Source organism: Capricornis sumatraensis, chromosome 8 (genome assembly GCF_032405125.1).
Source record: "Capricornis sumatraensis isolate serow.1 chromosome 8, serow.2, whole genome shotgun sequence".
NCBI lineage: Eukaryota > Metazoa > Chordata > Mammalia > Artiodactyla > Bovidae > Capricornis > Capricornis sumatraensis.
In genome coordinates this window covers 105,147,723-105,284,143 of record NC_091076.1, presented here as the reverse complement: position 1 = coordinate 105,284,143, position 136,421 = coordinate 105,147,723, and the positions used below count along the sequence as shown (strand labels likewise).

At 51.5% G+C, this 136,421-nt stretch overlaps 8 protein-coding genes and 2 pseudogenes across 18 annotated transcripts; 3 read left to right on the top strand and 7 right to left on the bottom strand.

The window, feature by feature from the left end:
• Positions 1-14,202: 14,202 nt before the first annotated feature.
• On the bottom strand, positions 14,203-18,549 carry TRIM47 (tripartite motif containing 47). The gene is made up of 6 exons (XM_068978185.1): positions 17,854-18,549; positions 16,769-16,864; positions 16,244-16,474; positions 15,885-16,083; positions 15,366-15,440; positions 14,203-15,098 (listed from the first exon to the last, which is right to left on the bottom strand). The coding sequence occupies exons 1-6, from the start codon at positions 18,547-18,549 to the stop codon at positions 14,458-14,460; spliced, it is 1,938 nt and encodes a 645-aa protein (XP_068834286.1). The 3' UTR covers positions 14,203-14,457.
• Positions 18,550-22,856: 4,307 nt separating this feature from the next.
• On the bottom strand, positions 22,857-23,111 carry LOC138084569 (small ribosomal subunit protein eS27-like; annotated as a pseudogene).
• A 1,782-nt stretch (positions 23,112-24,893) lies between these two features.
• TRIM65 (tripartite motif containing 65) lies at positions 24,894-29,718 on the bottom strand. Of its 2 annotated transcripts, XM_068978094.1 has the most exons (6): positions 29,317-29,718; positions 28,216-28,311; positions 27,743-27,976; positions 27,487-27,658; positions 27,282-27,347; positions 24,894-26,727 (listed from the first exon to the last, which is right to left on the bottom strand). In XM_068978094.1, exons 1-6 carry the CDS (start codon positions 29,716-29,718, stop codon positions 26,153-26,155), a joined length of 1,545 nt encoding a protein of 514 aa, XP_068834195.1. In that variant the 3' UTR covers positions 24,894-26,152. The 2 variants fall into 2 exon arrangements, with proteins under 2 accessions (XP_068834195.1, XP_068834196.1); XM_068978095.1 differs by lacking the exon at positions 27,282-27,347.
• A 1,523-nt stretch (positions 29,719-31,241) lies between these two features.
• MRPL38 (mitochondrial ribosomal protein L38) lies at positions 31,242-35,734 on the bottom strand. 2 transcript variants are annotated; one of them, XM_068976949.1, is made up of 9 exons: positions 35,610-35,734; positions 35,293-35,475; positions 34,236-34,370; positions 33,948-34,156; positions 33,391-33,463; positions 33,177-33,222; positions 32,125-32,283; positions 31,759-31,895; positions 31,242-31,548 (listed from the first exon to the last, which is right to left on the bottom strand). In XM_068976949.1, the coding sequence occupies exons 1-9, from the start codon at positions 35,674-35,676 to the stop codon at positions 31,412-31,414; spliced, it is 1,146 nt and encodes a 381-aa protein (XP_068833050.1). In that variant the 5' UTR covers positions 35,677-35,734; the 3' UTR covers positions 31,242-31,411. The 2 variants fall into 2 exon arrangements, with proteins under 2 accessions (XP_068833050.1, XP_068833051.1); XM_068976950.1 differs by having other exon boundaries at positions 35,296-35,475.
• Positions 35,735-41,494: 5,760 nt separating this feature from the next.
• On the bottom strand, positions 41,495-62,021 carry FBF1 (Fas binding factor 1). The gene is made up of 29 exons (XM_068977520.1): positions 61,967-62,021; positions 60,799-60,905; positions 59,720-59,747; positions 59,075-59,116; positions 57,494-57,587; positions 56,806-56,866; positions 56,205-56,255; positions 55,455-55,596; positions 53,822-53,941; positions 53,376-53,514; positions 53,125-53,258; positions 52,322-52,421; positions 50,678-51,127; positions 49,594-49,692; positions 49,203-49,291; positions 48,981-49,039; positions 48,049-48,204; positions 47,819-47,919; positions 47,487-47,693; positions 46,659-46,766; positions 46,434-46,573; positions 46,223-46,341; positions 45,198-45,320; positions 44,928-45,113; positions 44,332-44,508; positions 44,108-44,245; positions 43,888-44,005; positions 42,618-42,727; positions 41,495-42,072 (listed from the first exon to the last, which is right to left on the bottom strand). Exons 1-29 carry the CDS (start codon positions 62,019-62,021, stop codon positions 41,989-41,991), a joined length of 3,537 nt encoding a protein of 1,178 aa, XP_068833621.1. The 3' UTR covers positions 41,495-41,988.
• A 1,091-nt stretch (positions 62,022-63,112) lies between these two features.
• Positions 63,113-86,698, bottom strand: ACOX1 (acyl-CoA oxidase 1). 2 transcript variants are annotated; one of them, XM_068976153.1, is made up of 14 exons: positions 86,551-86,698; positions 86,125-86,284; positions 82,081-82,241; positions 73,285-73,392; positions 71,856-71,975; positions 71,598-71,713; positions 71,023-71,192; positions 69,894-70,056; positions 69,155-69,345; positions 68,708-68,887; positions 68,469-68,574; positions 68,197-68,340; positions 67,840-68,046; positions 63,113-66,980 (listed from the first exon to the last, which is right to left on the bottom strand). In XM_068976153.1, the coding sequence occupies exons 1-14, from the start codon at positions 86,657-86,659 to the stop codon at positions 66,933-66,935; spliced, it is 1,983 nt and encodes a 660-aa protein (XP_068832254.1). In that variant the 5' UTR covers positions 86,660-86,698; the 3' UTR covers positions 63,113-66,932. The 2 variants fall into 2 exon arrangements, with proteins under 2 accessions (XP_068832254.1, XP_068832256.1); XM_068976155.1 differs by lacking the exon at positions 82,081-82,241 and adding an exon at positions 75,663-75,823.
• Positions 86,699-86,858: 160 nt separating this feature from the next.
• Positions 86,859-110,168, top strand: TEN1 (TEN1 subunit of CST complex). 4 transcript variants are annotated; one of them, XM_068978717.1, is made up of 4 exons: positions 86,859-86,975; positions 97,733-97,829; positions 101,395-101,552; positions 109,825-110,168. In XM_068978717.1, exons 2-4 carry the CDS (start codon positions 97,738-97,740, stop codon positions 109,944-109,946), a joined length of 372 nt encoding a protein of 123 aa, XP_068834818.1. In that variant the 5' UTR covers positions 86,859-86,975; positions 97,733-97,737; the 3' UTR covers positions 109,947-110,168. The 4 variants fall into 4 exon arrangements, with proteins under 4 accessions (XP_068834818.1, XP_068834819.1, XP_068834820.1 ...); XM_068978718.1 differs by having other exon boundaries at positions 86,867-86,992; XM_068978719.1 differs by having other exon boundaries at positions 86,896-86,995.
• On the top strand, positions 95,098-95,878 carry LOC138084456 (ribosome biogenesis protein NSA2 homolog pseudogene; annotated as a pseudogene).
• A 754-nt stretch (positions 110,169-110,922) lies between the features above and the next one.
• On the top strand, positions 110,923-114,026 carry CDK3 (cyclin dependent kinase 3). 4 transcript variants are annotated; one of them, XM_068977380.1, is made up of 7 exons: positions 110,923-111,038; positions 111,366-111,443; positions 111,524-111,644; positions 111,779-111,949; positions 112,033-112,134; positions 112,407-112,610; positions 113,852-114,026. In XM_068977380.1, the coding sequence occupies exons 1-7, from the start codon at positions 110,923-110,925 to the stop codon at positions 113,975-113,977; spliced, it is 918 nt and encodes a 305-aa protein (XP_068833481.1). In that variant the 3' UTR covers positions 113,978-114,026. The 4 variants fall into 4 exon arrangements, with proteins under 4 accessions (XP_068833481.1, XP_068833484.1, XP_068833482.1 ...); XM_068977383.1 differs by lacking the exon at positions 111,779-111,949; XM_068977381.1 differs by lacking the exon at positions 112,033-112,134.
• A 1,366-nt stretch (positions 114,027-115,392) lies between these two features.
• On the bottom strand, positions 115,393-133,048 carry EVPL (envoplakin). 2 transcript variants are annotated; one of them, XM_068978686.1, is made up of 22 exons: positions 132,951-133,048; positions 130,538-130,637; positions 129,790-129,944; positions 129,548-129,674; positions 128,426-128,551; positions 128,190-128,228; positions 127,927-128,088; positions 127,733-127,840; positions 127,489-127,584; positions 126,081-126,206; positions 125,093-125,239; positions 124,609-124,763; positions 124,314-124,443; positions 123,885-124,091; positions 122,473-122,651; positions 122,246-122,384; positions 121,918-122,111; positions 121,416-121,566; positions 120,176-120,259; positions 119,939-120,049; positions 119,742-119,834; positions 115,393-118,833 (listed from the first exon to the last, which is right to left on the bottom strand). In XM_068978686.1, the coding sequence occupies exons 1-22, from the start codon at positions 133,046-133,048 to the stop codon at positions 115,393-115,395; spliced, it is 6,168 nt and encodes a 2,055-aa protein (XP_068834787.1). The 2 variants fall into 2 exon arrangements, with proteins under 2 accessions (XP_068834787.1, XP_068834788.1); XM_068978687.1 differs by having other exon boundaries at positions 123,885-124,057; positions 124,346-124,443.
• Positions 133,049-136,421: the final 3,373 nt, after the last annotated feature.

Sequence of the window (136,421 nt, the reverse complement as noted above, 5' to 3'; positions counted from 1 at the left end):
CTCCGAGGCGGGTCTTTCCGGGTAATTGTGAGAGTGGGAGTTGGGGCGGGGCAAGGGGCGTGGTGGTGTCTCACTACCCCCGGGGCGGTGCTGGTGCATCTTCGATTTTAAGGGATCAGAGTTTGATTTGAAGCACACTGCTAGTTTCCTGACACGTGGTGGCCAACTTTGTGATCCACCTGCTTGACTTTCGTTTTGAGTGAGATTTCTTAGGTTAAGGGTAAAAAACTGGAAAATATTATGAAGCAGGTAACAGTTTCTATAAGGTCTTGCGCAAAACCAGGATGGACGTTTCAGGACAAGAGCGATGAAGCAGTACATCAGGGGACATGATAAAATCTGCCCTTGTAGGTTAAGTTAAATTCCATACATATGGGATTTTCCCGGCGGTCCAGTGGTTAAGACTCCCTGCTTCCACTGCAGGGGGCAAAGTTTCCATCCTTGGTCAGGGAGTTAGTGAAAGTCTCCTAGTCGTGACTGACTCTGCAACTCCATGGACTGTATAACCCGCCAGGCTCCTCTATCTGTGGAATTTTCCAGGCAAGAATACTGGGATCTTCTGGACCTAGGGATCAAACCCAGGTCCTCCTGCATTGCAAGCAGTTCTTTACTGTTTGAGCCACCAGGTGGTAAAGGCAGGGCACAGCCTATCTCCCTGGCACAGCCAAAATAAAAATAAAAATCCACACGTGCAATCTATGCAGTTGTTGAAAAGAATGCAGTCAAATTCTGTGTGCTGAAATGAAAAGATGGCTAAGGTTTGTCTGAACAAATGGTGTATAAATATACTTACATTTGTCTAAAAATAAGGTATTAAGTCTCTTGAAGGATGGACTTCTGTGGTGGCTCAGATGGTGAAGCATCTGCCTACAATGCAAGAGACATGGGTTCGATCCCTGGGTCGGGAAGATCCTCTGGAGAAGGAAATGGCAACCCACTCCAGTATTCTTGCCTGGAAAATCCCATGGATGGAGGAGTGTGGTAGGCTACAGTCCATGGGGTCGCAAAGATTCGGACACGACTGAGCGACTTCACTTTCATGCTCATTTCTACTGTTTGTTTACTGTGCGCATTTTATTTATTTTTTGGCTATGTAGCATGCAGGATCTCAGTGCCCCCACCAGGGATCTAACCCGTGTCCCCTGCAGTAGAAGCGCAGTGTCTTAACCAGTGAACCACAAGGGAGGTCCCTGCTGTGCGCATTTTAAATGTTAATAATACATTTCAAAAAGAAAGGGAAAAAAAGAGAAAACTCACCCAATAATGGGTGTGCAAGAACAGCTGCTGTAAGTACCATAAGAGGGAAGGTGGGCCAACAGTGCACAACCCCGACTGGTGGCAGAGAGAGTCTCGTTTTGTGGAGCCTGAAGCCTTTCCTGTGTTGGAGGCCCTGTGTAAGAACTAAAACACAGGATTATAAACACACCATGCTGTGGCCACACTGAGGCCTCATGACAGGAGGGGAAATGTGATGAAGAGGAAGTCTGAGTGGAACAAGATAGCAGGCTTAACCCATTCTGGCTTAAGTGTCCAACTTTTGCAAGTTTCATAAAACACGTGACCATGTGAACGCATTGTTAGGGCTGCTCCCAGGCGGTGGACAGGGAGGTCCTTTCCAGGACCACACTAAGGAACTCAAGGGCAGTTCGTTGTTGAACATGTCAGGGGTGGAGGTGGAGATAAATTAGAAGTTTGGGATTAACATATACTACTACTGTATGGCTTCCCAGATGGCTCAGTGGTAAAGAATCCGCCTGCCAAGCAGGAGACACAAGTTCGAGCCCTCGGTCAGGAAGATCCCCCGGAGTAGGAAATGGCAGCACACTCTAGTATTCTTGCCTGGGAAATCTGATGAACAGAGTCGCCTCGGGGGTGACAGTCCATGGGGTCGCAAAGAGTCAGACACCACTTGGCGACTAAACAGCAAACAGCAGCAAACAGAAAGGCCCTACTGTATCACAGGGAGCTATACTCAGTATGTTGCAATAACCTGTAATGGAAAAGAATCTGAAAAAGAATATATGGGGGTGTGTGTATAACTGAATCAGTTTGCTGTGCACTTGAAACTAACACATTATAAATTAACTATACCTCAAGAATAGAGTAAATAAAAACTGCTTAAGCATTTTGTCATGAATGCTATTTTTCCCCAGAAGGAGACTGTGAAGTGTATCACCTAAAAAGGAAAAAAGAAAGAGTCACGGATCAGGACTGAGACAATTTTAATTTTATATTGTGATGTCCTCTGAGGTTTTCTGTAATATGTTGTCTTTTAAAATCTGCTAATCCTTGTGCCCTAAATTGATTTCGTAATCCTCACTTTGAAAACTCCTATTCCAAAAGGAAGGATGAGGGTGGTGTGGGTGGGGGAAGCAGAGGAGAGGACAGGAGTGTGCTGGAGTTGATGTGAGTAATACCCCACCAGGTTCCCTACCCCACCCCGCCCGAGATGGGACCTGCATCCGCCCAACTCCTGGAGCTGAAACTGTCCCATATTTGCAGTTCCCCGATCAGTTTACTAAAGGGTGTGTCAGTGAGATTTAGGTCATTCTCATCCTCTTGGTGAGGAGGAGAGTTTTGTTTCTCTTAGTATTTTTATTTATCTATGTATGGTTGCCCTGGGTCTTCGTTTCTGCACTCGGGCTTTCTCTAGTTGCCGTGAGTGGGGGGCTACTCTGGTGTGCACAGGCTTGCTGCGGTGGGCTGGTTTTGGAGCACCGGTTCCAGGTGCACAGGCTGGCTGTGGCACAGGGGCTCATTAGTCGTGGCTCTCGGACTATGGAGTGTAGACTCAGTAGTTGTGGGCTTTAGTGTGGACTCTTCCTGGACTAGGGATTGAACCTGTGTCCCCTGCATCGGCAGATGGATGCTTATTCCCTGTACCACTGAGCACGGCCGAGAGTTTTTCTTTAGATGTCACATCTTTGTTTCACTTTTCAAGGACTAGGAGACTCAAAAGACTGAGGGACTTTTTCCCTTTTCTCAACCAAGAGGGCAGGCAAGCCTTCCTGTTCCTTAATAGTGGTTCCCAGCTCTGGCTGATCACAGAAGTTGTCACATACCCTGAAGGTACAAAGCCCCAGGCTTTTGCCTGGAGCCTACTATCTGTGACTGGGGCTGCAGGGGCTAGAGATTGGAGATGACAGAATGACTGGACCTAGAGAGGGAAGGGGTGTTTTCCAAAGCCCTGAACTGGAACAGAGTTTGGGGAATTTTCCAGTGGTACCCCTCCAACCTGCCCCCTTATCTGTCCTGCTCCCAAATAGCAATCCCAAGAGGTAGGTTGTGGTCAATGGGGATCCTGAAGTGTGCTTTGGGGGCTTGTGTGAAATTGTCCAGCTATCTGAACAGAGAATTCAGTATAAAGAATTAAGATAGGTATAAAGCTAGGCATGTTGCTTTAAAGGTAGATCGCTAGGTAACAGAAAAGGTGAAAATAAATAATTCTAAGGTGTCCCAGAGGGACCTGAACCTAGGACTGGAGGAGCCAAAGGGCAAAGTTGGAATAATTATAATAAAACATAGGAGCTTGAAGGAAATGCCCCTGGGGACTAAAACCTAATTCTTTGAGAGGGGTACATGCTCGCTGGTGGCGGTGTTTCTGAACAGGGCTCAGGGTAGCTAGTTCTGCAAGGGATGGAGAAACTGGCAAACTGCATTTAGCTGCTGATAAGGAACTGCAGCTGCGCCCCCCTGGTGGCTCAGTGGTGAAAATCTGCCTGCCAATGCAGGAGACACCGGTTTCATCCCTGGGTCCCAAAGATCCCCTGGAGAAGGGAATGGCAAGCCACTCCAGTATTCTTGCCCGGGGAATCCCATGGACGGAGGAGCCTGGTGCAATCCATGGGGTGGCAAGAGTCTGACACCACTAAACGGCTAAACAAAGGAACTGCAGCTTCGGGGTGAGGAAGCCTTCCAGTGATGAGGAAACAGCCAGCAGCTGGGAAGCAGTCGGCCGGCCCCCTTCTCCGGGCTCTGCAGGCCCTCTAGCGCCCCCTGTTGGCAAAATCCGACAGGGAGCAGCAGGTACTGGAGAATTGCAGCGTCTTAGCAGAGTCGGGCGGGAGAAGGCAATGGCACCCCACTCCAGTACTCTTGCCTGGAAAATCCCATGGACGGAGGAGCCTGGTAGGCTGCAGTCCATGGGGTCGCTAAGAGTCGAGCATGACTGAGCAACTTCACTTTCACTTTCACTTTCATGCATTGGAGAAGGAAATGGCAACCCACTCCAGCGTTCTTGCCTGGAAAATCCCAGGGACAGGGGAGCCTGGTGGGCTGCCGTCTATGGAGTCGCACAGAGTTGGACACGACTGAAGCGACTTAGCAGCAGCAGCAGCAGCAGCCCCTGTATCAACATTCAGAAAACGAAGATCATGGCATCCGGTCCCATCACTTCATGGTAAATAGATGGGGAAACAATGGAAACAATGACAGACTTTATTTTCTTGAGCTCCAAAATCACTGCAGATGGCGACTGCAGCTGTGAAATTAAAAGATGCTTGCTCCTTGGAAGAAAAGCTATGACCAACCTAGACAGCGTATTAAAGAGCAGAGACATAACTATGCCAACAAAGATTCGTCTAGTCAAAGCTATGGTTTTTCCAGTAGTCATGTATGGATGTGAGAGTTGGACCATAAAGAAGAGTTGATGCTTTTGAACTGTGGTGTTGGAGAAGACTCTTGAAAGTCCCTTGGACTGCAAGGAGATCAAACCAGTCAATCTTAAAGAAATCAACTCTGAATATTCATTGGAAGGACTGATGCTGAAGCTGAAGCTCCAATACTTTGGCCACCTGATTTGAGGAGCCAACTCATTAGAAAAGACGCTGATGCTGGGAAAGACTGAAGGCAAGAGGAGAAGGGGACAACAGAGGATGAGATGGTTGGATGGCATCACCGACTCGATGCACATGAGTTTGAGTAAACTCCGGGAGATGGTGAAGGACAGGGAAGCCTGGCGTGCTGCAGTCCATGGGGCTGCGGAGTCAGACACGACGGAGCGACTGAACAATAACAACAACAAGCCCCTGTCCCACAGAGCCCCGTTTACAGGGTGGGTGTTGTGAGTTGAACTGTGTCCCCTCTCAAATGCATGTGTCAAAATCCTAACCCCTAGTGCCTCAAATCGTGACCTTATTTGGAAGGAGGGCTGTGGTAGATATAATTAGTTCAGATGAGGTCATTAGAGTGGGCCCTAGTCCAACATGACTAGTGTCCTTATAAAAAGGGGAATTTGGGCACAGCTATGCACACAGGGAGAATGTCATGTGAAGACAAAGGCAGAGTGCTACAAGGACTGCCAAACATTGTCAGTAAGCCCTCAGAAGCTATGGGAAAGGCCTGGAACACATTCTGCCTGAGAAGGGACCGACCCTGCCAACACCTTGATCTCAGACTCTGGCCTCCCCAGAGCTGGGGGACAATGCCTTTCTGTTGTTTAAGCCACCTAGTCTGTGTTACTTCGTTAGTCTGCTAAACCCAAGCAGACTCACACAGTGGGGCTGGGGCAGAAAGACAACAGTTGGTCACAATCTCCAAATCCTTGGGGGAGAGGAGGCTCACCATACAAGGACCCCTGGCGCTCAGACCACGGGCATCTCAGCTGCTGCCCCATTGGAGACGTTTTCCTATCTCATGTGTATGCTCTTTTCTTAGTGACTGAGCCGTGTCTAACTCTTTGCAACCTTTTGGACTGTAGCCCATCAGGCTCCTCTGTCCATGAGATTTCCCAGGCAAGAATACTGGAGTGGGTTGCCATTTCCGCCTCCAGGGGTTAAGGGACCTAACCTGCATCTCGTGCATTGCAGATGGATTCTTTACTCACTAAGCCATCCAGGAAGCCCCCTTCTATCCCATGGCACTGTATAGTGTAAGTAAGTGTTAGTCACTCAGTCATGCCCAACTCTTTGAGGCCCCATGGACTGCAGCCCACCAGGCTCCTCTGTCCATAAGATTTTCCAGGCAAGGATTCTGGAGTGGGTTGCCATTTCCTTCTCCAATGGCACTGTATAAACCCAGACTATCATTCTACTGAGGGGAAGACCCCCCAAACCCGCAAAAAAAAAAAAAATTCCTGAGATTGAATTTCTTACCCTCTTGGTGAAGGGCAGCTCATAATCAAATTTTATTATTTAGGAAAAATACCAAAATTGACGTTTCTTGTACCTGAGCATTACGGAAACTTTTCATACTCCATACACTGCATTTTTTTTCCTTCACTCAGCCAGTCATCTTCTTGAGAAAGAAAACTCTTGGTAAGCCTCGACTTTCCGCCATCTGCTGTTGGTTGGTTGGGCTTCGAAGCTGGAGTGGTAGACACCACGTGGGATGCCAGTGATGGGAAGTGAGCTGTTTCAGGGCATGTCATTTTGACCGCGGGTATTTCAGTAACACAGATTCCTTGCTCCTCCATCAGGAAGCCCAGCCAGGGCTTGTCTGGGGCTGTTTCTGGTTACTATGGAGATGAGCTCCACCCGGCGGTTCCCCATCCAGACCTCCCTGCTCTGTGGAGTTCAGTATCCCCAGGCACAGCTGCAAGGCCGATTCTGAGCTATTCCTGCTGTGGGAGTGTTTACACAACACTCCGGCTCTCAAGTTCCCCTCTGTGCCTCCCATATCCCAGAAAGCCAAAAGACCCAGGCATCACCTCTGACGTTTTCTCCACCCCAGCACCGAGGAGTCATGCCTGGAGGGACCCTTCTATAGAAGGAAGCTCAGGGAGGTGTCTGGAGGGGCTCCTGTGGCTCTGGGCCCCTTCCTGCTATTTCTGGGTCTTCCTTCCAAGAGGGTGGGGGGCAGGGAGGCTCCTCTCCATCTCCCTGGAAAGATGCATGATCTCTCTCATCCCTTTTTTTTCCTTCTTTAAAACCATTTTTCACTTAAATAATAGGGTGGGTTGGGATTTTTTTTGGCCATCCCGCAAGGCATGGGGGGTCTTAGCTCCCCAACCAGGGATCTAACCCAAGCCGCCTGTAGTGGAAGCATGGAGCTCTAACCACTGGATCACCAGGGAATTCCCTATAGAGTGATTTAAACTTTCAAATTTGACTGTATTGTTTACCCATGTGAAACCCTGCCATGGGCTGCCCATTCCTCCTAATTAAAATCCAGAATCCTTACCAGGCTCTGCCCTACCAGGCCTGGCTGACACTTCACACCACCACTTGTCTTCCTTAAAACACTTTGGTCCCTGGGTGCTTGGCCCAGTCCTGAGCCCACACCCATCCTCTCTGTCTTGCTCACTTCTTGCCCTGCAGGCCTCAGCTGTCCCTTCAGGGAGGTCTTCCCTGAAAATGCCTGTCCGCCAGCCCCACTAGGGCCCCTTCTCATGACTGCTGTCTAATTTCCTTTTTTTAAAAAAATGTCTGTCCCTGGAAAATTTGTGTTTCGTTTTGTTTTGTAATATAGCAGAGGGAAAACTTTTCTTCAGCGTGAAAATACACTGGCTACATCACATAAAAGTTACCACCATTAAGTGGGCAGTTTGGTGGCATTAAGCATGATCCCGTTATTGTGAGACTATCCCCAAGATCCTTCTCCAGAACTCATGCACCACCTCAAGTGGGAATTCTGACTCCAGTAAACACTAGCTCCTCAATCCCCCCGCCCCCCAGCCCCTGCGACCACCCCCCACTACTTTCTGTTTCTATTAATTTGCCTATTCTCAGCGCCTTGTGTAAGTGGAAACACACAAGATTTGTCCTTTCACATTTGGCTTATTTCACTTAGCATAATGTCTTCAGAGTTTATTCATGTGATAGAATGTGTCAGAATCTCAGTCTTTTTTAAGGCTGTTGTATATTCAGATCACGCTGTGTTTATCCATTCGTCCATTGATGAACACTTGGGTTGTTCCCACCCTTAGGCTGTTGTGAATTATGTTGCTATGGACATGGATTTATAAGCATCTGTTTGAGTCTCTGCTTTTAGTTCTTTTGGGTGTATCCCAGGGGTGGAGTCCCTGTCCTTTTCTTGTGCAGTACTTATTACAGCTACGACTATCATGGGGCCGGTGGTGTGGCTCAGGCATCTTTGTTGGGATTACTCACTACAGTATCCCCAGCTCTGAGTACTGTACATTGCACTGAATACATATTGTTGAGTGAGTGAGGGAAAGTGTCCCATCTTAGTGGGTGGAGCAACATGGAGCGTCCTGACACATGTAGTCTGGGCTAATCTTAGCTCCCAAAGAACAAATTCATGGAGTTCCCCTGCTGCTGCTGCTGCTGCTGCTGCTGCTGCTGCTGCTGCTAAGTCACTTCAGTCGTGTCCGACTCTGTGCAACCCCAGAGACGGCAGCCCACCAGGCTCCCCTGTCCCTGGGATTCTCCAGGCAAGAACACTGGAGTGGGTTGCCATTTCCTTCTCCAATGCATGAAAGTGAAAAGTGAAAGTGAAGTCGCTCAGTCGTGCCCGACTCTTAGTGACCCCATGGACTGCAGCCTACCAGGCTCCTCCGCCCATGGGATTTTCCAGGCAAGAGTGCTGGAGTGGGGTGCCATTGCCTTCTCCTGGAGTTCCCCAAGGACTGACAAAATTTCCAAGAGTATCAATTTTATTTATTTTTGAAATGTAAGTATACACGTTTTAATTTATTTTTAAGAATATATTCATATTTTAGAATCAGGACATGTACATGTATGACTGAGCAGCATGGCTGACACAGCCCACATCCTCACCAGTGAGCTTCCAAGAACCATTTACTGAGCTGCCAGCGGTACTGGTGAAGAAAGACGGAGAATAAATAATAGTGCTTTGGGGAGCATCGTAGTGATCAATGGGGTAGGGAAAGAGGGAGCCTCATTGTGCACATAACAGCAGCAACAACTCCCCAGTACTGCATTCAAGAGAATAATAATAATACCAGTAACATGTATTGAAGGCTCACTCTGTGCCAGACTTGTGCCAATCACTTTGCCTAAATAGCTCATTTCATCCTCAAAAAAACACTATGCACTTTTCTCTGAATTTCTCCCACCTGATTTTTTGCCTCCTCCAACCCACTCTCCTCTGGCAACTACCTGTTTGTTCTCTGTATCTGTGTTTGAATTCTACTACTATTATTTTTCTCTTTTCCCCTTCTCTGCCCTACTGAATAAGATGACAACCTGGTAGCCACTGTAGTTTGGGGAGAGACATCATTTTGAATTTGTCACTGGCAGTGGTTTCCAGTATTGTTTCTTTTACTGTTCACTTTGGGCTTCCCTGGTGGCTCAGAGGTTAAAGTATCTGCCTGCAATGTGGGAGACCTGGGTTCGATCCCTGGGTCGGGAGGATACCCTGGAGAAGGAAATGGCAACCCACTCCAGGATTCTTGCCTGGAGAATCCCATGGATGGAGGAGCCTGCGCAAAGAGTCAGACACAACTGAGCAACTTCACTTCACTATTATTTTTAAAACCCAGTACCAATCATTAGCAATCTAGATTCACAGATTTTTATTTCACTTATTTGTTATTCTTTCAGCTTCCCCAAGCAGCTTGTGGGATCCTAATTCCCTGACCAGGGATCAAACCCGTGCCCCTCTACTGGAAGCGAGCAGGCTTAATCACTGGACCGCCAGGGAAGTTCTTGTGCTTCTATTATTATCCCAATTTTACTAGTGAGGAAATCGAGGCACAGAAGGGGCTAAGTACCTGCCTAAATGGCTAGGAAATGGCCAGAGTGGAATTTTTAGCCCAGACTTTCTGATTCCGGAACTCAAACACAAAACCATTCTTCTCCAAGGCTGAAGCAGAGAAGTGCTACTCTTTACGTTATAGCCAATCAGAGATATGACAGAGTAAAATTAAAAACTGAGTGTCATTTACAGACAAAGCGCCCAGGACCTCAAAGACTACCTCCTACCTGTCTCCGTGCTTGGGCTGTGAGCGCCTCCCCGGCCAGTTCGCTGAGGATACTGGGAAGCAGATTGAGGCTTGCACCCAGGTGGGGCCCGTGAGGACCTCTCAGGACCTCCTGTAGTTCTTAGGCATCTCCTAGAAGACATGATGGTGCAGAAAAAGAGTGACCTCGTATTCTAGATTTTGAACATTGGCATCAAATGTTGAGTGTGTTGCAGCAAAAATGGAAATGAAGTGTTTCCTCTCCCGAGAACAAGGAAAGTAAAGAGAACTGTGAATAGTTAAGAGAAGGAACGTAAATGGGCCTGAAAGGCTTCATCACTCCTAGTTATATTTTACCTGTCACTAATCTATAGTGTCTGTTAGATCTGTCCTTCACAAAGCTAACCTATCGCCCCCTGATGCTATGCTTATTGCATCCTGAACCTGGTGTTAGCTCTCTCTTGAAGCAAATCACCCCTTATCACTGTTTGCCTTTTAGAAAGAAGGTCAAAGGCAGATGACCCAGAGACAAATAAACCCAGTTACTAGACTTTTTTGAAAAAACGCAAGATGAAGAAAAACACAAGACCTTCATTACTTTGAGCTTTATCATTTACCCTAAAACCATGAAATCCAGGCTACATAACATCTCTCAATTCTCCTAGGAGAGGGGTACAGTCCTTGAGGTGCTAGCCTGCTGTGTCTTACCCCATGCATGGCAGTGGAATCAAGCCATCTTCCTTTCATTGTTGTTATTATTAATTAATTTATTTATTGGCTGTGCAGGGTGTTCGTTGCTGCGCGGGCTTTTCTCGAGTTGCAGACAGCAGGGGCTCCTCTCTGGTTGCGGCGCGCGGGCTTCTCATTGCCGTGGCTTGTCCTGTTGAGGAGTACAAGCTCTAGTCCATGCAGGCTTCAGAAGTTGCACACGGCCTCAGCAGTTGTGGCTCCTGGGCTCTAGAGCACAGTCTCAATAGTTGTGGGCTTAGTTGCTCCACAGCATGCGGAATATTCCCGGATCAGGGATCAAACCCACGTCTCCTGCCTTGCAGGCGGCTTCTTTACCACTGAGCCACCAGGGAAGCCTGTAAGCCATCTTTCTGTTTCCTCCAAATTCTGTCTCCATGTTTCTATTTGGCATCGCTGGACAGGGAACGCAGATCTGGGGGAGAGGTATGGGGCTGAATGGGACACACACCCGGCAGCTAAATGCTGTCTTCTTCCCAGGGGAGAAAACCCAGCAACAGCAGAGACAACTGCAAGCCTCTGCCCCTCCCAGTTCAGCCCCATCTTCCTGGCCAGGCCTTCATTTTCAGCCACAGTCTCAGTCCAGCCTCACCCTGTGCCTGGGAAGTGAAGAAAGGCACTTCTGTGAGTTCCTTGAGTGGGCTGGAGGAGGAGGAGAGGGAGGAGGATGTGTCTACCCCTTGCCTCCTGGAATCGGGGGTGGGGGGATGGTGGGAGCAGGGAGGGGTGGAGGACCTAGCTGCCAAGAGGGAAGAGATGCTTGAGTCCATTGATCAGCCTGTTGTTTGGAATTCCGGGGCTCATTTTCCCACAGAAACAAAGCTCAAGTGGTGGTTGGCTCCCCGCCTGGCCCAAAGGAGCCAGACTCGGCTAATAGCAACGCAGCCTCCGACGACCCTTCACACTCTTCCCACACTGCCAATGTCTGTTATTGGCTCGGCTCCCACGGGAGCTTCGGAAACCACAGGGCCTCAGGCCGCTCTGGAAGAAAGGACTCTGGTGGCTGTGGAAACTGGGGTCTGGGCTGGGAGCAGCTCTTCCACAGGCGACAGCAGTGGGGAGCAGCCTGTGTGTATGTGTGTGAGTGTGTGTAGACATTTCTAAGCACATCCCTCAGTTTCTTCATCTGCAAATGGTGGTGGTAAAAGAAGGCTTGGACTAGATCAATGGTTTTCTAACCTTTGTCTTTTTAACAGCTTCTCTTTTTTGCAAGTCATCTTGCATAAAATCTGTTCTGATTATAAAGCGTTGGCAGGGCTGATGAGGGGCTGGCCCCCTGGTATCCCTTCCCACCCCGCCAGCCCTGCCTCAGTGTCCCTCCTCAGAACTCCAAATGTCCTCAGAGCATGTTTGAAAAGTCACTAGGCTGGATCCACACACACAACTACACCCAGGCAGACACGCAGACCTATACACTAATGCACAAGCAACATTCAAGCACAGACACAGACACCTAAACACACACATAGGCAAAGCGATACACCCAGAAACACATAGACACTCACATACACCACATCTCTCCAGCTCTAGTAGGATCCTACAATCAGAGAGGAAGTGCAGGGTTGCCCCTAATACTCTAGACTGGGGATGACAATGAAACTTGGGGTCAGCCTCAGCCAAATTTTTGTGAGCTGTGCGGCCCTGGGTGAGCCGGTTCCCTGCTCTGAGCTGTAAATGTTAACACTGGGATCCGAGATTAAGGTGTACAAGGTTCTGTGAGTCTCGAAGCTGGCAGTCACTCTGGTAACTTTCCAGGCGGCTCAGTGGTAAAGAATCTGCCTGCCAATTCAGGAGATGCATGTTCGATCCCTAGGTCAGGAAGATCCCCTGGAGGAGGAAATGGTAACCCATTCCAGTATTCTTGCCTCGGAAATCCTAGGGACAGAGGAGCCTGGTGGGCTACAGTCCATGTGGTCGCAAAGACAGAACAACAACAAAGTCACTCTGCAAGTGGCAGGGATACTGTGGCTGCAGACTTGACTAGTCAGGCCTGAATTGCAGGAAGGAAGCACCAGTCCTGTGCAGGCGCCTCGTCCATCTAACTCACTTTCGGTGCCATGCAGGGACCCTACAGAAGAATCAGGGGCCTGAGTGTTCTCTGTAAGAGGAGCGGGACGGGGCGTGCCAGGATAGGGGTGGGCGGGGCTCTGTGAAAGGTGGGAGGGTTCCGGAGGTGAGGGGACTCCCCATTGGTCCACGTTGCCACAGCAACGTGGAGGCACAGCCTCCCCCATCCGCCCAGCCCCAGTGAGCTGGGGCCCTTGGCTGTCAAGGAAACGGTGCCGAGAACACAGAGCCCCAGGAGCCAGCAGGCCCCGCCCGGAAAAACAACATCCTGGCTATGGGGCACCAGCAGGCTCTGTGGGAGGGGCTATTTTTAGCTGGTGAGGCAGCCAGGGCAGGACTTGTATGGCCTTGCTGTCTGGCTGTATAACTCAGCCATTGTCCCGCCTGACCTTAGGCCCCGGGCTCAGAGGCCTCTGTCTGCCCCTGCTCTCCAGGCTGGCCCTCCCTGGGGTGCACCTGAGTTACCGAGAACCCCCCCACCCCGGGGGGCGGAGGCTGACCTGGGAACACACCCTGTAGCCTCTGGAGCAAGTTCTCTGCCTTGAAATCAGCATGCAGGCGTCCCAAGCTGGGATGGGGTGGGGTGGGGGTGGTCCTAGGGCTGCAGGGGGCCCTGGACCTTCCTGGGAGAGAGGCAGAGGCTCTACTGGGGCACAGAGCCCAGGGTCTCCCCAGCGTGGAGGCTGAGCCCAGTTCCAGCCGCCCAGCTGCTGCAGAGATGTCAGGCAGCCTCCGAAGGAAGACAGGTCCTTTTAGGGAAGACATTCCCAGCTCCAGCCACACCCTGGGGTCGGTTCAGCTGCAGCCCTCAAGAGCTGAGAAGGTGTGCGTATGAAAACAGTTCTAGTCTCAGACTTTGTTGCCCACGCCCAGGAGTCCTGCCCGGCTCTTGCGGAGTGTGAGGTCTGCGTTGAATCTTGGGCAGACACCCTTCGGCAGGTTCCAGAACTAGGCTATAGCAACAGGGATGAAAATATCTGGTGGGCACCAGACCATCCAAAGCAGACACGCGGGCAGCCAGAATGACTGTGGGGGTGGACCCCTCTGGGAGAAGCCACCTCTGGCTCTCCCTGTTCAGAACTTGGGAGTAGGGGGTGTGCAAAGGGTAGGCACCTGGTTTCAGCCTCTTTTTCCTGGGTCAGGGCTCTCCCGCCCAGTAGGAATCCTGGGACAAGGGCCTTGCTCCCTTCTGTCTTTCAAGACCAGCTCAGGAAAGATGGGAAGTATGGGGAATTCTTGGTGGATGCAGAGAAGAGTGCTTCCCAGGTGGCTCAGTGGTAAAGAATCCACCTGCCAATACAGGAGACGTGAGTTCGATCCCTGGGTCAGGAATATTCCCGGGAGGAGGAAACGGTAACCTGCTCCAATATTCTTGCCTGGAAGATCCCAAGGACAGAGGAGCCTGGAGAGCTACAGTCCATGAGGTCACAAAGAGTTGGGACACAACTGAGCAAGCACACACGCAGGAGAGAAGGGTAGAAAAGGGAGTCGTTCAGAGACCAAACATTTATTGAGCACTTACTATGTGCCAGGCACTGTCCCAGGAACCTGGGAGAGGAGGGGTCAGGGCAGCCTGGAACTGTCCAAGCTGCGGTTCCTTCTCCCAGAAACAAGGCCTGCAGGGGGACAGGGTCTGGGGGGCCTCCTCCCTGAGAGGTGGAAGGCCTTGGGTACAGAAGGTGGAGGCCTCTAGGAATGAGAAGGCTGGGGAATGTGTGGGGGTCCGAGGCTGTTGCCTTCTCTGGTTCAAACCAGGGGTGCAGAGAAGCAAGCTTCCCAGGAGCTGGGTCAGCAGCGGGAGGCGGCCCCGGGCCCCTGCATCACCTCCTCTTGAGCGCGGATATGCAGGACTTCTTGAGGGGCCCTATCTGCAGATGGGCGTCTACACTCTCCAGGAAGAAGGCGGGCTTGAGTCTGCGCGTGAAGAGCCCCGCAAAGTGGCTGTCCAGGCGGCTCTGGAAGGGGTCAACCGGGGAGGCCGGCGTGCCACTCCAGCGCGCCCGGGAGGCCCTCAGCCTCCGTAGGAGGCTCATCTTGCCGTCCCGCACGGTGTAGAAGGCCAGGGCTCGGTCAGCATATTCCAGGCAGATCCCCACGGTGGGTGAGAAGGGGTGCGGCAGGGGTGCCTCCTGCCCGTGGAACCAGACGGAGAAACTGCGTCCGTTCCACTGCAGGCAGCAGGAGTGGGCGTTGCGGCCCAGTCGGCCCCGGTCGTAGGGCTCTTGTGGGGAGAAGTCTTCGGCCATGACCCCCACGCTGACCCAGCCCTCAATGATCTCCACCTCCCAGTAATAGGTGCCCCGGTCCAGGGCGCCCTCGCCCAGCACCTGCTCGCAGTGGGTGAAGCGGGTGGGCGACTCGGGGTAGTTAATAGGACACAGCACCCTCTTCACGCCCTTGGTTCCAAACAGCTGCAGGAACTTGTCGGCCGTGTCACTGTCCAAGTCCACTATGTAGGCAACTGCCCCCACAGACCGGAGAGAAATGCAGGGCTCAGGTCCAAGGTCAGGCAGGGCAGCCTTTCCCCGAGGGGCCCACCTCCCCCAAACACCTCTCCCGTCCTTTGTAATGGGCATGATTCAGCCATCATGGGGAGCCCCCCGTGAGGTGACCTAGTTCACCCTCTGAACCAGGGACAGGAATCCCGGCCCATGGGCACTTAGGGCCCAGCCCAGCAGCCTTGGGAGAGCCCAGGTAAGCATCCTGGCAAGCCCAAGTGTCAACTTACACTTGAGGAAATAATCCCTAGGAGCCTCACTCTCCAGGTTGTTGGTGCTGTCGGGGTCCTGGGACTCAGCGTCTGCTGCCGAAGAGGAGACAGTTGGTGAGGGCCTCCTTAGCTGCCTGTGGCTGGGCTGTGCAAGGCAACCCATCTCTGAACCTGTGATTGAAATCCTCCTCCTCCATCCTCTCAGCACCCCAGGCCACCTGGGGACAGGCACATGCCCAAATACGGTACCCTGTGCTCATACGCATGCTGGTCCTTGTTCTACGTCCCATGTCCTCCCTGGGCTTCATCCTCTCTGAAGCTAGAGGGTGTGCCAGGACAGGCCCTCTCTGCCCCCCGGGCTGCGGCCAAAGGGGCTGACTCGTGATTACAGGGTGGTGGCTCGAGTCCCTGGCAGGATTTGGGGTCCCACCCTGTTCTAGGCACAGTTTCCATCCTCCACTCCTGAGCGGGCAGCCGGGCCTGGGGCCCTGTGCAGGGAGCCTGGGGAAGGGTGAGTCACTTGCAGGGGGCGCCCACCTTCCGTGCCTGGCTTCTGCAGCCCGTCTTCATCACTGCCCAGCCCCCGAAGCTGCTCCCACTGGCTGGAACAGGCCGAGGCCAGGACGGCCTGCACCGCGCGCACAGCCTGGGAGGACTTGGTGAAGCTGAGCTCCCTCGGGGGTCCGGGCCCGGGGCCGCACCCCTCCTCCAGGGCCAGCCTGAGTGCCAGGAGTTCCTGTGCCAGACAGATGCCCATTAAGGCTAAGCTGGCCGCAGCAGCTCCTCCGGGCATGAGACAGACAGCCTGCCAGGAGGCCGGCACAGCCACGAAGGCGGCCCCCCGCGGCCTCCTCCTGCGGCTTCGGTGCCCGCTGCACCCGCAGAGCCGCCCTCACCTGCAGGAAGCTGACCGAGTCGGCTTCGGGGACCTGACTGAGGTTGTGGCGGGCCCTGCTGAGTCGGCTCCGCTGCTCCTCCTGCCGCCGCAGGTCACCTTGAGAGCGGCCCAGCATGGTCGCCTCCCCCTCATCGATGAAGCCCAGCACCTCCGTCTGAAACCCCTGCAGGACGGCCGCAGCCTCGGCAAACAGCCGGCTCACCCTCTCCCGCTCTGCCACGGCTGCGCTCTGCACAGGACAGTGGGGGGCGGGCAGTGAGGACAGAGAACACCCCGAAGACGTTTTGGCCACCTTCTCGGACCCCTGTCTTCCCACCATGTCTTATTGAGGGTGGGGGGTGGACAGAGGCACCAGCCCGAACTGCCCTGGGTCTGTGCCAGGTCAGGGGGGAGACAGGCTCAGTGGAGCCAGGCCATGCCCTGGGCACGGGCTTCTCTGGAGTGGACGGTGCCATGCTGAAAGCTCACAGCGGCGGGAGCCTGGGGCAGGGGTGGACGGGGGCTGAGTTGGACGGGATCTGACCTTGATGAGGGCCACCGTGCGCCGGGACTGAGCGATGCCCGCACCCAGCTCGTCCATGCGGTCCTCCACAGCGCTCAGGACTTTGGGCTGCTCGGCCTGTGGACGACACCCTCAAGGAGAAAGGGGTCTAGAAGTAGGGTCCCGGGCCTCACCGAGGGGGAGGTGGGGGTGACCAGGAGTGGTATCTGGGTCCAGGTGGACTGGGAGTGGTGATGATATACCGGAGGGGCCTCAAGCCCAGGCTGGTGCCCTTTCGGAATGTCTGGGAGAGGGCAGGCTGGTGGGCCGTGGGCTGCCTGCCTCCCCCTCTTTGACTGGTGAGCAAGTCCAGGGCCCTCGGGTCCACCATGTTGCTCATTGTGATTTGAGAACTTCCCTCGGCGGGAAAGAAGCAGAAAGTGAGGAGGGGCCCTGCGCAAGTTCTGGGAATCATTGTCCCCCAAGAGTCTGTGTCCCCAATCCAAGCCTGAAAAATGGGGATTCCGGGCAAATCCCCTGGCTCTTATGAGTCACCACTTCAGGCAGGAGAGACGGAAAATCCCAAGGCCAGAGGCGCCAAGACCAGGCCTGGGGCCAAAGGAAACGGGGCGGAGGTAACGGCCGGACAGCTAGTACACGCGCCCACCACCAGCCCCCGGACAGCCAGACAGGGCGCTCTGTGTGCTCAGCCCACCCTCCGCCGCACTCCTGTCGTCTGCCACACCCATCCAGTCCCTCAGCCCAGGCAGATCTGAGCGGGACCGGCAGGAGCCCGGCCAAGGCACCGGCCGCCCCCCCGGGGACCCTGCGGACCCCACCAGGCTCCTTTAACCACCCCCCACCCCATGGGCTCCGCCCCAGCCTCAGTCTTCCAGCCCGATTTTTGCATCCTTTTCGAGTTCTCACTGGGTCTCTCCAACCCCCATTCTCATCCCGAGAGGAATGTCCCACAGCGAGCGGATGACGGTCAGGGCTGGAAGGCACCGCAGAGATCCTCAGGTTAGAGAGGGGAATTAAGGATGGCAAAGCAATGAGGGGTCCTCGGCCGGCGCGCGAGGCGCATCACCCGCCCCCACCCGCCCGCCGCGCCCGCGCCCGCGCCCTACCTCCTGGAGCGCGCGCTCCTGCTCCAGTGGCACGAGCTCGTGGCCCCGGTGCTCCTGGGCGGCGCAGGCCTCGCACAGGCACACGCGCTCGGCGCGGCAGTAGCGCTCGAGCGGCCGCAGGTGGCGCGGGCACAGGCTCTCCTCCAGTCGGCGCAGCGGCGGCACCAGGCGGTGTCCGCGCAGCGCGGGGCTGCGCTCGTGCGGGCCCAGGTGCGCGGGGCAGAAGGACGCGAGGCAGGAGAGGCAGGAGAGCGCGGCGGGCAGGGCGGCGCCTTCAGGGCACGCATCGCAGCGCACCGGCTCCTCACCGGGCGGCCATGACTCGGGCGCGCTGGGAGCCGACGGCTCCGGGGCGCTGGGCGGCGCACTGGGTGTTGCCGTCTCGGGGGCCGGGGCCGGGGCCGGGGCCGGCGGGGTAGAGGCCGGGCCGGGGCCGGGCCCCGGGCCCGAGCCCTGGCGGAGCTGCAGCAGCTCGGACAGCGTGTGGTTCTTGCGGAGCTGGAGGCCGTCGGGGAAGGGTTCCTGGCACAGCGGGCAGCGCTCCGTGCCTCCGGGGCCGCCGGCGCCGCCCGCTCCGCGGTGCGGCCAGAGCGCGCCCAGGCAGAAGAGGCAGAAGTTGTGGCCGCAGGGCAGTGTCACCGGCTCCCGGAGCAGCTCCAGGCAGATGGGGCAGCTGAAGGGCCCACTCCCGTCCATGGCTCCGCGGCCACGGCGCACCGCCTGCGCCGCTCGCGCCTGGGAGGGACCCGGACCATTCGCGACGCGGCGCCGCCCCCTGGGACAGAGGCCAAGGGTCCGGCCCCCGCCCGCCCCCGGCTCGGACCGCCCCCCGAGCGCAAAAGGCCGGCCAGTACCCGGCCCCGTCCCGGACAGCGTGGGGGTGGCCTCTGGGCCCCAGTCTGACCCCCTAGGGGCTCCTGGAGGAAAGGGCAGAGGGCATATGTTTTTGCCTCTTAGTGACTCTATTTACCTTCGGTGGGGAACTTGGGCTTCTCTAAACTTAAAATGGGAAGTTGATGTCCTCCAAGTCCACTGTCCCACAAATTCAGTTCCAGTCCATGGACACTCACGTGATGTGCCAGGGGCTCGGGCTGTGGGTTCCCCAGATGGAGGTGTTCGCTGAGACTAGTGTAATTAGCACTTGAAATGGTGCATTTTAGTATATGTAAACTATACCTCCATAATGTTAAAAAAGAACAGGATGGCAACAGAATAACTAAAGCAGCACTGGGTTGTAACCCTAAGTGTAAAACAAACTTCCATGAGTTCATGCTGTTATAAATAAATCTCTGGATAAATAAATAAATGGAGAATAGACAGATTTCCCACTCAGAGGAATTCTCAGCAGCTTTGGCACATTCTCCAAGATGGAGAGTGGCTTCCCACTCCGCACGTGTGGAGGGTGCCGAGTGACTTCCTTCCAAAGGGAGCAGAAGAGTAACTTGACAGGGTACAGTGATGAAAACCAGCCCAGCCAGGTGATCAAGGTCAACAACAACAGTGATGTCATGTTCGGCAGTAAATACCGTTGATATGATGTGGTCTTCCTACCCACAGCCCCACTCTAATTATGATTAAAACTTTAGACAAATCCCAATGGAGACGCAGTCTACATAGCGCCTGATCAGAACCCCTTGAAACTTTCAAGGTTGTCAAGCAGTTTCCCTGAAAGTTTACTTTCCGTCTGAAAAATTGTCACAGCCAAGAGAAGTCCATGGAGACATGATAACTAAATGTCCTGTGTATTCTGGACGTGTTCCTGAGAGAAAAAGGATGTTAGGGGGAAACAGGAAATTCAAATAAGTTATGGAATATAGTTCATACGAATGTATCAATATTGGCTCTTTCATTGTGACAAATGTACCGTAGTCATGATATGAGCAAAAGGACAAATTGGGAGGGAGGTATAGGGGGATTCTGAGTGATCTTTGCAATTTTTCTGTAAACTTGTAACTATTTTAAAAGTTCAGAAAACAGGTTCCCCTTGTGGCTCAGTGGTAAAGAATCCGCTGCCAGTATAGGAGACACGGTTCGATCCCTGATCCTGGAAGATCCCACACACCACGGAGCAACTAAGCTCCTGTGCCACAACTATGGAGCCTGTGCTCCAGAGCCCAGGAGCCGCGATGACCGAGCCACAATTCCTGAAGCCCGAGCCTCCTGGAGCCTGTGGACCGCAACTAGGGAGTGGTCCCCGCTCACTGCAACTAGGAAGAAGCCCGAGCAGCAATGAAGACTCAGCACAGCCAAAAATAGATAAATAGGATTAAATTTTAAAAATTCATTAAAAAAAAAAATAGTTGAGGCAATGCTTCCTACACTCAGGCCTGCAGACCTCCTGCTGATGAGAGGCCAAAGTGGAAGGAATACACAGATGGAGAGGGTTGATCCACATAGAGGTGGGGATTAGCCTTTCTTATTCCTCCAGGGCCCTTCTCAGAGCCTAATGTAGTCTCAGACGTCTTTCCAGAGTAATGTTTTTATTTTTATATATTTATTTTTCTATGTGTTGGCCGCACCATGCTGCCTGTGGGATTGTAGTTCCTGACCAGGGATCGAACCCATGCCCCCTGCAGGGAAAGTATGGAGTCTTAACCACTGGACCACTAGGGAAGTCCCCAGAGTAATGCTTTTAAATGCACAAAATAAAATGCACAGGGTTCCATGGCAATCAATTACATTGAAATACAGGTACAAAATATAAAGAAAACAAATTTGTGATAAAGTTATATCTGTGTTTCTTTAACACAAGAACAAATAACAAGATCTGGTGGAGGCCTAAGAATTACTGCGTTTTTGAGACAGTGATGGATGTAAGCATATTTCAAGTTCTCTGTCATTTCTGTAATACACTATGAAAAATCTGTCATTTTTATTGGTGACAAGTCACAGCTATGGCTAATATCACTGTGGTGTGTTTTTCCTCCATTTGTAATGAAAAGTAATGCTAGATTACCATTAGAGGACATTGAAAATAAAGAGAATTTCTACCTCTTAAAACCCTGGATTAAACATGTCTAATTTAGGGGGAATTCCCTGGTGGTCCAGGGGTTAAGACTTGATGCTTTCACTGCTGTAGCTCCGATTCAATCCCTGATTGGCAAGCTAAGACCCCACAAGCCATGCTGCTGCTGCTGCTAAGTCACTTCAGTCGTGTCCGACTCTGTGCGACCCCATAGATGGCAGCCCACCAGGCTCCGCCGTCCCTGGGATTTTCCAGGCAAGAACACTGGAGTGGGTTGCCATTTCCTTCTCCAATGCATGAAAGTGAAAAGTGAAAGTGAAGTCGCTCAGTCGTGCCCGACTCTTAGTGACCCCATGGACTGCAGCCTACCAGGCTCCTCCATCCATGGGATTTTCCAGGCAAGAGTACTGGAGTGGGTTGCCATTGCCTTCTCCGGGAAAACAGCTATACTCCAATAAAAATATAAAATCTGATTTAAAAATGTGCTGTGCAGAGCCTCTTGGAAGGAGAGACGAAAACTAAGATCTACTAAATATTAGAAGAGGGGTGGGATCCACTCCTGAGGAATTTGTGGGACGTGGGTGGGGGTGAAGTCATGGTGGCCTTCGTGGAGGAAGTGTCATTTGAGTTGGGCTTTCACAGACTGCTAGGGCTTGGAGACGTGCAGAAACTAGGGTGGGAAAAGACCTTCTGGGCAGAGCAGTGGGTGGACCAGCCTGGGCGTGCCTGGTTTGGCAGAGAGGCATCTAATGAGTTCCGTAAGTAGTTTCCACAAGGAGCACTTGATCTTGATTGCCCCTTGTCTGCCAAGATGAGGGATGGTTCAGAGGCTCAGACATCAGAGGCTTGGCAGCCAGGCTGCCTGGGCTTGCTGAGACCACAGACCCGCTTGGCTCTGGAAGGGACAGGAGGTGCCACTCGGGTTTGGGGGTACATACAAGGGACAAATTCCACCCTCCACTCCTCACCTCACAGCCTGTTCAGGAAGGTGTACTCCTCCAGGAATGCCTGGAGATGTGATTTCTCAGGGTGGTGGCGTTTTGATATCTCATCTCCATTATGGGAGCTTTTAAAGTTGCCCAGTATATTAATTATTCTTTTAGTGGCTGTGCGGTTGCTGTGCAGGCTTTTCTCTAGTTGCGGCAGGCGGGGGCTACTCTCTTGCTGTGGAGCACGGGCTCTAGAGTTCCTGGGCTTCAGTAGTTGCGGCTCTCGGGCTTAATTGCCCCGCGGTTATGTGGGATCTTCCTGGATCAGGGATCAAACTCGTGTCTTCTGCATTGGCAGCTGGATTCTTTACCACTGAGCCACCAAGGAAGCCCTATATTCATTATTCTTGAAATGAATGGGCTCTTAAGTAACTGACACTCTGCTCACGGCGGCATCTCACTCTGTCCTCTCCAGGACTCTCATGGAGGGGAAAGGGAATTCCAACAGGTTACAAATCTTGCCAGAGGCCACACATCTAGTCTTGCAGAGGAGGCAGAACTTAAACCCAGAACGTGCACCCTGAAAATAATCCTAAACCTCATAAATGACCCTGTCTGGCTGCAGTATTGCTTAAAAAAAAAAAAAAGTCAACCAGAAACAAAAACAAACTGTAAAAGCAGTGGAACAAACAATAGTACTTAGCAAGCCAAGCTTAGCTTTGCTTGAATCTCTGGAAAAAGGAAATGGGAACCAAGCCATATCCCACAACAGCACTTCTTCTTTATGCTACTGATGTACTTTTAAAACATGTGTATTTATTTCAAAATAATATATTTAGAGTATCTGAATAAAAAATTTAGTGAGGCCTATAATAAAAGCTGCAGTCCTGTATCCCACCTTTTTCAGATTCTTGCTTCCATGGACAGCTAGGTTCAACCCTTCTGTCTCTTCTAGCGCTTACCTCCATATGCCTAAAGCACACGGGTGTGAGCTTGAACATCTGGATGTTTGCGCTCGTATTTCTGGAGATTTTGATTTTTTTTTTTTTTTTGATATCCAAAATGTGTTTATTGGGATGTTTTCCCATTCGTTCTGATGCAGGGTACTTTCAGTGTTGCTTCTGTCTGAAGGAGCATCCTCCTGGAAGCCTTGCTTTTCCTCCTGCAGGCTGTCAGAGGACAGTAGAGCAACCAGAGCGCAAAACTACTGTCTGTGTGTGGCTAGAGTCGTTGGTGATTTTATAGCATCCTGGGCATCTCACACCCATGAAATAGGAACTGGGGCTCTGCACAAAGTGCTTATGCTGGGGTTTCCTCTTCTCCTCTTCTTGAGGGGGACAAAGGAGATCCGTTGCAAGAGGCATGTTCTCATGGCGAGGTCGTCACGATCAGGAAGCAAGATTTTGATTCCTTATCATTTCTCCTTTATGTTGAATTCCCCATTGCTTGGATCCCGGGGCTCCCCTTCCCTTCATTGATTTATTTCTTTATTTTTGAAAATTACATCCTCTGGGAGTTTCCTGATAATGGATGCGGAAGTGTCTGCAAATGTCTTTGTTCAGGCTTCACCCATGATTGACAGTTTGGCTGGGTATGGAATTCTGAATAGAAATGCTTTCCTCCCTCAGAGTCTCAAAGACCTGGCTCCATTGTCTTCTAGTTTCCAGCCCTGCGTTACTTGAAGACACATTTCCTGGTCACCACGCTGCTCCTTTCCGTTCCTCCCTCCACAGGCAGGATAGCCTCTGATTCTCTTTACCCCTCCCCTCTCTGGCCTCCAATCCACCAGCTCCAGAGGTCCCTGTCTTTTAAATCTCTCCCGCCCTTCCCTTCTCTTGTTCTGTTCCTATCCCCACCCTCATGATTCTGCCTCACAGATGCCCAGAAACTGTGAGGAGTGGACCAGAGATGCTGGAAACACTCCTAGCCTCATCAGATGTGTCCCCTTTACAGATGTTATGCCCCAGAGTCCACGTTTCTTTCTCCCTCTGCACCAAGGCATTTTTCCTGGTGAGGAGGTGGAGAGTTGTTAGAATCAGCAGGGCTGAGAGAATTTAATCTGAAGTAACTGTCCAGGAGAGTTAATTCTCACCGTCACACTGACATGGGAAGCAGTGTTCCATAGCACTCTATGGAGTTCATAAAAATATGAACTCCCCTGGGGGTCCAGTGGTTAAGACTCTGAGCTCACAATGCAGGGAAGTGGGTTCAACCCCTGGTCAGGGAACTAGGGTCCCTCATGCCACATGGCATGGCACTCGCCCTCCCCCCCAAAAAAGGCAGTAGTGTCATGTAAACAAAAGTTAATGGTCACAGTATAGAATATTCCCACAGGACAATGTGGAAAGGACCAACAACCCAATAAAAAAGTAAATCCATAGATTAAATGACCCAAGACTCTTTGCACTATGGAAGCAGAGAAGGGGCTGTTCTTATTCTCTCTGTCCCTTTTTCTGTGGGCTTGGCTAGCTGGACATTTGTGTAGGGGCTCTGGGATCGGGAGGGATGGGTAGAATCTGTCCGCTGGGGTAGCCAGCGATAATGGCTACCTAGCCAACCCAATCCTGTATCTACCCTGCCGGGGCTTTCAACTCCTGCTGTTAACCCAGCTGTCAGACTGTCGCACAGTCACACTGTCACACTGACTGTCCAGGGCTAGAACCATCTTACCCTGTTTGGGGAGCTCCCCACCTTAGTTATCTTTCTGGAAGCTCCTTGCCCAGGTTGCACCAGTCAGAGGCCTGGCCCCGCCCTTAAACCGAGAACTAACAAGTGCAGCCACAAGGTGGGGTCTGCAACTGCCGCACCACCAGGGACCAGTGACATTGTGGGGAGGGAAATCTATCTTATAGAAATATAAAAATATTTAGTAATTTTTGGAGTGTGTTTTTACATGTTCAGTTCAGTTCAGTCGCTCAGTCGTGTCCGACTCTTTGCGACCCCATGAACTGCAGGACACCAGGCCTCCCTGTCCATCACCAACTCCCAGAGTTCATTCAAACTCGCGTCCATTGAGTCAGTGATGCCATCCTTTTCTAAAAAAGCTTTTACTGTCAAATACTTACACACAAGTATATAAAAATGCATGTACAGTATAAAAAATTAGAAAGCAGACACCCTTGGGACCACTACCCTGATCAAGAAGTACTTTCTTGTACAAAATTACTGCTCCCCAATGACCCGGCACCCTCACCTCCAGAAACACAAGATCACAAGATAAAACATGTACAGGGACCTGCATGGAAACGTGTTCTGAATGGCAAAATCCAAAACAGAAGGAGCGGGAGCTGTGCTGGCACCTACACTTGATGCCCACGCCCCGGGTAGGGACGAGGTGAGAATGATGGCGGCTGAGGCTCTGCCGTGACGATTGGCTGGCAGCCTGGGGAGCAGGACTCAGCTGGCCTGACGCAAGGTTTCTTCATTTCGGTCCCTTGTATAAGAATAAAATCTTCAAGTCTCCACTGTGTCTCTGTTGAGCGATTTCTCTTTAGGGAATGTAGCCCACATACAGGACAATAAATATGGCCAAAACTTCCGGCTCAAAAGTCGTCATCTTAAGACTTCCCTGGCGCAGTGGTTAAGACTCCGACTTTCCACTGTAGGGGGCAAGGGTTTGATCCCTGGTTGGGGGAACTAAGATCCCACATGCTGCAGGGTGTGGATCCCAAAAAGTGCCCCCTAAAAGTCATCACGGCCATATTTTTATAGCCCCCAAATAAAATATTTTGAAGTCCAATAATGGATAAACAAATTCTGATTAAATTGGCTTTGTCATTAGGAGACCATTTATGTTGCAGTCATTCACGGAGAAAATTTGAACAATGTGGAAAATGCTTATGTTAAATAAAAGATGCAGAAAAACACAAATGTTTATAGAATATGAGCACAGGATGTGCAAAGTAAAAGAGAAGAAGAAAATATACCAAAATGTGAAGGAAAATAGAAAAGAGATGAGGAGGGAGAAGGTAAAAATCAACCTTCTCAAGATTGCCTCTAGGAATCTTCTGTTCTGAGGTCTACACTGTCTCGGTAGGAGGTAAACTGCTGTTGCCCCGTGAGTGACTCTGTCCCGCTGCGGTATGTCCTGTACTGCACGTGTGCTCCTGCAGGAGCTGGGCACCACGCTGGTCTCTGAGGTCCAGGCAGCCCTAGAACTGGGTTCCCATCTTCCTCCCTTGAGCCTCACCCCCTTCAGAGATGAGGGGAAGGTGAACTCCAGTTTGGAGGCTTCCTCCCGCCTCTCTCCAAGTGGCCCAGCCAGCTTCTGAGTCGGTCTTCCAGCCAACAACTGGTCCCATTAGAGCTGTGGCCTCAGGTCCCCAGGGGAGCAGCTGAGGCGGTTCTGGGGCCCACAGGAATGGTGGCACCTGGCCACCAGGTTGGCACTCGTCCCCTGCCTTCCTCAGCTGAGCCCCAAAGCCTCTTCCTGGAATCCTGGAGGGAGGGTGGCCTCAGGCCGATGGCACAAGGTCAGGGTCCGACCCTCGAGGAGCCAGAAAATGGGGTAGAGGGGCTGGGTGAAGATGGCATGGAAGGTGTGCAGGGGTTGGGTCTTGGGTTCCAGGCTATAGAAGGTGAGGCAGCCAGAGGCCAGGTCCAAATCCACGCCCAGGAGCTGCCCTGACACGACTGGGAGACGCTGGGCCTTCCCGTCGTGCCAGGCCTGGGTGCAGTCCTCCTGAATGCAGAGCCCCCAGGAGCTGGGCCCACGGCCGATGTTGTCCGTGTGGGGCCCCTGCCTGCGCCTCGTCAGTTCTGAGTAGGCGACGCCCAGCGTCACTGAGTGGCTGGACGCACGCACCTCCCAGTAGTGCCGCCCGGTCTGGAAGCTCTGGGCACACTGCACCTGCCAGAGCTCAAAGCTGCCGGGCCTGTCTGGGCCCCGGGGCTTTAGAAGGTGCTTTACCCGCTGGTCCTGCTGAGACAGGTAGAGGTGGCGGTTGGCGCTGACAGGGTCGAAGGTCAGGTTGCGATAATCTGTTGGGCAGAGGCAGATGGAAGGTGAGTGAGCAAGGGTGCCTGCGCCTAGCCGTCACTCTGTTCTCATAGGGGACAGACAAAAACTGAACTTCCATTGATGGACCCCCAGAAATCTGCAGGTCACTGGAAGCTGAGCAAACGTGGACATCCTCTCAGCATCTGATCTTCCATGCGATCCCTGAGGTGGAACCTTCCATCAGCCTCATTTCACAGATGAGAAAACAGGCTCAGAAAGCTAACTTCATAGTGAGTGGAAGAATCTTAATCAATCCCAGGTTCGTGCACCCAGAATCTCCTTAAACACTACACTCGCAGCATGTGTAGGAGGTGTACATGGGGAGGGGGGGCCAGGCCAGCCCTAGGGAGGGGCGTGAGACATGTTTCCTGGACAGAATAGTCAGGAAACAGTAGGTGCCCCCCGACACATGCAGAGAGACACACACATATGCTCAGGTGCACACATGAACACACACGTACCCATGTGTGCATACAATGCACTCACACACATATGCTCACACAGGTGCAGACACACGTGCTCTAGGCCTTCTTACTCTGCCAGAGTCTCCTCCTCAGTGGACACACTGGGTTCAGGACTGGTGCCAGGGGACCTGGGGACTCTACAGAGCAAAGCAGGGTTTTAGGGGAGTCATCAGGAGGAGCACTCATGGGGGGCCAGGCAACTGACTCGTTTCCCACCCCCAGTGGGAGGGACAGCTGGGCCCAGAGGGGCAGGCAGAGGTCTGGGATCAGTCTTACCCACGGAGCCCAAGTCAGCAGCTTGGGCTGGTACTCCAGGGTGAGCCCCCTCTTCCAGGAGGAGGGCACACAGCTGGCTCAGTGACTCCTTCAGGCCGCCCAGCTGCTCTTCGTCCCATTGTGGGAGAGTCAGTGGCCCGAGAGGGCCTGGGGGCACCAGTTGTTGTGATTCCTGAGCGCAGGGGACAGCTGCAGTAAGTCTGGGCACAGGGGCAGGCACACCGGCCCCCCGGCCCGCCTTCCTGAGGCCTGGTACCTGGAGGAAGGTCCGGTCATCCAGATGCTCCAGGAGGCGGCGAATCCTGCGATCACAGAGAGACATGGCCTCCAGGTGGCTCTGCAGGCGTTGTTTCTCCTGCTGGGCCTGCTCCTGGGCCTGGGTCTTAGCCACATCAATGTCCCTCAGAGCCCTGGCCCGCCGCCTCTCCAGAGCCTGCAGCAGGTGGCTGAACTTGTCAGAGATCACGGAGGTCAGGGTGCAGGCTGAGTTCTGGGTGGGCACAGGAGGAGCTGAGGACAGCCAGGGCCCTGGGCTGCCCACTGGGCTGAGGGGTGGGGAGCCAAGGTCTCTCTGTCCCCCACCCCCCGGCCCTTTATTTCCTGCTGCCGGGAGGCATTTTCAAAGTAGCTCATGCCTACTGTCCAGTGTCCCAGGGGCTGGCTGGTGGCCGCCTGAAGGACGCAGCACAAGGACATGGTGGGGGGTTGGGGGGGGGACAGGCCTGATACCTGGATCTGGCTGCTTCGCTGCTGCAGCTCCTGTAGCTGCTTCTGGGCCTGGGTGGCCTGCTGCTGGGTGACCTCCAGCGTGGCTCTCAGCTGGGCCTGTGGGCCCACCGGGGGACGAATGACAAGAGGGGGCCAGGACTGGCTGTGAAGTACCCCCTCAGCCAGTCGGCAAGCACCTGCAGATGCTCAGCCTCCCTGTGTGCCACCCGGGTGAGGCCCGCACACAGGGCATCAGTCTTGGTTCTGAGCCCTGGGGGAACTGGGTCAGGGTCCCAGGGAGGCCTGGACAAAGCCCCTGCCCTGCCGGGAGCAGAGTGGTCCCCAGAAACCTCGGGCTGAATACGAGCGACACGGCTATAACCTTAGGACTGCAGGATGGCACCCTTGCTAGGACTTGGGGTCCTGCACCCGGTCAAGAGCCTGTCTTGCTTCTGCTCCTCCCAGTGACACCCGGAAGTGAGGGACCCATGTTATCCCCACTTCACAGAAGAGGAAGCAGGTCAGGGAAGTTCATAACTTGGCCAGGTCACTGGATCTTCCCAAGAGCAATGCTTGCATCTCCGTCCGAGCCTCAGAGCCTCCAGCACAGTACAACATGCTGGAGGTAGGAAGGGACAGGGCAGAGTTTCCTAGTTCACCCTGACTTTCCCCAAGGGCGCACAGTCCTACACTCCCACCCCAGCATCACTGCACGCCTACCCCCCCCCTCCCCACCCCGCTAGCCAAGTTCTAGCTCTTTCAGTGCTTCTGCCTTCCAGCTGCACCACCTAGTCCTCCCTGCAAAATTCCACACTCCCTGCACTGTATTCAGCCCCCAAGGCAGTAACCTCTTGTCCTGACTCTGCGTCCTCAGCAGCCGCGGGGACTGTCTGTCCTCCAGCACTAGGCTCTGGGATCCTTGACCTCCTCACTCCATCCCGGCTACTCACTCCCGTATCCTCACCCTGGACCTGGCACCGGCCCTGACATCTCTATTCCAAGCATTCCTTTCCTGACCGCCACCTCTCTCAACCCGGAATCAAAACAGGGCCAAGCCCGCGGCTGAAGCTGCCCCGCTCCCCGCCCGGGCGCAGAGAGCTGTGCGGGTCCCCGGCGAGTCACCTCGCGCGCCCGGCGCTCGGCGTCCAGCAGCACCCGCTCGTGGAGGCGACACTCGCGCACGGTACACACGCAGCACACGCAGAGGCCCTCGGTGCGGCAGAAGAGCTCGAGCGGCCTGCCGTGCCGGGGGCAGCGCGCGCCGAGGCCGGGATCGGGGCCGGGGCCGGGGCCGGGCGTGGCGCGGAGCTCCTCCACCACCCCGCTCAGAGCCACGTTGCGACGCAGCTCGGCGCAGTCCGGGAAGGGCTCGCGGCACTCGGGGCACACCTTCTTGCGGCGGCCCCACCAGTCCCGGATGCAGGCCCCACAGAAGTTGTGGCCGCAGAGCAGCGTCACCGGCCCCTTGTAGAGCTCCAGGCAGATGGAGCAGGTCAGCTTGTCCTCCAGCTGCTGCGCGGCCATGGCGGCGGCGGGCGGCCCCGGGCGCGCGGAAGGCCGGGGCCTCTTAAAGGGACCGCGGGCGCTGGTGTGTGGGTGGAGCGGGCGGAGCGAGGACCCGCCGGGATGACAACCTTTTTTCCCCTCCGACCAGACCAGCCACCACTCCCAGCGCCTGCCCGCTGCAGCACGCCCGTTCCGCCCAGCGCCGATGGCTCCGGCTCAGAAGCGCCCCTGCCTGCCTTCTACTGCCCAGCCTGGGAGATGGGGTCCAGCTCTCTCTGGTCCCACCCTGGGACCTCATCCCGCTTCCCGAGATCCTCAGTCCAACAGCTCTCGTGCAGGGGATCTGGCCCCAGGTTCTGGAGACTAGAGCCTTGGGAAAGCCATTGGGCTTCCAAGCCTCCTCCTGGCCAAGGGCCACCATCAGAACCTCTTCTGAGGCCCTCATCTGAAAATCTAATACAAGTAACACTGACAAGACGTTATCTACCTCCCAGGGGGTTTGGCCATTAAATGAATCAGGACAGCAGGTGGGAGTGCCTGGAAAGGAGCACAGGGCACACAGCTGGTGCTCATTAAATGCCCTCCTGACCCATGGGGCTCTGCTGCACTTTTTGCCTTGAGCTGAGTTTCAGCACTTGCCAGACTAGGGTGTCTCCCTGCTCTAGGCTATGCCTAATTTTGGTTCTTTTTAAAGTAAACAGTGAGATGGAAATGTCTGATTACCAAGAGACAGAGACCAGAAAATAGTGATTCCTTCCTACCCCCTTTAATGGAAACTCAAAGCAGTCTTCAACTGCACTCAGAATGCTGTGCTGGGGAGAGTTCCTTGTTTGTAGGTCCAAACTGTTCTGGAACCCCACTTCTTAAAGAGTTGGTTCCCCTGAAGCTGAGCAAGAGGGGGTCTTGACCACTAACCCACCATCCCTGGGGCAGTGTGCTGGGCCAGTGCGAGAGGCAGAGTTAACTTTCTCCTTTTCTGACCCAGCTGGTTTAATTTTGAAGCAGGACATCCTCTCACTTTGATGCAGCAAACCTCATATTGTCTTGTTTTGTAATGTGTATAGTTTTTCTTTCTGATCTCGACTGGCTCCTAGGCAGTCTTCTCCTTTAGAGAAGAGAGATGCACTAACCACCCAGCAAGCATGCAGGAGCTTCCACGGCTCTGAGCAGGGCAGTGTGCCCAGAGACCTCTGAGACCTGCCTGTGCCCCACCTGACAAACCTTCAAAGCATCTGAAGGCTGGGAGCATGAGAAAAGCCAGTGAGGGGACAATGCCCAGGGCTGGCAAATTTGTTTCAAGAGGCCTGTGGGAACAGCCAGGGCCCACCACCTGCGTTTCTTCTGTACCCGTCTTCAGCCCCTGGATCACAGGGCCTCTGACAGCCTCAGGAAGCAGAGGTGAGGGGGCACCTCCGGGGGTGGGAGGCAACCCTCTTCCTGCCAATAAAACAACAGATTTCTGCCAGGGGGCGCCCAGAACACAAACCCAGACCAGCTACAGCAAAAATCTTTATTGGAAACTCTACCCCCAGCCTTCTTCCCCCCCCAATCCCTGAGCCTGCTTGGAGGGTGGCAGAGGGGTGGCCTCAGGCAGGAGAACCCCAATGCTTGGCCCCTCGGCGCTGTGTCTCTATTGCCCCGGCCTGCAGAGCCTGGCAGGGAGGCCTGAGAAGCCCCGTTCACTCTCTGAGATGGGGGGCACTCCGGTCAATCAGTAGATGCCATAGGTGGGTTCGTGACTGTCCCTGTACCGGTCCAGGTAGCGCAGAGGCTGCCGGTGGGGGAAGCACTTCTGCTTAGGGTGATAAGGGGGCGGGCGCACAAACTCAAACACAGGCTCTCGCATGTCTGCAGAAGAGTGAAGGAGAGACACAGGTGTGGACTGCTGCTGGCCTGAGCCCATCCGTCTGTCTGCTCCAGGGAACTGCCCAGCCAGCCCACCCCAGGAATGGCACGCCTGCTGCTGGCCCTCTCCTGCAGGCGCTTCTCCTGACATGTCAGGGGAGGTCTGTGTGCTCGGACCAGCCGCCCCCTCCTCCTTGCCCACTCTGCCCTTACCCAGGAGCTGGTGGAAGACGTGGGTGACTGAGTCATCCCAGCGGCACTGGAAGAAGGCCAGGCCAGCTGGGGTCATGGCGTCTTGGTGTTTCTTGTAGAAATCAAAAGTGTGGAAGGTCCGCTGGGCAAGCTGGTAGCTGTAGGAGGGGAGCATTTCAGAGTGTGGGGGGGGACCAGAGCCCCATACCCCACCTCTGGTCCCACAGGCAGTGCTGAGAAGCCCCTTTGGGTCTGCCTAGCACAGCACAGCCAACCTTCTGCTCGCCTCAAGGCCCACGTGGTGAGAAAGGAGACTCGAGGAGGACTGACCATTACCGGGACGCTGGCCTGAGCCCGGGGGAGCTGGGGTGGGGAGGCGCAGATTACCAGGGTGAGGGCCGGGTGTCCCCGGAGAAGTCGATTGGCTCGTCCTGCTTGAAGAGAACGAAGGCAAAGCGGTGGAAGCCAGAGCCTCGGGCAGGGAAGGGGGGGAGGTAGGGACACGTCTCCTGTCCTTCAGCCACCCTGTCGCCCGGGATGTTGGTGCTGGACAGAGAACAAGCATCTGTTAATTGCCACTCGCCGCAGGCGGCAGCAGGGACATCCCCACCCAACGTCCTAGAGACTGCTACAACTCTCCAGGAGGACCCCAAGATGATCTCCACTACACAGTCAGGTAGGAAGAAGAACTCTGTACGCCCTCAGATGGAGAGCAGACGTGTCGGGGGTGGGGAAAGTAGGGGCTAGGAGGCCAACAAGAGCCCCAGCAACTGTCAGGATGAGAGCAAGCTCGAGCAGCTGGTTTCCCGGTGCCGGGGGGCTGGTGGGGCGGCAGGGCCGCTCAGGTGGGAGAGCCACGCCACCTGGGACCGGTTCTCATCTGATGTCCTGAAGGCTCTGGGTTTGTCAGGGAGTGTCTGCCCAGCCTGGCACTGGGATGGCCACTGGATCCCCCCCTTCCCCTGCCCCAGGTACAACTCGCCAGAGGGCCTGCTGCACAGGGTGGTAACTGCAGTTGAGTAAATGTGCCTGACCTCTGCCTCTCGGCCTGGTGCTCAAACAAAAGGCAGCCCACAGGCGCCAGAGGCTTCTCATGGTCTCCCTTCCCATATGCTTGTCACTGAGCCCCTCAGAGTGGCTAAGGCACGAAGGGACACGACCCTAGTCCCACAGGCGAGGAAATGAGTTCAGAGAGACAGAGGGGCATGCGGGAGGGACTGAAACCCACCGCCTGCCTTCCCTCTGTATCCTGGATCAGCCCCTGGATCACCCGTCAGGGCCCTTGACACCCTCAGGAAGCAGAGGTGAGGGATCACCTCCAGGGCTGGAAGGTGGTGGTTAATCCATGGTGGAGCCAAGACTCAAGTTCAAGTGCAGCTCTTTCGGGGATGCTGGAACCTCCTCAAACGCTGAGCCACACCCTGATCCCAGGTACTTACACCAGCCAGTGCACATACTCCGCGTCCGCTTCCAGCAGGTGTCCATCTACACACAAACACACCCTGCTGACTTCGGGCACTGCCACCCCCTCCCTCCTCCTCCCCTGGAAGGAGCTGGGGCTGGAGCTTTCCACCTGGCCCCTCCCTCAGCTCCCCAGGGCGGCCCCAGGGAGGTGAGGGAGGCAGACATCCGCATGAGCCCCCTGACCCTTACCCAAGTTGGTGAGCAGCAGCGTCCACATGGAGCCCTCATCTGCCTCATAGGTCACCTCCGGGGGCTGGGCAGCCTGGTGGGGAAAGAACGAGGGCGCTGTCACCCCATCAGGGACAGACAAGCTGTTCTAAATAGACCTTTATTCTGGAGGGCAAGAGCCTTGGAGAAAGGAGAGCCCATTCTGGACCAAGTGCCCTGGACAGCCCCTTGAGAGGCAAGTGAGCAAAGACTTATCCAAAGAGCCCTACAGAGCTGCCTATCCAGAGATCTGAACCACAAGAAGGCCAATGGCTAGGGGCTGGGAGGGCACTCTGATGGAGCTGCTTGTATTTTACATTCCCTCCTTTGTGATTACTTTATCATGGTGGTGCTTACTGGGAAATCAAAGAGACAGAGAACAAGAAAACCCCAGGTGAGCCCACACAGACGCTGTGCTTGTGCCCTTGACCACCATAAAAACCGCCTCTGTAACTGCTTTCAAAAAGGAGCTGTCTCTGGCCCCATGGTAGGATGTGTCTGTGCACAAAGGGCAGGGAGGGGCACAGGCCAACAGTTACCTCAGCTGGAGTGACTTCATTGCCATAGTACACAGGTACCAAGTGGTCCTCGCCTGTGGCATAGGCCACATGCAGGGGGACTCGGGGCACGAAGGTGGCCCCACGGAAGAGGTCCCGATAGAGGCCATAGTATTTGGCCAGACGCTGCTTGTGGTAGGGGCCACAGGTTCTCTCCCACTCGGCTCGCATGGCTTCCAAGGGGATGCTCGCTGGAAAGGAATGATGCCAGTGGGGATGCGGGGTGGGGGCAGGGACACACCCAGGACCCCCTCCCTCGGGAAGGCTTACCTGTGCGGAGGCGGGTGGCCCGCTCCTCCTCCACACTGGCCCGCAGCTCCCGCAGGACCCGTTTCCGTTCCAGCAACTGTTGGGTCCGGCAGACCTTAGGTGGAGGCAAGCCAATGTCAACCGTGTCTTTGGGACCTGCGGACGGAAGATGTGGAGAAAGTGGAATCAGGGCTTCGCTAAGCTCCCTGTCCATACTTTTCCTTTCACTGGGCAAACTCTGCTACTAAAGCTTAGCCTTTAATTCACAAAACTAAAACATACTGTGTTGTCAGCTTCACAGATGTGGACTTGTTCCAGTCACTAAGTAAACTGGATGCAATGTGAGATTCTATTTTCTAATCCCTAAACAAGGTTACATCTGTCTGTGTGCATGCGTGCTAGGTCACTTCAGTAGCATCTGACTGTGCGACCCCATGGACTGTAGCCTGGCAGGCTCCTCTGTCTGTGGGATTCTCCAGGCAAGAATACTGAAGTGGGTTGCCACGTCCTCCTCCAGAGCATTATTTGTCCAGGCGGACGGTGACCTAATTGTGGCTGGGATCACCTTTAAGCCTGTTCACAACTGGCCGTGCAGGGTCCCTGAGTCACCATCCCCAGGGCTTTCAATTTAACTCAGCAAAGTATTGGTCATCTGTGGCAGGTGTAGAGATCTAGTGGTGGTCAAGGCAGACAGGATCCCCGTTCTTAGAGAGCTCATAGTCTGGGAGGAAAGCAGCAAAGAGTCTCAGGATGCAGTGTGGCCAGGGTGACATCAACAGTGTTACAGAAGCACAGAGGGGCGTTCCAACCCAGAAATGGGACGGGGGCAGTTGGTCAGCAAAAGACTTTCGGTGTAGAAACATCAAAGGTCGAAATCTAATAATGAAGAGAATTTTCCAAGGAGGGGGACCAAAAGATATGAAATATGCTGGCGGGACTAAGCCACCACCAGTGCACACAGGAACGTGAGCAGGCCTTCTCCGTCAAACACGGGGAATCCAAGCCGGCGGAATCCACCCCCGCCCCAACCTCCGAGTCCCAAGGAGGTGAGAGGTCACAGCCCAGCTCAGGACACCACCACCTGACTCCTCTCCGAAATGCTCCCGGTATGTCCGCCACCAGTGCGGGTCCCGCGCCTCCCGCTCCGCACGGCGCCGGTAGCGGTCGAAGCTGCGGTATTTCTTCAGCCGTTCCAGGTTGCTCACGTCGATGTCCTCGTTGGGCATCGGCCCCAGAGGAGCGGCCCGGCGGCTCAGGGCGGCTGCGGGCGGAGAGCAGGACATCAGGCTGGCCCTGGCCCGGCTCCCGCGGAGGCCCGGAGCGGGAGCCGGCTCGAGCCCCAGGGTTCGGCTGGACGGGGGCCTCCAAGAGCCCCTTATCCCCCAGAGCCCTCACCTGAGGTGCTGAAGCCCCGCCAACTCCGACTCCCGTTCAGCACGACCCGCCACCAGGTGGCCGCCATCTTCCCTCAGGCCGGCGCGCCGCCACTCTATGGACCCCACAGAGGTGGCCGGAGCGGCGCCTGAGCTAACGGCGCAGGCCCCGCCCCCCGCGTCCCGGGAGCCCCGCCCCCCGCGTCCCGGGAGCCCCGCCCCCCGCGTCCCGGGAGCCCCGCCCCCCGCGTCCCGGGAGCCCCGCCCCCCGCGTCCCGGGAGCCCCGCCCCCCGCGTCCCGGGAGCCCCGCCCCCCGCGTCCCGGGAGCCCCGCCCCCCGCGTCCCGGGAGCCCCGCCCCCGCCCTGGGCCCGAAGTCCTCCTCTTCCGGGCTGTAGGTGGCTGCGGGCATCCGGCTTCCCGGCCTCGGAAGTACCCAGTGGGCGGCGGGGCGGACCTGCGGGCTGTCCCGCCCCATGCCTGCCGTCGGCCACCAGGGGGCGACACAGACTGGGGGCGGTCAGGCGGGCTTGTAGCCGCCTCCGCTGGAGAAGGTCCGCCCGTTGCAGGGCTCTGGGTGGTGTTCTTGGGCTTCCCTGGTGGCTCAGATGGTAAAGAATCCGCCTGCAGTGTGGGAGTTCAGTCGCTCAGTCGTGTCCGACTCTTTGCGACCCCATGAATCGCAGCACGCCAGGCCTCCCTCTCCATCACCAACTCCCGGACTTCACTCAGACTCAAGTCCATCGAGTCAGTGATGCCCTCCAGCCATCTCATCCTCTGTCGTCCCCTTCTCCTCCTGCCCCCAATCCCTCCCAGCATCAGAGTCTTTTCCAATGAGTCAACTCTTCGCATGAGGTGGCCAAAGTACTGGAGTTTCAGCCTCAGCATCATTCCCTCCAAAGAAATCCCAGGGCTGATCTCCTTCAGAATGGACTGGTTGGATCTCCTCGCAGTCTAAGGGACTCTCAAGAGTCTTCTCCGACACCACAGTTCAAAAGCATCAATTCTTCGGCGCTCAGCTTTCTTCACAGTCCAACTCTTACATCCATACCTGACCACTGGAAAACCTGGGTTCAATTCCTGGGTTAGGAAGATCCCCTGGGGAAGGGAAAGGCCACCCACTCCAGTATTCTAGCCTGGAGAGTTCCATGGGCTGGATATCCATGGCGTCGCTAAGTCGGACGCGTGTTGTTCTCAAGGGTCATCTGACTCCTGAAGGTGGCGTCCTCAGCCCCCGTAGTGGTGTAGCAGCAGCAGCAGCAGCAGCAGTAGGGGCTGTGAGCAGGGCCTCAGGAGTCCCCCTGCTTGGGTTCATATTCTAGGATGTGACTTTCCCTTCGCCTTTGCAGTTTTCCTCATTTGGAAAGAAAGTAGGTAGTAACAGTGCTTATCTCACAGAGGGTGTTAAGGATTAAATGAATTAACATATATAAAACATTTACTGTGGTATCAAAGTGTTAGTCGCTCAGTCCTGCCCTGCACTTTGTGACCCTACCGACTGTAGCCCGCCAGTGTCCTCTGTTCCTGTGATGTCCCAGGAAAGAATACCAGAGTGGGTTCCCATTTCCTCCTTCAGGGGATCTTCCCCACCTGGGGTGGAACCTGGGTCTCCTGCGTTGCAGGTGAATTCTTTACTGTCTGAGCCCCCAGGGAAGACTAAACCGTGATATGTGTGCTCAGCTGCTTAGTTGTGTCTCTTTCCGTCCTGGTAGACTGTAGCCCACCAGGCTTCTCTGTCCATGTGATTTTCCAGGCAGGAATAATGGAATAGGTTGTCATTTCCTCCTCCAAAACTGTGGTATATGTGTTAGCTTTTGATTACCTCCAGTTTTTTGCCTCTGCCTGATGAGATGGTTGGATGATATCACCGACTTGGTGGACATGAGTTTGAGCAAGCTCCGAGAGTTGGTGATGGACTGGGAAGCCTGGCGTGCTGCAGGCCATGGGGTTGTAAAGGGTCAGACACAACTGAGCAACTGAACTGAAAACTTTTCAGGGTTGTGTTGTTCTTGGGATCTGGTTCTAACAAGATAAAACTTGATACTCCAGGTGACCTGGAGTGGCTTCTGCTCTGGCTCCTCTGTCCTGGAATTCAGGCTTCCATGACACCAACCCTTTGGTAACCCAGCAAAGGGCTCGTGTGCCCATGATGCAGAGCTAGACTCTGACAGCGGGTTTGGTTTGTGGCAAAGTAAAGACTTATTGCTGGACACCAAGGAGGGGAGTGGGAGACAAGCCTCAGATCTACCCCATCTTGGTCTTTGAGTTCGGAGAGTTTTTAGTTTGGAGGGTTTTTTTTTTTAAGTCTAGAATGAAGTTGGGGTTAATCATCATTTTGTGCCTTTTTCCCCACCCCACCCCCCGTGACATTTCTTAATTGAAGTTTTGGGTATCTGGATGTTTCTGGTTTACAACTCTCTAGCCAGGTGGTCCATGGCTTGAGGGGGCTTTTACCTCATCTTGTCCTGGAGAAACAGTCAAAGTTTGCACATTAATGGTGATATCTCTAGTAACAATCTTAGTACATTAACGATGTTGTCAACAGCAGCAGTTTTAGTCGTCTGACTCTGATTAGTGTCCAGTTAGCACGGGATTGAGGTCAGAAGGTAAAGGAAAGGGAATAAAGTTCTGGACTGAGAGATTAATTATAAACTTGGTAAGGGAACATGTTTTTATGGGGACTTGGTTTCATTTTTCAATTACTTAGCACTTTTCTCCCCCTGCACAGGACCTTTGCACGTGCTGATCCTTCTGCCTTGCCCTCCTTACCTTTCCCCCTGTTGCTAAGTTACCTCCTAGATCTGGTGAAGTTGTCCCTTCAGGAAGGCTTCCCTGATGTCCCAACCAGGGTTGGTGACCCATTCAGTTGCTCTGGTACTAGCAGAAGCTTGACCCTCACATTCACACAGAAATGGTGTGAAGGATCTCTTCATCCAGCAAGAAGTGGCTACACCTTGAATCTGGTTTTCATCAACAACAGCTGAACTCACCATCAGTGTGCAGCTGCTATTTGTTAAGGCCAGTAAGACCCAGCTCTGCCCTGAAGGAGTCATTGCTTATTAATTTGTGAAATCCTGCTGGTCAACAGCAGAGTCAAATGTTCTGTAAACAGAGCAGGACCATGCCTCAGGCCAGGAGCACAGTACCTTCTTAATCTCCTGTGTGTTTACACTTGGTTCCTTTGCTATTTTACTTTTGCTCTGAATCCTCTTCTACTGGCCTCTAACCCCCACCCCCACCCCCAGGCTGCCCCTCCAGAATTGAAGACTCACGGGACCTCCAGGGGCAGAGGCACAGAGCTTGCTGGTCAATCAGGTGGCTCCTATTTCTCCATTACGCCTTACTTTCTTTTAAAAGATGATTTATTTCTTTTTTTTTTTGGCCACACCACACAGCATGCGGGATCTTAGTTCCCCAACCAGGGATCAAACTCATGCCCCCTGCAGTGGAAGCTGGGAGGTCTTAACCACTGGACCAACAGGGTAGTTCCAATCATTTCTTACTTTTGAAAAACATTCAGTTCTCTCACTGTCCTAGAACCTTCTAAGAGGGGGGCTCACTGGGTTCTAATTCAAAAGCCCAAGCAGGGATTCCCAATTGTGTCAGCTTGAAGCAAATAATAAACATGAGTAACTCTTGAAACCGGAAGTATTAGCCCCACCGTGTCTTTTATCACTGTTACTTTCTACCAGTATTTCTCTCTCTACAGGGAACATCTAGGTTATGACCTCGCAGAGTTGTTTATCATTATGAAGGGAAAAAGAAAGACCAGCAGGTACATACATAACACTCCTGGTGAGCAGCCTTCTCCTGCCTGTGGCCTAGGAGAACGTTAATGAAAAGGGATGAGTAAGCCACCTGCCACACCTTAATGCTGGGGACGGTGATTCAGAGCAGTTCCAGGCACTGGGTAAAGGGTCAGCATGACTCAGTGCCCGTGGAACATCTCTACGTGGCTGTTTCACGGGCACCCAATTGCCCAGGCCAGGAACCTGGGGGTCTTCCTTGGCATATTCGCCTTCCTGACCCTCCATCAGACACCGGGTCCCCCGTGCCATGTCTGGCACAGTGCTTTCCTGTCCCCACTCTTGCCCGCTCTGGTCAGTCTGGGCTCCGCCCACAGCCACAGTAGGTTTTCTAAAACGCAAATATGGTCGGATTTCCTTGGCGGTCCAGTGGTTGGGAATCCGCCTGCCAGTGCAGGGGACATGGGTTTGATCTCTGAGCTGGGAGGATGCCACATGCCACAGGGGAACTAAGCCTGTGTACCACAACCACTAAGCCCGCGCCCTGGAGCCCGGACTCTGCAACAAGAGGAGCCACCGCAGGGAGAAGCCCACGAACCACAGCTAGAGAAAAACCTGCACACAGCAACAAAGGCCCAGAGGCACCGACAAAAATTCATTAAAAACCCCACAAATATGGTTCCACCCTGCTTTAAATCCTTCATTGAATACCCACTGCCCTGGAGGTGAAAGCTCAAACTTTAACAAGGTATTCAGAGCCTCATCAACCTGGCCCCTAATTCTAAGTTCATTCGCTGTGGGCTTCTGCATAGCCTCCAACGTGTCATCACCTGTGATCCCCTCCTGTGATCACCCATGTATCTGTCAAGTGCTTGCTTAAATGCCAGCTTCTCCTAGGCCACGCCCCCGGTTCACCACACAGGTGGGAACTCATTAAGAGTGTTGAGAGGACTGAATTCCCAAGCTTCAACAAGGCTTTTAACAGCACATGGATGCTTCCCTCCTGGCTGTGGGCACCAACCCCAGCAGCAGTAGGGGATCTTCCACTTCACAGAAGCTCCTGGGTACAGAACACTTTTCTAGGAGGCAGCTGTGATGTGGCTGAGCACCCTGGGCTTTGGAAACTGCCCAAGCACAGCTCAAGCCCAGGTCTGGCTGTTATTTAACTTCCGAGTCTCAGTCCCTTCATCTGTGAAGTAGGGGTGATAATCACACCCTCCTCTGGCCTGTGGTCCAGCCAGGAGAGCGAGGGCAGATGGAGGGTCCCAGCCAGTCAGTTTTAGAGCAAATAACAGCCCTACAGAACAAACATTTCTGATAAATAGGTTCCAACTCTGATGAGCTGTGGCAAATTCTACGAACCCAGTCATGAAGGATATAGCAGTTCAGTAGGTCCAGGAAGAAGGTTGTAAATAACATGAGATCCTGCTGGAGGCTGTTCTCAAAGAGCAGAGACACCCCTGGGCCCACTCACGACCCCCTCGGCACTGCCCTCCTTCACCTTCCTGCTCCTCGGACAGTCCTCTTTGATGGGAGGTAAGAGAAGCCGCTCTCAAGGTAACTGCTGATTTTTCTTTTTCCCCAACCAGGGATCAAACCTGCGCATCTTGCGGTGGAAGTGCCAAGTCTTAACCACTGAACTGTCAGGGAAGTTCTGGTAACTGCAATTTTATTAGTTGAGTCCTTGGGTCTGCAGCAGACAACTACCAACCCCCTCACCCCTCTCCTGGTGCCCCTCTGGAAGGCCTTGGGCCACTGCCTATACATGGAGAAGGGCAAAGCCCCCCAACTCGGGCAGCAGCCAAGGTGCAGCCCCTTCCGTTCCCCAGGGCTCTGTATCCTCCCAGACAGGAGCTTGCTGTCATCTTCGTTCCCACTGCTGGCCTTCTGTGGCCAGTGAACAGCATGGAGAAAAGCCTTCCATCCTTCCCCGCACCCCGTCACCCTCTGGGGAGTGTATCAGAAGAAGCCGATGAGCTCAGGGTCTGTGCCAGTGAGTCGGTTGCCCTGGCAGCTGGGAACGAGGTGCAGGTTTTGTGTGCCAGCCTGAGAGCAGGATGGGCTGGCTGAGCCCCAAGAGCACGTCAGAACTCGAGGTAAAAGCGCTAGGCACGGTGCCCTCCTTGCCCCTGCAGCACCTCCACCTTGTCAGCCAGGAGGCCAGAAGGCCCTGTAACATGTGTGGCCCGACTCTACATCCCTAAAGCAGGGAGACCCCATGCTCTCTGTCGGCCCCTCCTTGTGTATAGAAGTATAGAAGCCCCCGGCCTAAGGAGAGGCTCAGGTGAAAAGATTCTTAAACCATCCATGGGCTGAGGGGCCCACAGAGCCCACTCAGACCCTGGGTCCTGAGCTGGAAGTCTGTGGGGAGCAGACCCACAGCTGCCACTGACTGTGTCGTGGGGCTGCCTGCCCTCAGCACGGCATCTCCCTAGAGGCCGCTGCCTCCTGGGGTGTCTGAGAGGCCCGGGTGCACCCACCTGCCTCAGCCATGGGCTGGAGGGCTTGTAAAAAACCCGCCAGCACCCTATCCACAGGAAGAGCTGTAATTAGGCCCTGGGCATCGAGGGGCTCTCCCGGGTGCCCCTGCTATGAGCCGGCGGCCAGAGAGTCAGTTGCAGGGTCTGAGGCCTCTGCTGAGGAGGCAGCTGGGCCTTCAGGCTGAGTGGGATGCCATGTTGTAGGAGGCTTTCTTCAGGGTCTCCAGGAAGAACTGTTCATTCTCCAGAAAGTCACGGTCCTGAAAGGCAGAGCTGGGTGAGCAGTTGCCCTCTGGCTCCCTCCTGCACCCGCTTCTGTGGACAGGGATGCGGATCGCTGGACTAGGCTTGAGGGGACCCTGGGGGTCAGCGGATCGATCAGTCCTCTCCCATCCTGGCTCTGCCTGGCTCTGGGATCGGCGGGGGTGGGGCAGGGAATGCACCAGCTCTCCCTCGAGGGGAGGCCATGTGTCAGCACATGACATGGTCCCTCTCGGCCTGTCTGCAAACTGGAGAAAAGGACAGTGCCTGCCAGGGAGGGCTGTGGGAGGGGGAGCGCTTACAAGGCACAGCGCAGAGCCTGGCGGGTAGGAAATGCTCTCAGTGACACTGCGAGCGCCTGCGCGGCCTATCCCTTACCTGCTGTGCTGCTCTCCACCGGGAGTGGGGTAGGCTCGGCCCTCCCCGGGGCCAGGCTGCGCTCTCCCCCTCCTCTGTGTGAGCTTCTTGTCCCCACTGTGAACGAGGAGCCCTGAGTCCAGGGGCAGTGGGTGGGCCTGGGTGGCCTCTGTTCCAGGATGCTTACCTGCTCAGCTGTGTGTTTCAGCAGCACCAGCTTGGCGTAGAGGTGTGAGGGACCCAGGGCGACCAGTGGTTGGCTGCACTGAGGAATGGTGGGGGCAGGTGACAACGTGGCTGAAAGGCAGAGGAGGACGGGGTCAGGGGGCAGCGTGGCGGGAGACCAGGACAGCCAAAGCTGGATCCTGGGGCCTTCTCACCACTGCGGGTGGGTGCGACCTGACCGACCCTCCGGCACATCCAGCTTTCAAAAGCCTCGGAAAATGCTCATGGGATCTCGGCTGCTAAGTCCAATTCTGAAAATTTATTAGAGGGAAATAATCGGGGAGAGATGTATGTATTATAAAAAGATTTCCACTGAAATGCTAGTTACCTTATCGACAAAAAAAAAAAAATCAGTAGGAAATTAGTAAAAATATAGGACAACTCATAATGAAAATTATGTGGATTAAGAGTTAAATGTTTAATTACTGACATGAAAATATGTTCCATCTGAATATTTCTGAATGGGAAAAATAAAGGTACAAAATAATGTATGATGCAATCTCATTTTTTTTTTAATGGAGGAGAAAGAGTTGCTTTATTTCTTTACCAGGCAAAGGGGGTGTGGGCTAGCACCTCAAGAACTCAATTTTGTTTTTAAAAACATACACACAACAGTCTAGAATACTATGCACCAAAATGTTTATAAAGTGGTTCTAGAGAGTGGGCTAAAGGTAGTTTTTTCTTTTTTTTTTTTAATATAAGCATGGTCCATTTTAAAACTTATTTGGCTGTGCTGAGTCTTATTTGCAGAACATGGGATCTAGCTCCCTGACCATGGTTTCAACCCTGGCCCCCTGCATTGGGAGCTTGGAGTCTTGGACACTGGGCTGCCAGGGAAGTCCTGAGGGAAGTATTTTAAAAACCAGTTTCCCTTCTTCTATTTTTGACCTATTTTTCTATAACATGCGTTACTAGCATAAAAAAAGATATAACAAGATGACTTTAAGCTGCAGACTTCCCTGGTGGTCCAGTGGTCAAGAATCTGCCTTCCAATTTGGGGGACATGGGCTCCATCCCTGGTCTGGGATGATCCCACATGCCACGGGTCACGTGTGCTGTTACAGAGCCAAAATAAAAAATAAATGAAATAAAAACAACTAACTTAGGTTTTTAAAAAAACAAACTCAGCTGCCTCCTATCTTGAGCACACAGGAGGCTGGGCAGGATGTGGCTGGCATGCTCTGCCCAGTGGGTGGACTGAGCTGACGTCCCGTCCTCCCGGAGCTACTTACCACTCAGGCCAGAGGCTGCGGGGTCCTGGGCCCTGGAGAGCATCCCCACTGGGCTGGAGGGCAGGTCCTGTCGGACACGATCCAGCTGCAGCCGCTGCTGGGCCAGACTCAGATGCTCCTGTCCAGCCCCCAGAGAGGAGGACACCGCAGTGAGGGCAGAAGGCTGGGGAGGGGTCCCGGGGAGGGGTGCCAGGGGCAGAGCCTCTGGGAGGCGCCTTGCCTGGTGCACGTGGCGCTCCTGCTGCCGAAGCCACTCCTGCTGCTCCTGCACCAGCTGCAGCCGGGCCTGCTGCTCCGACTGCAGCTGCCGGGCGTCACGCAGGGCCCGCTCCCCCTCCTCGTACTTCTTCGAGGCCACCTGCGGGGAGCCCGCCTGGGTCATCTGGGCTGGCAGAGGTCAGCATGGCCCCCGCCCCCGCCCCCGCCCAGGCTGCGCCGCGGCACCTGGCTCATGCTCTCCACCTCCTCCGCGCGCAGCCTGATGCGCTGGGCGGCGGCGCTGACCCTCTCCTTCTCCAGACGCAGCTCCTGCCGCTCCCGCTCCAGGGCCTCCCTCTCGGCCGCCAGCTGGTCCTCTTTGGCACGGAGCTCGCTAGCCCTGATCTTCAGCTCTGCCTGCTCCTGGAGATGGCAAAGCCTGGCTGCATTCTCCTTCCTGGAGTTGATCTGGGCTCTGGGGACCCCAGGTCGCCCTGCCTCATTGCTGGGGCTGAACTCCACCCTGACTCTGGGAGGAGGTGGTGGGAGACCTGGGGCCAAACCAAGGGCTCAATTTTTCTGAATCCATTTCTTCACTTCTAGAATATCTAAGTCATGGGAACATGATGAGGATTAAAAGAGCAAATGAGTATAAAGAAGCAGCAAAAGCAAGTTGTTACTATGATGACTGTGGTTGTTTCAGTTCCGTAGGGGTAACTCTTATTACCGCTGCGTGCTTTCTGAAGCGGACCATCCTGTGAGGAGCAGACCGTGAGGGCCAGGGTGGGGAGAGGGGCAGGGCTGCGCTGGGTTCCCACAGTCCGGGAGGCTCTGGGTCCTACCTTGGCCAGGCTGACGAGGGTGCCCTCCCGCTGGGTGTCCACCTGCAGCGCCCGCTCCGCCTCCCGCTCTGCCCGCTCCTTCCTCAGCTTCTGCTGCGCGAAGAGCTCGGCCCACTCGGCCGCCAGGCGCCGCCGCTCCTCCCCGCACTTGTGCATGACTGACTTCTGCTCCTCCAGCAAGGCGCTCTGGGGCGAGGGTGCGAGGGGCCCGGTGAGCATCCCTGGGCCTGATGGCAGGGATGCAGCCAAACGCGGTGCGTCTGGACTCACCTTGGCCCTCTCCAGCTCCTCCCGCTCCATGGCTATCTGCTGGACCATGACCTTCCTCTGCTCCTCCAGAGCGCGCTGTGCCGACTCGGCCTTAGACTGCTCGGCGTGCACCCGCCAGCGTTCCTGCCGGCCCGGTAGGGTCAGGGCTGAGCGCTTTGGCCCCTGGAGGCTCCATCTGCTCCCCAGACAGGCCTGAATGCTCCCCGGGGAGCTGGGCAAACCACCCTCATCTGGCTTTTCCCACGCTACGCCACAAACACCGCCTTTCCAGAGCAGTAAAAATGGGAAGGAGCCTGGGGACTGGTTTGAGGCAGGCACTCAGTCAAGGGCTGAAAGGGCTGAATAAACATGGTTCAGGATATAAGAACATCTGTGTCCACATACTGACAGGTCTATAGGGTATCTGTGATGTCATCAGTGGCTACCTCCGGCTACTGGATAATTTTTCTTTACTGTTGCCAGTTATTTTAATTTTTTCAATGAAATGTATCATCTTAGAACTTTGTACAAAAAAAGAAAAGGTTATTACTATTTCTGAATTCATCAAAGACTTACTGTATCAATTCTCTCAGGAATTGCTTTTTTGTTTGGTAGGGGTCAATGTGAATTGTTTTTTTCCCACAAGTGCAGCCAATTGTTTTCACCACTTATTAGATTGTAACCAATCTGCCTGTCCTTGCACTGAGCCATGCTAATCTTGTCTATGTCCTTCCAATTTTAGCACGTGTGCTGCTGAAATAGGCACGAAAGGGCATGATTTTTTAAAGCACAAAGCCTGCTCTTACAGATGTAAGAGACGAAGGGAGTTTAAAGACAGCTCAGGAGACAAGAGTATTTCTCCCAAAGTCACATCAGCAATGGCATCAGTGATGAGGGGGTAGGGGCTGGACGGGGTGGGCTGGGAGCACTTCTGGAGGCTGGGGAGGTGGGAGTCCCTGCAAAGCAAGGGGCAGGAGAGACAAAGAAAAGCGCCGAGGAGGCCAGGACAGAGTACAGCTGCCCAGTGCTGGGGAGACAGCCCCTACCTGCTCCAGCAGCCGGCTCTGCTCGCCCAGGCGTGCCTCCATTTTCCCGATGACCTCTTGGAGCCGACTCCTCTCTTCCTCCATGTCCCGCTGCTGCCGGCTCAGCCTCTCCTGCAGCGCTGGGGGCGGCCCACAGGGTGCTCACTGCCCCCTCCACCCACCTGCCTTCCCGTCAGTGGGGACAGGACAGAGGAGCCCGGGGCCCCAGTACCTTGGAGCTGCTTGTCCTGTTGCCGGATCCCCAGCTCCCACTCCTGGGAGGTGCTGAGGTGCGAGGCCTCCACACGAGAGGACAGCTCGTGCAGGCTGCTGGAGAACTTCTCCATCTGCTCGATGATGCCGTTCAGGGACCTGGGGTGCGGGGGGCGGGGCTCGGGTCATGAAGGCCTGGGTCCCCCGGCCCCGCCGGGACAGCAGAGCCTGATGGCGAGCCTACCGCGTGTGGGAAGTGGCGCTGGTCACGGCATCGATCTCCCGGTCCTTCAGCAGCTTCAGCCGCTGCAGCTGCTCCTCATGGTCCTTGCGCATTTCCAGGATGGAGGTGCTGGGGGATGGGGTCGGAGGGGAGGGCGGCACAGTGAACACCCTGGGCAGCTCCGTCCGGGAGGGGGCTGCTCTGACGGTCCATGCTCCGTGGCCTCTCCTCCCCGGCACCAGGCACTGCCTCCGTTTCCCTGGCTCCTCCGCCTTCTTATCTGTCTTGCTGCCTCGATGCCACATCCTCTCTCTGGGGGCAGGTTCCTTGTTATTCAGCCAAGGACACCTGACGGGGGGCCCAACAACCCTTTCGTGTCTGGCCAATCTGAGCCATGGGGAAAGGCCGACTCAGCCCACCTTGGCCGACCCTCTCATGTGCCTTTTCTTTAGTTCTGCTCTCCTCTGGAAAGGCAATCAGATCCACACGCCAGGCACAACCTTTTCCAGGGCTGATGCAGTCACTAGCCTCGAGTGGTCCGGCTGATGGGTTGGTTCACCTGCGCTTAATTAGCACTTGGTTTACTCGCTGCTGCCAGGCCCTGCCTGAATAGCCAATGACCTCAGGCCCTGCCGGGATGCCCTCGCTACTCTGAAGGAGTGGGGGGATCCCCACTAGGGGTAGATGGGTACATGAGGTGGGTCAGTGAGGTGGGCCTCAGTTCTCAGCCCTCATCTGGAAGGAAGAGGTCAAGCCTTGGTACAGAGGCTGCTGAGCCCATGGCTTGGAGTCTCAGGGCAATTGGCTTCCTCTGGCCACCCCTGAAGCCGGCCCCCGGCCTCCCCTCACCGCTGCAGTTCCCGGAGCCGCTCCATCTCCTGGTCTTTCTCCTGTGTGGCGGCTGCCAAGCGCCGCTGGTGCTGGGCCGTGAGTTCAGCGCGGGCCTGCTCGGCCTCCTGGCAGTGCGACAGATACTGGGCAGACAGCTCCTCGTTCTCTCTCCGCAGCCGCTCTTCCCGTTGCTGGTACGATGTTTCTAGCACCTTGACTCGGCTCCTGCCAACAGAACACCCAACCGTGAAGCTCAGAAGGGGAGGGCGGCCACCCAGAGGGCCCCTCAGGGCACCCGAGCTGGGGCTGGCCCTGAGCCATGGGCAGCCCGGGCTGGAGAAGCGGGGTACCTGTGAGCACACTCGATGAGCTCCAGGTCTGCCTGGTGCCGCTGCTGCAAACTCTCCAGCAGCAGCTTGTGCTGGGTCCGCTCCAGCTCCAGCTTTCGCACCTGGGCCGTGGCGTGGAGGGAGGGGACGGAGTGGAGAGTCCCTCAGGCTGCCTGGGGAGGCCGTCCAGCCCTCATGGCACACCCTCCTACCAGCCCTGCCCTGGAAGCCGCAGCCCCTCTGCCCCTCACCTGGGCCTCGAGCTCTGCCAGCTGGGCCTGACTCTGCAGGAGGGTGGCCTGGAGCTCGGCGGTGCCACTCTGAAGCTGAGCCTGTGCCGCCACGAGCTGCTGCTGGTACTCGGGGCTGGGCAGCAGGCTCCGGGCCAGGGAGTCTGGGAGGAGGGACTGGAGGAGAGGGGGAGGGGCGTGCCCCATCAAGTAGGGGACAGGGGCCCAGCTGAGCTCACCTCTGACCTGCCAGGCTCCACGCCTGACCTGTGGCTGGAGACAGGAACAGGGTCATGACACCCAGAGGCCAAGGATGAGGCCTGGAGGGTCATATGGTCCCTGTCCTTCCCCTCTCAGGTCAGGTTGGGGAACATGAGTCTCCCCCATGCCCTCAGAACAACATCCTCCCAGCAGGGGTTCCAGATAAACAGCGGGTCCCCGCAGAGTTCCAGCTACAACAGAAGGTGGTGACCTTGGCCCTGGTGTCAGGCCTCAAGTCCCAGTGCAGAGCGATGCTCTGGGTCCTGCAGGCTGCCCACCACCCACCCACCATCGCAGAGGCGCTTCCGGGTTTCCGGGGAAGCACTCCACAGGTGCTCCTGTGGGGCCAGGCCTCCTCGGGCCTGGGGGTCACAGGAGCTATTGCACCCAGGCAACGTGGGCGGTGGGAAGACGGCAGTGGAGGAGGTTTTCTAGACGGAGCAGCAGGACAGCTGAGCCCTGCGCTCTGAGTGAAGCATTCTCAGCTGCCTCCGCCTGGGGGCCACCTCAGTTCTCCACTGGTGCCAGCAAGTGAGCACCCAACCCTGCCCGGGAGAGGCAGGCGAGTGCTGGTGGGGAGACGGGAGGGCCGGCTGAGAGGACAACACGTTCCTCCTGGCGGTTTGGCAGGTGCTGCCTCTGAGCACAGGAGAACTGCCCCATGGGCCCGCCTGTTTGTTCACCCTCCTTACCTGAACAGGCACAGATGGCCCTGAGGGTTCCTGGGAATTCGGGAAAACAACTGCAGGCTCTGAAAAATCAACAGCACAGAAATGAGGAGGCACAGGGAGGCCCGCGGTCTAGGCGTGTGCTTGGGAGAGCCTGACTTCAGGTCTGTCTGCAGGGACCCCCGAAGGAAGCTCTCAGTGCCTCTCCACCCAGAGTTAACCTCCCAAACAAAGCAGAACACACACCAGTGCCAGAGTGGTCTCCAGGGGCTCTGCCCCTCTTTGGGTCACCTGCATGGAGGGCCGAGGCGGCCTTGTTCCAAGTCACGGTGGACCTGTGGACACGGGCGGGGGTGGCAAGGTGAGCAGCCTGCTGTGAAGGATTCAGGGAGAAGGGGAGGGCTGGTCTGGCAGGAAAGGTGAAGGCCAGGGTCAAGTCATAGACTGGAAAGGCCTGAAGGCTGGTAGTTTACTAACAGCAGGGTCCCAGCTAGAAAAGGGGATGGGGACCTGAGTCACCCCATACACCACACTGACCACGTGGAGCCCAGCACAACCACCTGCTGTTCTAGGGACGGGGGCTCAGGCCAGCCCCCTGTGCCTCACCCGCCTGCACCCCGCCTCGGACTGAACGTACCCAGAGGTGGCAGGCGGGGACCATGGCCCTTGCGTTGCTATTCCTGGGATCTCCCCGGGGGCTGCTGGCTCGAGCACTTGGGTGCTGGCAGCAGGCTGACTGAGAAAGCAATTGTTAGTATGAAGGCACAGAAGGTCCGGGTTAGGCTGGACAAGGGCAGGCTGGGATAAAGCCCAGGAGGGAAGCTGCAAGGCTGCCCCTCTTCCCAACCCCCTCCACCTTCCTCCTGTTGCCACCATTCCATCTTTGGAATCCTCCTCGCGGTCTGAGCCCCTGGCCTTCTGCACCCCTCCCGGGGGCAACCACCTGGTAACGTCTAAGGAGCAGCGGTCGCCCTGCATGGGCACCATGGCCATGCTCTGGTCCATGCCATGCCCGCAGCGTCCAATGAGGCCCTGCTCACTCGCCCACCGATTCCAGCGCCCCGTGGTTCCTCTTGTCTCTGTCCGCTCTTCCCTGTCCGTTCTTGGCTCTCAGGGCCAGTGAAGAAACTTTCCCTTCCCTTGGGTTTCAGGTCTGGGTCCTAACTGCCCTCCTTGCTTACTCAACCCCAGGCGGGGTGACATGCCCAGCCTCCCCTTTGCTCTGACCACAGAGCCTCCTCTGGATGGTCCCAGCCTGCTCTGGGGCTGCTCCCTGTCCTTCCCCACATTCCATAGCCTCCCCCAGGAGCCCCCTGGCAGCCACCGTCTTCTCAAACACTCCCCAAGAGCACAAGTGATCCCTGACACGTGTCGCCTGCTTTAGCTTGGTCAGCAGAGCCACTGGACACTGGGTGTCCCGCCAGCCCGAGGGCACTGTGGATAGAGCCCTGCTCGGAGGCACCAGGAAGGCTGTGTGAGCCCCATGAGGGCACCCTGGGTCTCCTGCCCAACCAGGCCAGAGCCTGGCCCCACGGCAGCAGGGCATGAGCGTCAGCAGCCCCCCAGCTCCCAAAGGTGGGGAGCCAGACACTCTCCCCGAGCCCAGAGAGGGGGAGAAGCAAGGCTGAGAGACTGCACTCTGCCCACAGTCAGCATACTGGGGTCGCTGCTGACGGAGGTGCCGAGTCCTCCCTCCAGAGAGATGGCAGCCTGAGCCCTACCTGCGGGAAGGTGGCCGGCCGGCTGCCCCTGCCGATTGCTGGCCCTCAGACGCTGCGCCGCGCTCCGCTCTGGCCAGACCTTGGGCCTTCTTCCGGGACAGGGCATGGCTCAGCCAGTCCTCATCTGTCTCCTCCTCAGATGCTCCTGGCTCCGCAGGCTGGCTGCCTCTGGCAGGAGGGCCAGTACCCTTGGCGGGTGCTTTTGCCCCCAAAGAGGAGGGCAGCCCAGCCGCGGCAGGGTGGCGGACGGAGGCAGAATGCTGGCTCGCAGGAGGGGGGCCCCTCCGAGCCTCCCTGCCTTGGGAGCGGGGGAGCAGGTCCGAGCTGTCGTCCTTGAGGCCTAGCCAGTCGGCACCTCCCCTCCTGGGCGGGATGGGGCTGGAGGCTGCAGGGGTGCTCTGCCTGGAGCCTGCTTCTCCCTTGGGGTCTGTGCTGCCATCTAAGAACCTACTTCAAGACAGAGAAGAGGAGAGTCTAAGGCAGGGCAAGCAGCCTTTCCCAAGAACTCCTGACAGGCCTTTCCCTCCACTGCTCAGGGGAACTAGGGGGCCCACATTAAGGAGCCAGGATGCCTGGGGCCCTGCTCGGCCAGAGCCAAGGCAAGCCAATTGAGGTCTGCAAAACACCTTGATTCAGTCACGAAAACCAGGGACAAATCCATCTGCAGCGAACAGGACCAGCCATGGGCACACACACCCAGAGAAAAGTCAGCCGGGTCAAGCACTTCTAGGCTTTCCGTCAATAGTCATTCCGTCACTCATTCATTCATTTGGCCATTGTCTCTTGTGGCTAAGCTGGTAAAGAATCCGCCTGCAATGCGGGAGACCTGGGTTCGATCCCTGGTTTGGGAAGATCCCTCAGAGAAGGAAAAGGCCACCCACTCCAGTATTTTGGCCTGGAGAATTCCGAGGACTGTATAGCCACAAAGAGTCAGATACAATTGAGTGACTTTCACTTCACTCTATGAGTTACTGGCAGGTGGCAGCAGGTTCCGAGGTTTAAGGGAAGAGCTGATACACACGTGTGCAAGGTTACTGAGATGGAAAGAGAGGCTGAGAAAGCCGATGTGACATAATGTTAACACCGTGGAGCCTGGAGAAAGGATAGGAGGGAGTTATTCTCACAGCTCTTCTGTCAGTTTGAAATTATTTCAAAATATAAAGTTTAAAATATATACTGGGAGAAAAAAGAAATCTCCAAATTCAGAAAAGTCCATCCACTAGCTTAACATTTTGTAGCCAGCTGGGATGAGACCAAGGCAGGGCAAGGCAGAGCCCAGGGCCGGGTTTCCCGGGAGCTGAGTCTGAGAAGCTGCTGCCCAAGGTTCACTCTTGCTCCCCCTGGGTCTGGGTGTTCCTCACAGAGAAGCAGATCAGCTGACATCACAGCAGTTTCCGGTCCCCCGGGGCTTCCAGCTGTGTCAAGTCCACCTCTTCCTTACTCTTCCCAGGAGGCTGGGAGCAGAATCCAGGGTCCGCTCCTGCTGGGGGGGCCATCCCAACCCCTTGACCTGGACTGGTGGGCACTGGCTACTCCCCTCCTTTGGCGTCCACGGAGTCTAGTGCCTCCCAAACAAGCCTGGTGGTGGGATGGGGTGAGGGGGGGCCCCTACTTTCTCAGCAGGCAGCCTGCCTCTGCGCTTACCTGACAGACTGCCGGCGGGACTGTCGGCCCTCGGAGGAGCCCACGGTGGGCTGGTAGGCCCCAAAGGTGAAGTCCTCATCACCCCAGGTGTCTTCCTTGTCTGTGAACGAAGGAACCCATGATCTAAGGCAGGGGGAGTTGACCTCTTCTGTGAATGCTGCAGAATGCTGGGTTTGAAAAGGGCTGAGCGAGCAGCTTGACGGGTAAGATGAGTAATGGGGGCTCGGAGGCGGAGGAAGCCGGTCTACACCTCTAGCCCCAGCGCAGAGAACATCGCCGTGAGCTGTGAAAAGTGCACCTGAGGAGCCCGGCCCCGACCCCTGTGGGTGAGGCCGGGTGAGCTCGCATGTCCCAATGACGGGCCGCGGGCTGATGCTCTGAACAGAGCAACACTGGCCAGAGCAGTGTCTTTCAAACTGTGAGCTGCTGCCTGTTAGCAGGTTGAGAAGTTAAGTTACAACCGATGTATTTAATCGTCAAAGTGCCGAGTTGCTCCGTCATGTTCAACTCTTTGAGACCCCAGGGACTATAGCCTGCCAGGCTCTTCTGCCTGTGGGATTTTCCAGGCAAGAATACAGGAGTGGGATGCCATTTCCTACTCCAATTTATTAGTCAAAGAGCATATAAACATAAAAAAACAAGAGATTTTGAACACGGTGACGATTATTTTCTGACACTTTTGACCCAGTTCATAAACATGAATAATACAATGTGTGTGTGTGTGTCATGATGTAAAGCTTATTTCTTATTATGGCTCCTGGTATAAACCTGTTCTGGGGCCCCCACCCCACAAGCCTCCTCACCCTGTGGCCGCTGGTACTTCTTGTCCAGCTTGAACTCCCTGTGCTCGCGAGTGCCTGACCGGGCCAGGAGCTTGGCGGCAGGGCCCCGACCCAGCAGCTCATCCAGCTTGGAGCGGGCAGGGAGGGGCCCTTCCCTGCAGGATGGGACACGGGGCAGGTACCTGTGAGCACGAAGGGCTCCTGCGGGGGCCACACTGTACCCTCCCTCTCACTTTTCCCTGGTGGCACTCTCCACACCCAGGGACCCTTACTGGTCGCCCGCCTGCCGCCTCTCTGCCTTGGGGCTGTCTCCAAACCCCAGGGTGGCCATGATGTCGTCCCCATCGTCAAAGAGCAGCTCTTCCTTCTTTCGGACTGGAGTGTCCCCAGGAGTTAGAGGGATAGAGGGCCCTAAGAAACAGAATACAGGGCACAGAGGCCTTCTGGTCCTCAACTGTGCAGTTTGAATGGGCTGAGGGGGCGTTTCTCTACCTTTGAGTGGAACAGCAGGCACAGCAGCGGCTTGTCCCAGCCTGCACTCCCAGCACCACTCCCGGGCGCTCCCATCCCCTCTCCCTTCCCTCTTCCCAGAGACTGATGACCTCCTGGTCCAGGATCTGAGACCTCTGGTCCCTGCCTGGTGGGGTCTCTGGATCTGCGCTGGCAAGTTCAGTGAGTCAACTGCAGCAGCCCCGGGAACGTAACAAGCCCACCCTACCGTGATCTCTGACAGGGGCTGGGTTCTTTTTGGAAGAGGTTTTCGTCTCTGTGGAGGGCAGCTTCTTGGGGATTCCTTCCTCATCATCAGAGAGAAGTCCTGCCAGGGGGTCTTCTGAGTCTCACAGGCAGAAGGGGAAGCAAAGGGCAGACTGTACGTCGCGTTCAGGAAAACCAGCACTGTACTGCACTGCTGCTGTTGCTGCTGCTAAGTCACTTCAGTCGTGTCTGACTCTGTGCAACCCCATAGACGGCAGCCCACCAGGCTCCCCCGTCCCTGGGATTCTCCAGGCAAGAACACTGGAGTGGGGTGCCATTGCCCTCTCCTGTACTGCACTAGGGGAGTTATTGACCAGAGAGCTGTAGCTGCTCTGACACCTATGCGAGGCGCTCAGCATCTGGGGGCCTGGGGTAGCGGGGCTCCGATACAGAGCAGACTGGGCCAGGGGAAAGGAAGCAGGGAGGGCGGCCCCAGGGCCCGCATTCCAGTGTAATGGCCGCAGGCTCTGCTGTCTGCCCCAGCCTTCTAGGAACATCCCCGAGGCTTGAGAAGGCAGGTAAAATGTCAGGGAGTGCATGAAGGACAACAGACTTTCCCCCACGCTTTATAATCTTCAGTTTGACCCCTGGCTTCCAAGTCTGTGCAAATAAGTGCCCAGACATCCCAGCCAGAGGGGCACAATTAGTCCCTCCCTCAATTTGTGAGGTCTTCCTGGTGGCTCAGACGGTAAAGTGTCTACCTGCAATGCGGGAGACCCGGGGTTCAATTCCTAGGTTGGGCAGATGGAGAAGGAAATGGCAATCCACTCCAGCACTCTTGCCTGGAAAATCCCATGGATGGAGGAACCTGATAGGCTACAGTCCATGGGGTCGCAAAGAGTCGGACACGACTGAGCGACTTCACTTTCACTTTCAATTTGTGAGGAACAAAGTCAACTCAACAGCACCAGCTGCCTGCTCCGCATCTGAGAGTCTGTCAGCCCTCGGGCAAACAAATATCAAACTGAAGCGTCCTAGAGGCATGACTGCAGGGCCTGCGGTACCTTCCAAGGAGAACTTCCTGTACTGATGCCCAAAGCTGGAGGGAGACGGAGGCCGCTTCTTGGTGGGAATGGCATCTCCTACAGGCAGCAAAGAGGAGCCAAGGCCACAGGCTGGGTCTCCTCTGGCCTCCGTGCTGCCACACTGTGACGGGGCCCCCGGGCTGCTGTGTATTTCCATTTGGTGGCTGAGGGCTTGCAGCCATGGACACAGCCGTGGGAGAGGTCTATACCGCCCTGGATCTCAGTCAGGCTTTTGGCCTGGAAATGCACTCTGGACGTGACCTTCGGCCCTCCATTTACAAGTTGCTCCAAACAGGTACACGGGTTGGGGCCATGCAAAAGTTACCATAAAATTCTGCAATTTAACTCAAATGGATTCTCCAGGAGTCCAAGGAAGTGGGGGGGGCGGGGGGCGGGGAGCTCAACCCGTCTCCCTCCCCAACCATAAACACTCCAACACACAGGTACACAGTGAGCTCCTGGTCTTCCCCCTCCCAGGCAGAGAAAACCCATAGCACACGAGGCCTTCTGTCTAAGCATCTCCCACATCCCCAGAGTATCTTCTCATTCGAGGAGCAATGTCCTACTCACCTTTCTCATTGGCGGTTAACACACTGGCGGTTTTAAGAGGACTAGGCGGCTCTTCTTTCCCAGAGCCCTTTGCAGGCCTTTTGTTTGAGGCTAGATTTGACTTCTTCAGCCCTAAGAGGTCAGCATCCATTTCATCCAGGTCCTGGAAAAGCAGGAAGGAGGAAGGAATCCCCACAGGTGCTCAGCTGGTGGGTGCTAAACACCCCCAGGCTCTGAGCCGCCTGGTAAGGATGCTGCCTCCAACTTCCACGTGGAACAGATGGGGACTCTGGTGGGGGACCCACCCCAACAAGGTCACAGGACAAAGACAGAGGCAGGGCCAAAACCCAAAGGCTCCACACAGTCGGTCTCAGATAAGCTGAAAGGTTTCCGGCCGGTACTCCCACCAACCCTCATGAGCAGCTGCCGCCTCGAGGTAAGAATGGGAGGGAGCCTCAAACCTGCTTTCAGCAGCTTCTCACAAAAGCTTAGCAAATGCCGAAGCTGTTTGCAGTAGAAACGAAACAGCAGGGTCCTGGGGTCTAAGGTTCCCCAAGGTTGGGACTTCCCTGGTGGTCCAGGGGTTGAGAATCTGCCTTCCACTGCAGAGAAGGGTGTGGGTTTGATCCCTGGTCAGGGAACTAAGATCCCACATGCTGTGAAGTGCAGCCAATATACATAAATAAATAAATAAATGAAGGAACAAGAGGGAGAATGAAGGCTTGGTATAAAACAGTGTCCCAACCCATCTCCCCGAAGCTGTTTCCTTACCTTCATGGCCTGCAGCAGAGCCTGCGGGTCTGCATCAGAGATGTCTGAAACCTACATGACGGGAGGGTCAGGAGAGACATGCTGGTCAAGGCCCAGCAAAACTCAGGACCCTTATCACCTGGCTCCTGTTAGGGCAGGAGCAGAGCTGGGTAAGGGGAGGAACATAATTTGGAGGGTTCTGCCCTCACAGTGCTCAGGCGTTATATGAAGTCAAACCTGACCAGCTGTGGACACTCACAAAGCGCTGCTGCTTTTGGGTCCTCCCCAAAGGAAGTCCACGGCCATCACAAAACAGATTAGGCTACCTTCCCGCCATGTGATCGGACAGCGTGGAGTTTACTATGGGAAGCGCCATTAGAAGGGGCAACCGCTGAGCCTCCAGCAGCTGCTCGGAGCTCTCCTTTCTAGCTCATCTCACCGGGAGGAATGAAAAGGACTTGCTCTGAGTCCACTTGGCAGCCTTTGGGTACTGTTTTAAGAACAAACTGGCTTTGTGGGGACTTCTAAGCCTTCTGTGGGCAGTCCCTCGGACACAACAGCCGTCTCACTGTCTCTGGGTGTGAGCAGAGCCAGTGACGAGGAGGGAACAGGCCAGGCTCACCTCGGCATCAGCTCCCGCCAGGCCTGCCTGGGTGATGAAGGCATCGTCTTCCAGGAGGGACCTGCAAAGGAGCAGAGTCTACACCCGCACCCCCACCCCCGTGGTCCCCAGGGCACTAGATGATTCAAGGAAGGAGAAGGAGCTTAGAGAGGCCAAGTGAACCTAGACAGACTTCTCCAGAAGGACAGAATTGCTGAGTGGAATCTCACAAGTCACCGAATGCGATGATTTTTAAGTTTGTTAAAAATGTACAGTCCCTTTAAAAACAACAGGTTAGAGAGAAAAACAGAGCTATTTGGGGTAAAATGAAGGTGGAGAGTGGAGCGCTCACAAAGTGCCTCCCTATCTCACAACCGTGGGGAAAGTTCAGAAGAACAATCTGAGAGTCACCAATTTGAGAGTCAAGCGTCTAGGTCAATCCCCTTATTCCGAGGGTAAGAAAACAGAGATTCAGAGAGCTTCAGGAGTTGCCCAAGGTCACACAGTAAGCAAGACTGGAAGCCAGAACCTCTGACCTCCAGTTCAGTTCCCTTCCCACCCCTCCAGGGTCCTCCGCTGCCCGAGCTGAAGGGAGGACAGGAAGGCTGTGGCCCTACAAGCAGGACCCACCGTGAGTGGAGAGGGAGGGAAAGGCAGGAGCATTCAGCCTGAAAGGGGCTTGGATGCCCGGGCGGCCCCATGTGCTCACTTTGGTCCAGGCCCGGAGGGAGGGGGCGCCTGGGCTACACCTGGGGCATCTCTGGCACGTGACGTTAGTTTAACAGGCTTCTCAGGTGGTGTCGCTGAAAAAAATTAAATAAAAGATGTGATTCAGCCACGGAGAACTGCAGTCAAGATGGAAAGGACTGCACGTTGCCCACCAAGCTGTCTCCCACATCTTCCTACTGAGAGAGGGGCCTTTTGGAGGAAGGAAACTGACCCTCGAGGCAGGTCTCTTAAAAACCTGAATGGAGGAGGGCATCATATATTTCCAAGTAGGAAGTCAACACAACTGGTGCCAAGTCAAGAGGCTGTTCCAACCTCCAACCAGGAATGCGGAAACAACGCACATCCATCATCTGCGGGCTTGTGCTTTGTGTTTCTGGACCAAGCCACGTGGTGGGTGCTGAGCTTCACTGACCCCAAAGCCCGGTTTCTCAGTGCAGCAGACATGGACACGCAGGGTAAGGGACTTGTGTCCAGAATACAGAAAGAACTCTTACAAACTCAGCAATAAAAAGGCAAATAACTCAGTTTGAAAACTGGATAAAGATCTGAATAGACCTTTCTTCAAAGATATAAATGGCCAGGAAACGCATGAAAAGATGTTCAAGGTCATTAGTCATCATTAGTCATTAGGGAAATGCCCATCGAAATCGCAGTGAGATTTAACTTTACACCCACTAAGATTGCTATTTGTTGTCGTTGTTTAGTCGCTAAGTTGTGTCCAACTCTTCTGTGACCTCATGGACTGTGGCCCGCCAGGCTCCTCTGTCCATGGGATTTCCCAGGCAAGAATACTGGAGTGGCTTGCCATTTCCTTCTCCAAGATTGATATAATGAAAAAGAAAATAATAATTACTGGCAAGAATGTGGAGAAATTGGAACTCTCTTACACTGCTGATGGGAATGTACACTGGTACAGTTCCTGTGGGAAACAGTTTGGCGGTTCTTCAAAAAGTTAAACACAGAGTTATCATATAATCCCATAATTCAACTCCTAAGTTTACACCCGAAAGAAATGAACACATAACCCCACACAAAAACTTGTATATGGTTGTTCGTAACAGCATTATTCATAACAGCCTAGCTGAAATGTGGAAACCACCCAAACGTCCATAAACTGATGAATGGCCAAACAAAATGGGGCATAAAGAACAATGAAATATTGTCCAGCTACGGAAGGGAATGAAGAGAGGAATGTTACAGTGCAGATGAACCTCGAACACGTGGAAGGTGAAAAGAAGCCGGATGCAAAAGCCTCATACTGTATGATTCCATTTAATGTAAAATAAGGCAAATTCATAGAGAAAGAAAGTTAAGTAAGTGGCTGCCTAGGGGTGGAGGAGGGGAGAGTGAGGAGTGACTGCTAATGGTGTGGAGTCTCTTTACGGGGTGACGAGAAGGTTCTAAATTCGGCTGTGGTGGTGACCGCGCAATTCTGTCAATATATACTACATGTCACTGAACCGTACACTTTATAAAAGACTGAACTTTATGTGAATAATATCTCAGTTAATAAAAGAGAGAGCAAGCCTGAATCAGGGGGTTCTGGGAAAGGGGCACTTACCCTCATCTCCCAGGAGGTCAGCAAGGACATCATCGATGGAGTCTGGAACAGGAAAGGGGCCACCGTGACTTCAGGAGGAAAGAAGGGTCCTTTAGGGCCTCATAGCTTGAGACCTCATCCAGGATACTCCACCTGGATATTTCTGGATACAGAGCCCAATAAAAAGGATTTTTCCCTGAGTCCCATCTGTTGTTTATTTCTGAATTACTCCAAGGGCCAGCAAGGCAGCATAGGGGGTTCCCTAGGATAGCACAAGCTGCCTTTGGGATTACAGGGACAACAGCAAGACTCACACCAAGGGACTTCCCTAGTGGCCCAGTGGCTAAGACTCCATGCTCCCAAGGGAGGGGGCCTGGATTCAGTCCCTGGTTAGGGAACTGGTGACTGCATGCTCAGTTGTGTCTGATTTTTTGAGACCCCATGGACTTTGTTGCTCACCAGGCCCCTCTGTCCATAGGTTTTTCCAGGGTACTAGATCCTACAACTAAAGATCCCAAGTGCCAAAACTAAGACTTGGCACAAATAAATATTAAAAAAAAGAAAAAGATATTCACTGAGAACATTCAGGCAGACATTTCTAAGTCATGTGGACCCAAGGCAGGGGAATTATTTTTGGCTTATGGGTGATGTTTCATACCCACTTACCTTTCAATCTTTTCTTGGTTTTGGGTGCCTAAAAAGGGAAAAACAAATCCCATGAACAAGATCAGACAGTGAATGTGTACTAAAACCCAGAATGCAGAATGAATTGTTTTGCCTTTTGCAAAGATGGGGACAAGGAACACCAGTGGCATTTGGGGACAGACGCCCTTTATGGTTTTCTTAGAGTTTCTCGGAATAGACGCATTCAGAGCATGAAAAGGGCCACCCCCAACCAGCAGTGGATGCCACACTGGGTGCCATCTGGTGGGCGGAAGTTTCTCCTTTCCCCCAGATTTCCAGATGCCACATACAACCCCTCCCAGGATGTAACGTTTTCCTCTAATCCATCTCCCTGACTGTTCAGTATCAGTGACAGATACACATAAATGCCTTCCAGAGGGATATTCAGAGGCTCAAAAGAGATGCTCGCTTACTGTTTAATAAGAAGTTGCTTTTTTTCTTTTATGCCGTGCTACACAGCTTGCTGGACCAGGGATTGAACCCATGCCCCCTGCATTGGGAAGCACAGAGTCTTAACCACTGGACCCGCCAGAGAAGTCCCATTAATAAGTTTGATATCCATGTTCCTAATCATCACACTTCTTTGGGGCCACCCAGTCCCCAAAGTACTTCATGCAGTCAAGCTCTTGGAGGTGGAGGCAGGAGGGAGGGTAGACTCCCATTTCCACACACCTGCTCTGATTCTGTGCTGTTGGAGAAGACTCTTGATAGTCCCTTGGACAGCAAGGAGATCCAACCAGTCCATCCTAAAGGAAATCAGTCCTGAATACTCATTGGAAGGACTGATGCTGAAGCTGAAACTCCAATACTTTGGCCACCTGATGCGAAGAGCTGACTCATTTGAAAAGACCCTGATGCTGGGAAAAATTGAAGGCAGGAGGAGAAGGGAATGACAGGAGATGAGATGGTTGGACGGCATCACTGACTCAATGGACAGTGAGTTTGAGCAAGCTCTGGGAATTGGTGATGGACAGGGAAGCCTGGTGTGCTGCAGTCCATGGGGTTGCAAGGAGTTGGACACGACTGAGCGACTGAACTAAACTGCTCTGCATTCTGCTTACCATCTCAAGGCTCTGGGGGGCTGCTTCTAGGTCCTTCACAGTGCTGTCCAGCTCACTGGAATTCTGCCTGTCAGGCTCATCCTCCCTAATGAAGAAAATTAAAGTGTCTGCTCACAAACAATTTGGCTTTAACAGTGCTTGAGTCGAAGATTGATAAAGCCTTCTCTCACTTTACCCATTCAAGAGGTAAAAACCTATTTCCATCAGTTAAAAATTTCTTATGGTGGGTGATTCAGATGAGAGGCAAAGTGTTCTGGGTAACTTTTCGAGGCTTGGAGATTATTTGAAAAAAGTGCAGTGGTCCTCACTCCTTATTCTGAAAGAGGATACATAAAATGGCAGGTCCCCATCTTAGAAAAGAGGTGGGGGTCTGGCACTGTGGTCTATACACCTTTCCAGGCAACACTCAGCGACTTTCCCAGCAGCAATCAGCACACAGAACGGAAGTGAAAGCTGGTTACTCCTTGATAGTATTTTCACTATCGTTGGAAAATTTCCCCCTTTAACTGTAAATCCAACTCACTCCATTAGTGGTGAACTGTTTTCACCAGAATTATCATTCTTTCCCGCCGGCTCCTCAAAAAGTTACTCAAACTGACCTTTGGCACGGCTTGGAAGAAAGTAATAGGAGGTGGGCGGCTCTAGTTGCCTGGTGCCAGCCTGTCCTGTTATTAGAATGCAAAGTTAACGTGGGGTTACTGCACAGGGGCCATCCTGAATGCTTGAGTTTCTCCTCTGTAATGGCAGTGTTCACGACCCAACGTGTTTTGTCTCCCATCACATCTAGGAGCGTCTCCCATTTCCCAGTGATCCTGTCCCAGCCTCGCAGACCGTGGGAATTTCTAAGGGAGGCTGCAAAGGCCTCAGGACCACAAGGACCATCGCATCGTTGTGCACAGCCAACTCCGTGCCAGGCGTTTTAAGATCCCTTAGCTAGGGCCCTCCTGGTGTCACCCCCTCGGTCCTCGCGCCCAGCCCATCTCGATCCCGAGTGCAGCCTATGATCCTTCCAGCCCTTGAAATCCTCCCCACGCTCCCTGGCCCCCGCGCCCCGGTTACGTGCCATTCCCTTCGGAGGCGCAGCCACTGGGACGTGTCCCAGACATAGCTGCCGGTCCAGGCTCCACTCCAGCCCGGTTCAGTCAGGCCTCCAGCTTCGGAGCGCTACGGACGCCAATCTCTCGGTCGCCCGGCCTCCGGAAGAAAGGAGAGGCGCGAAGCATCGTGGGGGTTGTAGTCCTAAACCCCCTCACCTGCTAGAGCCAAGGGCCTCTGGGGCGCTGGAATGAACCACACTTCCCAGGGTGCCCCTCCGCGGCCGTTAGTCGGCGCACCACGTCCAGTTAGCCGCTGGGCGCGTTGCTAGGAGCTGCCTGAACACACCTTTGCTAAGCGGGCGGTACGTGGGTTCCGAGGCCGGTGAGCTTCTTCCTCCAGGTTTTCTACAGAACTACCACTACCTGGGCTCCAAAGTGAAGTGAAGTGAAAGTCGCTCAGTTGTGTCCGACTCTTTGCGACCCCATGGACTGTGAATTCTCCAGGCCGGAATATTTGAGTGGGTAGCCTTTCCCTTCTCCCGGCGATCTTCCCAAACCAGGCATTGAACCTAGGTCTCCCGCATTGCCAGAGACGGCAGTGGCACCCCACTCCAGCACTCTTGCCTGGAAAATCCCATGGACGGAGGAGCCTGGTAGGCTGCAGTCCATGGGGTCGCTAAGAGTCGGACACGACTGACGACTTCACTTTCACTTTTCATTTTCATGCATTGGAGAAGGAAATGGCAAGCCACTCCAATGTTCTTGCCTGGAGAATCCCAGGGACAGGGGAACCTGGTGGGCTGCCGTCTCTGGGTCGCACAGAGTCGGACACGACTGAAGCGACTTAGCAGCAGCAGCAGCTCCCGCATTGCGGGCGGATTCTTTATCAGCTGAGCCACAAGGAAAGCCCATCTAGGCTCCAAACCAAACATTTAAAGTTCTTCCAGGAACTTCCTGGTGGCCCAGTATTAAAACTCCGCACTTCCACAGCAGGGAGCACAGGTTTGATCCCTGCTCTAGGAAGTAAGATCCAACATGCTCCACAGGTACAGCCAAAAAAAAAAGAGTTCTTTCAGCATTCTTTTGAGGGCTCACTGGTGGAAAGGGGGAGGGCGTGAGAAACGTGTGAAGGGTGGAAAACTGATGGGCCGTGAAACCATAAAGACTAGGAAAGTGGCTGTGACCTTCAATTATGAAAGCCAAAGCTGTTAAGCCAGGATGAAACCCAACACCATCACCTAATAAAGACAGTAACACTTTTTGTGTTGATTACAGAGTTTATTAAGGGTTTTTCAATTTTACAAAGGAAGATGGGGTTAGTGGTTTAGCTTATTCGAAGGTTGGTGGGTCACCACTGTCTAACCGTGACTCAGTCTTTGGACCTGTGCACCTCCTCCAGTACTCCCACCTTCACTGACATGTCCTGCCAGGCATGCAGAACAATACATGCTAAATACACTTCATCAGGTAGGAACCAAACTCAAACCACGACAGTTAAAGGGGTAAGAAGGTAGCAAATTATATGCGCCAAAGTAATTTCCTTGAATTCATAGCAACTGGAAATGTTTACAAACAAGCAGTCATCAGTTGGAATATTATGCAGAAGATGGACAATCACGTTGTTACCTAATCTGTGAAACAGTTGACAATAAGGTGGTTAAACTGTTTTGCTTCAGAATTCTTAATATCCCTCCCAATGTTCCATGATTTTCCTCGGGATAATCAGTGGCTCACTTATATGTAATACAAAATAAAAATAAAAAATTCTCTGAAACCTAGGAATTTGCAGTCTACAAAAGCTAACATCTGATAATTCTAAAATTTCCTTATGTTTCTATATTTACTATCATGGACCACAGGAATAATAATGAAAAATTGAGTTTGGAGAGCTATAAGCAAAACTCCACCAGTGTTTTAAAATGAAAAGACATTTTATTCATTTACGGTGACTTGGTCTAATCCTCCAGGAATGGAATAATAAATATTCAATTAGCTGATCTCTGCATTTCTCCATGAAAACCTTTATGAGTCAGGAGACTCAACAGAAGACTCTTGGCCTCAAGTAGAATCATCAGTTTCCTGGCAAGGCTCCTCTCCAGCTGGTGCAGCAGCTACTGCTTGAGGACAATCTATAACCCCAGGGATACCTTGCACAGTACACAAAATGGTTAGTGGGTGTTACAGGCCATCTGCATCTAGTTTTCTTTTTACTGAGATGGATAGAAAGAACTCAGAAAGGGGTAGGACTCTGGGCAAGTCATTAGAGGAATTTTTGTTCCCTGGGGAACTCAAGGATCATGAATCAATATATTTCCGCAACCAAAGCCTTGCACTGAAGAAAATCCAAGAATTGAGTTCTAATAACAAGTTAATGTTACAAATGATTAAATGCCTCCAGGTGTATGTTATCTGAAATTGCAACCAGTGAGTTCTCAGAAAGTATGTGAACATGGTTAATGTTGCAATTAAGTGAATGTTCTGACGATAAGCTGCTACTTGGTGGTATGATGTTCTGAAGACAAGAACAGAAAGGCCTCCAAAGGCTTTGGGACCAACTGTGCTTTGAGGTCATTTATGTCCAAACACTGAAGTATACCACAGTGTCTACTGAGTAGATACAAAGTAGAAATCCAAATACTTCATGATGCAGCAAACTTCATCCATTACAAACAGCAAAAACCTCATGAATCTTTCAAAGGGTTAGGTCAGTATCATCTAACAGAAACTATAATTCTGCTCAGGTTTATCATCATTTTGGAAATTAGGTTGAAATTTATCTGTACTCTTTATGAAAATGGCTCACAAAAGAACCCAACAGAACCAACCTTATCTGTGGCAAAGTCTGGCTTCTAAGGGACAGCAAGCTGGGTCTGCTGCTTCCTTATGAGAAACCAACAAACCCGTATTCCTGTGTGGACAGAGCACTCAGATACTCTACAAAGACAGCATCATGGCAGGTTTAGGGCTATCTGCTCAGGCAGGTCTCACTCCTTCCTTCCTTCTTCTTTTGTTTAGTGTTACCTAAATCTACATCTTAAAATTCTTCATAATTTAAATTTATGTTTAATTTTACGTGGCACATTCTTTCCATCTTGATAGTGACAAATTCTTGAGGTCTTATGGTACCTTTATTCTTTAATTACAGTGAATAAGTTAAAAACATTTCAATGTTAATAAAAATACTGTCAATATGAGATCTAGCTTTTAAATAAAACTCAAGATGCTGGACTGAAGGTGGCTCTGGCAGAGCCCACCACGTTTCAAACTGCTTAGATCCCAGACCTATGCAGCTAGATTGTGTGGGTGTCATTTCAAAAACCCTCATGTCCTGGCCATGGGTTAGCCCTCTGTGAATAAGATTTTTAACCACTAACTGGAAACAATTCTATATTTAACAGGTTAATATTAAGCAATCTGAATTTACTGTATTTCCCAGAATCTGATCTAGTCCTAAGAGATACCCATACAAGATTTACAGAGTGCTTTTTTACTTCAATGTTAACACAATTATCAATTAGTTCTCCTGGTGGAAAGATTAAGGCTTGTGTCAACAGGCAGTATTTCTTCTGCTGGACCTTAAAGTCTCCTATTACTAGTTTCACTGGGATAGATTTTATCCATCCCAGTGATAGATAAGGTCCCAAGAAGGGAATTACATTTCCCTGAATAACATACTACACTCTCAAGACTGACTCTAGAACAACTGGCTTCATGAGACAGAGGTTACAAATACAGTTAGCAACAACAAGAAAATTAAGTGATTTGTTTTACATTGATTTGAAGAAAAAATTCATCATGAGATACATGTTTAGCTTTTAAATACAGAATGATTGTATAAATTAGACTTCAGCTGAAAGGACAATTTAGCAAGTCAGATAAAGCTCCTAGAAACATACTGAAAATAAAACCAGATATACCGTAAGAAACATTCTATGGAGCTTCCATTTATCCTTTAGTCACTGTTTCAATGATTATATTTTCTGATTAAAAAATCAGAACACATGCTTTGTCAAAGGACTTTCCTGGGCATAAGAGGCAATGAGTGATGCTTTTATTTTTCTAAGGCCAGACACAGTAACCCCCAAGCATTTTAATGGCTTCTGCCAGAGTGCCAGGATATAGGAAATCTGGATTGTTCTAGAAAATGTAGTTACCATGGTCACCAAAGTTATAGTAACCATAACTGATAGCTCTCCACGCCCTTATTCTTCTAAGAAGGAACTGTGACTAATTTTCTCCTTTCTTTAGCATCTTTCTCAGAAGAGGGAGATCAAAACCACTGATCTGGAGATCTCATTAGTTGCCAAAAGTTGTATGTAGAGATGACTTGGCTGCCTCCCTCTTCCTGAGAAGCTGAGGCAAAGGGAGCTATAGTGCTACTAGAGGGACAATTTAGAGAACCCTCCAATGGAAGCTTAGTTCCGAATTGCACAGGGCAGAGACCCTGCAGGAGCCTGTGCTCAAGAAATCTTTGGGTTTTAAAGATGCTACTGTGAACACTTAAGATAGGAGCAATACACCAATAAAGGAGGGCAAGCAGGCAGGAAAGGTGTCAGTGTGTCAGGCACGAACTCACAGGTTTCCTGATTAGTTTCCTTTCCCCCAGTCTCTCTTCTTCACTCCTGCTTTCTAGCCGGGACCCTAGCAGCTGTGTTAGGACACAAGCAAGAAAGCTTGGAAGGGTTCTACCCTGCTTAAAAAAACACTTCTGCTTAAAAACACTTGTATATCCAGTGATTAGCAATTAAGATGTGAAAATAATTAACTACTTAGTAGTTAAATTTTACTAATTATCAAAAGTCCTGGCCTCCTGGGATCAGCAGCAATACAGATGGAAGTCGCACTGCATTTCTTAAAGCTTTTTCTGAATGCTTAATAGTCTCTTTCAGTGTTAATTGCACTTGTAAAACACATCTGGTTTTTTCCTTTAATTTGCAAAATCTGTTTTCTTTTTTCATTTATAAAAAGAGGAAAGGGTCAATTTATTACTTGCTCTACAGCTTTTCTGAATTTGATCAAGATTCCACACACTTTATGTGACAGGTGTAAGGAGAACAGCTACTTTCAGGGGCAGACTGCACTTATCATCAAGCCATGTCAGAGCTTGGAGTGCAGTGACTTTAGGTGCTTGTAAGATTCATGGACCTGCAGGAAAGGGAGAGAGAAAACATTACTGATAAGGAGCTTGCAATTTAAAATAGCATTTTTTTTTTTTTGCTGCACTGGCCCTTTATTGTGACTCAGAGGCTCTTTGTTGTGGTGCAGGGGCTTCTCGAGTTGTGGCACGAGGGCTCTCTAGCTGCCCCATGGCATGTGGGATCCCAGCCAGAGATCAAACCCACGTTTCCTGCACTGGAAGGTGGATTCTTAACCACTGGCCCACCAGGGAAGTCCCAAAATAACGTACTTTTAATCAAAAAATTATCTGAACCTTATTTGGATCCTGATTCAAAAAAATCAAAGGGGGATGGGGGGAGAATTGAGCTAACTGGGGAAGAAATCTGGATACTGACTGGCTAGTTCATGATATGAAAGAATTATTGTTAATTTGTTTAGCTGTGAGAATGGTACTGCAGTCATGCTTTTTAAAAAAAGGAATCCTTATCTTTCAGAGATACATACTGAAATATTTATGAATAAAATTACCTGATACCTTGGATTTGCTTCAAAATAATTCTCAGTTGGGAGGTTCAGGTGAGACGCAACTGGCCATGAGCTAGACAGTGGTTGGAACGTGACCAAGGGTATGGGGAGCCGCACCGCAGTGCTGTGTGTGTGTGCACGCGTGAAATGTTTCAACTGTCATTAGTTAAGGAAACTAGAGGCCCACATGCTATAGGAAAGGTCTTGTTCCCTTCAGAATCTGCTGCTCCAATAAAGAGACTGTCTGAAGCGGTCATGAGAGCTCTCAAAGCTTCCTCAGGTGGTCATTCTCTGAGGGCTTTCCTGGTTTAGTATTTAAATGAATAACTTCAAAAGGTGAAAGACACTTTTCTTTTTTTACCTCTGTTTTGTTCAGTGGGGATTTCTTGGCCCATTCAAACATGTTTTCGTACACATTTCCATCATAGCGGCCAAGCACAGAGCCCAGCGTCACATCCTGAAAATCAAATGCATCCACCAGAGCAACCGCGTCAGGGCGAATCGCAGTCAGCAGCTCCTTTATGCGCTCATTCACCTGGGTGATCTGAGACTCTGTCATGATGCTCCCCTAAAGGGAAGAAATGAGCAAGCAAGCACAGACGTTATAAGGTACGTATACAGAGAGATGTTTATGAATATCTAGACACACACACAGGCACAACTACAAAATAAACCAGAAGTAAATAAATAAAGGGACTTAAACTTAGAAAATCCTGACCTGAAGAAAATCCCCTGCATTCTGACTGATTCCATACAAAGAATACAAGAGACACAAACGCCTTAGGACAGCTTGGATGGACTTCTCTTGAATCTGGAGGACTTTTTCCGTAAAAAGCTTAACTGCCACATAGTGGCAATGTGCCTAGATATAAGGAAAACACCAGAATGTAAGAATCTCTGAAAAAAATTCAACAGTGATAAGGTTTCTGTACTAAGAAAATGAGGGGGTGGTGAAGGACCGGCAGCGGGGTGGGGAGAACCATCACTGACCTCACTTGCCCGAACAAGGTCAATGGACGTTAGGTTCCACGCTACCTCCTTGCTTTTTCTGCGAATCACTTCAGTCTGAAGGTTTTTAGCAGCAATTTCTACTAATCTGTTTAAAAAAAAAAAAAAAACCTGGAAAACTGGAGCCCAAGGAGGTGACAGTGAATACTCGTGCCTCCCACCTAGGCCCTGGGCCTGAGGCCCCTGCAGCTGCCGGTCCCAGCTCTTGTGGGTGCACTCACCTGGCCGCTCGAAGCTTGTACGCCTCTGACAGGCTGTCGGGGCTGTTGATATCCACCGCGGTTGGCCAGACGGCCACCTGCTGTGGCTGGATGCGCTGGCTGGGCAGGTCATTCAAGTAGGACACCATGCCACACACCAACTTGCCTGAGTGCACCTGGTCGTAACTTTTCATCAGGAACCTAGAAGTCACCAGGGCACATGCTTTCAGTAACTATGCTTCCCGTGAGACAGAAATAAAGTGAACCCTTGTAATGACTTTAAACTCTGTGACAGGGGTTTCATACTAGTCTGAGCACAAGATAAACATCCAGGGTCAGGATGGAAGGCAAAATGACATCTTTCAGGAACAAACATAATGCGAAGAGAAAACACGGGAACAGGTATCAGTGGAAAGGACTCGGACATTCCTGAGAACATAGGATAGAAATCATGAATTAGATTCTAACCTGGCTGTCTGCAGCATCATGACAGTGTTTTCCCCCTCGAAGGTGCAGGTTGGGGTAAAATTGACATAAATATTTGGAAGTCCACTGCAGTGAGAGTAGCCATGTCCGCCACAAGCCATCCGACAGGCTTCAATACCTGCGTTTGTTGTCCAGGACGTGAAAGCCTTCAGCCCGGCAGTGAGCGCGTGAAGCTGAAGGGGGAAGCACAGGCCATCAGGACATCTGCGGTGCTGACAGCCTGCGTTCCAAATAGACACACTGAACCTCACTTAACAGAAAGGGTCACTTGCAGAATCACTTGCCAGGGACTTGCCTGGCATCCAGTGCTTAGGGCTCTGTGCTGTCATTGGCAGGGGCCTGGTTTGATCCCTGATTAGGAAACTAAGATCCTGCAAACAGACTGGTGTGGCCGAAAAAACCCCAACAAACAAAAACCAAACAAAATCACTTGCCATGTATGTAAACTGAAAAACATCCTCATCTAACTAGCCTAAACTAGTAACATTACCACATTCCCTTCTCAACTGTTCTACGTGGCAAAAAAAGGCACCACTTAGGTTCCTTCGCTCAATAAAGGACCAACATAGTACAGTAATTCTGAAATTTAAAAACATGGATAAATCCATAAAAATATGGATTTTTTTCAAGGTATCCCAATGTTTAATTTTCTCTGCACACGATCCCACAGGGAAGTATGAACAAGAAGGGTCCCCACAAGGGACAGAGACCAGACACAGACCTCAGGCAGCTCACTCAGGTCCCCGTGGCCAATGTCTTCATTAATCCGATGATAGGTCTCTTTCATGTATGCGCCTACAAACTGGAAGGCATAGGCAGTGGCCAGGAGGGGAAAAACTTTATATTGCTGGGTTTGATAATCCAAAATCTGTGGTTCTGGTTCACTAAAGTATATGAAAAAAGGAAAAACAAACAAAAATAAATAAATGCCTGTACAGAGCTCACTATGTGCCAGATTCTGGACTAAGCACTTAGATAGATTAATTTATCTAATCCTCACAAAGATCCTGTGAGGTAATTTTTATTAGCTCTGTTTTACAGATGGGGAAAATGAGGTTAAGAACCTACCCAGGGTCACAGAGCTAGTAAGTGGCAGATTCTTGATTTAAATCTAGGCTATTTGGCTACAGAAGACCACACTCTGAACCACCCTGTTGAACACGTGAACAGGATTTTCTAGTTGACATTTGTATTTTTCTTAATCTTTCCAGTCTTTCTAGTTTGACTATGAAAACAGTATCTCATGGCAACATACAGAACCAAACTTCGTTAACTTCACAGGAGGAAGGCAATGTTAAAGGGTGTAGTTGGTAGAATAAACTATATCCTGACCACTAATATGAGAAGACCCAGTGTACTAAGTTTAATACTGAAAGTTTAAGAAGGTCCACTGAGCATGCAAAATGAGTCTGCTCTTACCAATTTCTTTATTTCTTCTTTAAGAGTAAAACGTTTATCAGAGTCATGCCCAATTAGTAGGTGCAAATAAGAACAAACTATCCCCAGGAACACAACAGGGAATCGAGTTTAATGTCACTTTCACCAAACAATTTGTAGTTATGAGCAGCAATTAGAACCTTCACACCACACCTTCAGTGTTTTGAACACTTCACTTATAAAGCTCTAGTAATATTACCATTTCTCTTAGAAAGTTAAAAGTAATAATTAGGTGCTTATTCTCATCTCTCCACTTAAGGAAGTTTAGATTCTAAGTAGCAGACCCAGTACACTGCCATTCTAGCTAATTTTATAACAAATGCACTTTCTCCACATCACATTTGGGAATTTTGATATCTGGATGGGGTTCACACCAGACCTTTAATACTGAGCTCATCTGACTTTACCCTTACCCTGGCTTGATTTCAGACTGATGCCTCACAGCACTGTATCGGATGGCAATGGTGCATGCCTTAGACAGACACCGAGCGGATTCTCCCACGAGGAAGGACCTGATGAACACCATGGTCCCGTAGGTCAGCTTGTTACTCAAGGGTTTTACGTATGTGCCATCAGGCTTCACCTGGAAAAAGAACATGAGATGGATGCTTCCTTCTGTTAAACCCAAGTGGCAGTCTATTCTCAAAGTGTGGTCCCCAGAAAGGCAGCATCAGCACCACCTGATGCTCAGTCCCCACCCTGACCTCCTAAATCAGAAACTCTGGGGGCTAAGTAATCTAGTTTTAGCCAGCCTTCCAGGCGACTCTAATGTATGCTAAAGTGTGAGCCCCACTGGTTTAGCAAACCAAGACATGCTCTTCACACCTGTCAACTGATCTGATTTCACGGTCACAATAAAAGCATCATCAGAAGTAAAAAATCTGTTATTACCTTCTAAACGAACAGACCATCCCAACCCTATGATTATCAATGGCCACTGAAACCCCCATGTCTGACATGTCTACTCCTATTTTCCATCTCACTGTACCTGGGCATGTTTCATCAGCATGTTTTCTCTGGGTATACGACAGCTGTCCATCTTCAAGTAGCCATTATCCATCTCATCATAGCCAAATTTGGGGCCAATGTCTCCTACGGTAATACCTACCGCAGATGAAAGGAAAGTTACAAGGGGTTTATGTTCTGGAATTCCCGGCTCCCTTCTTCTTCTTTAGTTACATATTATACTTTTTGCAGAAGATAGTGACTGGTTTAATTTTTCATCTCAACATTAGATAATCCTAACCTGGCAAAGGTTTATGGGTCCCAAGTTCACGAATAGGTACAATAAAGGCATGTAATCCATAGCATTTCCCCTGAGTGATGAGCTGGGCAAGTACGATAGCATGATTTGAAGTTTTTCCAACTACAACATAAAAGAAAACGAGAGAGGAAAAGTGAGCAAATGTTCTCACAATTTCAAAAGCCAGAAACAAAAGAGAGAAAAGCATATGTTAAACATAAGATTAAGATTCCATCAAGAGCAAAATTCATTAAATTTTGGCAAAGTAAGCCTTCATTTTAAAAATACACACATATATATGTGTGTGTATTTTTACTGGAATATAATTGACATATAATATTATCTAAGTTTAGGGTAGACAACATGTTAATTTGATAGCATTTTAAAGAAGATAGTTTTACTTGTTCTACTTATTTTTCATTGATTTACATAAAGACATTTTCAGGATAATCGTAGAACATTAAATTACTTCCTTTTTCTCCCTTAAGGCAGGGCTTTCCAAGACAGTAGCTACTAGCCACATGTGGTTATTTACATTTAAATTAATTATAATGAAATAAAATAGAAGATTCAGTCCCTCTGTCAGCTAGTTACATTTCCAGTGTTCAGGTGGCCAGTGGCTACCACGCTGAATGGCAAAGATAAGAGAATATTCCACCACTGCAGATTACCCCATTGTACTATAGGATACGCTGCTTTAAGAGATTTTTGGTTAGTGCATCCAGAAATATTTCCCTTTTATTGCATGCTAGTTTTTTTCCTTGTTAAAATGTAATAACACATATTAAAACATATAATGTGGATAACAAAATCCTTCATTTGAAATATATGTATCCTAAAACAATAACTCAGAATAGAAGACAATATTAAATAAATTTCACATCAAAGCTATTATAACAAAAATTTAAAAACTAAAATACTTTTCTTTTAAAAAAAATACTCATTTCTCTTTCTGTTTGATTAATTATTTGGCTGTGCCAAGCCTTAGTTACAGCATACGAGATCTTTAGTTGAAGCATGTGGGATCTATTTCCCTGACCAGGGATTGCACCCAGGCCCTCTGCACTGGGAGGATATAGTCTTAGCCACTGAACCACTAAGGAAGTCCCTCAAATACTTTTCAATACATAAATGACTAACCAAACTGGGAATACTAAATTACTTTAATGATGATTGTGGAAATTATGCTAAAACATGGGAATGCTTAGATAAAAATCTATGAAAAGCAGCAAAATTGACAGCCGTCCTCTGCACTTTACAAGTGTTTAAATATCTATAACAGGTAACACAAGAGAATGTGAAAAGCTCAGCATAGTTTAAGCCCTAAGAGTTCTTTCTATATTTCAAAATTATATTCTCATAGACGCTCTATATTCTAAACACAATGTCATGTCTTCAAAACATCCAGTTACTATTTTAAAAATTCACTTACGTCCACCAGGCCACCACTTGATGGAGGTCACAGTAGGACTGTTGAGAATGAACTCCTGGGTTTCAGGGTCATAAGTGGCTGTGGTTTCCAAGCCTCGAAGATGGGTTCCTAAGGAAACGAATTATACCTACTTCAGATAGAATATGGGAAAAAACAGGTACAGGGTAAAATCTGTCCAGTTCCTTTAAAGCGCTAGCATCTCAGAGAGTAACAACATCTAACAATAAAACATCTGTAGATGAGCTACAAACGGTTGATAACCAAGATTCTGAATTTCCCATGCTTAAATCAGATAGTTCGTATTAAGCTGAAAATATAAACATCAAGCATGTTCCATTTCTGTATTTGATTTACTGCACAGCAGTGGATAGGGAACATTTATTTACATCAACCAAAAGAAAATGTAAAGACAGATAAGAATCATAGTTGCCTGAGATCACAGGCTATGACTTTAACAGGGAAGTTAACTGCCCTTTTAAAAGCATCTCTAAGTTGTCAGTGTGCCAATTTCAACTCATTCGTATTGTGTCTACCACACCAATTCAACATTCTGGAATTCTGTATTATAACAAAGAATGAGATAACACGTGACAGGAAGAGATTGCAGCTACAGTTCTTGTAAACTGAGAATTTATTTCAGAATGAATGCTAGAAAGGAAAACAAGCTTTAAAACTTTAAAAGTTATAACCATTTTGAGGAAAAGAAGACCTGGAATGGTGACTTTTTAAAAATTTCTAAAAGTCCAACAATAAGGTCCAAGTTCACCCTGTAGGCTTCCAACACTAGGCTTTCACTTAATCCTGACTGGTTTACCACTTTCATGTTTATTGGAGATGGACAGGGATTTGTGTTTTAAACTCTAATGAAAAAGTGAAAGTCGCTCAGTCAGGTCCAACTCTGCAACCCCATGGACTATACAGTCCATGGAATTCTCCAGGCCAGAATACTGGAGTGGGTAGCCTTGCCCTTCTCTAGGAGGGATCAAACCCAGGTTTCCTGCATTGCAGGCAAATTCTTTACCAGCTGAGCCACAACAGAAGCCCAAGAATACTGGAGTGGGTAGCCGATCCCTTTTCCAGTGGATCTTCCCGACCCAGGAATCGAACTGGGGTCTCCTGTATTGCAGGCAGATTCTTTACCAACTGAGCTATCAGGCAAGCCCTTGAATTCTAATACAAACGTGCCAAAATTCTTTGAAAAAAGTTACAGAAAAATGTTCTATGTGACCCTCTCCCTATCCTGAAGTCAATGATGAGAACTTTTTACCACATTGCTTTGATAATGCCAGATTTCATTCACCACTTAAAATTAATTGTAAAACATTCAGAAACTTCCAAGCTGAATAACAGAAATGGCCAGTTTATGGGTGATCAACCTTCCCCTGGATGGGAATCAAGGAATCAGACAGTGAGACTCCTTTCACCAAAGAAGAAACTTTTATAGAACAGGTAATGACAGAGCGTTTTCAAATGCACAACTGAACCAGATAGTATTCCACTTTGTGTCTTAGGAACATCCTGTAAAATACTATTTAGCATCAAAGATGAAAGTCAAATTTAATTTGAGCAATCAAATTAAGATGAAGCTGTTACAGGAATAAGGAACAAAGAGCAAATATACACTAGACCAGCTGTTCTGAAACCTCCAAGTGGGCAAACAGAAGCCAGAAGTAGATGCATTGATACCATTCAAACACAAATACCAACACAGAACAAGTGCCACCAGTTCACAGAGAAAGGCAGGTGGGGGATGTAAAGAAAAAAAGAAAGGTCGTATATACAGAATGTGAAATCAATTACCTGGAAGTACAACTTATCTTATTTTTACTAACTTTGGCCAAAGCCCCCTTTAGAAGTCTACTGAATTTAGTGAATCAACACAAATAATGTCAAGGTAAAAAATGCTGCCTATTTTGGTTATATAGGCCACTCACTTCCCTTTAGCACAAATGCTACTAACATGTGTTTCTTCTGGAATCTGTTTAAGTTCATTAAGGTATCAGTATCAAAGGGAATCATAGTAATGAAGAAAAAGAGATGGGTTCAGACTCTCTATACAAATTCTGTACAAAAGCAATGAACCTGAAAAACCACTTAGTAAGTAAGACCTAACTCTTTAATTCTTGATTTGCTGAAGGGGAGCCATGAATAAGTAATCAGTGTATCTCTGATAACATAAGCTTTAATTTCCACTGACCAAGGCATTGTCTATGCCAAGACTTACACATGTGAAAACCTGGAGTGCTGCAGAAAGACTGCATTTAAACAGATCTCACACAGCACGTGGAGACGCCACTGCTGGCACGTGATGGATGCCCCACATGCACTAGGCTTGCAGAGCCCCACCCAACCCAGAAGGTAGACTGAATGCACCGTACCATGACCCATCTCTGTTTGGGCATAAGTGCCAGTGATCTCCAAGTTCCAGGCAGGCATGAAGAAGCGCTCCTGCTGTTCCTCGGTTGCCTGGTGCAGCAAGGTGGGCAGGAACATGCCAAAGTGAAGATCCAGAGGCCCAGGCTGCCCTCGATGCACAAAGCTTCAAAGAAATACCAAGGATGGGCATTTGAGAGTCATCAGGTGTGAGATCAGCAATTTGAACAAACAGCAAGGGAAGGAGAAAAAAAATACCTTCTGTTAAGTATGAATTAGTTGAGTAGACTTCATCATGGATGGGAGCACTGCCCCTTTCTGTATTACATTATAATTCTTGTTTACTTCCATTTTTCTTAAATTGGTGAGAAGTATTTTCTAATGTGACTCATTTCTAAAATAACTTGGCAGGGATTGGGAACTGATTCCAAAGCCTGTGCAGCCAAGACCATGTGACCAAGGCAAAGGATTACAGCCTTGCAATTAAGGTAAATAAAAATTCCGAAGAGGCTTGATGGAATGGAGAATTGAAGTTGTACAAAGACATATATTCTAAGGAAAAGTTGAGATGGGAAAACACAGAAGTTCTCTTGGAAAAAATTTTTCCAGGATCTAATAATCATGTTTCTGGGTTGGAAAACTTTTCTATTTGTCTATAAAACATCCACCATTAATCCACATTCTTCACATAATTTTGGTCATTTCATTTGGATTGATTAAAATATCCAGCCACATGCTATTGAAACAATTTAATACAAAAACTGATGGTGCTCTTCACTCCAGTAATTAATTTCAGAAATAAAAAGACATGCAATTTTTAGTGAAGATCATGATATTCACAAATAACAGATTCATGCATAACAAGTGCTCCATTACAATCAAACAAAATAAGAAAAAACATGTTAACTGTCATTTAAAATCCAATTTCTAAAGTCATTCTTTTCCATTTAAAATTTGCAAGTCCCCTAGACTTTTATGTGAATTTATTTCTAATAGGAAATAGTGCTATACAGCTTTGTAATGCTGCATGCTGCGGCTGCTGCTAAGTCGCTTCAGTCCTGTCCAACTCTGTGAGACCCCATAGATGGCAACTCACCAGGCTCCCCCGTCCCTGGGATTTTCCAGGCAAGAGTACTGGAGTGGGTTGCCATTTCTGGCATTTTTATCTAAATTCCAGCTCTAAATTAATCAATTCTATATTGCTCTTACTAAGTTCTTTATCTTAGAAATGAGTCTGAACAGTTTCAAAACTTCTCCATTTGTTCCACTTGAGGAAGGAAATAATCAGGGGGAGGGTGCTCTAGGTGAGGGCTGATCTGTGATGCCTTTCCACAAGGGTTGGGGTAAGCTGAGCTTTCAGCTAACCATCACATGAAAATCAAATAATACACGAATAACTTCCTCATTTTACACAGAAATTAAAGCTGAGATGAATTAAGTGTTTTCAGGTCAGAAAGATAATGGCAGGACTTCCCTGGTGGTCCAGTGGTTAGGACTCCAAGCTTCCAATGAGGGTAAGGGGACAGGTTCATTCCTAGCTGGGAAATTAAAGACCCCACAGGCCTCAAACCACAACCAAAAGAAAAAGATCATGGCAAAACAAGGACAAAAATCTCGTAGCCTAATCATGTCTTCTAGTGCAATCTGAGCTGAGGATGACGGTGGGGACATTAGAAAGACCTGCCAAATCAGTTAAGATTTGGAAGCGTCAAACTGGAAATCCTATAAGATATTACCACTGGTGGCAACTGAGTGAAAAGGTCCATGGGATGTCTCTGGGCTATTTTTGCAACTTCCTATGAATCTGTAGTCATTTCAAAAGAAAAAGTGGTTTGTGTTTTTTTTTATAAATAGTGAAAATACTTGGAAAAACAACATTCCTGGGAAGAGAGAGTACCTTTCACTCACAAACAGAAATGTCAACTGTCCTGTTTTTAAAGGAATGGTGTGCAGGAAGAAAAATTAAAGTGTGCCTAGGAGAAAGCGATGGCAACCCACTCCAGCACTCTTGCCTGGTGAATCCCATGGACAGAGGAGCCTGGCGGGCTGCAGTCCATGGGGTCGCTAGGAGTCGGACATGACTGAGCGACTTCACTTTCACGCATTAGAGAAGGAAATGGCAACCCACTCCAGTATTCTTGCCTGGAGAATCCCAGGGATGGGGGAGCCTGGTGGGCTGCCGTCTATGGGGTCGCACAGAGTCGGACGCGACTGAAGTGACTTAGTAGCAGCAGCAGGAGCTGTAAGAAGAGAACTCTGAACTACGGTCAAATGTTGTGGCCTGAAGCCAACCACTCTCAGTGCTGAGAGCCTACTTTTCCATGGCTAGAAACCAGAGCAATTCCTGGTGAAGGAGAGGTCGCTCTGAGGTGCCCTTCAGACTCATCATGGGCAGGTGTGTATCAGAGAATAATGCCAACACCAAGGGTTGCGCAGAGCACACTGAGAAGCGCAAGGGGAAGACTACTATCATCACAAACTGTTCTGAAGCTGAAAGCTGTTTCCAGGAGTAAAATGTCTCTTGTAACTAGGGTAAGGATTATTCAGAAGCAGAGGAAATGTAGAAACATTACAAGGACAAAGTTACCTGGATAGTTTTTTATTTAAATCAAGTATTGATATTTGCATGATAAAGATCATAAATTATTTTAAATTAATTTACTTTATAATTGCAAAGCACCAACATTTTACTTGGTAAGGAGCTGCAGTCAATTCTTTCAAAAGCGTTAACACCAAAAGGCTTTCCCCGTATTTCCTACATGATACAGGGCTGGGAAGGCTGGCCAGTAGTGAGGATGAATGATTAGATTAACAACATATTGAGAAAGGAAGAAATCAAAATAGCAATTCAGCGGACAGCATGATTATAATCCTAGGAAATCAACAACAAAACACCATCAATCATAAATTAATTTAGAAAAGCTATAGGCTTTAAAAAAATCATTCATTCTTATCCATCAGAACCATTCAAATAGAAATCCCATTAAAGAGAAAGGTGATTTATAACAGCAACAAAATATTTTTAAATTTTAAATAAGTTAGCTCAGAATATTAAAGATTTAATTACGAAAACACATAAATACCTACTAGGATGAATGAAAGATCCGAGTAACAGAAAAGAAGTCGCTAATTCCTAGCTCAGAGTACGAAGGAAAATTAATAGTTCCCAAGAAAATACTGGGATTTAATGTAACACAGGTTTTAAATTCCTATAGAATATGTTTTAGAACTTGATAAATTGAGATCAGAATTTATCAAAAAGAATAAGTATGCAAGAACACTAAATACAAATATCTTGAAACATACACTATAACAATAGTAGGCTTATCCTATCAGATTTTTAAATATCTTTAAAACAACAATGAGCCAAAGCTTATGATGTTAGAGAAAACAGAAAGAAACAAATTAATGTAATATATTTAAGGTTCCATGAATAAATTGAAACTATTACAAAACTCTAAGATAAACTAGAAAGAACATAATAAAGTGAAAGAACTATTAGTTAACAAACATAAATACTGTATGTGAGACTGATCACTCTGTATCATACACAAGTAAAAACATTAAACACGAATGCAACAAACAAAAACGGGAATAAAACAGAAGCTAATTACCCAAGATATGAGAAGAAAACTTATACCTAGTCCGAGACAGATGCACTGAGGCCAAAATATTTAATGAAACAGAGCCAACAGAAACAACATAATTTTCTAAGATCAACATGCAGATTCTATTTATCCAATACTCAAAGGAGAAAATGCCAGTTCATACATATGAAATGCAGAGTAATATCCAAGCTCATTAGCATTGGTAAATGAAAACTTTAATTCTTAAATAGATATAAAAGTAGCAAAAAACCCAAAGTGACCATGTTGATGGGACAAAGGAGACACGAGTACACTAAATACATCAAAACCTATTCCATGTCTTATGCAACAAAACCTATAAAGTACTCATTCTCTTCAAATGTAGTCATTCATCTCTGAGAAAGATATTCCAAAGGCATAACACAAAGAACACAGCTTTTGTAGACATTTATATTGTTATTACTAACAGTGGGGAAATTAGAATATCCAGGGAGCAAGTCTCATGGGAAGGCCAACAGGGAAGAGAATGGAAAAAAAAGGGAAAAAAGAGGATGGGAGGCTATTGGAGAGACAGAGCAGTGAGATCCAGGAAGAGGAAGATTAGGGACTTACAAGATCAAGTGCATGACCTATTTTTCAAGCTTCAAAGGAAGAATATTTTCACAGTTTAGTATTAGAGATGGGAATCTGCAAAGATACTGCAGCATCTTCAAGGATGATAAGCATGTACTACAAAAGCTCTATTTTCCTGAATAATTATAATAACAGAAAAGGCAAGAAGAATCCCTATGAAGTGGCCAGAACTTGAAATGATCAAATAACCGTGACGACCAAGACACTATCTGCTTTGTGACCTGGAGAGACATATGGTCAGGAGATAACTAACCCTAGACCATGTCCCAGACAGTCTCTTTAACAAAGCAGCCCCGGGGAGACAATGCAACCTCCTTGGTCCAGGATTCTGCCTTTGATTAGGGCTCGCAGATCCACAGACCCAGTATATGTTGGGCTTGTGTGCCCGTACAGACAGAAGTGTCTTTAAAGGAGGGAAGAGGAACACTGGTGGGCTAGACTTTCTGCAGATGGTTGAATTTTAAGATTCTTGAGGATCCTGGAATAAGACTGAGCACTTTTAATTTCTTCACTTCTCAGAGGCTTCCTAGAAGCCAAAGAATCCCAAACTGGAAGTTACAGCTAATTCTGTAAGAACGTGAGATAATCACTGTTGACCAATGTTCCAAAGTCTCAGAATTTAAGTAGTCAAATCATCCTGTACAAGTTGCTCTATTTCCAATCCCGCTGATGCTGAAGTACTTTTTATATATTCTCTATAAGATTATACTCTTACAGGATATTAATTAGCCAACAGACTGGCTTTTTAGGAAAAGAACAGCACTCAGCAAAGCACAACTAATATGAACTGACAAAGTTCCAGCAAAAAACAAGACCCAATTTTAAAACTCTGTTCTCTAATAAACCATAGAGATCAAGACAAAGTTGGTTTCAAACACCAGAAAACATTTGGAAACTAGAAGGAAGAAGAGAAAGAAAACTAACAAATACAATCTTGCCCAGAGCAACACAGGACCTTAATCCAACCCTCGGCACTCCTCAAACCAATGAAGTTTAAGTCTTCAATTCTTCCTCTCTTCTTTCAAATACACATGGGAAATATACTTCATAAATAGAGGCAGAAGGATAAGACAGACCAACAAGAGATAAACAGATCAGACTCATTTAGTTTCACAATAGTTTACATCTAATGTCTCCGGTGAACAGTATGCCTCTTAAAGTCAAATAGATTCAGTGATGAATTCAAAAACAAACAAACAAAAAAGGATTCTGTACCACAAAGCCATTTCAAGATTACAAAACACCCACACACACTCCAAGAGAGGAACACTCTAGGCATGTGATCTTTCTTCCCTTAGGACATCTTCCCTCAGGTCTGTCATCTCAGTGCAAACCATCCTGGGGTGCCTGGTAGGGTGTTCATAAAACTGTCCCATGACCAGGATCTGCAGTGCCCATAGGCATTATGAGAAAGGACATTTCCTTAAACCAATTCACAAGCCAAAGAGCACCAAATCAAACACAAAAGAGGAATGTCCCTGATATCTGCATCCGTTCTTCCTCCCTTTTCTTTGCTTTCTTTTATTTACATGAGGGAAACATTTTGATAATTAGGAATGACATTGGGCAGCTCAAACTCAAGACCCTTAAGCCCATCTGTGGCCTTGTCTATGAAAACAAACTTGTTTCACAAGACTAAACAAAAACTTTTTTAAAGGTTTTCAGAACAATTTAACCAAGAATTCAAAGTCCATGGGCAGGTACAGAAAAACAAATAAAAAGAAACGAAATGAAGACCATCATGGACTTTTTCCCAAACCCCCTAGCAGCCTTCACCACTTTAACCCTCTGTCTCATTAAAAATCCACATTTTTAACTTCATTAAAGCAAAGCATCTTTCACATGTTGCTGAGGCGTGAAGCCTCTTAAGAATTTCCAACTAGGTCTTTTATATCGGACACCCACACAATGGAGCAATTTGCCTTATTTTCAACCCCACCTTTCCAAACTGCTCGATACCCATTTTAATTGGGTGTACACAGCAATGGTAAAAAATAACAGTGATACATCTTTCAGGCCAGAATCTTGGACCAGTTTATGGGGAAATAAACTAAGAGGAAACAGTTTGAATTTTAAGATTTATCAATTTAATAATAAAATTCCAAATGTGTAGCAGGAAGGAAAAAAAAAGTCAAATGCCCAGAGTCATTTGTTAACTGAAGACCTGACTGGGCTACCCACTGACCCTCAAATGTGGACTAACCGTGGCCCATTTCCGTCTGGGCGTAGGTGCCAATTATCTCGAGTCCTTTGGATGAATGCAGCCATTTCTCTTGCTGAGCAGTGGTGCCCTGATTCAGCAAGGTAGGAATAAACATGGAGTAATTGAGGCCCACAGGTTCCACAAAATTGACCATATGTAGTCTACAGGAGAGAAAAGAAAAGGTTCTCAGCCTTATTCTAGAAACTGCATTCTACCACCATTCTCGCCAGACACGTTTGGCCCTGAGGATGAAGGTCAGACAAATTTAAACCCCTTTCTTATGAAATTGAGACTCAAACTTATCATATGCTATCTAAAAAGCCAATGGCAGAATCTAGTGGTTTCTATTCTCTCCCTAGTCATTTCAGGGCCAGGAGTCTGAATTTCACACTTAATCCAGGAAGCAAATTCTACCCATGTTTCAGCCTCAGACCTCTTTTGTTAATTATTTTGTTGGTGTTATTTGTTGGTTTGATTTCTTGGAACATGAGTGTGTGTTTTTGCTTTATTTTTAGGCTTCACTTGTCTTGAAAATCAAAAGAAACTCCATAGAACATTTACATTTGCTGAGCTGTTAACAAAATGTCCTAAAGAAGAATAATTTAAACTATTTTTCCCTAGTAACGAAAGCAAATGTCCAGGATAGTATGTATACATTCTGGGGCCAAAGCACAAATCTATAAACATCTTCAGAGGTTATAGATGGGTAAAGCAGGTAATGTGAATATGTTAAAAATCACAAAGGGTCTCTGAAAATTAGTCCAGATTAAGGGAATTCTAATTTTAATGAAATTCAGTCTTTAATGATTTTCCCTTAAAAGAATCTGTGAAGTAGTCAATACAAGTTATATACACTAGTCAGCCTCAGCCATGCCAAGCTAGAGATTTTATACGGGTCTATTCTGTCAGCTCTATCTATATAAACAGTTTAAGGTACAAAGTATCATCTAACTGACCCTCATGATGTTTCAAGGGATGGACAGAAAGCAGTGTAACCACCCTGTCCTGACTTGTAGAACAAGCAGAGCATAAGTTCAAGAGAAAGAGGGGTTAGGCTGCCAACTTACTTTTGGGGAGGCCCTAAAACCATACCACCACCTTTTAGGGGTGCTGAGGACAGATTCAAACATTCAAGGAGTGCCTGGACTAGCCAACATCAAAAATGCTTTTTAACCCTGAGGTTCTCTGATTTTCACACAAATACTAAATGTTAATTAAGACTGCAAGGAGAGATAGAGGGCAAAGGAGGTGGAGGAACAGAAGAGGCAAGTGAGTTTCTAGGTAACTCTCACAGAAGCTGTTCTAGAGAGAGAAAACGTTTTGCAAAAAAACATACTCATCTCACTAACGTGGGATAATGTGGAGGTAAATGTAAAAACCGGCCTCTCAAAGGCAAGAGCACCACAGCACTCCCTAATAGCCATGCTTTATTGACTTCCCTGGTGGCTCAGACGGTAAAGCGTCTGCCCGAAATGTGCAAGACCCAGGTTCAATCCCTGGGTCAGGAAGATCCTCTGGAGAAGGAAATTGCAACCCACTCCAGTACTCTTGCCTGGAAAATCCCATGGACGGAAGAGTGTGGTAGGCTACAGTCCATGGGGTTGCAAAGAGTCAGACACGACTGAGTGACCTCACTTTCATTGAAGGAGGAAATGAACCTGCAAGACTTTCTGAGTAATAAAAGCAGCAATTTAGTTGCTAAAAACAGTAGCAATACAAGACACAGCCATTCCCTTATGGGAAATGAGGAGGCTCTGGGGTGGTAAAGTGCTGATGTTGACACAAAATACTTAATTCTAGAAACTGAGAGGGAAAAAATATGTGACACAAAATAAAGACTGTCAAATACTTATGTTTTCGAGATTTTTTTTTGAGGCCTCTTGAAATTAACTAAAGAACAATATCTGAGCACTTGTTGTAAGTTTTGTTTAATTCTCCCTGAAGACGCTTTTCAAGGAACTAGCTTTAAAAACCTAACAAGGATTAAAAAAAAAAAAAATCACGACTGGTTTGCATTAGAATTTTGTTACTTTAAAAATACTTTAGTTTTTGCATAGCAAACAGTATAGTTAAAAGACAAAATTTCAGAAAAGGAGATCAGGAAAGGAGTTTGTATATTCCCCAAACAGCAAAGTCTTACTTTCTCAAGGAATGGAGAGAAGAATTTTTCTACTGTTTGAGTTGAGAAAACTCAAAGTACTTTACTAATATTTTAGTCAGTTTCAAAATATTCTCGTTTCATTTTGTGATAGGAAAATTGGATATAAAAGAGACCAGTAAATGTCCCAAATCCCTAGAAAGAGAAATATTACTATATTTCATTAATCATAGCATCCCTCTCCCCAAAGCCAATTTCAGCGTTTAAGACATCCAATGAATCTGACAATGGTACGTCACAGTTAAGTTTGTTAGTGATACATAAAACACAGGTGCGAGTAACAATCGATGGTGTTCAGTAATTGCCAAGACTAAAGTAACAATCGATGGTGTTCAGTAATTGCCAAGACTAATGAAACATTCTCTAACAAACTTTGATCTTCCTGTCATATCCCAGAAATACTGAAAGGATGTCAAAGGGCCTGCCACAGGTTGTATTTTGTCTTTTTCCCAAATAGTGAGGTCTGAGTCATAAAATACATTACAGAAAAAAAAACCAAAAACCAAAAAAACTGGCTGGTGTCACCTGATTTTTAACTCACATAAAGGACTGTGTTCTATGTCACTGTGACTTCACTGGAGTCTATTTACACATTATGCACCACCACAGATTATGAAATCTAACTAACTCTGAAACACACGGAAGCAGCCATTTAAAAGTAAAACAAAACAAACCTCTTGTTTTAAGGAAAAATCAAATTTTACTAATTTTACAAGTTCACAAACTCAATTCAGGTAAATCAGAAACAGAATTTTCTAGGAGTTACTCCACCTCGATATCCTCACAGCCACAAGTTACAAACTTTAAAAAAAGAGCATTTGAAAGTCAGTTAAGTACTCTGACTGGACTACCAAATTAACTGTATTTTTATAACTAAAATGGAAAGAAGTTCTGAGTGTGATCTGGAGTAAATTTCCTCTTGACAAGAATAACCAGGTCAAACTCGAAAATAGATACCAAATATATCAGTTGGCAGTTGTATAAGGGAGGAATGCCTATTGCAACATAAAGACAGAGCCTGCAACATATTTCATTGTTTCATTTTTCTTGACTCTTAAATATGTACCATCCAAATCATTTACTCTCTATTGATGAAAATATTGGCGTTCTTAAAAAATGTAGAGACCTAAAACAGGAAATGCCCAATAATAAATGAGAAGAAAGGCTGCAAATCAAAGGAATCTTTTACTAACATTATATAATTATAGTGTATATTTACATAAAGGCAAAAAAAAAAGTGTGTGTCTTATTTCTAACTAAAAACACAACAAAAAGATGGTCTGAAAAAAGAACGTACTCTTTCAGCAGTAGGACCAAGGCATATTTTTATGACGTCTCATATGCACAGGAGGGCCATTTAAATACCCTCACCAGATTCAACAAAGCTGGGGGTTCTCAGAATATTTCATATCCATTCTGAGGCTTGACTAAAGTTCTTCCTCATCCACTCATATTTTCCATTATTTTAAACTCAAGAGCTACATTAGTATATGAAAATACAATCTGTTACTGCTCCAAAATATTTAATGTTTGGTCTTTGCAACGGAAAACATCCTTCTAAATTCAGCTTCTAAATTTAGCAGGCCTCCTTTTTAGAAGAAGCAAAGTCATTCTGCATTTAAATCGCTCAAAACTGAGAGGTCTGGACCGCATGTGTATGATTCTTGAGAAAGAAAATTACAGCATCTTCACACAAGCTTTCTACAAACGTCAGCCCTTTAAAAGGCTTAAATATCAAAGTAAACATCATTGTCCACACTTTAAAATGACATGAAAAGATGTGAATTTGAGTCTTCAAACGCCAAACACTATGAAAAAGGATACCACAGATGGCGAATTCAAGGTTCAGGCTTAGGCCCTTGCTCTTAAGCTTAAGGCATACCTACTTTTTAAACCACATGATTTCATCAGGATCTGCGATGCCAAACTTCCTCATCTTCTCCACCATGGTGGCACTCTTCTTAACAGCCACCTCGTAACGCTGGCTACGGCTGAGGAAATTCAAGTTCTCATGCTGGAAGTCTGGGTCTTTCAGAATGAGGTTCTCTGGTAGGGAGTTAAAGGGTACCAAGAGGAAGACAAGAAATTCACGGCTCCAGGTTTCAGACTCGGGCACAGGTTCTCTCTCGCGATGGGCGATTCCCCCCGCCACAGCCTCCCCTAGAAGTGCGGGGGTCCTGCGACTCCCTGAAAGCTAGGCCAAAGGTTGTGGCCTAGGCCCTACAGCGCCCCCACACCCCCGACTCCTCCCGGAGGGAACCGCCAGCTCTGCTCGGGAAAGGCGGGGAGGAGGCCTGGCCAGCTGCCCTCACCGATCTCTCGGCGGCGCCGAGTGTTCTCGGGGCTGCCGTCCAGGACATTCGTGAGCAGCTCCGGGTTGAAGCTGGCGCCAGCCCGCTCTTTCTGCAGGTCTTGATTCATGGTGACGGCCGGCTGAGGCAGCGCGGGGCCGAGGCGACGGCTGAGGCAGCGTAGGTGGCAGCGGCGACAGCAGGAGTCCGCAGCTCCTGCGCGGGGCCGGCACTAAGAGCCACCCGAGTACAAGGCGAGTCCCCGCCCCCCGGCCGCCTCGGCCCGCCCCTTCTCCTTCACCGCGGCCCCGAGGCGCGTGACCGACCGCGGACAGGGCGAGAGGCGGCGGCTGTGCCGCTGTGGGCGCCGCCGGGGCGGGCGAGTCCCCTGTTCTCGGCCAGTGGCGCCTCAGAGCAGCCCCCTGACAAGCGGACCCCGGAAGAAGGTCACGGAATTGCCCAGGTGGTGGTGGTGGTGCGGGGGGGAACCGAGACGCTATCAGCAAGCCGCCCCTCCCTCGTCAGGCGGTCCCACGGGGCGGAAAGAGGCCGCCCGCGGCCGCCCGCGCGCCCACACAGCTTTGCCGGGGGGTTGGGAAGGGGCGGGACCACGCGGCTGAGGAGGACTGCGCCTGCGCCCCGGGACCCGCCCGGGCCGCCGCTTCCGGGTACGCGCGCCGAGTCCTACCGGGACGTGAGACGGGGCAGGGGTCTGCAGGGCTGCAGCGGGTGAGCCGGGCCTCCTTGAGTTGGCTCGGGGATGTCGTAGAGTTTTCCCCAAACCCTCCAAGAGTGGAGGCAAAAGGACGGGGACAAAAGGTCGCACTGAGGAGAGGCTCCAGCCATCACTTGTTAAGATAATAGCATCTCTGCTGCCAGAGGCGAAGGCTGGCGGGGAAGCCGAGTGTAAGATAGCTAGCGCTCCCCCGACCCCGCGTTTATTATGGGTGTGGGTGTGGGCTTCAGTTCAGTAGCTCAGTCGTGTCCGACTCCTTGCGACCCCATGGACCGCAGCACGCCAGCCTTCCCTGTCCATCACCAACTCCCAGAGCTTGCTCGGACTCATGTCTATCCAGTCGGTGATTCCATCCAACCATCTCATTCTCTGCCCTCCCCTTCTCCCGCCTTCAGTCTTTCCAATCTTTCCAATCAGCATCTCTTCGCATCAGGTGGCCAAAGTATTGAAGCTTCACCTTCAGTATCAGTCCTTCCAATGAATATTCAGAGTTGGTTTCCTTTAGGATTGACTGGTTTGATCTTGCAGTCCAAGGGACTCTCAAGAGTCTTCTCCAACACAACAGTTCAAAAGCATCAATCCTTCTGCTCTCAACTTTCCTTATGGTCCAACTCTCACATCCATACATGACCACTGGAAAAACCATAGCCTTGACTAGACGGACCTTTGTTGACAAAGTGATCTCTGCTATTTAATATGCTCTCTAGGTTGGTCATGGGCTTCCCTGGTGGTGCAAAGGTTAAAGCGTCTGCCTGCAATGTGGGAGACCTGGGTTCGATCCCTGGGTCAGGAAGATCCCCTGGAGAAGGAAATGGCAACCCACTCCAGTATTCTTGCCTGGAGAATCCCCTGGACGGAGGAGCTTGGTGGGCTACAGTCCACGGGTCGCAAAGAGTCGGACACGACTGAGTGACTTCACTTTCACTTTCAGGTTGGTCATAACTTTCCTTCCCAGGAGTAAGCGTCTTTTAATTTCATGGCCCCATAGTCACAGTTAGTGACTTTTTAAATAAGACATTAAAAAAATTAAAATGTAGGAAAATCTGCGATGAGTAAAATAGCAAAATTTTAAATGGTGACAAGATCTTGAGTACTGATTGTTCCTTTTGTCTCAGACTCCAATGTACTGGGGCAGAAGTCTCAGATAATCCCTGCTGTTTTTTATGCCCCCAGGCATCACACTGTTTAGTCTGGCTACTGTGTATTCCTTTTGTTTAAAAGCTGGCTCTCACAGCCACTGTGGAGAACAGTGTGGAGAGTCCTTAAAAACTGGAAATAGAATTGCCACACAAGCCAACAATCCCACTGCTGGGCATACATACGGAGGAAACAAGAATCAGAAGAGATGCTTGTACCCCAGTGTTCATCGCAGCACTGTTAACAATAGCCAGGACATGGAAGCAACCTAGATGTCCATCTGCAGACAAATGGATAAGAAAGCTGTGGTACATATACACAATGGAGTATTACTCAGCTATTAGAAAGAATGCATTGAATCAGTTCTAATGAGGTGGTGAAACTGGAGCCTATTTTAGAGTGAAGTAAGTCAGAAAGAAAAACACCAATACAGTATATTAACGCATCCCTGGTGGTGCAGAGGTTAAAGCGTCTGCCTGCAATGTGGGAGACCTGGGTTTAATCCCTAGGTCAGGAAGATCCCCTGGAGAAGGAAATGGCAACCCACTCCAGTATTCTTGCCTGGAGAATCCCCTGGATGGAGGAGTTTGGTGGGCTACAGTCCATGGGTCGCAAAGAGTCGGACACGACTGAGTGACTTCACTTTCACTTTCATGGAATTTAGAAAGATAGTAACGATGACCCTGTATGCGAGACAGCAAAAGAGACACAGATGTAAAGAACAGACTTTTGGACTCTGTGGGAGAAGGCGAGGGTAGGATGGTTTGAGAGAATAGCATTGAAACATGTCTATTATCATATGTGAACTAGATCGCCAGTCCAGGTTCGATGCATGAAACAGGGTGCTCAGGGCTGGTGCACTGGGATGACCCTGAGGGATGGGATGGGAAGGGAGGTGGAAGGGGGGTTCAGGATGGGGAACACATGTACACCCATGGCTGATTCATGTCAATGTATGGCAAAAACCACCACAATATTTTTAAGTAATCAGCCTCCAATTAAAAAAAAAAAAAAAGAGCTGGCTCTCTTGTGCAACAGAAACTAACATTTCATTATAAAGCCAATATATTCCAATAAAAATAAAAATAAAATTATTAAAAACAAAGCTGGCTTTCTAATATCACCAACATAATCTGTTGACTAAACAAATCTGAGTTGATTGCTTACTCAGTAAGTGTGACTGCTGCTTGGCAAAGCCTGGGCAGTGCCTCAGAGAGACAGTAAGGCCACAGTTTATTGAGAATTGAAAGTTTGGTTTAAGATGAGTCTCTTAGTTCAGGGTTTTGATTAAGACTTGATACAAACCACTGCACAACAGTCAAAATTAGTGGAAAGGGCAAGGCAGGGGAACTCAAAAAATCTCAGTGAACAAGCTAGTTGTTGATATTCAAACCCACTTTTTGGACTGGACAGTCGGGAATAGTAAAAGATGATAATGAAGACCCAGCACCACAAAGTTAAGTTAATGTGGGCAGTAAGATGTAGTTTGGGTTCTCAGTGAATGGTCTGATTGTAGAGGGGGGTAAATGGTTTTGGTTTTCACTCTTTTCTTCATGAATATATCCATCCATCTGATAAATATTTAATAATTTTCCAGACACTGTCAGGCACAGGGGCTATACCAGGGAGTATGCTGAGTCATGGCCCTCAAGGAACTGGTAAGCTAGTGGGAGACATCAACATTAACCAAGTAAACAGATCGTATTATTTGAAATTCTTTTATTTAGTGGACTACACTGAGGATGGAGTGACTGGGGGTGGTGAGAATGCCATTTTAGATGAGGTGGACAGGGCTAGTCTTGCCGAGGAGATAGACAGCCTGAGAGCTGAGGAGGGGAGAGACCCAGCCACGGGAAAGTCTGGGAAACCTGTTCAAGTCTGCGACAAAGCAAATGTGTAGTTCTGAGGTGAAGGTGAGCTAGAGGAGGGGTGATGGCAAAACAGGCACAGACCCCACATGGCATTATGGGCCAATGGAGACTTGTAATTTTAACAGTTATAAGAAGTGGTTAAGAGACTTCCAAAATCACTGAGGGTGGTGACTGCAGCCTTCAAATGAAAAGATGCTTGCTCCTTGGAAGAAATGCAATGAGAAACCTAGAGAGCATAATAAAAAGCAAAGACCTCGCTTTGCCAACAAGGTCCTTATAGTTAAAGCTGTGGTTTTTCCAGTCATGTACAGATGTGAGAGTTGGACCATGAAGAAGGATGAGCACCAAAGATCTGATGCTTTCACACTGTGCTGGCAAAGACTCTTGAGAGTCCCTTGGACTGCAAGGAGATCAAATCAGTCAGTCCTAAAGGAAATTAACCCTGAATATTCTTTGGAAGGACTTTTGCTGAACCTGAAGCTCCAATACTTTGGCCACCTGATGCAAAGAGCCAACTTATTGGGAAAACTCCTATGCTGGAACAGATTGAGGGCAAAGGAGAAGGAGGCAGCAGAGGATAAGATGGTTAGATAGCCGACTCAATGGACTTGAATTTGAGCAAACTTCGGGAGATCGTGGAAGACAGAGGCGCCTGGCGTGCTACAGTCCATAAGATCGCAAAGATTCAGACACAGCTTAGCCACTGAACAACAAGGAACTTCCCAGGTGGTCCAGTGACTAAGAGTCCAAGCTCCCCATGCAGGGAGTCTGGGTCAGGTCCCTGGTCAGGGAACTAGATCCGCAGGCCACAGCAAAGATCCCATGTGGCAACTAAGACCCAGAGCAGCCAAATAAATAAATAAATAAAACATAAATAGATATAAAAAGGAATGACTCCTGGGCTTGAGCATATGGAAGACAATGGGGCTCTAAGAGATAGAGAGGGTGGCTGGTAGGTGGTATTAAAGCCATAGGATTTGGTTCTGGTTGAAACATTGTCCTCTTTTGTCTATTTCCTCTCCCTCTGAAGGGAGAGGACGTAAATGGACGAAGTGAACAGGAGAACGGCAGTTCTCAAATTAAGGACACGTCTGAAAGAGATGGGAATACCAGACCACCTAACCTGCCTCTTGAGAAACCTGTATGCAAGTCAGGAAGCAACAGTTAGAACTGGACGTGGAACAACAGACTGGCTCCAAATAGGAAAAGGAGTACGTCAAGGCTGTATATTGTCACCCTGCTTATTTAACTTCTATGCAGAGTACATCATGAGAAATGCTGTACTGGAAGAAACACAAGCTGGAATCAAGATTGCCAGGAGAAATAGCAATAACCTCAGATATGCAGATGACACCACCCTTATGGCAGAAAGTAAAGAGGAGCTAAAAAGCCTTTTGATGAAAGTGAAAGAGGAGAGTGAAAAAGTTGGCTTAAAGCTCAACATTCAGAAAACGAAGATCATGGCATCTGGTCCCATCACTTCATGGGAAATAGATGGGGAAACAGTAGAAACAGTGTCAGACTTTATGTTTTTGGGTTCCAGAATCACTGCAGATGGTGACTGCAGCCATGAAATTAAAAGACGCTTGCTCCTTGGAAGAAAAGTTATGGCCAACCTAGATAGTATATTCAAAAGCAGAGACATTACTTTGCCGACTAAGGTCCGTCTAGTCAAGGCTATGGTTTTTCGAGTGGTCATGTATGGATGTGAGAGTTGGACTGTGAAGAAGGCTGAGCACCGAAGAATTGATGCGTTTGAACTGTGATGTTGGAGAAGACTCTTGAGGGTCCCTTGGACTGCAAGGAGATCCAACCAGTCCATTCTGAAGGAGATCAACCCTGGGATTTCTTTGGAAGGAATGATGCTAAAGCTGAAGCTCCAGTACTTTGGCCACCTCATGCGAAGAGTTGACTCATTGGAAAAGACTCTGATGCTGGGAGGGATTGGGGGCAGGAGGAGAAAGGGACGACCGAGGATGAGATGGCTGGATGGCATCATGGACTCGATGGACGTGAGTCTGAGTGAACTCCGGGAGATGGTGATGGACAGGGAGGCCTGGCATGCTGCGATTCATGGGGTCGCAAAGATTCGGACACGACTGAGCAACTGAACTGAACTGAATGTCGATACAATACTATTCCAAACCTTTCTGTGGACTTATAATTGTTCAATGAAGTCCTTTATCACAAGTTTTTCCTCCCAACCAAGGTCCATGGATCATGAATTATATTTAGCTGTATTAGTTTGCTAGAACTACCATAACAAAGCGCCACAGACCAAGTGGCTTAATCAACAGGGATTTGTTGTGCCAGAATTCTGGAAGCCAGAAGTGTATAGTCAGGGTGTGTCAGCAGGGTGGTTCCTTCTGAGGCTGTGAATGAGAACCTGCTCCATGCCTCTCAGCTTCTGATAGCTTGCTGGCCATTGTTGGTGTTCCTTGGCTCGTGTAGTATCTCGGCCTTCATCTTCACGACTTCCTCCCTTTGTGCATGCCCATCCCTGTTCAGACTTTTCCCTTTTTCGAAAGATACCAGTCATACTGGATGAGGCCCTCAGGAATGACCTCATTTTAACGTGGTTAGTTCTGAAGAATCTCTCTGGAAGGTCACATTCTGAGGTCCTGGGGGTTATGACTTCAACTTTACCTTTTTGGGGAGGGGAGGCAGGAATTCCATCTGTAACAGTTGTCCTGTCACTTTTGTTGTTGTGTTCAAGTTGTGTCCGACTATTTGTGACCCCGTGGACTGCAGCAGGCCAAACTCCCCTGTCCTTCACTATCTTCTGGAGTTTGCTCAAATTCATGTCCACCAGGTCGGTGATGTGATCTAACATCACTTGAGCCTCTTTTGACTAGAGCAATTTGTCTTCTGTGATTTTGACACTTGCTTTGCAGAATGTCTCTCAATTCAGATTTGTCTGATATTTCTTCATGATTAGATTCAGATTATGCATTTTCTACAGGAATATCACAGAAGCAATGTGTCCTCTGAGCGCCACATCCAGCAGGCACATGAAGGTTGTATTCTTCACTATGAGCTAGACCGCTTTCCCCTTTGTAATTAATAAGTAGTCTGTGGGAGATACTTGTTGAGACCATATAAATATCCTGTTCTTTATCTTTAAAAAAATTTTTATTTATTTGGCCGAACCAGATCATAGTTGCAGTGCGCGGGATCTTCAGTCTTTGTTGCAGTTTGCAGGCTGTTTAGTTGAGGCATGCAAACTCTTAGTTGCAGCATGTGGGACCTAGTTCCCTGACCAGGAATCGAACTGGCACCCCCAGCGTTGGGAGTGTGGAGTCTTAGCCACTGGACCACCAGGGAAGTCCCTAAATAATCTGTTCTTCAGACTTTTACCCAATAACTTTTCACATCCATTGATGATTCTTCCCTGAATTTACTTCTACTGTGGTGATTGCGGAACTTTTAAAGGTGCGGTGAAATAGTCATTTTATTTTGCCACTGTAAAATTCATTTAGTTGAGATCACACTTAAATTGGAAGTAATCCCCATGTGATAGAATCTTTTGAGGCCATAGATCAAATCATGTGACATAACTTGAGTTTTAACATTGGCGATTCATTGTGTAATATAAGACTAACAGAATTGTAACTTTAAACACATGAATGATTTCTGGGTTGGTGAACACAGGGCTGGGCTGGGCAAGTAACAGGAAAGGGCATAGAAGCACCATACCCCACCTCACCTCCTGTGTTCTATACATCTCTTTTGATTGTTCCTGAGTTATATCCTTACACTTTTGTGATATACCAGTAACCTGTTCTAATTGTGGAACGGTAAACGTGTATAATAAAGTTTTTTGTCCACAAGAAACAAGTCCTAAGCCTACAAAAGCTATGATGAACTTAGTTATCAGTGTTTCTTCTCTGATCTTCAATCCCACTGAAGAAACCTGGGCAGTTCCTTCAGAAAAGATGAAAGAAGCAGTCAGAAGCAGTCATTGGGTCCCCACCCTTCCTGTACAGTATTTTCAAACTTCCCCGTCTTTAAAAAGAAGAATGTTTTTCATACCATGGATTTTTCCCCTAGAAGTAGATATTTTACCTCGAGGAATGAAAAGGCTTGAAGTACAGGTTGTACCATTATTCAGGTTTCTAGAGAGATTATTTGAAATCCAGTTGAGTCACAAGAGAAGCCTGTTCTGATATATCTTCACAGAAATGTTCTTGAATGTGTGATAATATATGGATAATGATTTATGGAGCCAGCTGTGCTTATTAAGTCAACAGAAATATCTGAATAAACACATAGCAACTTTTGTTTGAAGAAAAAAATTGAGGTTAAAATTTACAAAAGAGGGCTTACCTGATGGTACAGTGGATAAGAATCTGCCTGCCAATGCAGGGGACGCAGGTTTGACCCCTGGTCTGGGAAGATTCTCCCTAAGGAGGAGCAGTTAAGCCCAGGAAGCACAACTGCTGAGCCTGTGTGCTGTAACTACTGAAGCCCGCATGCCTAGAGCCTGTGCTCCGCGGCAAGAGAAGTCACTGCAATGAGATGCCCATGCACCGCAACAAAGAGTAGCTCCCGCGGGCTACAGGTAGGGAACCCCTACGTGCAGCAACAAAGACCCAGTGCAACCAAAATAAGTAAATAAAATTATAACTTAAAATTCACAAAGGATTTTCCTCCCCACCCTCAAAGAGTCAGTGCGTCTGCATGGTAATTTTAAGAATAAAAATTAATGAGAAGAGACCCTTTCCTGTCGCGGGTGGTGCGGAGTCGGCTCGTGGGTCTCTCAGAGCCGAAAATCGAGAGCTTCTTCGCGCCGCAGAGACTGCACCTGGCGGCTCGGCAGTCTCCATGCCACAAAATGAATATATTGAGTTACACCGTAAGCTCTATGGATATTGTTTGGATTACCATGAGAAAAAGAGAAAGAAGGAAGGTCGAGAGGCTCATGAACGTTCAAAGAAGGCCAAAAAGATGATTGGTCTGAAAGCTAAGCTCTACCGTAAACAGCGCCATGCTGAGAAAATACAGATGAAAAAGACCATTAAGATGCATGAAAAGAGAGACACCAAACAGAAGAATGATTTAAAGACTCCACAGGGAGCAGTACCTGCATATCTACTGGACCAAGAGGGACAGTCTCGAGCTAAAGTACTTTCCAATATGATTAAACAGAAACGAAAAGAGAAAGCGGGAAAATGGGAGGTCCCTCTGCCTAAACTTTGTGCCCAGGGAGAAACAGAAGTATTACAAGTTATTCGAACAGAAAAGAGAAAGAAGAAAGCCTGGAAGAGGATGTTTACTAAAGTCTGCTTTGTTGGAGATGGCTTTACTCCAAAACCACCTAAATATGAAAGATTCATTAGGCCAATGGGATTACGTTTCAAGAAGGCTCATGTAACACATCCTGAACTGAAAGCCACCTTTTGCTTGCCAATACTTGGTGTAAAGAAGAATCCCTCATCCCCACTATATACAACTTTGGATGTTATTACCAAAGTTATTCATTGAGGTGAATGTGAGCAAGTTGGGCCTTGTAACACAAGGAGGCAAAGTCATCTGGGGAAAATATGCCCAGGTTACCAATAATCCTGAAAATGATGGATGCATAAATGCAGTTTTACTGGTTTGACAGCAGTTACATACAAATAACTCCTTATAATTACTGAAGACTACACACCAGTTGGGAAACCATTACTCTGAAATTTCTGAATACTACCAATCAACCTTATATGTTGTCTTCAGTCAAAGAAAACTATTTTTTCTACTGTTTTAAAAATGAAAAAAGCCAACATTAAAATGATCTAGTTTTTTTAAAAAAATTAATGACCTAGTTAATTATAGTTTAACTTCTACATGGTACTTGAGAGTAGAAGAATTAGTTTAAAAAAGATTCTCAAGTTTCAGCATTTTGCTAGATTGGATGGGATTGTCCCCATTATCAACAATAGCAACCACTATATTTTTTCCTTCTCTTGACTGTTTTGGGGGTTTGGTTCTGTTTTTTGTTTCTCTCTCAGGCCAGAGATGATTAGGGGACTATCTCTGGTAACCAGATAGCTCTCTCAAAGGTCGCAGCTATGAAGGATGTCTGTGTTTGGAGGAACCCCTGAGTAAGTTGCTTCTCCACTACACTGGCCAAACTCATTCTTGGCACACAATACTGACATGACCGTGGAACATGGGTCAACAGCCATCCCCTATGACCTCCTTGCAAACACTTGTGCAAGATTCTAGGTTACATTAAATTTTGGGAATAGAGCTGTGTCATCTGATTTTCAGAAGGATCTTGAAATTATTTAATGACTGTTTTCTTGGTTCAGATTTCCACTTGCTTGTCCAATCCAGAAACAGTTGAAGACCAACACTTACAGGATGTCTGTGAAAGTGAAAGTGAAGTCGCTCAGTCCTGTCCGACTCTTTGCGACCCCATGGATTGTAGCCTCCCAGGCTCCTCCATCCATGGGATTTTCCAGGCAAGAATACTAGAGTGGGTTGCCATTTCCTTCTCCAGGAGATCTTCCTGACCCAGGAATTGAACCCGGGTCTCCTGCACTGTAGGCAGACGCTTTACCATCTGAGCCACCAGGGAAGTCCTTTAGTCAGGATGCCTTTGGTTAGTCTTGAATCCCCGCTTATCTAACATTTTGAAAAAAATGAAAATCATTCAAAAATAAAAAGCTTATTTTAAACATGTGAAGACACCCTTTATGTACAACTATGAAAGTGTCAAAATATATTAAGTGGAAAAAAATCAAGAACAGCATGTATACTATAGTATAGATGGGAAATAAAGATATACTCATCTTTGTCTTTATTTGAATAATGAAAAGATAAAAATTTTATGAAAACAGGTTCACCTCGGCAGAGATTGGCAAACACCAGCATGGGCCAAGCCAACCCATTGCATGTTTTTGTAAATAAAGTTGGAAGGAAATAAAGTACACTTATTCATTATGTATTGGCTATGAGCGTTTTCATACTAGGATGGCAGAGGTCAATAGTGACAGAAGTCATATTACTATCTGCCTTTTATTGACCCTTTTAGGGGCTTGAGGAGGGAAACGGTTGCATAGGAATTAGAGTGGGAATAATACACTCTCTGAATTCCCAGGTGGCTCAGTGGTAGAGAATCCTCCTGCCAATGCAGGAGACACAGTTTCTATCTATCCCTGGGTCGAGAAGATCCCTTGGAGAAGGAAGTGGCAACTTGCTCCAGTATGCTTACCTGGGAAATCTCATGGACAGAGGAGCCTGGCTGGCTACAGTCTGTGGGGTGACAAAAGAGTCAGACTCAACTTGGCGACTAAACAACGACAAACGCACTTTCCACACAGATCTATCAAAAAATCTTTTTAAATTTAAAACACCTTCCCCTGGAACTAGCTTTTCAGATGTTGCTGGTCTCACGTCTGTTAATCTCCATCTCGTGGTTGGCTTAGTGTGTCATTATCTTCAAAAGTCCATGTCAACTATTTGGTTACAGGAGCAATGATGCTGCCCAAACCTGGGATCTATTTCTTCCCCTGGGAGGTCAGTGCTGGCCAGGTTCCTGATGGGGACACACTGAGGACATTTGGCAGGTGAGAATGTTTTTCTTCATGTGGTGTGGGGGGGGAGTGTTTAAAAAAAAAAATTGAGTCTTTTAATATATTTTTAAAATTATTTTTAAATTATATGTTTTAAATTATTTTAAAATGATTTATTTTATATTTTAAATTTATTATATTTTCAAAATTATTTGAAAAAGCAAAATTCTTATAATTTTATCTAATTATTTTAAAAATACTAAAAAAATCAATGTATATTCATTGTAAGAAATGTTGATAAATCTGTAAACGTGTAAAGAAAGCCAGCAAAAATCACCGACCATTAACCTTTTGTTGATTATATGCTTTTTCATGTGTGTATGTATATGTATACGTGGGTGTGTATACACACAATATGTGTATAAACATATATACTGTGTTAGTCACATATTTCAGTGCAGTGTTAGTGACTCACTCGTGTCTGACTCTTAGCAACCCCATGGACTGTAGCCCACCAGGCTCCTATGTCCATGGAATTCTCTAGGCAAGAATACTAGTCTAGGGAGCTATTCCCTTCTCCAAGGCATCTTCCCAACCCACCAATCAAACCCTGGTCTCCTGTATTGCAGGCGGATTCTTTACCTTCTGAGCCACCAGGGAAGCCCTAGTCACATATTGCTGGGTAACAAATTGCCCCCAAATTTAGTGGCTTCAAATGACCACAAAAGTTTATTTTTTTTCATATGTACCACGGGTCAGGAATTAGGAAATGGCTTTGCTGGGTGGTTCTGGCTCAGACTGGCTTTGAAGATTGTAATTGAGATGTTGGCCAGGGCTGCCAGCATCTGAAGGTTGGTGTGTGGCTAGAGGATCTGATTCTACAGGGACTTACTCACATGTTGGGCAGTTTTGTGCTGCCTCTCGTCACACAGGGTCACTTTCTCAAAAATATGGATTTCAGTATATGGCTGCTTGAAGGTCTTCATAATCTGGCAGCTGACTTTCTCCAGAAGGAGTGACTCAACAGAGCCAGCCAAGATAAAGCCACAGTGTCAATGACCTCATCTCAGAAATCACTCTAAGTCATCTCTGCAGTGTTTTCTTGGTTACACAAGTCAGCACGAGTTAGGGTGATAGGAGGCTGCACAGGGATGTGCATGCCAGGAGATAAGAATCACTGGAGGGATTTCCCTGGTGGTACAGAGGCTAAGAATCCACTTTTCAATGCAGGGACACAGGTTTGATCCCTGGGAGGGGAACTAAAATCTCACATGTTGCAGGGCAACTAAGCCTGAGAACCACAAGGAAGAGCCCACGTGCCAAAACAAAGACCCAGTGCAACCAAAAAAAAAAAAAATAGAATCATTGGGGCCTGTCTTGGAGACATATCAGTTCAGTTCAGTTCAGTCGCTCAGTCGTGTCTGACTCCTTGCAACCAACCCCATGGACTGCAGCACGCCAGGCCTCCCTGTCCATCACCAACTCCCAGAGTTTACTCAGACTCAATGTCCATTGAGTCGTTGATGCCATCCAACCATCTCATCCTCCGTCATCCCCTTCTCCTCCCACCTTCAATCGTTCCCAGCATCAGGGTCTATTCCAGTGAGTCAGTTCTTCCCATCAGGTGGCCAAAGTATTGGAGTTTCAGCTTCAACATCAGTCCTTCCAATGCATATTCAGGACTGATTTCCTTTAGGATGGACTGGTTGGATCTCCTTGCAGTCAAGGGGCTGTCAAGAGTCTTTTCCAACAGCACAGAATCAGAGCAGGTGTGTGGAAATGGGAGTCTACCCTCCCCCATGCCTCCACCTCCAAGAGCTTGACTGCATGAAGTACTTTGGGGACTGGGTGGCCCCAAAGAAGAGTGATGGTTAGGAGCATGGATATCAAACTTATTAATGGGACTTTTCTGGTGGGTCCAGTGGTTATTCTTATGGAGGTTAAAAAAAACCTTGATCCCTACCCCGCAGCACACACACACATGAATTATTCTATCAGTGTACAAGATATTATCATCAGTGTACAAGATATTATCATCAGTGTACAAGATAAAACTATAAAATTGTTTAGAAGAAAATAGAAGATCTTCACATACACCTTGAGACAGGCAAAGATTTCTTGGATTCAGAAAACGAAAGGCATAAAAGAGAAATAATGAATAAATTTGGACTTCAACAAAATTAAAAGCTTCTCATCAAAAGATACCATCAAGAAGATTAAAAGGCAAGCCACAAACTGGGAGATGTTTGGGAGTGATGTGTGTATGTATATTGTATATATTCAACAAATGATTTGTATTTAGAATATATGAAGAACTCATACAATCCAATAATAAGAACATAACTTAATTTTTATTTATATATTTTTTATTTTGTTGGCCACACCATGTGGCTTGTGGGATCTTTTTTCCCTGACAAGGGATTGAACCCAGGCCCTCAGCGGTGTAAGTGCAAAGTCCTGACAGATGGACCACCAAGTCCTAATAAAGAACTTAATTTTTAAATAGGTAAAAGATTTCAACAAACACTGTCAGAGAAGATATCCAGATCACAGATAAACACATGAAAATTTGTTCAACATCATGCATCATTAAGGAAATGCAAATTAAAACCACAATGATATGGTATCTCATGCTCACTAGAGTGGCTAAAAGATGGACCATATCAAGTGCTGACAAGGATTTGGAGTAACTAGAACCCTCATACATTGCTGGGGGGAATGTAAAGTGACACCACCACTTTGAAAAATAATTTGGCAGTTTCCTTTAAACAGACAGATTGACCATGTGACCCAGAAATCCCACTTGGGTATTTCCCCACGAGAAATGAAAACATGTTCAGCACAAGTTCATAAGCAAACTAAATCAGCTGGTCAATGGATAATAATAATGTATTAGTCCATTCAACAGAGTGCTAACAAGCAATACAAAAAGGAGCAAGCTACTGATTTATGAAACACATAAATGGGTCTCAGAACCATTATGCTGAATCAAAGAAGCTAGACACAGAAGGATACATGCTTATAGGGTTCCATTCACAGGAGATGCTTAAGCAGGAAAACTCATCTATGGAGACCAAGAGCAGATCAGTGATTGCCTGATGTGGGAGATGGGAAGACTGAGTTCAAAGGGGCACAAGGGGATTTTGGGGGGTGATGGAAATGTGCCAAAGCTTGACTGGGGTTCCCACTTGCACAGTGGATACTTTTATCAACAGTCAATGAACAAGTCCCTTTTTTTTAATATAATTTTTACGTATTTGGCTGCATTGAGTCTTAGCTGCGGCTCTCAGGATCTTTAGTCATAGCATGCAAACTCTTGGTTGAGGCATGTAGGATCTAATTCCCTGACCAGGGATCGAACCTGGGCCCCTGCATTGGGAACTCAGAGTCTTAGCCACCAGACCACCAGGGAAGTCTCAAACAGATGTCTTTTAATGCATGTAATTTATACTTCAATTATATAGACCAAAACAATGTTTTCTGTTGCTACCACTTTAATTTCTCTGATCCGAGCGGGGCTGAACATTTTCCCATGGACATCCTGGCCTCCCAAAACCTTTTGAACCTTGGGGTGATTCTGTCAATGGATGGGAATGATCCCATGTACCCTGACCTCCAGGTTGTGCAGCTACGACATGACCCGGTCCCAAGTAACCCTGATGGCTCAACTCAGATCTGACCAGCACCCAATCCTCGTCTGTACCAAGTTGGTGGAGCCATTCCAAGCCCAGCTGGGCTCCCTCTACACTGTCCTTGGGGAACTGGAACACCAGAAGGGTAAGCCTTGACCTCACACAGTCTTTTGGGTGCTTGGGCCTGGCTTCTAACCCCGCGTGGGTCTGTCATTGAAGTTAACATTCCTTCCAGATTGGTAGGGACTCAAGGGAAAGAGATGTGATCGCCTTCTCAGTGGACCTGCCATAGGGAAGTGAAAAAGTGGGGAGAGAAATCCTTCATTTCTGAAGGTCTAGAATGCGCCAGGCTTGTGGTTTGCTTAAAAGCTTTTTAATCTACTGACGAGCCCTTTATCTGAGTTATCTTATGGCTATTTCTTAGATGAGAAAACCAAGACCCAGAGAGGTTGGAGTAAGAGGCCAAGAAGTAAGAGGGGCTAGAGTAAGAGGCCAGGAAGTCAGGGTGAGAGAAACAGAAAAGACGCAACCTGGGAGAATCTCTGTGGCATCGGGAGTAGCAGGTTGCAAAACTTTAAAACCTGGATACACGGATTCTTCGCCTCCCTCTCTGGCCGTCCGTGTGCCATTTTTGCCCTATGGTTTGTATAACATCTTGTATCTGGTTATTCTAGTTTAACATTATTTCATAAACATTCTTCTGTGTCTTGAAATTTTTTCTAAAGTATTTAATGGCTATATAATATTTTATAGATTCAGTTCAGTCGCTCAGTCGTGTCCAACCCTTTGCAACCCCATGAATCACAGCATGCCAGGCCTCCCTGTCCATCACCAACTCTCGGAGTTTACTCCTCAAACTCACGTCCATCGAGTCGGTGATGCCATCCAGCCATCTCATTCTCTGTCATCCCCTTCTCTTCCTACCCCCAATCCCTTCCAGCATCAGATTAGATGTATATACTAATTCACACAGGGCTTCCCAGGTGGCTTAGCGGTAATGAATCTGCCAGCCAACGCAGGAGGCACAGGAGACTTGGGTTCAACCCCTGGATCAGGAAGATCCCCTGCAGGAGGAAAGGGCACCCTGTTCCAGTATTCTTGCCATGGAAATCCCATGGACAGAGGAGCCTGGTGGGCCATAGTCCATGGGGTTGCAAAGAGTCAGACACAACTGAGCACGCACACACACATGCACGCACGCACGCACTAATTCACACAAGCATTAGACATTTGCGTTGCTTCCATTTCTTGCTCTTATAAGCACACTGTACATTAATTCATTAAAAAACTATGGTATATTCAGTTGGAGAATATTATACAACCATCAAAAATGATGGTATAAATTTATATCTATTGACATGAAAAAATGTTCATAGTATTTTTACTAAAGAAAAAGCAGTTTATAAAACAATATGTATCATTTGATCTCACTTTTGTTAAATGGACATTTTTATACATACGAAAGTTTGAAATATTATTTACCAAAATGTTGACAGTAATTATGTCTGGGTGGTAGAACTGTAGGATTCCCTATACTTTTATTAGCATTTTACAATGAAAATATATTGCTTTATAGCCTGGGGTGGGGAGCGGAATCCAGTTTTAAAAAATCTATCTCGATGTATATTAAAAACACTACAGTTAATAGCCTCGTGTTCTAATCTTTGTTCATTTTCTGATTATTTCTTCAGGGTAGTTTCCTAAAAGAGGAATTGCTCCAGTGAAGGATATGTCTCTTGATTTACACTACCAACTTACTTTCTAAAAGTTTCAGTGGTTTTTAACTCTGGATGAAATGCACTAGAAGAAGGCAATTAAATGGAGCTTACTTTAATTATGTTTGGCTTAATAAAAGTTAATCTTTATTCAGGCTTAAGCCTTTGAGCTGAGTCCTTGCCCTCTTAATTGATTTGAAAGAAGTATCAGGAGAAGGGGTGGAATTGAGGACAAAGGACCTGGAATAAATGATTTCCACTTTGACCTCAGCGCACATCACCCAGGGCTCCCTCCTGTACTCCTGGCCCTGGCAGGGAGTCTTGGGGGCTCTTAGGAGTTGGAACTCAAAGGTCTGATCGAAGATACAGAGATAGAGGTTGAAACAAAGGTGGGACCAGGGCCTGGAGTGGACATTTAGAATTATTTGTGGAAAGAAAAATGGAAAAAACTGGAAAGTCCAAATTCAACCCCAATAACTTTTAAAAATTTAACGTTTTCAAATCAAACATACACAAAAGTAGAATGAGCCTCCACATACCTGTCACCCAGATTCAGCTGCTGCTGCTGCTACTAAGTCGCTTCAGTTGTGTCCGACTCTGTGCGACCCCATAGACAGCAGCCCACCAGGCTCCCCCGTCCCTGGGATTCTCCAGGCAAGAACACTGGAGTGGGTTGCCATTTCCTTCTCCAATGCATGAAAGTGAGAAGTGAAAGTGAAGTCGCTCAGTCGTGTCAGACTCTTAGCAACCGCATGGACTGCAGCCTACCAGGCTCCTCCGTCCATGGGATTTTCCAGGCAAGAGTACTGGAGTGGGGTGCCATTGCCTTCTCCGCCAGATTCAGCAGAGATCCGCATTCCTCTGGTCTATGTCTTCATCACCCATGTCCACTTACTGATTTTTTTTTTCTCCCTGCATTGTGATGCACGTAGGATCTTAGCTCCCCAACCAGAGATTAAGCCCTCACCCCCTGTATTGGGAGCGTGACCGCTGGACCACCAGGGAAATCTCTTACCTACTTATGTTGCTGGTATATTTTAGAGCAAATCTGACATTGTTTCATTTATCCATAAATACTTGAGTGTGTATCTCTAACAAAATCATGAACACGCCCAACAAAATTAATAGCTAGTCCTTAATATACTCTAGGACATAGCTTGTCCCTGTTCATTCCCGTCCTTGGCCCCAGAATGGCTTTTTAGAAAAAGTTAAGTTGAAAAGCAGGAGCTGAACAAAATCCACGCATTGCCTCTGGGTTACATATCCCAAGTCTTTTATAACAGTTCTGTCTTACTTTTTAATTTTTCTAAATGCCATTTATGGAGACCGTGGGTCTGGAATTAGTCGTTGGCTTCCTCCTCCTTGCATTAAACCTGCTCCTTCCTTTGATTTTATCCTGCCTTTTTCTGAATGAATTTTATTTCAGGGAAAGTTCTTTAGTGAAGAATCATAGTGAATAAGCGCAGGAGAAACCATTAAATTCTAGCCCTGAGGAAAGAATAAACCCAGGTGACAGTTGTTATCACTGGAGGCTCAAATCTTTAAGTGGAAGTTTGTGGGGAATGAAGCACAGAAGTCAGGCCTGCCCTGTTGATTCAACATTACAAATAGCTGACCCATCAATTGTGGGCCTCTGGTATAACGCACCAGGAGAACAAAGACAGTGCCGCCCTGATGTATTCTTTTTTTTTTTTTTTTTTTTTTCTGCTTTCTAAAAATTTTTTTGTCCATGCCATGTGGCATGTGAGACCTTAGTTCCCCAACCAGGGATTAAACCCCAACCCCCTGCATTGAAAGTGAGGAATCTTAACCACTGGATTGCCAGGGAACTCCCTTGCTGGGCTGTATGCTTGACAAAAACAAACAAACCCAGGAAGCTAAATAGTCAAGCCAGCAGCTTGACTAATAATCAATATTATTATTATAATCAATAATCCAGCAGCATTTTTCCTAGGCTCCAACTAGTTTCCCATTTCTCATTATTTTTCATCACAATCTGTATTTTTTTTTCTTTCCTAAAAAATTTTTCCCTCTGTTTCTAATTTCTGAGACATACAGACTCATCATTCGAGACTGACAGAGGAAAGAAAGACAACGGTGAGGACAGAGGGCAGAGTGTGGGCTGAGTTTTGCAGTGGCCGCTGACCTCCGGCCTGGGCTGGCATGTCTGGCGCCCGGCCAGGTCCAAAGTTCCCTGGAGACACAAAGGTCAATCAGACACAGGCCCTGCCCCATGGCAAGGTCTGCAGTTCTGAGAAGAGATAAGAGGCTGCCTCAGGTCATCTTTCTGAAATGTTTGCAGGCAAAAGAGAGAAAATGCCAGTATCTGCCCCTCCAGCAGGCCTGGACATCCTGCAGGGCTCAGGGCTTCTGGCCCAGTGATTAAGGGGTGAGGACACAGCCTCACCTCTGCTCTGTTGCTCCGGGCTCTCATCATAAGTCCCACCTCTTCTGGTTTCCGTTCACCTGACTGCTGCTTCCTGCCCCTCGTCAGCCTTCCTTGTGTCCTCTCAAACCTTCATAATGTTATAATCCAAATGACGTTTCCTTGCTCAGTTACCCAGTTCTGACATTCTGAGTTCTTCCGCAATAAAGAATTACCAAATTAAAGAGAGGAATGCTTTCCATGTTTGTACTTTGCTGAAAATTCTTTTTCCCAGGGTCTATAAAGCATTCGTTTGTTTTTATATTTTACTATTTTTGTTTTGTTTTTATTAATTACTACTTTTTATATTGTCACTATTTTATTTCCAGCCCCTTTCCTATGCTCTCGCCTTCTCTGGGATTTGCTTGAAACCTAGCTTTTGTCCCAGTCAGCAATTCCCCTCCTGCCCTCCCACGTGGAGCCTCCCAGGTCGCCCATGTCCCAGCAACCAGAGACGGGGCCGGAATCTAGCCAGCTCTTCAAGTTTGTCGCCCACACCTCCCCCCTCCACCTCTGCAGTGACCAGTTCTGCCTCCAAGCACCTCTACCCCATGCTTCCTCCACACCCAAAACCACCCACCTCTGCCATCCGAAACTGGGTTCCACCCTCGGTATCTTTCTGCCCTCTGCCTCATCACCACTGGGACCTGAAGACTTTGGACTCCATTTTCTCCGACCTCCTCTCCCTTCCAGCTGGACCTTGCTATCATTTCAATCGCTTTCCTAGCAAAAGTGCCAACCCTTCACCTTCCATTGGTCCTTCCTGATTAACCCTAGTCTCCACCCTCTCAGTTCAGTTCAGTTCAATTGCTCAGTCATGTCCGACTCTTTGCCACCCCATGGACCACAGCATGCCAGGACTCCTTGTCCATCACCAGTGCCTCAGGTCCATTGAGTCGGTGATGCCATCCAACCATCTCATCCTCTGTTGTCCCCTTCTCCTCCCACCTTCAATCTTTCCCAGCATCAGGGTCTTTTCCAATGAGTCAGTTCTTCACATCAGGTTGCCAAAGTTTGGAGTTTCAGCTTCAGCATCAGTCCTTCCAATGAATATTCAGGACTGATTTTCTTTAGGATGGACTGGTTGGATCTCCTTGCAGTCCAGGGGACTCTCAAGAGTCTTCTCCAACACCACAGTTCAAAACCATCAATTCTTCGGCGCTCAGCTTTCTTTATAGTCCAACTCTCACATCCATACATGACTACTGGAAAAACGATAGCTTTGACTAGACAGACCTTTGTTGGCAAAGTAATGTCTCTCCTTTTTAATATGCTGTGTAGGTTGGTCATAACTATTCTTCCAAGGAGCAAGAGTCTTAATTTCATGGCTGCAGTCACCATCTGCAGTGATTTTGGAGCCCCCCAAAATAAAGTCTGTCACTGTTTCCACTGTTTCCCCATCTATTTGCCATGAAGTGATGGGACCAGATGCCATGATCTTAGTTTTCTGAATGTTGAGTTTTAAGCCAATTTTTTCACTCTCCTCTTTGACTTTCATCAAGAGGCTCTTTAGTTATTGTTTGCTTTCTGCCATAAGGGTGGTGTCATCTGCATATCTGAGATTATTGATATTGATATCCCAGCAATCTTGATTCCAACTTGTGCTTCATCCACCCCAGCATTCCTCATGATGTACTCTGCATACAAGTTAAATAAGCAGGGTGACAATATACAGCCTTGACGTACTCCTTTTCCTATTTGAAACTCCTTTTCCTATCTGTTGTTCCATGTCCAGTTCTAACTGTTGCTTCCTGACCTGCACACAGATTTCTCAGGAGGCAGGTCAGGTGGTCTGGTATTCCCATCTCTCTCAGAATTTTCCACATTTTGTCGTGATCCACACAGTCAAAGGCTTTGGCATAGTCAATAAAACAGAAGTAGATGTTTTTCTGGAGCTCTCTTGCTTTTTCGATGATCCAGCGAATGTTGGCAATTTGATTGCCACTGTCTAAGGTCCCACCTAACTGTTGATGTAGAAAGTTCACAAAGCTCCAGGGGTTCCCCTGGTTTCAAGGTCTGTTATCTCCTCTGGGCCCTTATCTCTCCCGGAACCTGCCTAGAATTCCTTCCACGTGTCCTGATCAGTCCCCTTCCCGCCCCCGCCGCAACCCCCAGTTGGCCACAGCTACTTTAGGCATTCATCTGTGACGTAGGAACCCCTACATCATCACCTCCCCTGTCCTTTCCAGTACCTCTCCTCACCTCCTACATCCCACCTTAAACTGAGGCCACAGCAGCAGTCTTCCCTATAATTATATACATTAGTGCCCTCGAGGTTGAGATGGTTAGATGGCATCACCAACATAAGCAAATTTTGGAAGACAGTGGAGGACAGAGGAGCCTGGTGTGCTGCAGTCCACGGGGTCGCCAAGAACCTTGGTGCCTGAAGGACAACAACCACCACACCCATCAGTAGCTGCTTACCTCCAGTCTGGGAGAGAGGAGGCTCCTTCCTGCCTGGGGCACAGCACCCCTGTGCTGTGATGAACACCTGCCCTCCTGCTGGGGCTTTGCTTGCTCAGCTGAACCCTTAACCTGTTACCACTGGTTCTTCCCTCCAGCATATAAAGCACTTAAGTCTCTTCTGTATTAAAATAATAGCGACAACAATAAGCGGTCAAGTTTGGCTCTATATCTACCTAGCTATGACCCTCCTGCCTCCACAGTCAAACTTCCTAAAAGAAGGTCTGTTTTTTCCATATCCTCCCTTCCTTATCTCAGACTCACACCTCAACCTACTGGCTTCTGGTTGCTCTTTTATCAGCCCCTTTTCCTTTGCTGCAGATTCTTTTTATCTTTACAAGAAGAGATTACCCTAAATGACCCTTTCTTTGGGTTCATCAACTCCTTTCTCTCACCCCTGCTCTTCAGATGCTCTCCTTCTATTCCATTTCATAGACCTTTCAAAGATGAGTGGCCCCATGCCTACCTGATCTAGGCTTAGCAGCCTCTGCAATCCAAGTGCTGGGGCAACAGAAGCTGGTGACACACAGACAACCTCTTGTTTCAAATGAGTTCATCTTTAACACAGTTCAAATATGTTAAAGTTTGAAATTTAGACAGTCGAAGCCTCTGAATTCTGCCCCTGGGCTATGTTAAATCAATAAAATGGCCTAGACTAGAAGGAAGGTTAGGTGTAGACTCTAACCACAGAATGCTTCTATCTCGAAACGGCATCAAAGAAGACAGGATAATGTTCTAGAACATTTACTGTATTCATTGACGTGCTCAGAGAGCAAAGAGAACGTAGTGGAAACAAAAACAAACTGTTAGGAAGACAAACTCCAGATGTCCTTCCTGCTTGGTGTCACCTGGACATTGACAAAGCTTTCCATTGGGAAACCACAGCGTCTGCTAGAAGCACCTGCAGCTGCTTGTCCAGGGTGGGGTGATCTGCCCCTATAAGGCTGGACTCTCCCCTTAGATTGATTAAATATGGGGTTCTCAGGACTTCCCTAGAAGTCCAGTGGTTAAGACTCCATGCTCCCAGTGCGTGGGGGAGCAGATTTGATCCCTGATCAGGGAACTAAGATCCAACCTGCTGTGCAACATGCCTGGGGGTGGGGAGGGGAACAACAACTTAAGGAGCTTTATTAATATCATTAAAAGTCTTCTGTGTTTGTTGGGAACTGTATTCATTAAAAAAAAAAAAAATACGGAGTTACTTCTATGGTGGTCCAGTGGCTAAGACTTCACGCTCCCAAAGCAGAGAGCCTGGGTTCGATCCCTAGTTAGGGAACTAGATCCCACATGCTGCAGCTAGGAGTTTACACGCTGCAAAGAAGATAGAAGACCCCATGTGCCGAAACTAAGACCCGGTGCAGCCAAATAAATAGATGAATTTGTTTTCCAGTGTGGGGTTCTCTTTGCCTCGATTCCCGTGATGCCAAGGGGCCCTCTAGTACAAATGGAGAACTAGGATGTGATAGACACCCTTCCTCAATCTGGGCCTTCGAGCCCTGCAAAGAAGCTGGAGGGAGTTAGCGTGACAAAAGAGGCGGGCAGCGGCCACATCTTTCTGGGCCCTCTCCCAGGAGAAGTGGACTTTTCAGGCCACCCTCCTAAGTTCCATGTCTGTAGTTTGTGGCGGGCCCAACAGTTCTGAGGCCCAAGCAGACAAATTGCCAGCATCCATCCTTCTCACCTGTGCCCTGTCAGACTCTCTGTCAAAACTCAGGACTGAGGATAAATTGAGGAGAAACAGAATGCCTCCTTAGAAACAGAATGCAAGGGTGTGTTGCTAACCCTGCCTGAGTCTTGGTGTCTGTGTGTTTCAGATGGAAGCTGCGTGGTGAAGGCCCGGGTGCTGACGTGTGTGGAAGGAATGAACCTCCCCTTGTTAGAACAAGCCATCCGGGAGCAGAGGCTGTACCAGCAAGAGAGGGACAGCGGCCAGTAGAGAGCAAACCAGGAGCTCCTGGGAACGCCACCTTCCCGCCCGGCCAGATGCTGGAGCTGCTGCAGAGAAGATGCAGGAGCATCCCCCGAGTGACAGCCTTTGTCTGGAGAGACGAGGGGAGGGCAGCCTAGAGCTCTGAGGCCGGGCCCCGGGGCGCTGGGGCGCTGGGCCTCGTGTGGGTCCTGGAGAGTTCCAGAATGTCCCTGTGAATAAAGCCTGGTGGTGTGAGTGAGCTTTGCGTGCACGTGGTGCAGTGCCGGCAGAGGCCAGGAGGGGGAGCCTCGGAGCAGGCGGCCTGCCTGGCAGAGGCCGCAGGATCACATGGTTTCTGGTGAATTCTGGGCTGAGGGCCTGAGGGGAGGCTGCTGGTGGCGGGTGGCCCAGGACCGGGTGGAGGGGCCCAGGACGCAGCGGGGGCCACTCCTGCCAAGGTTCTGCCCTCAGGAGGCCGAGCATCTCCAAACAGGCAGGGCCCAGCCCCTCGCCCTGGCCACACAGCCTAGTGCGGCGCTGTGACTTCTGAAGCCCTTCCTGACCCCTGACCTCCGCCCCAAGTTGACCCTGGGCCCCCCAGGGCAGCCCCTCTGGGCAGCCTCCCTCCCTGGGGCTGGGACCCAGGCAGGGGCGGGTGCTGGGCAACGGAAGTTTGGACCCTCCTGCGCTCCGTAGCCCGGCTCTGGGGCAGCTGCTTCCTGGGGCCTGGGGGTTCCTGCCCGGCCTGGGCTGCAGCCTCTCTCCATGACAGGTTCCTGGGGATGGGCTGGGGCTGGGGTGGAGGGTGGGAGCTGGGCCTGGGCCTGGTCCGCCTGGCCGGCAGAGCAGGGTGAGCCCTGGGGGCCACAGGCCTCAGGAACCCCGGGCGCCTGGGTGGGGGGGCCCAGCAAGGGTGTGCCGAGGAGGCTGAAGGGGCAGCAGGGGTGCTGGGCATGGGGGAAAACGCCCCAGGCACCTCTATTTCCAGGGCAGCTCTGTGGACATGGATGTGTTCCAGAAGGTGGAGAAGATTGGAGAGGGCACCTATGGGGTGGTGTACAAGGCCAAAAACAAGGAGACTGGACAGCTCGTGGCCCTCAAGAAGATCAGGCTGGATTTGTGAGTGCTGGGGTAGCCTCTGAGACCCCCTGCTTTGGAGTGACCCAGCTATCCGCCTGACCCTCATCTCAGAGTCTTGTATTCTACTCCTTTTCTGACTGCTGCTCACTCACGTAGCAGGGGGTGCAGCCCTCATTCATCCTCACCCTGACCAGGCTTCACCCCAGGCCTCTGGCAGTGATAAGTACGTGCCCAGGAGGGTCCCATTGCTAGGAGGTGGGCCATCCTTATGTTGTATATAAAACAGCCCCCCAACCCTCCCCACCCCCCTGGCAGAAGCACCCTGCCCAGCTTCTCACTCCACTGCTGCACCTTCCTCTCCTCCAGGGAGACCGAGGGGGTCCCAAGCACTGCCATCAGGGAGATCTCCCTGCTCAAAGAGCTTAAGCACCCCAACATCGTCAGGTGAGGCGGGCAGGGGATGGGGCAGTGGGCCTGTCCCAGCCCGACCGGGAGCCACGTGCTGACTGGTACCGCCTGGCCAGGCTGCTGGACGTGGTTCACAGCGAGAAGAAGCTTTACCTGGTGTTTGAGTTCCTTAGCCAGGACCTGAAGAAGTACATGGACTCTACCCCGGCCTCCGAGCTCCCCCTGCACCTAGTTAAGGTACCGGGAGAAGGACGGGCTGACCAGCAAGGGGGCCATTGTTTGACCAGCAAGTCAGCCCCAAAGACTTGCTTGACCAGCCCCTGCCCACCTCCACTCTGCCATCTCCTTCTTTCTCTTGCCCGCTGTTCCAGAGTTACCTCTTCCAGCTGCTGCAGGGGGTGAGCTTCTGCCACTCGCATCGGGTCATCCATCGAGACTTGAAGCCCCAGAATCTGCTCATCAATGAGTTGGGGGCCATCAAGCTGGCTGACTTCGGACTGGCTCGAGCCTTCGGGGTGCCCCTGCGCACCTACACCCATGAGGTACCAGGGGACAGAGAGGGAGAGAAGGGATGTCACCTGTGCACTCGGCCGCCCTGAATGATGCTGTTTCCTTGCTCCCCCAGGTGGTGACACTGTGGTATCGTGCCCCTGAGATCCTCTTGGGCTGCAAGTTCTACTCCACTGCTGTAGATATCTGGAGCATTGGTTGCATCTTTGCAGAGATGGTAGACAGAGGGATAAACATGGCCAGAGGGAGGCCACAGGCAGGGTCCTCCTGGGGTAGGGGGGACGTGGGGGCTGTGATTCTCCTATTAAAAGTAGATTAAGGGATGTTTGGGATTGGGCTAAAGGTCTTTTTCCAGAAAAGGTCAGGATTTTTAGCACACCCCTGGGAAAGATGTCTGGAAGGTGCCTCCCTGGTCTGGCTTCTCGTCTGGTACTGGGTTCTGTATGACAAGGGAACAGACCCCATGCTTTCTCCCCTTCCCCATTCCAGGTGACCCGCAGAGCCCTGTTTCCAGGCGACTCTGAGATTGACCAACTCTTCCGTATCTTTCGGACCCTGGGGACACCCAGTGAGGCCATGTGGCCAGGAGTCACCCAGCTGCCTGACTATAAGGGCAGTTTCCCCAAGTGGACCAGTAAGGGGCTGGAGGAGGTCGTGCCCAGCCTGGAGCCAGAGGGCCAGGACCTGCTCTTGGTAGGTACAGGTGGGCGGCAGGGAGGCCAAGGCCTCCTCACGCCAGCTGCTGCTCTCCCTAGAAGTGTCTGCTTTGTCATCCAGCCTCTAATGTAACCCTGGCTCCTTCTGGGGCAAGACCAGTCTCTTTTCTGACCTCTGTACACAGTTGGCTTGTCCCTGTGTGTATCAGTTGCACCTGGAGGCCTCTCGCACAATAAGTCCAATGTTCCTCATCCTTTTTAAAACTTCTCTCTTCCAGTTAGCTTTGTTTTCACGCTGCGATGTATGTGTATGCTCAGTCACTCAGTCGTGTCCAACTCTCTGTGGCCCTTTGGACTGTAGCCACCAGGCTTCTGTGTCCATGGGATTCTGCAGGCAAGAATGTTGGAGTGGGTTGCCATTTCCTACTCCAGGGGATCGTCCCAATGCAGAGACTGAACCCAGGTCTCTCACGTCTCCTGCGTCGGCCGGCTTATTCTTTTCCGCTGGGAAGCCCTGTACTGGGATAACATGCCCTTTCTCTTGGTTGGCCTGTGTTTTGGTGATTTTTTCTTGTGGTTATTATTCAGAGCGGGCTGCCTCCTCGCTTCCTCAGCCCCCGCCACAGTCTTCGGTCACCACTCCAGGTGTGCCGTCTCGACCCCTTGGGCTGGCCCAGGCTGGGATGCCCAGAGGGGTCCAGGGATCCATTCTTGCCCCCAAAGACTCGGAGCACATTTCTCTCTTGAGTCTGACATTGGGTCACAGGAAGGCAGGGCAGCAACTTCATCTTCACGCTGTGTGCCCAGCTTTCTCAAGGGCTGTCTGGGTCTCCCAACCCAGTGCTGAGGGGCAGCGTGGACTTCCCACCAAGACTCCTCACCCTCCATCCTGGCTGATTTAAGGTGGGGAGGTCCTTCTACCCCCTAGCTGGGTTTAGGGGATTTTGTTTCTGCCCCAGTCTCAAGCATGCTCCCTGGACGTGCTTGGCCCCTCTTCCTGATACTTAGATCTGTCTCAACTAGAAGTGGGCTGGAGCCTGGAAAGTTAAGGACAAGGAGAGACTGACTCAGCCTCAGTAGCATGAAGGAGACAAGGGGTGACTCAACAGGGCTGGACTAGAACAAAGTCTTTGTCCCCAGATTCCGGGAGTGTCTGGAACTGGTTCTCCAGCTGGGAGGTAGTGGCTTTGGGCCGTTCTGGGTTTGAAGGCAGCTGCTTTGGGGCTATGGGGCCCTGGCCACACCCAGGGCCCAGCCTCTCTCCTCCTCTCTCTGCAGCAACTCCTGCAGTACGACCCCAGCCGGCGGATCTCAGCCAAGGCCGCCCTGGCCCACCCGTACTTCTCGTCCACCGAGACCTCCTCAGCGCCCCACCAGTGTGTGCTGGAGCATTTCTGCCGCTGAGAATGTGCACGGCCCACTGCCTTAAAGCCCCTCTGCAGCCGCCCCCCCCCCACCCTGCCGCCGCCGCCGCCTCCCTATTCACTCCCCAAGAAAGGGGACACACCTGGGGACACAGCAGTTTGGCATCAGCTGTCCAAGGGCTGAGTTTGGGTTAGTCCTGCCAGCAGGCTAGCAAGTTCCTGTGTTGTTTGCTGGGTTTGCCTTTTCAAGATGGGGGGACAGAAGCCCCCTGCCTGAGGAGGCCCATTAGAGGCGGGGTCCCTGGGCACCAGACTGGCAGGTGCCAAGGAGAGCAGAAAGCCTGCCCAGGCCGCCAGCAAGGCCCTCCTAGCGCCCCTTGGCCGCCCCACCCTTGGCTGCAGAGCAAGACCCCTAAGGAAGGGGTTCCCCCCAAGCTGATCCTTTTGGATTTAAAATGTTATGGGGGAAGAGTTGAGTTCCAGTTAAGAGTCTCATGTTAAAACAGGAGGCGGAGCAAGGGGGAGAGGCCATTTTCCTGATCCCAGGGCGGGGGGAGGTCGGATGTTCTAAGTAGCTGTCTCGTCATTGAGGATATGCTTACGTTTGTATGACTCTGGCTTCAAGAACAGAAAATGAAAGTGAATATTCCTGAGTTTTCTAGTGTTTCTCTCTGCTCTGGGAGGACGCCGGGGACGTGCCAACAAGGGGGAGGTTGACAGAGGGCTGGAGACAGCTTCTGCCCTGAATTGGTGGCCCTGAGCTGGCTGTGGGGAAGGCCTGATCCTCCATGACCTGCCCCTCTCAGGTCCTTCCCGGAGTGAAAGGAGCCACTGTCCTCTGAAAGTCCCCATTCCCAGCAGGGCCAGCTGGGTATGTCCACTCCCCACCTAGGAGTGCCTTCCCTCCTGCTCACGCCCCAGAAATATTGACTCTGTTCTCAGATGTGAACAAGACACCAGGAGAAACCAGCCAAAAGACGTAGATTGGCTGGGCAGATGAAAATGTGTACTTCCGCTTACCACCTCACTCAGCCCCCTCGAATTGTATGTAATTATTTTATACCGTTAGGTTAGTCATGTTTCCATGATGGCTTGCAATTGGAATTATCTTTTTTTGATCTGGCTATTGACTGTGAAAACTGATAAACATCTTTTACTATTGTAAAAGAAAAAAAAAAAAGACACCAGGAGAATTCATTTATTGGAAGCACCAGGAGAATTCGTTTATTGGGTGAGGGAGGAACCGGGAAAGCAGAGCTGCTGGCTCAGGGGTTGGGTTAGGGGATACCAAATTTACGGGAGGGAGTCCAACACCAAGAACGCTTAGAAACAACACTGACGAGACAGAGGGAAGACCCACTCCCCTGGGTTAGGCTGCTCCGGGGGACGGAGGTGCGTGCATCCTCCCCTCCCCGTCCCCAATCACTCCCTGTGACTACTCGGCCCCCGTCAACATCAACGCAGGGAGCGTGGGACAGTGGGGGAGGCTGAGTGGTAGCAGCGGTACCCCTCTAGCGAGGCTGGGAGGAGCAGCAGGCCGCTCAGGGGGTCCTTCCGGCAGCGCCCCATGGCCTCCTTGTAGCTCAGTCGCTCCTTGGAAATGGGATCTGTCAGGTCCTTCTCATAACTGGCCTCGTCCTGCAGGAGCTGGGCCAGCTCCTCGCTGATCATGCCGGAGAGCACAGCCTGCGCCACGGGGATGCGGCCAGTCCTCTTGGGGTCGATGAGCCCCCCGGTCAGGTGCTGCACCCGCAGGTGCGAGAGCACACTTTCCTGGGGCATCCAGCCCTTCTGGACAGCCTCGCCCACCGACAGCCTCTTCTTGGTCACGGGGTCCTCAATGCCGGTGAAGGCCTTCTGGGCATTGAGCAGCCTCTGGGTTGAGCCGCTCTCGATCAGCCCTCGCTCCATTGCCTTGTGCACGGAGTAGCGCTCCCGGCTCAGGAGGTCCACGATGCCCCCCGTGGCTGCCTGAGCCTCCAGCAGCTTCTGCCCGGTGATGGGGTCCAGCATGTTCTTGGCCACAGCCGTCTTGATGGTGCACTTGTTGTCTGTGGTCGTGTCGTAAATGCCGGCGATGGGGAAGCTGTCCTCACTGAGCCCGAGAGAGAAGCCAGGGGAGAAGAGACTGGTGCTCTGGGGGGCCGGGGAGGCGAGTGGGGACTTGGAGATGATGGCGCCGATGGAGAGGGAGGGGCAGGGCTTGGTCTCCCCAGCCACGAGCAGAGCGAATTCGCTGATGGGGAGCTGGCCGTCCTTGTAGAGATGGTACTCCTCCTTGGAGATGCGCCGGCTGCGCAGGGCGGCCTCGATGGAGTACTGCTTCCCGCTCTTGCGGTCCAGGAGCACAGACTCCTCGCCATGGGGGCCGGAAGTGGTGACCTCCTCCCAGTCACACTCGAGATCCTGCAGCTGGAGGTACTGGCTTCGGTCAATGACACCCCTCTTGTAGGCCTCGTACGGGGACATGTCCTTCCCCGTCTCGGGCTCCAGGATGGAGATCTTGGTGGAGAGGTTGGTCTCCCGCGTCTGGGTCTCCTGGTTGAGCTCCTCCCGGCTCACCTGGGTGTGGAGGTCCCGGAGGGTCCGCTCCTTCTCATAGATCTGGTCCTTCTCGTGGAGGATGGCCGACTCGAGCTGCGAGAGTTCCTGGCCCCGCTGGGCTGCCCTCTGCCGCTCGCTCTCCGTCTTCTGGCTGAGCAGCTTGGACTCCTCGTGCAGGCGCAGCACTTGCTGCTGCTTCTGCCTCTCCAGCTCCCGCAGCTCCTGCTGCAGCTGCCTGCACTCCTGGCTCGCCCGGTCCCGGGTCTTCTGGAGCTCGGCCTCCTCCCGAGCCCAGGTCCTCCCCAGCGCCTCAGCCCGCTCCACCCGCTCCCGCAGGCGCCTCACCTCCTCCTCCCGGCTCTCTCGGGCCGCGCGCTCCCGGTTGAGCGCCTCCCACACCCGGGCACGCTCTCCCTCCAGCACCGGGTCCTTCTCCACCCTGATCACTTCCTTGTAGATGGTCTTCTCCTGCGGCTTGGTCTTCTGGAGCACGTCGATCTGCACCTGCAGGTTCTTGCACTCCCGATGCACCTCGGTCGCCTGGGTCTTCTCCTGGGCCAGGTCTTGCCGGAGGGCCGCCGTGGACTTCTCCAGGTCCGGGTCCTTCTCCAGCTGGACTACCTCCTCCATGATGATCTTTTCCTGCACTGCCGGAGGCCGCTTCTCCAGCTCCTGGAGCCTCAGGGTCAGCTGCCGCAGCTCCCTCTCCACAGCCAGCTTCTTGCTACGGTCCTCCCGGAAGCTGAGTCGGCCCTCGTCCTCCTGCACGGCGGCCCGCAGCTGCTGCACCTCCCGCTCCAGCTGCCGCCGCCGGCCAGCCTCCTCATCCAGGCTCTGGCTCAGCCGGCTGTGCTCCTCGCGGAGCTTCGGGTCCTTCTGGGTGACCACCACCTCTTGCACCACCACCCTCTCCTCGGGCCGCCGCCTCTCCAGCAGCAGGTACTTGTTCTGCAGCTCGTGGACCGCGTCCTCGGCCGCCCGCCGCTTCTGGGTGGCCTCCCGCACCTCCTGGCGCAGCCGCTGGGCTTCCTGCTCCAGGACGGGGTCCTTCTCACGGCGCACCACCTCCTTGTTCACCGTCTTGGTCTCCACCTTGGAGCGCTCGCGCCGCCACTCGTCGCGCTCCCCCTGCAGCCGGATGAGCTGCTCCTGGGCCCGCCCGCTGCCGTTGACCAGCTCGTTGAGCTGGGCCTTCAGGCGGTCGACCTCCCGCAGCAGCTCGGGGCTCTTCTCGTGCCGCACCAGCTCTTGCGTCACCTGCTTGTACTCCACGGTGGGCTTCTGGGCCCGCAGCACCGCCAGCTCGGGCAGCAGCCGCTCCACCTCCTGCTCCACGCCGCTCCTCTTGCGGGCAGTCTCCTGCAGCTCAGCCCGGAGCCGCGCGATCTCCCGCTCCGTCTCTGGGTCCACCCGGAAGGTCTCCTGCACGCGCTCCTGCAGATCCACCCGCGGCTTCTGCTTCTCCGCCGCGCTGTGCTTGCTGTACAGCTCCTTCAGCTCCCTGGCCAGCACCTCATTCTCACTCTTCTGCGCCTCCAGGAGGCGCCTCAGCCTGGATGCCTCCTGGGGGAGGCTGGGGTCCTTTTCCACCTTCTTCACCTCCTTCACGATCACCTTGGGCTCCACGGCGCGGATCGCCGCCTCCAGCTCCACGACACGAGCCTGTAGCTTGGCCACGGCATCCTCCGCCCCCTTCCGCTGGGCCGCATCCCCCTGAATCTGCAGCCTCAGGGCCTGGGCTGCCTGGAGCATCTCCAGGTCCTTCTCCACCTTGACCACTTCTTTCACCACGACTGTCTCTTTCACATTCACCTCCTTCTGCTCAAGGGCCAGCAGCTCTGCCTTCAGTGCCTCCAGCTGGGCCGAGACAGCCGTGTTCTCCTCTTGCAGGAGCTGGAGCTCACTGTTGAGCTGGGCTGCCTGGCTGTCCAGGCCGGGGTCCCTCTCGATCTGGGTGACCTCCTTGGTCAGCAGGTGGGGCTCCGTGGCCTTCCTCTGGCTCTCCAGCTGCACGATCCTCTGCGCCGCTGCCTCCAGGTCTGCCTGCAGGCCGGCCCGCTTCTTGCCCTCGTCCTCCACCTGGGACTTCACCCTGGACAGGTTGCTCTCCAGCTGGGGATCCCGGTAGAACTCCACCACTTCCTTCTCCTCCAGTTTCTCCACAGGCCGCTGGGTCTTCAGCTGCAGCAGCTGGCTCCTCTGCTCCTCCAGCTCGCGTTGCACCTGGGCCACCCGCTTCCTCTCTTCCTCTAGCTGGGACCTCAGGGCCTCTGACTCCCTGCCCACCCGGGCTGGGCTCTCGGACCCCTGCTGGGCGTTAGGTGTCACCTGGATGTCCTCACTGAGCTCTTTCTGCAGAGGAAGAGGGGAGAGTCCTGGGGTTAGGGGAGGAAAGGGATAAGCCCCTGTCCAAAGACCCTAATGCTGGGAAAGACTGAGGGCAGAAGGAGAAGGGGTGACAGAAGATGAGATGGCTGGATGGCATCATCGATTCAATGGACATGAGTTTGAGCCAACTCCAGGAGATGGTGAAGGACAGAGGAATCTGGCATGCTGCAGTCCATACGGTCGCCAAGACTCTGATATGACTAAGCGACTGAACAACAACACCCCACCCTCCTGAGAGCAGGACCCTTCCCTGCTTTCTGAGACTTCCCAGTAGGTCCTGGGAGGTGCAACTGAAGATCTGAGGTGTTCGAAGGTAGGATTTTTAAGAGGCTTCATCAATGCCCAGTGTGCTAGGATGTAAGGCAGTGTTCAGGCTGCATTTGCACTAGAATGTGAAAGTAAGAAGGTCCTCCCTTCCCAACCTTTTCCTGCTCCCCTTCCACCCAGGTTCCCAGAAATGGGTCTGTGCTCCTCTGGGGGATCCTGGGATACACCTCTGGGTGGGAGGAGGCTGGAAAGTCCCTTGGCCACTCACCGAGAGTCATGGAGAGCTCCCAGCTCCTGGTCTCCTGGGGATGGAGACCTAGGTGGCCTCTTGCCCATGGGGGCTAGGTCCTGAGGGTGAAGACTGCGGGATTTTCTCCTGTCCCCACCGGGGTGCTGCCCAGGGGCTAAGCTGTGACTACACTGAGTGACATCTCCTGGTACTAACTCTGAGATGGAAACCAGCCTGGAAGGGCTGCTGGGGGAGGCAGAGAGCCCCACCTCCCTCAGGCTACTGAACCTGTCCTGGGGCTGAGTGTGAGCAGGTAGGGAAGCCTGCCCGGTCAACCACCCTCCCAGGCTGCCTAGGGTGGACATCACCCCCATACCTTCTCCAGAATCTTTTTGGCAAATTCCAGCTGGTGCAGTTGCTGCTGGTGGGCAGCTGCCACCTCAGTGTAGGCCTTCGTCAGGGTCTTCTCCTGGAGAGGCCAAAGGGAGTGGGTGGGCCAGTGTCAGCTCCTCCCTCAGAGGCTGCAGAGCTGGCACCCCGGGAAGGGAATGAGGAACAAAGAGCCCGGCTCACCTGGGCTTGGATGCTGTCCTGCAGGGGCGCAACTCGGGGTCTCTTGGGGGCCGACGCCCCCTGGGTGAGCTCCAGGGAACCGCGGTAGGTGTCTGCCTGCAGCTCATAGTCCTGAGCAGGGGGGGAAAGACACAGACTGGCTGTCAGTGGGGGGAGCTGGGGGAGGGGGAGTAGGGGACTGGCGGAAGGAGGGAGGGGGGGGGAGATAAAGAGGGAGGAGCTGAAGGGACTGCTTACCTGGAGGGCTGCCTGCAGGTGCTGGGAGAAGCGGGATGCCCTGGCCCTGTCCTGCTCACGGCCCTGGATCTCCTGCAGCAGTCTCTGCCGGGGCAGGAGAGAGGGTCAGGGGATCCCCCACTCACCTGGACTCGCCTCCAGGCCTGCAGGCAGCCAGCAGCACCCAGGGGCAGCAAGGGCTCTGTGGGAAGCTGCCTTCCACCACCCCACCCCACCCCCGGCTGTGACCCACCATGGCCTCTGATCAAAACATCTCACCCCCCAACACACACATACTGGTCACACTACTTATTCCTTAGGCCTTGGGCTGGGTTTCAGTTCCTTCCAGACTGCTTGCCCCCACCCCATGGGTGTCCTTACAAAGGGCTCCCACAGCGCTGGCTTCTCCACCAAAGCACTTATCAGCATCATGGCCTGAGACGCACTGGCCTCCCCCCAAAACTGCAGGCTGCCTGAGGGCAGGCTGCACCCAGCCCCTTTTCATTCCCAGCATGTATGATGCTGGGAAAGACTGAAGGCAGGAGGAGAAGGGGACAACAGAGGATGATTTGGTTGGACGGCATCACTGACTCAATGGACATGAGTCTGAGCAAACTCCAGGAGATAGAGAAGGACAGGGAAGCCTGGCGTGCTGCAGTCCACGGGGTCACGAAGAGTCAGACAGGACTTAGTGACTGGACAGCAGCAACAATAGTAAGGAGGTGTGAGGAAGAGGATGAAGTAGGAGTTGGTACCTCCAGGAACACAAAGCCCACTGCCCACCTCAGGCCAGAGAGAGAAGGGCTGGCTGTTTTCCTAGACAAAGTGAAAGTGAAGGCTCTCAGTTGTACCCAGTTCTTTGCGACCCCATGGACTGTGGCCTACCAGACTCCTCCGTCCATGGAATTTTACAGGCAAGAATACTGGAGTGGGTTGCCATTTCCTTCTCCAGGAGATCTTCCCGACCCAGGGATTGAACCCAGGTTGCCTCCATTGCAGGGAGACCTGTTACTGTCTGAGCCACTGTGGACAAAGTGTAGCATTTTGGGTGGCGGGGGTGGTGGTGAGCGAAGCATGGCCTCTGGGGTCTGAGCTTTCAGGTCATTAAAACACTGGCCACTAGAGGGTGGGCCACACGCACACAGGCTGCTCTCCCTGTTAGGAAGGTGGCCAGGGAACTGGGCCTGGCTTAGGGGGTCATCTCTGGGTAAGAGGCAGGGAGAGAGGCCGGCCCACACCCCCTGCAGCCCCAGCTCCTCACCTTCTGCGCCTGCAGCTTGTAGGCAATCTGGCTGGGCCCGTCGCTGGGCTGCACCTTGTTGTGGGGCAGGCGCTCCAGCCAGGCGTTCAGGTTGTCTGTGCAGTTCTTGAACTGCTGGTAGGTGAGGCCGGCATCCTGCATCATCTTCTCCCTGCAGGAGGAGGAGCATAGGTGAGAGCAGCCCTCGGGGGGGCAGGCAAGGCGTGCGCGGAGGAAGCTGGTGAGTTCCTCCGTCCCTGGGACAGGCTGGGAGGCCTGACTGACTCGCCATGCTGATCCTCACAACTTTGGCCGGGTGGCTGGAGCTGGGCATTCAGAGATGGACCGACACTTTCTGCCAGGCACCACCTGGGAGGCTGATGCTGTTATCATCCCATTTTAGAGGAGAGGAAGCTGAGCCTCAGAGAGGTGCGCTCACCCGTCCAAGGCCCCACAGCTTATCAGCCACGGCCACCACGTACTGTGGGGCTATGCTGTGAGCCCCACTGGCCTGGCCACTCACCGCAGGTCCAACTGGTCCCCCACAGCGTGGTAGCGGTCGGTGAGGGCCCGCACCTGGCGCTGCTGGTGAGGCAGGTCTTTGCAGAACTCGTGGAAATTGTTCTGCAGCGCGCTGCACATGTGCTCCACGGCCCTCAGCTGGCGGTGCAGCTCGAGCACACAGGCCTGCTGCTCCAGCAGCTCCCGCCGCCGGTGCTGCGGCAGGAGGGGACACAACGTACCCTTGTGGTTCGGTCGGTCAGATGCCAGGCCCACCCTCCACTTGCACCCCCCCGCTCCTGGGTCAGCCCGCACCCCCACTCCTGCCAGGAGGCCTCCCGGCCCCTCACCTTCAGCTCGCTGACCCTCTCCTGCAGCGCGCCCGGGCCTGCGGGGATGGGGGCCTCCTGTGCCAGGGCAGACTCGAAGCTTCGGATGACCTTGTCCGCGTCCCGGATCTGCCGCTCCAGACCCAGGGCGGCCTTGGCTCTGTCGCAAGAGGAGACCCAGGGTCGGACACCCCCTTGGCCGCACCCCCGAGGCCTCACCCAGCGGCCCCCACCTCCAGGGCACTCACTTCTCCCCATAGAGGCCGCAGAGAACCTGCACGTCCCTGTACTTGTTCTTGACGCTGTTGAGGACCACGGGCAGGTGCAGGGCAGCGGGCCCCGAGGGCTTCCCCGACAGGAACGCCTCACACTTCTGCTGGGCCGCCTCCTTCTCTGCTCCCAGGCTCTGCAGCCGCTGGGCCGTGCCCTGGGGTGCGTCGGGGGTCTCAGGATCTCTGGATCTGGGCAGGTGGCTTCCACCCAGCCCTCCCGCTATGTCAACCTAACTCTGCTTGCGAGGCCTCCAGAATGTGGTGTGGACATGCTCGGGCTCAGTTTCCAGGTGGATGACCGTAGGCAGGTCAACCTCTCTGACCCTCACTCTCCTCATCTACAGATGCTTGATGGGAGGATGAAATGAGACCCTGTGAGTCAGGAGCTGTCGCCCACCTTGGTCTTCACGTCTATTCACAAAACCTTCAGTTCCCTGCCACCTTCCCTCCAGTCAAGCAGCGAAGCCCTGGCTCCATCCACTTGGGATTATGATTTTGTCGATTCTTTTATCAGTTATTCACTCATCGATTCCATAATCCATTATTCCATAATTTCACCTTCCAGGCTAACTGGACCCCCAACACCTCTGAGGCGGAAGAGGACCTTCAAAACCCAAGGACCGGGGCTTCCCTGGCAGTCCAGTGGTTAAGACACTGCGCTTCCACTGCAGAAGGCATGGGTTTGCTCCCTGGTTGGGGAACTAAGATCCTGCCCAGGGTGGTGGTAACCTGGGCCCAGCATGGGCAGAGGTATTGTCCAGGCTGTCACCCCACAGTGCCTCCTTCTGCCACTCCTCCTTCCTTGCCTGGCCTCCCAGGACCCCAGCTGAAATACCTCTCCCACCTCTGGAGCCCTGCCCCGCCTGGTCGGCCCCGACTGAGCTGAAACGCCCCAGAACGTGGCGGAGTGAAGACCGAGATGCACAATCATGTGAAAAACATGCTTCGTTTTTAAAAAACTAAATCCAAACAATATATCTGAGTAGAAATCGGTTTGGAAGGATACAACCTGAACTTCTCCCCCCGATCCCCCCACCCCCGGGTGTGGGGAAGGGGTGGCTTTCACCTTTAGCATGTCGGAGTCCTTCTGTGACCATGTTTACACCCCTGCACTCTCTCCAGGGAGGCTCCCTGTCAGCCACCCCGGAGAAACCACCCCTAAGATGCCGCAAGCCCGTTTTCAGAGATGAGGCAACCAAGGCCCAGAGAGGTTAAGCGAATTGCCTAGAGTCACAGAGCAGGGCAGGGGAAGAGCCAGGGTGGGAAGGAGCCTGAGGGAGCCCTGGATTATCTGCTCACTTCTTCCACTTCGGGGGCCTGCGGCTGCCCCCACACCTGCCTCCCCAGGGCTGGACCGTTTGTTATCCCAGCTGCCCTGGCTCACCCACCTGGTGGTTCTGGATGCGGCCCTCGAGGTCCTCGAGTGGTGCGGTGCGGCTCAGCGGGGCCCGGGCCCAGGCCAGCAGCTGCCTCTCTATCTGCCCCAGGTCCTCCTCCAGCCGGGTCATCTGTGTCAGGAGCTTCTGGGCCTGTGGGTCGGGTGGGCCCGAGCTGCTTGGAGCTGGGGGAAGAGAGTGCCTCTGAGGGTCCAGGGCCTGCCTTGTGTCTGCCTGCCTGCCTGCTGGGCCCCTCTGTGAGCGCCCGCAGAGGGTCCTGTGTGGAGGAGGGCGGTGGGCAGGGCCTCACTGAGGGAGGGACATCAGGCTTGCCAACCCAGGGAATGGAACCCCCAGATCAGAGCCTTTAGTTCAGGGCCACCCCCTGCCCGTGGCAGCCCCTGGGTGGCCAGAGTAGGCATCTACTCCTATTTCAACAACGCCTCCCTCTTTCCCTGGCCAGCCCTCGGTACCCTGCTGGCTGGGCCGCAAGGGCCCCTTGGCACTGGCCTTCAGGCGGCTCTGGACTGTGGTCAGTTTCTGCTTCAGTGCCTGCAGCTCCGAGGCAAGCCTGGAACAAGGGGCCGGTCAGAGAAGGACATTCCTCCATGCTCTCCCCCAGGCCCCGCAGTCACACATTTAGGCAAAGGGCAGGCAACGGCCTCAAACCGCAGGGCCTGGTCTGGGTGGGTCCACAGCCTGCCCCCTGCCCCTCTGGGTCCCCAGGAGGACCCACCCGGAGGCCCTGGCCACGGCTTCAGGGTCCGGAGCTGGGATGCAGAAGCAGGCGGCTGGGGCCCGCTTGGGCTCGCCTGCCTGACCTTGGACCACCCAGGTGTACGGGTCAGTGTTGTCCACCAGTGTATACTGCTCACCCCGCAGCAGCTGCACCTGTTGGGGCGTGGAGGGGTCGGGGAGGTGGGGAGGGGCCCGTGCAGGCTTAGGGGCCAGGCTGGAGAAGGGATCGAGGCCCAGTAGAGGCCAGTAGGGTAGGGGCTAGGGACAGGGCCAGAGAGGGACAGAAGCACCAGGGTCAGGACAGGGACTGGCCAGGGGCTGGACAGGGCTTGGAGGGGGTGGTGCTGGGGAGGGGTGGAGCAGGGGTGGGGCGGGGCATTGGCTGGAGTGGGTAGGAGGGGGCAGGGGAGGGACTGGGGATGGCAGGGGTGGGGTGGGTGGGGGGGGTGGGCCCGGAGGAGCCGGGTGGGTGGAGACTGTACTTCTCCTGAGTCCCAATCACAGATGCTGTCCACACGCAGGGGCTGCGGGGGCAGGTTCCTTCGCTGGGGCAGAGGGGCCACCCCCTGGCTCCGCAGCTGCAGGTCCTTGACCGTCTTTTCGGCCACGGTCAGCTGCTTCTCCTCTGCCTGCAGTGAGCCAGGCAATGAGGGCTCAGGCCAACCCCACCTGTGCCCCGCAGGAGAGCCAGGAAGGGATCCTGGCCGTCATGAAGACAGGGTGTCTTAGTCAGCAACGTAAAGCGAGCCCCTCCCTGGGCACCCAGAATCCTAGAGTCTGCTGGTTGGGGTGGGGCAGGCGGCTGCCCAGCAAGCAACCCCCAGGCCTCCAGAGCGGGAGCTGGAGGGGTGTCGGAGCTGCTCTGAGCAGTCCCTGTCACAGTGTGTGTGCGTGTGTGCTAAGCCACTTCAGTCGTATCTGGCTCTGTGTGACCCCATGGACTGTAGTCCACCAGGCTTCTCTGTCCATGGGATTCTCCAGGCAAGAATACTGGAGTAGGTTGCCATGCCCTCCTCCAAAGGATCATCCCCACCCAGGGATCGAACCCACATCTCTTCTGTCTCCTGCATTGGCAAGCAGGAGGCTTCCCTGGTGGCTCAGCTGGTAAAGAATCCGCCTGCAATACGGGAGACCTGTCTTCCATGCCTGGGTTGGGAAGATCTCCACTGTTCTGGCCTGGAGAACTCCATGGACTGGAGGGTCCTTGGGGTCACCAAGAGTCAGACACGACTGATCGACTTTCACTTTCTTTACCACCAGCGCCACCTGGGAAGCCCTGTCACGTTACAGGCGAGGAAACATATCCAGAGGTGGGAAGGGCTTGCAGCTGACAGACGGGCTCTTCGACTGGAGTGAAGCCCCTCCTCCCGCCCTCAGGGCAGGGGATCCAGGCAGGACTAAGCACCCTGGAGGCGTGAGGCCCAGACACCCAGGAGCGGCTACAGGAAGGGGCTGGGGGGGCCATCTCACCTCCAGCTGCCGCAGCATCTCCGTTAGTGTGCCAGGAGGGCCCCCCGGGGCAGGGCTGTATTGGCTGTCCAGGTTGGAGCTGAGCTTTGCCAGGGTCTGGCTGACAGAATCCGCCTCTTCCTGGAACTGAGGGTGGTGGGTGATCAGGGGTGGAGCTGGGGCACCTACTGCCCGCCACCCTGCAAACCAGCTAAACCCAAACCCGCTGAACCCAAAGTGCCACTTGCCGTCGGCCTTTCTACCCAGGCTGAAGTGCTCGGCAAATCAGGCGTTTGGGGGTCAGTGAACTTCATTTCTTTCAGTGCCATAAAGCACGTTGTTTTTCATCCTTCCTGCACAGATGAAGGGCGGTGCCCCTCCTGGAGGACTCACTCCAGCACCTGAAGTCCTGGCTGGGATCCAGGGGTGGGTGCCCAGGGCGTCTCTGAGCAGAAGCTAGGCGTGTGCTTTAAAGAGACAGCCCACAGTTGGGTGATACTACGGAATTCTCGTCAGTGGATGTGCTAACGTATAGTGGATTTATAAGGGAAATGTTCTTAGAAAAAAAGAAAAAGGGAAAACTTTTGGCTTCTTTTTTTTCTCAAAGCCTATAAGCCATTTTAGTTGGAAACTACCCAAAAAAAAGCAAAAAAAGTCCCTATTGGGCATTCTCTGGTGGTCCAGTGCTTAGGTCTCAGCACTTTCACTGCCCTGGACCTGGGTTCAATCCCTGTTGGGGGAGCTATGATCTCACAAGCTGTGTGGTACAGCCAAAAAACACACACAAAAGTCCCCATTGTGGATATATATTTTTTATTTTTCTGTTTTTTTAAAAAAATTGTCTTTTTTCTATAGACAGGACTGTTGTCTATTATAGTCTGTTATATCAATATTTCTCCACCCTTGTTTCATTACTGAACCTTCTAAGGAGCTTTTATTTAAAAAAAATTTTTTTTAATTAATTTACTTATCTGGCTGTGCGGGTCTTAGTTGTACGTGTGGGATCTTTACTTGTGGCATTAGAACTCTTAGTCGCATGAGACCTAGTTCCCTGATCAGGAAGTGAACCCCGGGCCCCCTGCATTGGGAGTGCAGAGTCTTAACTGCTGGAGCCCCAGAGACATACCTCTAAGTAACTTTTCCCTTTTTTTGTCCTTACTTTCCCCATCATTGGCATGACATTTTAATATCACGGATATTCTGTGTATCGTTTGCATATGCATATCTGTGATTTATTTTTTTATGAAAAAAAAAAAGTTCTCTTTTTCACTTTCAAGAACCAACATTCACACCCCCAGGAGTGATGCCACCCTGTCGAGAATGCGTGGGTGACATTATTTTCCACTGGGACCCGGTCACAACGATGCAGCTCTGTCGTCTTTATGAGGTGATGCGCACCACGCCCCCCGCCCGGCCCACCCCGGCTCACCCTGCGGTAGTCCTCCACGCGCTGCAGCTGGCTCTCCTGGCAGATGCAAAGGTTCAAGAAGTTCTGCCACTCCACCTTCAGGGCCTCCTGGTGAGCCTGGGGGCAGCAGTACGGAGCCCTCGGACCGCGCCCGACCTGGCCCTGCCCACTGCCCCCGCTGTCCCGGCCCCGGTCTCCCCAGCCTCCCCGGGAAGATCCCTGACCGAGAGTCCCCGAGGCAGCAGGGAGTGTCCGGCCCTCGCACCTGGATGGGCCCCACGGCCGGATGCCCGAGCTCCAACATGCGCTCGCCGTCGTCCTCCAGCTGGTTCACGCACTGCTCCTGGCTCAGCAGCTCGTGCTGCTTGAAGTGCTGAGAGAGGATCGAGGCGAGGGCCCTGGCAGTGAGGACCAGGCTGGCCTTGTTCCCCCACCCCACCCCCACCTGTCCCCGCTGACCTCGTACTCCCTCCGCACGCCCGCGGGTTCGGCCAGGTGGTCGCTCCAGTCTTGCTGGAGGATGCGGTGCTGCTGCTGGGCCAGGGCACTCAGCTGGCGTGTGCAGCCCTGCAGGTGCGTGTACAGGCTGCCCAGGCTCTGCCCTCGCCACGAGGCTGCCTTCTGCGCTCGGATACAGGGAGAGAGGCACCGTCAGGCTGCGCCCAGGAAAGCTGGCCTCGTCAAAGGTGCAGACAGCCCACCCAGCCTGCCCTGGGGCTCACCAGGAGGTCCCGGTATTGGCTCCGGATGGTGGCTGCGTCCTGTCTCGACCAAGGGGGAGAAAACACGGGCCCAGTGAGAGAGGAGGTGCAGGGGAGAATGCACCCCACATCCCTGGGCCTCCCCTGCCCCTCCTCCATCCCCAGTCGCTGAGGACCAGCTAGACCTCGCTCAGGCTCTGATAGGAGAAAAGGAACCAGGGGGCCAAACAGGGGTGTGTGTCCGACGGCTCACCCACCGGTCCTACGAGGGTCCGCAGCTGCTGCCCGTAGGCGTCGATTTCCTTCTGCAGGATGTTGTGTTCAGCGACCTGCTGCTCCAGCTCTGCCATGCCCGGCCCATACTGGCCCTCGCAGACCTGCTTCTGCAGAAGAGCTGGCCGCTCAGCTCTGCCACAGGGCCTGGGGTGGGGAGCCCCGCACCCACCCTCCCCCTCCACCCAGCATCCCCATCAGCAGGGGAATGGAGCTGGTCATTCGGGCAGAGTGTGGACAGGCCAGGTGCTGCCTGGGTGAATGGCTGCAGCTCATCCTGGGGCATGTGCTAAGTCGCTTCAGTCGTGTCCCACTCTGTGCAACCCCAGGGACTGCAGCCCGCCAGGCTCCTCTGTCCATGGAATTTTCCAGGCAAGAATACTGGAGTGGGCTGCCATTTCCTTCTCCAGGGGATCCTCCCGACCCAGGGATTGAACCTGCATCTCTTATGTCTCCTGCATTGGCAGGTGGGTTCTTTACCCCTAGTGCCACCTCGGACACACTGGGGAACATGCTAGTCTCCAGTGGTCCCGGCTGAGGCCTCAGGGTCACGTGACTGTGGATCCTGAATCCCGCTGGTCCCCAAGTCTCAAGGCTCAGCTCTGAAAATCTCCCCGCTCTGCCCTGCCTCCTGCCTGGACACCTCCAGCCTGGCTCCTGAGCCTGCACACACCCTGCCCTGTCCATGCCCTCCCCTGTCCCTTCAAAGAGTTGGACACGACTGACCGACTGAACTGAACGGAGCTGTCCCTTCATTGTCATCACGGCACCCCTTCTGTCGTGACAGCAAAGCACAATTCCTCACCTGATGCTCCGGGGGCCCTTGACCTGGTTCTCCCTCTCTGCCCAGAAAAGCCCTTTTTCCATCACACCCCAGGCTTCCTCCAGGCAGGAGCCTCTGTTCCTTTTTTTCTGAAATATCCTTTCCTCACCACTTCACCTCATCCCAGCCGAGCTCTCCCACCTGCAGGAAGCCCTCCACGATTGCACGTTCTCTTCTGCCCCCACCCTTTTCAGAGACCCAGCCCCCACCCAGGTCCAAGGATGCATCAGCCCCGAAGTGCAGCCCTGTGTCGCCCTCTGATGGCTGCTGGGTGACCCCCGACCTGCTTCTGCTCCAGCACCCTCGCCCAGTCGACCCTGGGCCCCACGTCAGGCGGCAGCACCATCTTCTCGTACAGGGCGCGGTACTCGGCACACTCCTGGGTCACCCGCTCGTGCAGCTGCTTGATGCTGCCAAGGAAGTGGCCAGCAGGTCGGAGCCGGGTCCGGGGCTCCCTCAGGAACCCCGGCCCCTCCATCCTGGACCCCCAGCTCCTGCCGCTGCCACCCCCTGCCCCACACTCACTCCTTCTCGATCTCCTCTGCCTGCGGGTGCTTGAGCCTCTGGGCCTTGTCCACATCCAGGAAGAGGTCTTTCAGCAGCACCTCTGCCTCCTTCAGGCTGCGGCCCACCTCCTGCTGGTGCTGTAGGGCCTGGCGCTGCTCACTGTGCTGCCGGTCCTGAGGCGGGGAAGGCATCCTTGTTGCCCGAGCCCCCCTGCCATCCCAGGGACCCTGGCCAACCTTGGTGCCCACACCAGGCGAAATGCAAGCACCAGTGAGGCGGACTCAGGGGGGGTCCTTTGACTCCCCTGCAGGAAGCAATCAGGGAGGGCTTCCTGCAGGTGGGAGGGCTTCCTGCAGGTGGGAGGGCTTTGGGGGATGGGGTGAAGTGGTGAGGAGAGCACATTTCAGAAAAAAGGGACAGACATTCCTGCCTAGAGGAAGCCTGGGGAGAAATGGAAAATGGGGTTTTCTGAGCAGGTAGGCAGAACCAGGTCAAGGGCCCCCTGAACATCAGGTGAAGAGCTCTGCTTTGATGTCACTATAGAAGGGGTGCCATGATGACGATGAAGGGACAGGGGAGGGCATGGTGTTGGGAACCCACCAGAGAAGGTGTGCCAAGCCCTCACTCCCACTGTGTTTGGGGAGTGACCAGGGAAGGACAGGACTGTCTGTGTATCTTTACCAAGGTGAGTGGGCACCTCTGGGACCACTAGGCATGGCAACAAGTCTCTTATGCCCCCCGCCCTGCCGTCTTCCCCCAGCTTCACCTGCTGCAGCTTCTTCTGGGTCTCCAGAATGTCCCTCTCCACCTGGTCGGCGTTGGCCTGCATGCGGGAGATCAGCAGGGCCAGCTCCTGAGTGGCAGCTCTGATGAGGGGTGGAGACAGAGGGCAGCCTGGTTGGCAAAGTTCCTTGTTTCCCTTGGGTAGAGGTCTGCCCACCTGGGTGGGATGCCCTGCCTGCACCCGCCCCGTCCTGCCCTACAGCTGAGCTCAGAGCCCTAGGTGGGTGGAGTCAAGACCTGGGGAGCCCTGGCCTCTTGGTAGGACTCTGTGAGCTACGCAGTCCTGGGCAGGGGAGCTCTGCCTTCAGTGAGGGTTCAGAAAATGAGGGTCCTGGGTGAGGGCGGCCCTGTGGAGCTGCCATCTCCCCGTCAAGGAAGTGCCTCCCGACCCCACCCTGCTCTCTGCTGCTGCTTCAGGCTGGAGGGCAGGCAGCCCACAGGGAAGGACGTGACTCACTGGCTCAGCCCCTAATACCTGAGGCGGGACAGCTGGATCCTGGGAGGGGTGGGGGAGCTGGCTGGGGGCAGGGGAACAGCCGCAAGTCCCCCAGCTCAGCTTCTTTCACCCCAGCCCTATCTCCCCTCCACTGCCCCAGGCTTTGCGGGGCCCGCCCAGGATTAGCAAGCTTGCAGAGGAGACACCCAGCACCTGGTGGAGGGGGAGGGGGGCGGAGGTGGGCCACGAGATTGCCAGGGAACCCCAACACTTTCCAGATTCGGGGGTTCAGAGCCCAAGCTTGGACCTGACTTGCTCCAGGTGGCACAGCCAGGAGGAGCAGAGGATGAGCCTGAACCGGGGTCCTTTCCCAGGGCCGTCTCCCAACCTCTACAGGGTGCCAGCTGTGGGCTCCAGCTCACTCTCTGGGGTCTAGAGGGACGAGCAGACCTAACAAGAGCTTGGTCTAAGCCTCAGGAGCACAGCACCCTGGGAGGCCACCGTCCCTGGGGAGGGATGGCAACACGGGCTGGGCCTTGAACCAGGGGTCCAAGGAGCAGCCCCCTCCAAGCAGAAGGGCCGTGCCACAAAGGGACAGTCTGAAATAACTCTGACCGGCAGCCTGGTTTTTATCTTCCTCTATCCCTGCAGCTGTGTGATCTTGGGCAAGTTACTTAACCTCTCTGGGCCTGAGGCTCCTCACCTAGAGGTCAACGCTCTAGTAATATCCACCTCCTCACCATGTTACTGTGTGAAGAAAACTAGCGTCCTGTCAGCACCCCTAAGTGATTCTTTTTAGTCCTCTAAAGGGATTTGAAGGCTGGGACCTGTCGATTCTGTTTACGATGGCATCCGCAGGGCCTAGAGCAGTCCCGGCACACAGTAGGTGCTCCATAAGTCGGAACAAATGGACTGCATGGGAGGGGACTGATGTACCCTCCTGGGGCCGCCGGAGGACAGGGCTGAGGGAAAGGAGATGACTGGAGCCGCCCTGGGGCCGGGAGCTCCAGGAGCGGAATCCTGGGAGGGCTGCTCTGGCCGGGAGGAGCCCACTCCGCCCTGGGCAGGGCCCAGAGCCCCAGGGGGGACAGGTCACTCCAGTGAGAGTCTTAACCACCGTCTTTCCTGTCCGCCCAGAAGCCCAGCCTCTGTGTCCTCGCCCTGATCCCTATCGGGTGCTGGGCCTTTCATCTCGGCCCCAACCTCCGCACCCGGGACCCCGGGCGAGCTGCCACCTCCACCTAGCAGAGGGGGCTGACAGCCAGTGAGCGGAAGAAGGCTGCCCGAGTCTGTCTGCAGAGCGTGGGGCTCTGGGGGGGTGGGGGTGGGTTGGGGCCCCTGCAGAGAGCTGGGTGAACTGAGGAAGGCTCTGAGATGTCCCAGGTCCGTGGGACCCTCCTGCTTCCCTACACCACCCCTCTGCACACCCACCTGGTGAAGGAATCATCTCAACTCTGTAACAAAGCTCTTGAGGCCCAAGGTCTCAGCCCATGGGGAAAGCGGCAGCCTGGACCTGGAGCAGTACAACCCCGCCTCCCTGCCTCTGGGCACTCCACCACCCACCTCTTGGCTTCTCTGGCCTCAGTCCTTCTGTCCACCCTGTGCCCAGGTCCCATGGGTCATCCCGGGGCAAGTGGAGCCCCGTGGATGGAGAGCCGTGCCCTCCAGCCTCCTCACCTCCCAGCAGAGGAGGAAAGCTCAGGCCCCTGTCCAGCATGTCTGTAGAGCCCTCAGGCTGCACCCCCCAGAACGTGGGGAGCTCCAGGCCATGCCTGGGCCCCTGCCAGGGCTGGAGCTAGGCCTGGGCCGGGAAGAGAGTTCACCCCCAGGCTCTTTAGCCTCAGGACACCAAATGCCAGTGCTGGGCTGGTCCTCGGCCCTGGCTGGCTGCCTCCAGGTGGCTAGAGCCCCTGGGTCTGGAGCCATCCTGGCTCTGGCCCCCACCCCTGGCCACACTCACCTGCTGTGCTTGTTGGGGGACCCCTTGGGGGAGCCTTTGGCCGGGGAGCTCTTGGGGGACCCCTTCCCCTGGGAGGTTTTGCTCAGCCCCTTGAACATGGTCCTGAAGGCTGGTGCAGGCTCGGGCTGGGCTCGGCCGGCGAGGGTGGGCAGGCGGCGGGCAGCGGGCAGCGAGCGTGCGTCCTCGCTGGCTGCTCAGCTGGGCTCTGGCGAGGTGGGGCGGCCGGGCACCAGGCGGGCAGTTTCTGGGCGGGCCCTCCCTGCAGGTGAGGCGGTGAGGGGGCCAGGGCTGCGCACATGCACCCCCACTCCCCACTCCACACTCTCGCCTGCTCCTGCACAACCAGTTTGGGAGGAAAGGGTACAGCCCAGAGGGTGTGGCGCTCGCGCCTGCCGGAGTCTCAGAGAAGGTTCAGACTTGTTACACCCAACGCCCAGAGCCAGAGGGAGCCAGCCTGTGATCACACCCAGACGGGGAAATAGCCGGGCCCAGGGGAGACAGGGCTCCAGACAGACGGACGCGCGTGTGCACACACAGGCTCAGAGATCGAGGCCCAGCCTTTAGAGCTCAGGGTTAATGAACACCTCCAGCCCACACCCTGCTATCAGGCACACCTCTTCACCCAGGACTCTCCGCCGGGGGCTGCTCCCTGCCAGCTCAGGGTGGGCTCTCTGCTCACCCCCAGGGTGTCCAGGTCTCTCCTCCATGTCCTCTACCGACAGGGTGGGGCAGCCAGGGGGCATTCTCCCTGGACAACTGGCACAGGTACCTTTTAAAAGTGGACACCACCCAGCCCGCTCCCCGGAGCCCCACCCCACGGTGCCGCAGAACGCTTTTCCTGGCCAGCCAGCTCTCCCCTCTGTCTGTGGCTCCCGGGCCAGATGCAGTCAGATGTGCATTTCTGGGATCCTCAGAGAGTCTCAGACCAGCTCAAGAGGGGCCGGGACTCCCCCAAGGGCCCCAGCACTAGCCTTCCGGTGCTGCTGAGTCCAAGGTCTGGCAGAGCCTCTTGGGAACCCACTGTTTTTTTAAAAATAATTGTGTTTGTTTTTGGCTGTGCTGGTCTTCATTGCCACCCAGACTTTTCTCTAGCTGCGGCGAGCGGGGCTACTTTGCTGTGGTGTGCTAGTCGCTCTGAGGCATGTGGGATCTTCCCGGACTAGGGATGGGGTCTATGTCTCCTGCGTTGGCAGGCGGTTTCTTCACCACTGAGCCGCCAGGGAAGCCTCTCCTCCCTCCCCAAAGTGGCCCCTGGTGGCTTTTCTGGAGTCGGATGGAGTTGTCCAACAGCAGTGCCTGTTTACTGGTCTTTTCTTCACACTGAGGCCCAGGGAGGTCATCTTGGTAGCTGCCTTCTCCCGCAGTGGCCTTCAGGGTCTTCAAGAAAGGCATGGGTTCCTTGTCTCCAGGGGTTCGTTTCACTGACCCAGCTCCAGTCACTCCTAAAAATCTGGAGACATTCCCTGGAACTATTGCAGTTTCGGTGGAAGGAGGGTTTGAGGGGCAGCAAGGTGAGGGGCGGGAGGCAGACAGGCTGGGTTAGGGTCACTAGGACATCCTGGCAGGCCCAGCTGAGGGCAGAAGACATCTGGAGAACAAACAAGGGTCCCAGTAGACTGGGGAGACTAGGGCCAGAGGCCCGAGACCGGCCACGTGCTCCCCCGGGGGCAGAAAAGGCCTGAGTCTCTTTTGGTTGCATCACGAGAAGAATTGAATTGAATTGAATTTGGCCCTGGAGAAGGGACAGGAGTCACCCATCCTGTCAGTGGTGGGGGGGGTGGGAAGGGGAGCAGGAGGCCTTGATCCAACAGGGAAGTGTCGGGCTGGCCAAAACATTTGTTCGGGTTTTCCCATACTATCTTTTATGGAAAAATCTGAACGAATTTTTGTCCAACCTAACAGAACAGGGACGTAGCAACGGGGAAGCAGAGTGGTTTCCAGGGTTCTTCTCCCAGCTGAGTGTGATGGTGAGATGGAGCCAGAAAAGGAAGGCTGGGCCCGGAGGCCACTCACCCTCTGCCCTAGCCCCTCTCTCCATGTTAGTCCTGGGTGAAAATTGTCTTCTAACCATTCGTTGCACACCTGTCATTTTCTGTTCTCAGAAAGGGGCCCCTCAGGAGCCAGTCCAATGACTGGCTTCTTATAGCAAACCCGAGAGCTGGCTCACGTCCTCATCTCTGAGGTCGGGCAAGTGACAGCAATATCCCAGGAAAGCCAAGACAGACGACAGCAGCCCTCAGCCCACTCTCCTGTTTCCCTGAGAACTCCAGGCCCCTTCTTGGGGAGGCGGTGGTCATTGACTCCTGCGCCAGGAATGGAGGCATCTAGGGGAGGCCCCGCTGGAGGCTGAATTCTGGAACGTTAGAGCTTTGCCTCCTCTCTGCAGAAGCACCTCACTCCCACCCCCAGCCCAGGAAGAGGATCACAGAGGGCCCTCACATGCCCGAGATTAAGATGAACTAATTCACTGCAAGAAAACCAAGAGCTGAATCTCTGGCGTGACCGTTTAACATCAGATCAAATCAGAGCGCAGCTCCCAGATGGGGCTGGCGTGCAGGAGGCAGGAGTAGCCAGGCCTCCAAGGTGGTTGTCACCGCGGGATGCTCCTCTTCAGAGGAGCCCTGGCCCCCAAGACTTGGGCAGTGGAGAAAGGATGAGGGCAAAGAAAGATGCAGGCTCTTCAACATCTGAGAAAAACATTTAGAAGGCCTGGAGGGGACCAACAGCCTCGGTGGCCCCCTGTGCTGTCCCAGCTCCCGTCACTCTTGAGCCCTTGAAATGAGCCCAGTCTGAACTGAGAGATGCTCTAAGTGCAAAATTCACCCCAGACTTCAAAGACTTAGTATGAAAAGAGGATGTAAAATATCTCAATATTGTTTTAGATTGTGAAAGTGTTAGTGTCCTACTCTTTGTGACCCTATGGACCCCACCAGGCTCTTCTGTCCACAGAATTCTCCAGGCAAGAGTACTGGAGTGGGTTGCCATGCCCTCCTCCAGCGGATCTTCCCGACCCAGGGATCAAAGCTTTGTCTCCTGCATTGCAGGCAGATTCTTTACTGTCTGAGCCCCCAGGGAAGCGGAGTTTCACATTGATTACATGTCAAAGTGATCTTTTGGATATATTGTGTTAAATGAAACATTATGTAAAAAAACTGATTTTACCTATTGCTTTTTATTTTTTGGTTTATAAACAGCTGGAATTTATTGCTTCCAGCTCTGCAGGTGGGACGTCTGAGGTCTGAGCGTCCGTGTGGTCAGTGAGGGCACTCTTCAGGGTCACGGATTCTCATGTTTTCCTCACGTAGGGGAAGGGGTGTTGCTATTTTTATTTAACCTGGCTACTTGAAAATGTGAAATGACAGATAAGACTTGCATCTGTGGCTGACATTATAATTCTATCAGACAGCTCTGACCCGGAAGCAGGACTGGGTGCCCTGTTTCAGCCTTCCTGGGCCTCACTTCTATAGCATC

What these genes read in the sequence shown, in the direction of transcription:
- TRIM47 (XM_068978185.1), bottom strand. Translation starts at nt 18,549, where the DNA reads ATGGACGGGAGTGGGCCCTTCAGCTGCCCCATCTGCCTGGAGCTGCTC. An exon ending in AGGAGCGCGCGCTCCAGGAG is followed by an intron (nt 16,865 to 17,853) that starts GTAGGGCGCGGG and finishes TGTCGTCCACAG; the next exon opens with GCCGAGCAGCCCAAAGTCCT. An exon ending in TAGGGATTATTTCCTCAAGT is followed by an intron (nt 15,099 to 15,365) that starts GTAAGTTGACAC and finishes CTGTGGGGGCAG; the next exon opens with TTGCCTACATAGTGGACTTG.
- TRIM65 (XM_068978094.1), bottom strand. Translation starts at nt 29,718, where the DNA reads ATGGCCGCGCAGCAGCTGGAGGACAAGCTGACCTGCTCCATCTGCCTG. An exon ending in ATGACCGGACCTTCCTCCAG is followed by an intron (nt 27,659 to 27,742) that starts GTACCAGGCCTC and finishes CCCTGCGCTCAG; the next exon opens with GAATCACAACAACTGGTGCC. An exon ending in GAGGAGGAGACTCTGGCAGA is followed by an intron (nt 26,728 to 27,281) that starts GTAAGAAGGCCT and finishes TCTGCCCAACAG; the next exon opens with ATTATCGCAACCTGACCTTC.
- MRPL38 (XM_068976949.1), bottom strand. Translation starts at nt 35,676, where the DNA reads ATGGCGGCCACCTGGTGGCGGGTCGTGCTGAACGGGAGTCGGAGTTGG. An exon ending in TTTCGGAGAGGAGTCAGGTG is followed by an intron (nt 34,371 to 35,292) that starts GTGGTGTCCTGA and finishes TTCCGTCCGCAG; the next exon opens with GTCCCAAAGACACGGTTGAC. An exon ending in GAGTATGTGCACTGGCTGGT is followed by an intron (nt 32,284 to 33,176) that starts GTAAGTACCTGG and finishes TTCTCTGTCCAG; the next exon opens with CACCAACATCCCGGGCGACA.
- FBF1 (XM_068977520.1), bottom strand. Translation starts at nt 62,021, where the DNA reads ATGCTTCGCGCCTCTCCTTTCTTCCGGAGGCCGGGCGACCGAGAGATT. An exon ending in AGGAGCTGGAGAGGGCCAAG is followed by an intron (nt 45,114 to 45,197) that starts GTGAGTCCAGAC and finishes CCCTCGCCCCAG; the next exon opens with AGCGCCTTGCTGGAGGAGCA. An exon ending in AGGTGGAGAGCATGAGCCAG is followed by an intron (nt 44,246 to 44,331) that starts GTGCCGCGGCGC and finishes GGCTCCCCGCAG; the next exon opens with GTGGCCTCGAAGAAGTACGA.
- ACOX1 (XM_068976153.1), bottom strand. Translation starts at nt 86,659, where the DNA reads ATGAATCAAGACCTGCAGAAAGAGCGGGCTGGCGCCAGCTTCAACCCG. An exon ending in GAAATCATGTGGTTTAAAAA is followed by an intron (nt 82,242 to 86,124) that starts GTAGGTATGCCT and finishes TCTCTCCTGTAG; the next exon opens with ACTACATATGGTCAATTTTG. An exon ending in CCCCACTGAACAAAACAGAG is followed by an intron (nt 66,981 to 67,839) that starts GTAAAAAAAGAA and finishes CCTTTCCTGCAG; the next exon opens with GTCCATGAATCTTACAAGCA.
- TEN1 (XM_068978717.1), top strand. Translation starts at nt 97,738, where the DNA reads ATGATGCTGCCCAAACCTGGGATCTATTTCTTCCCCTGGGAGGTCAGT. An exon ending in ACACTGAGGACATTTGGCAG is followed by an intron (nt 97,830 to 101,394) that starts GTGAGAATGTTT and finishes CCTGACCTCCAG; the next exon opens with GTTGTGCAGCTACGACATGA. An exon ending in GGAACTGGAACACCAGAAGG is followed by an intron (nt 101,553 to 109,824) that starts GTAAGCCTTGAC and finishes TGTGTGTTTCAG; the next exon opens with ATGGAAGCTGCGTGGTGAAG.
- CDK3 (XM_068977380.1), top strand. Translation starts at nt 110,923, where the DNA reads ATGGATGTGTTCCAGAAGGTGGAGAAGATTGGAGAGGGCACCTATGGG. An exon ending in TCCCCCTGCACCTAGTTAAG is followed by an intron (nt 111,645 to 111,778) that starts GTACCGGGAGAA and finishes CCGCTGTTCCAG; the next exon opens with AGTTACCTCTTCCAGCTGCT. An exon ending in AGGGCCAGGACCTGCTCTTG is followed by an intron (nt 112,611 to 113,851) that starts GTAGGTACAGGT and finishes CTCTCTCTGCAG; the next exon opens with CAACTCCTGCAGTACGACCC.
- EVPL (XM_068978686.1), bottom strand. Translation starts at nt 133,048, where the DNA reads ATGTTCAAGGGGCTGAGCAAAACCTCCCAGGGGAAGGGGTCCCCCAAG. An exon ending in GCCAATACCGGGACCTCCTG is followed by an intron (nt 128,089 to 128,189) that starts GTGAGCCCCAGG and finishes ATCCGAGCGCAG; the next exon opens with AAGGCAGCCTCGTGGCGAGG. An exon ending in AGAGGGTCAGCGAGCTGAAG is followed by an intron (nt 122,112 to 122,245) that starts GTGAGGGGCCGG and finishes CTCCTGCCGCAG; the next exon opens with CACCGGCGGCGGGAGCTGCT.